The 144,179-nt window shown below is 44.0% G+C and overlaps 1 protein-coding gene across 1 annotated transcript; it reads left to right on the top strand.

Moving 5' to 3' along the window:
* Nucleotides 1-65,590: 65,590 nt before the first annotated feature.
* Nucleotides 65,591-128,242, top strand: LOC127204280 (transmembrane protein 258-like). The gene is made up of 3 exons (XM_051163219.1): nucleotides 65,591-65,631; nucleotides 67,334-67,409; nucleotides 127,974-128,242. The coding sequence occupies exons 1-3, from the start codon at nucleotides 65,591-65,593 to the stop codon at nucleotides 128,217-128,219; spliced, it is 363 nt and encodes a 120-aa protein (XP_051019176.1). The 3' UTR covers nucleotides 128,220-128,242.
* Nucleotides 128,243-144,179: the final 15,937 nt, after the last annotated feature.

Below are 144,179 nucleotides of genomic sequence, written 5' to 3'. Positions count from 1 at the left end.
AGTGTGTTTATTGGTCACAAAGAAGAATAGATTCTCACCATTTGCAGGAAGGTAGACAGAACTGGAGACAGAACTGTGTTAAGCAAAACAAGCCAGATGCAGGAAGACAGGCACTGCATATTTTCTTTGATGTAGGAACAAAACCAAACACACAAACAAAACCTGAAGAGAGAAGAGGGACCATGGAGAAGGGGAAAGGGTTGGGGCTGGGGCATTGACAGCGTGAATTTGAGCCAAGTGCAAAAATTGCACATCTGGAAATATCAAGATGAAGCATATTAACCTGTATAATTAATATGAATTGATAGTTATGATTTTTAAAAGCTAAGGCGGCATTCCTCCAGCTTTCTGATGGATTGGAATGCCAAACACAGCGCAGTCTATACTGGCTCAACTAAGATGTTTTCCGTCTTAAGCTTTTTGTTTACATTGTTTTCAACTGCCATCTTTTGTGTTAGCCCAAGGGCAGAGGGCACCCACATGGGTGTGAGAGGCTGGGTTTGGCTAAGGTCGTTAGGCAAGGATGTTCTACCTACACAGCTTTGCCCGGCAGGCACAAGAATGGAAAATGATGAACGGAATGCAGTGTCACCAAGTCTGAGCATGGAGGGGCTGGGGCCGGTGTAGGCCTGCTGGGTCTTGAGTGCCACCTGCACAGAGGCTGGGGAGCTTGGCTGACTTTATGGCACAGATGGGTTTTGTCAGCCTGGAGTGACTTTCCTGCTCTCTGCCCATTCAACACTATCTTTGTGGAGGGCATGTGTACACAGCCTGGAATTGTGGATCTCCTTGGCAACTAACAGGTGGGGGAAGAGCTTGGCTGCCCGTAACTAGGACAGGGATATGGAGTGAGGTGACAATGAGAAGGCATCATGTGGGAGTCACAGAAGCAAAACAACTGTTTGGCCTGCTCTTCTCCTGCCCCTACACACCTGTGAGATGAGATTGGCATCAGAGTTCTGGAAGGATAAACTACACTGTGTCGAGGGGAGAGGTGGGAAGACACGGTGTTTTCAAACACGGAGGTAGGAAAGGCATGTGGGGACAAGGCTCAGTTTGTGTCCCTATATGTACTAACTGGGATCGTGAGAGGAAGGACTAGATGATGCGCTCTCCTCCATGTGAGCTAGATGCTTTCTGGTTAGCAGGGCCGTGGAAGAACGGGACAGGGTTCCAGGTCGGAATGCGCACCTGAGAAAGCAGGCCTGTGCACAGCCAGCTAAAAGAGTGTGGCGCATTAGTTCCTCCAGTGTGCTTTCTTATCTGTAAATAGGCATTCAGCCAGTGGTTCCTTAATGAGCACCAACTAGATGCTATGCCTCGCGTATTCCACATTCCTCCAAGGAGTTGGGGGAAGGGGTTGGAATTGTCTTTCTACCTGCAGCCTTATGAGGAAGATAGGTACAAGCAAAGCACGCCCTGTGCAGTGTAGACAATAAGGCAGGAAAAGGGCCTTGAAGTGGTACTCAAGTATGTGACGTGACGCAGTAGGTGATGTGCAGCAGCTGCTCCTGTGACTACTGATGTCCTGCTTTTTTGCTTTTGGTTTTGTCAACGAACACAAGCTAGGGTGAGTTCAAAAGAAGGGCTCTCCATTGAGAAAAATGCCTCTAGCAGATTGGCTTATGAGCAAGGTGGCCCAGCATTTCTAGATGAATGATTGATGAGGGAAGGCCCAGCCCACAGTGGATGGTGCTGCTTCTTACGGTCTTGGGCTGTATAAACTGAGAAAGCCTTGAGGAACATGGAGAGCAAGCCAGCAAGCAGCATTCCTCTTCCGCGATGGCATCTGCATCAGCTCTTCCCTCTAGGTTCCTGCTTTGGCTTCTCTCAGTGAACTGTGACCTAGGTTATGCAAGTAAACTCCTCCCCCAAGTTGCTTTTCTTCTTCTTCTTCTTCTTCTTCTTCTTCTTCTTCTTCTTCTTCTTCTTCTTCTTCTTCTTCTTCTTCTTCTTCTTCTTCTTCTTTTTCTTCTTCTTCTTCTTCTTCTCTTCTTCTTCTTCTTTCTTTCTTCTTCTTCTTCTCTTCTCTTCTTCTTTCTTCTTCTCTTCTTCTTCTTTCTTCTTCTTCTTCTTCTTTTTCTTCTTCTCCTCCTCCTCCTCCTCCCCCTCCTCCTCCTTCTCCTCCTTCTTCTTCTCAGTAATAGAAACCTTAACTAAGGACTCACTTTCTCTCTGATTGGAAGGGCTTCGAATACCCCTAATATGGAGTTCTGGAAACGACCTTCCTGTGATCATTAATCATGGCTGCCAACTTGAGTAGGCTGAGAAACACTTTGGAGCCTAGTAAAGCACACCTTTGTCTGTGAGGGGGCTCTAGAGAAGACTAGGCAAAGGCAGAAGATGCATCCTGAACTTGAGTATTTCTGTCCCATAGGCTGGGGACCCAGCTGGATCAAAAGGGAAAGAAGGAGAAAGCATGCTAGAACAGGCTTCCCCTCTCCCTGTCTGTGTCCCTGTCTCTCTCCTTCCCAGGCTTGGTGAGATGACCAGCTCTGTCTAATATATACCTTGTGGCATGCTGCCTCACTGTAGACCCCGAAACATGGAGCCAAAGTTGCTTTATCAGGTACGTGATGAAAATTCCAGCATACCCATCCCAGGCAAATGACAATACAGCACCATCCAAGATAAGGTGGTGCTCTCTTAGGTACTTTTCTGACAGCCCAGAGGCAATTGCAGGGGCCTCCCTTGGGCGATGACCAGCTTTGTTAACCACTAAGCATCTGAGAGCAGAGGTGATGACAGGAGGCTCAGCTCACCAGGAGTCCTGAAAAGGTAATCTCATCAGGCATGTCACGGGTGGAGATTTAAGGCTCAGAAGGGTAATGAGTAAGCTGTGAACAATTGGGAGACCTCTTCAACAGGGAGACTTTACTTCCAGGAATCCTGCTGTCTGGCATGCACAGATTAGAACACGCACCTACCTTTTGGAAGCTTCTCGGCTCCTGGCTTTGTTTAATGCAAGTGTCTGTAACGGGGTGGGGGGGGGGGGGTGGGGGGGAGGCCGAAGACCTAGGGCAGTTTCTGCTCTGCCCGCCCTTGGTTCTGCCCACTGCACCACAAGCACTGCTTGTGAATTTCATGCACTTTCTCACACCAGACACTACAAGGGTCTTAATCTTCTGTGTGGTCTGAGGAGGAGAGCTGGTCTAAGATGAGGATGGACCAAAAGACAAGAAGTCATCTCTGTTCCCCTCAGTAGACAGACCCTCAGACTTGCGGTCTTAATCACAGCATGCTAGGGTCATATACAGATATGTGTGTGGACTCCTACTGTGATTGCAGTACTGGAATGTATTTATAATAAGTGGCCACATATGTCTGTCTGTCCGTCTGTCTGTCTGTCTGTCTGTATGTATCATTTATCTATCTATCTATCATCTATCATCTACCTATCATCTATCTATCTATCTATCTATCTATCTATCTATCTATCTATCTAAACTACCTATCATCTGTCTATTGGTCTACTATTGAAAACAAGTTATTAGCTCACGATTATATTGTCTATGAAGCCCTCTGTTCTTTCATCTGTAATCTAGACATGCAGGAGAGCCGGGAGTGAGGCCCAAAATGCTGAAAGATGGAGAGCCAGTGGTGTAGGTGCCACTCCAAGGCCATCTCCCTGAGAACCAGGGTATAGACAGGAGAAAAGTAATGGCTCAGCTCACACAGTTAAACAAGTTGAACTCGCCCCGTCCCTTTATATTTTGTTCTATTCAGGTCTGCAGTAGACTAAATGATACACTTCCCCTGTCATGGAAGGGCATCTGATCCTAGTCATGCCACCAGCTCAAGTGTATTTGAAGATGCCCTTACAGCAGAAATGATGCTTAGCAAGCTATTTCGGTATCTCTATGGCAAACATGACACACAGAAGTCACCATTAATGCTCACTTAATATTCACAGTAACCCTGTGAGGTTAGGAACACATGATCTCTCACTTACTGTGGAAGGAAATAAGATTATGAACAATTTGCCTAATGTAAATGTTAGAATATGTAGAATATGGGTAGTTGGGGGGGTTGACCTAGAGCCATCCAGTTTTGAAACATGATCTCATCAAAGCGTTGTAACATATTTACTTCCAGAAATGAGTTAGTGAGGGCATCAGGTCACCAATCTCTTGAAATCTGTTCTCTCCTTCACATAGTTGAGAAGGAGAGGTGAGCAGGAGAGAGGCAGCACTGTAAGGGATTCTGCCCTTTCCTGGCCAAGGTGAGGAAGCTGCAAATCTAAGAGTCACTGTAAGTCTCTTGGACCAGGGAAGACCATCACGGAAGGGGAAGACTGATGATCCCAGCCCAGGCTGTCTCTGTTCCCCAAGATGGCCAGTGTTTTCCTCTTCATCTTCTAGATCCCCTGGATATCAGAAGAGTATCTCAAAGGGCTAGATGGCTTGATAGTGGCCAAGACAGTTGGAGGTGAAGGCCCACACAACCTGGCAATTCAACCACTGCCAATGGCCATGCCTCCCACATCAGGTAATGTTGGGTGACACTGGGTGCAAGGGGCATTGTACTTGATTGGCCTTTGCACTGGGCCATATTCTGAAGCTCTGGAGCAGTAACAGAATTCTTCTCAACCTCTGAGTACACCTTTCTCTTAAGAGCATGGATTTTTGGAAAGCACAGTGACCTATTTCTTCTACTATCACCCCATAGAGAGGCAACTTGCAACCCAGGCCTGTTCCCTCCTACTCTCTTGAACCCTCTGTTCCATTGGCTCCCAGAAGGCAAGACATACACAAATGGAATCTTTCTGCTGAGCCCCTCTGCCTCCTGTTGATTTCTGTATAGCAGAGAGCAAGAGTCCATGTGAACGCTACATGGTATCGAGTCTTTTTCACACACTCTTTCCTTCCCTGGGGGAATGGCTACTTCTCACTAATGAGTTACTTTGCCCATGTGTGCTACAAAATTAAGATCAATGGGCAGGCCAGAGGAGCTGCCAATGGTTATTTAAAAAAGCAGACCTCAGCCCTTGGAAACAGCAAAGAACTGAATTTTTGCCATCAGCTACAGGAGCTTAAAGAAAACCACTGTCCACAGTGAGAACGTGACTTGACCCCCCACTGACTGCCTTAGAAGACCGAGCAGAGTGTCTGGCTAAGTCCTGCCCAGATCGCTCTACTATGGGAATGTAAAATGATATAAGGGATTTGTTTCAAGCTACTAAGGTTATAGGAATTTGATACTTAATATCGGCCTCATGAACAGATGAGACCTTTGGGTTCTCCTGAGGGTAAAGTGCATGTTTTGCTCTGGAAGATTAAATGTGGGCAGTCCTACTGGCTACCCATGTGTGCTTCACCTTGAGATCCACATACCACTTTTATCTCTCTGGGGATGATGTTAGCCCATACAAAGGTGTGTGTGTGTGTGTGTGTGTGTGTGTGTGTGTACACTTTGAAATACTTGAGTTCCTGGTCAACAAAGGGGGCTTTGCAAATGAAACATAAATTCTTATTTTGTAATTCTATGAAACATGACACATGAAGATGAGACAACAAAGCCCTATGAGTAACAGCTGAGCCATTTGTAGCCCATGGCTGTAAAGCAGAAGTGTCTGGGGAAACACTGATTTAAGATGAATGTACAGAAATTGTAATAGGAACTGTCAACAATATTCCTCATTTTAACTTTTGCTTATTGTTTTATTTCTGACCAGCCATTGTTTTTATACTTCGGATATTATAGTTTCATTTTGCTTCTTTAATTAATGCTATTTGTGTACATAGCCATCTCATATCTCATTACCCTTGGATGAAGTGTGACTAAAGACCGTGGATTCTGTGTTGTAAAACTTGGGGTCAAGTACGGGATCGACTTCTTAACAATAACAGTCTACGTAAGCTGGGACCTTAACAGCTCTTAGCTCTCTTTTCCTGGGCAGGAAATAGGAGACTCAGTTAGCAGCAGGTTAGAGAATCGCAAATCTCAAGTCAGTCGTTGACATCACGTACCTCAGGACTTGCGAACAGCTCTACAGGATTTGACTTTCATTGTCTTTAGTTTTAGAAGAAAGCAGCTGTAATGCAACAGTGCTAGAGTAATTTTAGCCCCACAGCGGCAGTGGCTCCAGAGTCCCCAAGCACCCTAGCAGCGTTCTGCATGGTCACAGGGCTTGCAAAGAGGTGCTGGTGGCCTGCTGCCTGCTGTCTTGGTCGGAATGGAATGACCCTGCTTAATCGTATAGCCACTGTGCTGCAGAAGCAAGTGGTGGGCTCTTCCACCAGGCTACCACGTTGTCTCCTGTTGGCTCCACACCCTCCAACTATGGCATATGGCCTATAGGGAGGTCACTCAGATACTGGGTACCACTGTGGCTTGCTCTTCCGCTGCCCACTTTTGTCATTCCTCCTTTGGGCCTTGCTTAGCCATCAGTCCCAAAGAAGTGAGACGTAACAATAAGGAACCCCTGATACAGGCACTTGTGGTAAGCGGCCCCTAACACACCTCTGTGAGTACCCTGGCATCCATTCTTCTAGACGTCTTCCCTGACATGCCACTTTTGTCTTCCCCTTAAAATTCCATCTCCTCAGGTTTTAACCACACCTTCTGCAGTGGTTGAGTGACAATGTCCATCATAGTCTAAGCTAGTAAGAACACTTGGTCCCCGGTTGATGTCACTGTCTGAGGAGGTTTAGTACAGCCTTGGTGATCAGATTACGCCACTGGAGGTAGATGTTGAGATGAAAAGCCTTGGATCACTTCCAGTTGGCTCTTCCTGTCTGGTGCTTGTATTTTAAGATAAGAACTCTTTGCACCACCCTGTTCCTGCTACCCAGGATGGACTCATCTCTGTGAACCCATAAGCCAATATAAACTATGTCTTCCATAAATTGATTTAGGTCGTGGTGCTTTATTGCTAGTTACTAAAAAGTAACTAATATAACTTCTCCTATAGTTTATCTATCGTTGTGTATCAGTTTCCGCCAAGATTGAAACATTCCATCCTGCCGAGAAGCTCTTTAAGAAGGAGGTAGCTCAAAACCGCTTCAGGAAGTTCCTGAACCGTACCAGATTCACGAGGCCCTTCCCTCACAGAGTGATGGGAATGAAGACTCTGAGACCAGGCAGGATACCTGGAAGAGGTATAGACCACAGTCACTTGGAAAGGAAGCTCTCTAAGCTGCAGAGCCGCCCGCAGGCTCTGTGACGTGCTCCAGGGTTTCCAGCTTTTGTGAGTGTTGGTGACACAGCTGTCTTTGAGTCATTTCTGCTCCTATAAGTAACCCCTCACTCATATCCCTTTAAGTAACCCCAATAAAACTCATTGGTTAGGCAAGTTAGACTTCGGTGGTATCTAAACTTAGGTCTGTGTTGGGCTCCCAGTCTTGGGAAAGTAGAAGTGTGTGTTGTATCTAGGAAAAGTTTTGTCACATGGCATCTATCTTCTTCAAATCCAGAAGAATAAACGTCCTTTTTTTTTTTATCACCAGTTTCTAAGAAACATGGCCCTCCCTTGTCACCCAGGTTCAGGGACAATTAGAAAAGGTCTTATTTGTGCTTAACTATGTCACTTATTACATGAACATTCATCATGGACACTTGACACAAGCTCAGACACTTCTTAGAAGCTTCATGAGTGTTAACTTGTTTAATCCTCATAAGTTGGAAGATTGACATATTATTATTTGGTACAAATAAGCTAAGTCAGTCACCACAGACACGCAGCAAAGAAATGGATCTCTAAAATTCAAAGCCAGCCTGGTGAGTCTCAAGTCCTTGGCTACTCCACTGCCCTCTCTGGTCTCTTTTCAGGGGCTAAACCCTTCTAGAAGCAGATACTAAAAATTCAGGCACTGTTTTCAGAAGTTTGAAAGAGCTTGTGGTGGCTTTCAAACCATAGGCTCATACATCTAAATACTTGGTCCCCAGTTGGTAGACTGTTCACAAAGGATTAGGTATGGCCTTGTTGGAGGAGGTGTGTCATTTGGGGCCCACACCACTCCAGGCTGGCTCTCTGCGCCTCATGCTTGTATCTCGAGATATGAGCTTTCAGTTACTGCTCTGACAGCATGTCTGCCTGCTTGCTTCTATGCACCCCACCATGATGGTCACAGAAATTCAAACCTCTGAAACTGTAAGCACTAAACAATTGCTTGACCCTGGGGTCTTATCACAGCGAAAGAGGAGTAGATAAGACAGACATGGTTGCGATCAGGCACAGCTCCTACTGCAAACAAATAGCTCCCTTTACTCAGTGCATTGATGCATCTTGGGCACCATCATATATAGCCACCTGTTCTTGAACTTCAACTCTACCAGTGCTCTGGGGATTTGACGTCAGTGGGTATTTAAGTTGGTTTCGGTTTTTTTCTATCTTTCTCTCTTGCCTAAGACATATAATTCCCACCCCCCCCCCCCCCCCCCCCCCGCCAAGTTATTTACATGGGGACTGATTCGGAGTGATACAGTGTACGTCAGAAGACTGAGCTTAAGCTTGTCTCAAATGTACATTGCTGCACAATTTTTTTTGGAAGTGCTGGAACACACATACTCTGTGTCTGAACCACACTCTCGCTGTGAATAATTTTTCTCTCTTTTTGGCTACATTTGCAATGGTTTCTTTAAGTCAAGAAGCTTGCATCTGTTTTGTTAGTGATGCTGTTCATGTGCGTGGCCATAGGTGGCAATTTGACTTTTAAATTTTACTTCTGTGTGTGCTTGTTTAAGTCGGTCGTGGATTGTGTAGATAGATAGGAACATATATCACGGTATGCACCCTTCTCCTGAATAGGCTGTGCTACCCTGTCACACGAATCAGAGTTTAGGACTTTAGAGGCATGGATGCTGAAACAGGAGCAGACACACAAGTACTGTGTATACTCTGTAAGTGGCTGGTGTATGGTTGTGCACAGACCTTGAAAGACAGGGCAGAAACAGCAGAGAAAAGGAAGAGAGGTGGGAGGCCGTGGGTTGAGAGGAATCTAGAGCTACAGTCTCAGTGACGCTCAAGGATCTCCCTTCCTCCCACATTTAAACCTGAATTCTTAATTGACTTTGCAAACAAGTAAGTCCTAGGTGTTGGGGTATAGTGTGTGTGTGTGTGGGGGGGGCTTTCCTACTAATGATGAAGCTGAGGCACACAAAATCAGGCAGGACTGTGCAGAGCTTGGACGGGTGGCACAGCAACTGTATCTCCAACCCCAGGCATAATTGATTAAGGTGATCTGACTGTGGCAGGATTTTGCACTGGTGCCAGAGGATGGCCAGTACTTCTTGGCTCCTTTGTCAGACTATCAGCCAGTGGTTTTTGTTGTTGTTGTTGTTCGTTCATTTGTTTGTTTGTTTGTTCTTCTTGTCACAGGAACAGATGCTTCATTGATCCACTTTTCTCTCTGGTCTCTCATATGGGGATATCATATTTCTCTGAGTGGAAGAGGGACACACATTAAACCCCCCCCCCCCCCCCGATTAGCTGAAGAGAGGCTAGCTAGGCACCATTCCTTCAATTTGTAACTAGAGACAATTTATGTTCACACATTTGTGAGCTGTGGTGTGGAGGGTGTGTGAAATGAGAAGAGGGGGGCCATCTCCCACCTCAGAGGTGACTCTCAGTGTCCCCCACAGGACTCCAGGCTCTAAGTACAAATTCATAAAGCTTGGGTTTTCCCCAAACTGGTTATGGATTCACACAGGCAAATTCAAGGTCACCCTGTAGCCTTCAGGGCAGATTTTTTTTTTCTGCCTGCTAGGTGGTATTGGTCCTCAGGTCACATGATTTATAAGGAGGCACAATGCCATAGGCCTTGTCTGTGGGAAAGATTTTCCTTGGGAGCCATACTCCTTTTAGAGATCTGTGTCAGTCAGTCAGCTTTCTGTTGCTACGACAAAGCAGCTCATGGTTTCTGACAAAGTAGCCCATGGTTACAGAAGTTTCTCTCTGTTGCTTTGGACCATGGCAGCACTGGAGAGTAAGAGGGGGATATGTGGTACAAGATGTTTGCTCACCAGAAGGCACAGGGGTGAGGGGCAAGGTGGGGGTCCCTAAGTCACTTTCAAAGGCACATCTAGTCACCTAATATCTTTCCACTAAAGCTTCACCTCTTAAGGATTCTGTCATTTCATAGTAGCCCAACAGTCCGGTGATTGAGCCTTTCATCAGCCTTTGGGGTTCCTCTAGATTCAATCTAGTCAATAATCTATAGGGGGATCCCATTCCCACATAGGTGATCCCATTTATTTCCCCCATGTGTGAGTGATGCATATGTGTGTGCGTGTGTGTACATGCATGTGTGTGTATGTGTTGTATATGCACATAAGGAAGGGTGCACTTGCCTGTGCTAGCTTATACTGAAGCCAGAGGAGTGTGCCTGGTGTATGCCTTAATTCTTTAGAGCCAGGGTCCTCCCTAAACCTGAAGCTCACATTTTCTACTAGGCTGGAAGCCAGCAAGCCCGAACAATCTTTTGGTCTAGGCTCTCCACGGAGCTGGGGTTACAGGCGTACTGAGACCACACTACTGGGATCTTAGCTCAGGTCTTCTTTGTTGTGGACAAGTGCTCTTAGCCAGGGAGCTACCTCTCCAGCCCTAGTTTGTTATTTGTAAAATTCTAAAACTATGGTTTTGTGACTGGCAAAAGATAGCTAAATTGCGGATATACCTCAACAAAGACCTTGGCCTTATTTCTTACAAATTATAGAGGCAAATGTCTTATCTTCCTCTGATTTAAGAAGTACCACAAAAAAACCATTACATTTAAAGGAATACACACTGGATGGAGCTTTTGGCTCCTTGCCTTGATCATCAATAGCATGTCACTTTCATTTTAGACCCGTCTTCATCTCTGGTTATCTTCTATTCATTTTTATTCCAAACATTCTTTACCATCAGTTCATAATTGATCATGAATTTGAAGGACATAATGAGTCTACCTCAAGGATGAGATTGTTTGATATGTTCCAGATGTGGGCAGCTGTCAGGAGAACAAAGTGATGGGGGAGGGAGGGGGCTAAACTCATTATGCAAGTGCCAAAAACGTAGGCCTCTGCTTTGATTCGGTATCTGTGTCCAAATCAGGAAGATTTGTGAAGTTCAACCATGATGTTACCAAGTTTTATTACTTGTTTAAAAACATGTGTTTTTCTATCTGGTTGCTGAATGCTGCATTGTGATCAAAACGATAGCCACAGAATTGACAGTGTTAGGAAGTGACCACCAAGGATAAATGCCAAACCATTGATAGCTTCATACAAATTCGGCCATGTTTAGCTTTCCAGTTCATTGTTTTTCTTAGTAGAAAAATTGCTTTCAATTTAAAATCCTTTTCTGAACCAGAGATTGGTGCAAATCTCTACAGAACCCTGATGTATACAGTCTTTGTTTAATTCTGTCTACTTTCGTAGTGTTGCGAAGTTTAGCTTTATTTTGGGTTTTAAAATGCCCATTAAGAAATTGGTGGTACCTATATATGTAATCCTAATTTAAGATGACTTCCAACTATGCCACTGTGCCATATTAAAAAAAAAAAAAACTTTACTAGTTACTGTACTTGGGAACAAAGGGGGAAGTTAGAAGGCTGACTTCTAACACAGAATTTTGGAACTATGCTTAAAACTCAGCCCGTCACTTCCTGACCTGCAGTGGGTTGTGTGTGAGATAGATAAGGCTGAAGTGCGGTGCTGTCCCAGCCTGGGGTCCCCTGGGCTGCTCTTCTCTCTCCAGGGACTGCTTGTTTTCTATGCTGGCATCTCTGCAGGCTGAGTCCTTAATCCTCTTAGGGTCCATTCTCTAGGGTGGCCCTGACTTAGAACAGAGGGAAGAATAGGCTGCAATAGAATCAATGGCATCAAAAGTAGCCTGGGCTTGTCACTCTGACCAGAAGTCAGCACAAAGGAACAAGGGGGCTGGATTCTTACGTTTTTCTTTTCAAAAGTTTAAATCCGGCATATTATTTGTAGTTATGGATTGTATTGTAATTTAATACTTGAATAGAGGGCATAATCATTAAATTTGGACATTTACATTTCTGTCTCCTCTAAGATCCTCATGTCTGTGTCTTATCTTCAAACTCTAGTCCAGCCGTTTTGAAAGTTAGAATAAATTGTTGTGGACCAAAGTCACCTACTGTCCTAGAGAACACCACAACTCTTGCCCTACTGAAATGTACTTTGGTACCACTTAGCCAAGTGATAGGAGAAAAAGCTGCCTGGGACTTCCAGGTTTCTGCTAGGGTACCTGCTCAGCCGCTATGTGAGGATGGGCCAGGCTAGTCTAGGTGTCACTGAGGTCCACATCTTGATGTTGAGACTGTTCTAAAATTAATATAGTTAATTCCTCTTGGAGAATGCACCTCAGAAATTAAAACTAGAACTACCATGTGATCCAGCCACCTGCCATTTGGGTAGGCAAAACAAGGAAACGCAGGGGTGCCGACACCAGCACTCCTGAGGCGTCCCATCACTGCTCACCATGGCTAAGAACTGGAAACAACCTAGGTGCCCATCACCTGGGGGGTGGGGGGAGCAGAGACAGGAAATGTACAGATCTCCAGTAAGTGAATTTGGTTTACTTTTCTGTTACTGTGATCAAACACACAGCAGCAATTTAAGGAAGAATTTGTTTTCAATTATAGTTCAGAGGATTAGATCCCATAATGGTCGGGATGGCCTGGCAAGGGGAGCAGGAAGCTGGCTGATCACATTTAGTTTATACAGAAGAGGCAGAGAGAACTTGCAGGTCAGATGAGACTGTGCTAGCATACTTCCTCCAGCAGGGTTACATGCTCGAAAGAGTGAGCCCCCCTCCCCAAATAGCACATCTACCTGGAGATCCAGGGTTCAAATATTTCAGCCTAGGGGGCATTTCTCAATTCAAACAAGAAAAGATACTATTTATCCATTGTATTAGTTACTTTTCTCCTTGGTGTGACATGTGTTTACTGGGCAGAAGTAAAGAAGAAAAAGGTATATTTTTTTGGCACATGGCTCAGTGGTGCCTTCCATCGCGGTGTGGCAGGCTTGCCAGCAGAATTTGAGGTGGATGGCCACTTTGTGCCCACAAGCAGGAAATGCAAAGATGAACTCTGGGTCTCAGCTTGCTTCCTCCTGATTATTTGGTCTAGAACTCCAGCCCACATTTAGAGTTGGGCTTTTCTCCTCAATCCAATCTAGGAACAACTTTACAGACATGGCCAAAGTTTGTTTCCTAGGTGATTGTAGATCTTGTGAGGTAGACAATATTAACAATACAGCCTATTAAAAAAAAAGACATTTGTGACTTGGGTAGATTTGGTGGCAATCATGTTAAACAAAATAATCCAGGTACAGGAAGATAGAGTGCACCATCCCACCTCACTCCTGGGTGGAATCTAAAGAAGTTGATCTCATCAAAGATAAACAGAGGCTGGGGAGAGTAAGGGAGGAAATGAAAGGGTAGGGAAGGAGAGTGGTTGGCCACTGGAGCAAGATGCTTCGGGGTACTACAGGACAGTGGGTGACTGGATAACAGGCATGTGCTGTACATCCCTAGAGCACACATAAAGTTGGAAGGAGAGAACCGAATCCACAAAGGTATCCTCTGGCCTCCATGTGCACAGCATGGTATGTACTCACCCACACATACATTATACACACATGGGATAAAAGAGAAAAGGAATAACAAATGTTTGAAGATATATGTTTTCCCTGCTTTAAATGCTATGAAACGTATACATATACTGAAATATTGCACAGTGCTCACTATTATACATATTTTTGTTCTATGTGCCAGTTAAGTACATTTTAAAACTTGATAATCTTTTACAGATAAAAATGAAGTTTGCCAGAAGATACTTCCTAAAGGCCTTATTGAAACTTGGCAAGAGTGTTGGGCAAGGGTTTGTCTGAACATCCTTGTACTAATGAGCACACAGACGTTTGGGGTCTTGGGGGCTTCGGGGCATTTCCAGGGTGCAGCCTTGGCATTTTCTCATGCAGGAGGCAGGTCTTCCAGCTGCATCAATGCAGCCCCGCATCCATTAGCCACAGGCTCCCAGTGCCTCCCTCACGGGATTCCCGTCATGTGTATTTGCTGCACTTTCTCTGCCTGCCATGCAATCCTTAAAAAGGAGAGAGAGAGAGAGAGAGAGAGAGAGAGAGAGAGAGAGAGAGAGAGAGAGAGAGAGAGAGAGAGAAGAGAGTCCTTTTTGTGTGGCTGGGCTTGGGTGGGGGTGGGGAGTAGTCTTGCAAATCCTCCTGCATGGATGAAAAGTGGCCCCAGTTACCAGGGAGGTTTTTTCCCCCCAGCCTTTGCGGAAATTAAGGAGCTCATGGAAGGAGCTTATTCTGTATTTATGATGAATTCAAGTGGGACAATGGTCTGTGTGGCAAAGGATTACCCAGTCAGCCACAAAAGCTCCAGGACCTTTTAATCTGAAGTTGCAAGGGTGTATCCAGGAACCTCGCTGTGGGAGGGAGGGGATGGCGTGATGCCAGCAGGAGGAACTTATTCTCTTTTCCTGACAGTGGGCCTCCCTGGGATGGAAAGATCGCTGCTAAAGGCCCTTCGTTTCACTGGACTCTTCCTGATCCCCCATTAATATCTTTCCCTGGGATCCTGTAAGGGCTGAGGCCAATTCAGGAGGCTTAGGACGCCCTCTGATGTGCCCTAGTACTGTACACAGGTGTGTGTGTGTGTGGGGGGGGTGCTGCTTGAACTGGTCTCTGAGGCAAGAGGAATGGCCCCCCTGGACCCTCAGGCGGGGCCAGGCGAATGCTTAAAGCCTTGAAAGCATGTGTGATGAGTTAGTCATATTCCCAGTTCCCTTCTGGGTAATTTTGTTTCTTTCGGCTCAAAAGGCTTCTACTGTGAAGAAGCCAACAAGTTAGAGTACAACAAATAAGAATAAAATCATAACACATATGCATTATATCACACACACACACACACACACACACACACACACACACACACACACACACACACCACTCCCCCCCAACACACACAAAAATGAGGAGGGGAAGAGGGAGAAGGAGAAAGAAAGAAACAGAAAGAGAGACTCTATCCGCAAATCCAAAACCTAAACTGAGTGTTTTGAGCACAGTGTAACCAACTCCTTGGGAGAGGATGCAGCTAAAAATGTAGGCACACAGTGACTTTGTTGTCACTGTGATAAACGACCTGACATATGGAAGGCAAGGAAGAAAAGGTCTTCTTAGGATCTTGCTTTTAGAGGGGTCAGTTGTGGTCCAGAAGCCTTTCCTGCCTTGATGGTCACTGGGAAGCAGAGAGCAAGGAAGGGACGGTGGAACAGGAATAACTGTCAAAGATACACTCACAGTGACCTATTTACTAGCTGGGCCCCACAGCCTGAAGTTTGTACTACTTTCCCAGACAGAACCACCAGCTCAGCATCCTGGCAAGGACACTGCATACTCAAACTATAACCCATGCTAAAGATATTGCATACACTTATCTTTAGGCTGTGTGTATAAAACATATATGAAATGTAAGTGAATTGTGAATACTGTACATATAGACATATACCAAAGCCTGAAATTAAAAAAGACCCTAGAGTCTAAATATTTCTGGTCTCAAGGATTTGTGGCAAGGGATATTCTGTCTGATTTTTTCCTGAGATACACCCCAAAGCTCAATATAAATTCTTGCTTAGGAATTTTCTGGTTAGCGCTAAACTGTTCCTATTCTCTGCATGCATAAGCATGCATTGTTGTGTGCCAGGACAGGGTCAAATCTCCCCAGTGATGATTCTTCCAGAGAGACATTCCCAGAGTCCTGAACTCTGCTTTCATGTCTAGGTTTCCCATGGCCTAGATAGAAGATTCTGCTCCCCAGGAGCCTTGTTGACCTTAAAGATCTTGGGCCATTTCAGTAGTCAGAAATACCAATGAGGCAAGAAGTAACTTGCATGCCTGACCATGGGCACTCAAAAGTGTGCTTTTAAAGGGCGTGATGGCATCTTCCTGCTTATGAATGAGTGTGCACTGTGAAGACTAAGGCCTCAGACCTCGCCTGAGGACCAATGCACCAAAGCAAATGGCCTTTAGGTTTAAAGTTGACTATGGTGCCTCTAGGAGAAGGATTTGTTGTAGGATGTGTATCCAAAAGTCAGCAAGCTTAGGGCTCTGCTGACCTGGGAAAGACCAAGTGAGAGAGAGAGAGAGACTGGCCAGATCAGAAAGAACACAGGCTAGAGGCACCACCATGTGCCTTGTCATGGTCCTACCTTGAGGGTGGTGAGGGCAGTGTTGTACATTCTGAGCTGTGTGTGCCCAGCCTGTCTGTGCTCCGGCTTCAACACAGGTCGTTTCCACTCAGTCTCTGTGGCAAGGAAGAATAAAAATGCAACTAGCTTTAGAAAATGGCCTGATAAAACTTAGGCGTTCTTCAAGGTGACAGAGGTCTGGGGAAAGCAGGGTTCATGGTGTCCCTTGAATACAGCAAGTTTACTCATTATAGCTGTGAACTAAGTGGGCTGGTGGGCATTTGTTTCCATATCTCTGAAGGGCCACCATGGAACAATAGTAAAGTATACCTTTTGTTCAAAAGGAGGAAAGTGAGAAAAGTCAATAAATACATCAACATTGTCATTCCAATCATCCTTTCAAGCTGAGGCTCTGTTCCTCCTCCTCTCAAGGTCCTCCCGTCCCTGTCCCTTCTTCCTTCCATTCTTTCCTTTCCTGTCCCCCTCCTTCTGTTTCTCCATACCACATCCCTTCTTCACTCCCTGCTTCCCTTCTCGTTCTGTCCCGCCTCACCTTCTTTCCTCTCCCTCACCAGTGTGGATGCACATGGTAAATCATGACAATTCTGTCAAGGAAATTTGCATGAAAGGTCAGAGATGTGTGTGGGTGTGTGTGTCTGTGCCTGTGTGTGTCTATGTGTCTGTGTGTGTGTGTCTCTGTGTGTGTATGTGTCTGTGTGCATCTATGTGTGTCTGTGTGTGTGTGTGTGTGTGTGTGTGTCTGTGTCTCTCTCTGTGTGTGTCTGTGTCTCTCTCTGTGTGTGTCTGTGTCTGTGTGCATCTATGTGTGTCTGTGTGTGTCTCTGTGTGTGTGTCTGTGTGTGTGTCTATGTGTGTGTATGTCTGTGTGTGTGCCTCTGTGTGTGCGCATGCATGTATCTGTGTGTGTCTGTGTGCATCTATGTGTGTCTGTGTGTTTCTCTGTGTGTGTGTCTATGTGTGTGTTTCTCTGTGTGTGTGCCTCTGTGTGTGCGTGTGTGTATCTCTGTGTGTGTCTGTGTCTGTCTGTCTCTTTGTGTGTGTGCGTGTGCGTGTGTAATAGGGATTGAGCACAGAGCTCTTTACATGCTAAGCAAGTGTTCTACCACTGAACTACACTCCTAGGCCTCTTTCTCCTTTTCCTTTTTAGACAATTCTTTCACCCCAGGTTAGACTTTTTAGCCCAAGTAGACACTGAACTTATAATCCTGCTTCACTCTCTGGAGTATCAGTGGTTACAGACCTGACTGGAGCTACTCCAGGATATTATAATTCCACTTTAATGTTTGGAAACAGTTATATTAAGGAACACCTTAGTAGAGTCAGGAAGTGGGAGACAATTATCATCCAACTCTTAAAACATTAGCCCTGAACCGAGTTTTCTCACCCACCAAAGTAGAAGATAGTTAAAACGCAGCTGTAATTGTTGACTGCTTGAGTGTCCCTCACCTCCAGGTGTTCAGCAAACTGTACACGAAGAGTACAGATGTACATTCGCCATTCAGATCTTAGCTGTCTGTACCTGGCATGTCAAGGCACCCTGCAGAGTGCTCTGTGCTGGTGCACAGCACAGTGACCTTCATTCTTTTTGTAGTTTCCTTAGATCAGTGCATCACAATGCACGTGCATTTTTCTTCCATTGCCTTATCATCCCCAGGTTTTACCTCATCAATGGAGGATAGCTAATGCCTGCACTGAGAAGCAGACTGTTTGGAGTTGCTCCTCTTACATCCTTTTAGCTCCTCTTCTCACACTCAGCAGAGTCTAAATTTGACATAGGAAGATGGGTACCCAGGGCTTAAAGGTGGATGGTTGTAAAGGAGAGGAAACAGCTTTCTCAAGGCCAGCGACGGCCCAGGAAAGATGCAGAGCTTTGGGGAAATGGACCTTCTGAATGGTGTCCCAGAAGGTGGATGATGGGACCAGATAATTAGGGTGGATACAGATGGTGGGTGGCCAAGAATGCCTGGGTAAGACATTGACATTGTTCTGCAGGTGAGAGACAGCAAAGGCCACTTACTTAGGAGAAATTTCTATCTCCGCTGTCCCCAGCTGCTCCTGTCGCGTGCAGTGCTGTATGTTCTGAACACGATATATAAATTTATACCCACAAGTGACACATATTAAATATCAGCCACTAAAAATAGCACGCGTTTCAAAGTGTCTTGGAGAGTAGCGGGTTGGCAGCATGACGTATGGGAGGGAATAGCCTTAGGGCCTTCCTCTGGGCCACGGCTTAGTCATAGGTCACAGATCCTGCCTCTGTTCCTTTGTGTGGCCTTTGTAGGATTGAGAGCAAAGAAGTGCATTGACTCTGCTGTCACTTCACACTGTGACAGGCCAGCTAGAGTGAAAATAGTTGATTTCGGGGCCCATTTCTTTCCAGAAGGAAGTCATCTGTAGAAATAGGAAGAGAAGCGGGACAGGAGGAGAAATCAGGCCAAACAAAGCCTTGGAGAGAGAGAGAGAGAGAGAGAGAGAGAGAGAGAGAGAGAGAGAGAGAGAGAGAGAGAGAGATAGAGAGAGAGAGAGAGAGAGAGTTTCTCTAGATCACAAGATAGTTGTTAAAATATTTGCTTCCTGCAATTCTTCCTTAGAGGAAGGCCAAGATTCATTGGTACCTCCCATTTCTATAGATAATCTGTGTGTGTCACTAAGAAATGACATGGGTATCATTTCACGTATTTCAATCTTAAGGATAAAGTACTCAGAATTGGCTATTGCTTTGGGTTATTTCACATTGTAAGTGTTTTTGCAGCTTGGGTCGCCTCTGTCACAAATGGACATTGAATTATGACTATGAACACAGCGGGAGGGGCATGTATTCATGGCCTTCCTTTTGAGGATGGCAGGGGACAGCAGGGAGTCCTTGGCTTCTTTCACACATGTGAAACATGTGAAAATACCTCACAAGTTTGAGTTCATCATATAACATAGCAACCTTGTGACTTTTAAAGCCACAAGTGAAAACAAACAGGTTTTGCTTATAAGGAATGTATACAAGTTGATTGTATTTATCTACATTTAAGGAGAAAAAAGAACAGAGTGGAGGCATGCAATTCTGTCTTACGCTGGAGCATCCAATGCATATGAACAAGTGTGTGTGTATGTGTGTCTGTCTGTCTGTCTGTCTGTATACACAAACACAAGTATGAATGTGTCTCAAGATACACACTTCAGAGAGGGGACCGCTGAGTGTCCCTGCATCCCGGAGTTCATCTCCATTGTCCCTGCTCTCTGATTCTCTCACCCTCAGGAGACAGATGGACTGTGCTCTCCTGCCTTGCCAGACGCCATTAGGTCGATTCTCAGTGATTCTCAGAGCCTTTGAGTCTGCCTGGCTTTCCCAGCTGGTGGTCAGGACGTCCCAAGAAGATGAGTCTGTGAGAAGTTGGCCTGCAATATTAAAATAATGAATAGGCTTTAATGTGATTCTAAAAAACCACTCAAGCAGGAAAAGTTGGCTTAAGTGCAAGAAGGGGCTTGGGGAGGAGCCTCATTTACATATGCTTTTCCACCTGCACTTTTTTTTTTTTAAGAAACAAAGAAAGTCAGTAGCTTGCTCAGTAGTTGACTTAAAACAATTTCATGAAAAAAAAAAAAAAAAAAAAAAAAAAAAACTATTCCTCATTAGTATTAGGTATTCTGTTCCAGCCAAACAAACACCCGTCTCTCTTTGCCTGGTTGTCTTCCAAGCCATAAATTTCGAGTTTCTGAATGAAAAAAGAAGTCAGTTAAGTCAAAGCTGGCCTATTCTGTCTCAGACCACCCCTGTCAGGGTCCTAGTGGGAATCTGTCGCATTTAAGTTTACCGAAGGCAGAGGAAGCACATCACACACTAGCCACCTGATCTGCATGCTACCCTGCAACCCGTTAACAATGCTGTGTTTCGGATGTTAGGGCCACCTTGGGACAGCTGTTGAGCTTCCTGGGGCTCCCTCCGTGGCAGTGAGACTCTTTCCTATAAGCCACGCAAACGTTGCTGTAGTGTCTATACCAAACTGTGGTGGCACCAGAGTTTAAGCCATGCAGGGCTCTTAGACTTCCTGTAGGGTTTGGTTTTGTTTTTGCATTCATTTATTCCTACTTAGCTCACTGCTCTTTTAGACACAGCATACTTTAAAAAATAAAATAAAATCCCAGAGTAATAAAAGGGCAAAGTTATGAACATTTTTTTTACCCTAAAAGGCTCTTGATGCACCGAGAACCACTATTGAGGTGACTGTTCCCATCTGTCTTTGTACTGGTAGACCCCCAATGGTACCTGTATAGCTCCCTGCTTGTATCTAAAGCTTGTTTTTCTTTCCTTTATTATTTTGTTAAGCAAAAACAAAGACAAGTACAGATGAGCTTGGTATAGAGCACAAAAATTTTAAAAAGTTAATGGTCATTTCTCCCTGGATTTTATGCAAATGAAATATGTAGACGTTTATAAGTAGCACCTTTGCTTGACACTTTGTTGTGATCTTCCTTTTGTCCTCCTCAGAAACAGCCGTCCTGAGTTAGGTGACTATCCATCTAGTGTGTCTGTATTTTGATTGCATATGTCCATAACTAATATACAGCTATATTTTATGTGGCATGCTAGAAAAATGTCATTAAAAAAAACTTAGCATTACATCTTCAAAATCTACGTTTACTCATATAACCAGCGCATAGATGACTTTTAGTTCAATTTCTGGCTTTTAAACATGAGTCAAATCAACATGCAGTCTGTGTGGCTTCTGGATATAGCAACAATTATTTTTGCAATTGCTTATGTATTTGCAGTTAGTACACTTTGCTTTGAGACACTGCTATTATTTGGAGCTGAAAGACCAAAGTCTCATTTGCTAAAACCTTCGTCCCTCGCCTTGGGGCTACTGGGAAGTAGTGGAACCTATCAGAAGTGAGGACCCATGGAAGGAAACTGGACCATTGGGATAAGTCCTTGAAAGGCATACTGTGACTCTGGCCTGTTCTCTCTCTTTCTGCTTCTCATCCAGCATGGAGTGAGCAGGTTATTCCATCATAGGATGTCCCCAGAAAGATGTTCTGTTTCACAAAGACCCAAAACACTACAGGACCAATTGACCATGGATGGAATCCTCCGGAACTATTAAGCTCAAGTTAGGGGTTTCCCCCCTTTGAAGTTATTTATCTCAGAGATTTTTCTCACAGTGAGTCAAATTGGATTAACCCTGATGTCTCATTATTTTTAACTTGTTACAAATATATGAAGGTATAGTGGTGTACTCTAATGCACTAAAGATATATAAAGTTAGAAGTGATGGATTCTAATGCTGATTTCATCCTATTCTTGAAGCAATAGCTCTAGGCACATGCTTGTCATCATCTCAAACCAGGAGCTCCTGTGTTATCCCAAGAGAGCATCTCCTCCACTACGTCCTCCTTGTCTAGCCATTCTCACTGTCTGGCCAGCAGGGTATTCCACACACTATCATTTTTTAATAATAGAACGAGCCACAGTAAAGCTGCCATTTATTAAAAAACCCACTATATTTTAGACCCCATTGAAGAGTAACCGAGTCTAGAAAAGGAAAAAAAAAAGTCACATTTTGAACCAATTGTAAATTCTATTCAGGGGCCCTAGCACTGTGTACTGACTGCCATCTTGGAGGAAACTTCTATAGAAAAGAATATGATCCTGTGAATCTCTGACTGTGAGAGAAAGGATGGTCTTTACGTTGGATCCCTAGATAGAGGACAACATCGTCACAGTAGGATGCCTCAACCTCCATTGTGCTCACTTTAATCCCTGCAAAGAGGAGGGCTCTTGGACCTGTCACACTTACCTCACCCCTGCAAGGTGTGGAACAGATGTGACAATGAAGAGGTGATCACTTACTAAATGTCTGAACAAATGACCAAATAGAAAGCAAAACATCTTTGTTTATGAACAGAACATTCTGGTAGAACCAAATTACTGTTCATTTGGCTGTAACTAACCCAAAGAGAGAAACAAAACAAAATGAAACAAAACAAAGCAACAGTTCTTATTTATCTTTGGTGCTCTTTAAGTGGAACCACAACTACTCTCCTATCTTTTTTTTTTTTTTTAAATTTTTTTTTTAATTAATTTATTCTTGTTACATCTCAATGTTTATCCCATCCCTTCTTTCCTCCCATTTCTACCCCCCCACCCCCATTTTCCCATTATTCCCCTCCCCTATGACTGTTCCTGAGGGGGATTACGTCCCCCTGTATATTCTCATAGGGTATCAAGTCTCTTCTTGGCTACTTGCTGTCCTTCCTCTGAGTGCCACCAGGTCTCCCCCTCCAGGGGACATGGTCAAATGTGAGGCACCAGAGTACGTGAGAAAGTCGTATCACACTTTCCACTCAACTGTGGAGAATATTCTGACCATTGGCTAGATCTGGGTAGGGGTTTAAAGTTTACCTCCTGTATTGTCCTTGGCTGGTGCCTTAGTTTGAGCGGGACCCCTGAGCCCAAACCTGCCTATCATATTGTTCTACTTGTAGATTTCTAGGACCCTCTGTATCCTTTTATTTTGCTATTCTCCCATGCGTCTCTCATTTAGAGTCCCAATAGGATGCCTTCCCCTCTGTCCCAGTTTCACACACAAAGCATGAGAGAAGAAGGACAGTTAATGCACATCTTGTTCAACCAGTCTGTCAAGCAACTGGAATGCCTACCTTTATTGTAACTATTATTATGTAAAGTCTGTCATTTTATGTTTTATTTTCTGTGCACATACACACCCCTCTTTTAATTGCCTACCTGTGGTTTATTTGAAAGTTTTTAGACTTCTATTTTCATTTATCAATACTTATTAAAGGGCATCTCATGTATAGACTTTAGTTGTTCCTCTTATTATCCACAAGCGGATAGCTTGCCGGCATGCCAGGGTTGTAGATAATCACACCATGTTCTAACATGCCCTATCCAGAGTTGACATTTCACTAGAATGAATGATGTGTAAAGACTTTCCTTTCTGCTAAGTTTTTCTGAGGCCCTTTACTTACAGTACGATTGCCCTAACTATGTCTTTTCCATACACTGAACGTATCAGAAAATGCTGAATTCTATTTCCAGATCAAATGTAAGTCAGAAATGAAATTAAGACATTTACATGTATTTTTTTCTTTTTCTTTGTTCTTTCATTCTTCTCAGCATTGCTAAGAACGCTCCTGAAGAGCCCCTTCACAATTCCTGTTCAATGTCAAGAGCTTCCACTAAGCGTTTCTTTCTTCTCCTCACTTGAAAATGAATTGAGTTCCTTTTCATTTTTGAAGGCTGCTTTTGCTATCTATATGACTCAGGTTGTCTTGATTTTTCTTAGTGCTTCTTGCTCCTGGCTTCTGATGGGAGATATACGTTGGGGGAACTGATCTTTTTGTCTGTTTGTTTGTTGTTTGTTTTTTAACAGTGTAGTGTAATTTTGGTTTAACTTGTCTGTTATGGCTTTTACAAAACCTTTCATGCTGCACGTTGCTACCAGTTTCTTCAGGATTCTATTGTTTGGTATTCACTTAGGACTTTGAATTTTTAGGTTGGTATTTTTGCTTAATTTGGAAAATTATTAGTTTTACTTGCTTGAGTACTTTTTCATGCCTAGCATCTTTTCTTTCTCTTCTGGAATAACCATGACAGAAATTCTAGGTCTTTTGTTGGCATATTGGCAATACCACAAATCCCTAAGGCTCTGTTGTTGGGTTTTCAAAACAAGTTTTCTCTCTGTTTTCAGAATTGGGCAGTTGTAGTGTTCTGTCATTACGTTTTATGATCCCTTCTTCTGTCCTCCCCACTTTCTTACTGAACCCATCCATAGTTTCTAATTCCAGTTATATATTTTAGTTCTAAAGTTTCCTCTTGTTTCTTCTTTTGTTTTTCTTCTAATTCTTTGTAGAGACTTTGTAGTTTTATAATTGCCTGTTGAAGTAGTTTATGATGGCTGGGCAAACTCCTTCTTGCACCATTTTAACATCTGTGTTGTATCAGTGCTGGCATATATGAATTTTCTTTTCTTTTCTTTTTTTTTAAAATTTAGTTGACTTTTTTTCTGGGTTCAAGTCAAGATGAGTGATTTTCAACCACATGCTTGACATGTAAAACATTATAAGATTCTCAACCTTTCTTAAATCTTCTGTTGAAGCAAATGTATGTGTGTGTGTGTGTATTGTATTTGTGTGTGTATATATACTATTAAAACATTTTATCTTTTATGTTGTTGCAGTCATTATTAGTTCTGTGTCTACTTATAAACTCCATGATGCATTGTAAAATTTTTTCTTTAGATACTTGCTTATCACTTGACATTATGTATTTTATGATAATATCTACTCTATTTAACTTTCATTTTGTTAGTTCAGCCATGTTTTCCTTTTTTCCTTGTTCACACTCAATTTCCATCTTTTAGCTTACTGGTTTTTTTTTCCTTAAAATAATTTCTTCAGTATTGTTAACAGTAAGTCTTTGATCTTTTGTTTGTCTAAAATTATTTATTCTGCCTTCATTTGTACAAGAACAGGGAGACAGATAGCTGGCAGACAGAGTCTTCACCCTGCTCCCTCCTATTTTCACTGGGAGTAGAATTTGGGCTTAGCTAAATTTTCTTTCAGTCCTTTGAAACTATCTCTCCATTTCCTTCAAGCTTTGTTAATTCCTGCTGAGAATATGGCTATAATTCTTACCTTGCTCCTTTGCATGTCAGTGTTATTTATTTTCTTGCTGCCTTTAAGATTTTTTATCTTTCATTTTATTTTTATATTCGTTCCTCATCTCCCTCCAACACCTCTTAGATATACCCCGCCTCTTCCAAATTTCATCTCCTTTAACATTAAAAAGTCACCTACTTTAATTTGTGTCTGCATACATAATGGGCATGGGGCCATCCATTGGAGCATGTCAACCTACTAGGGGCCATAAGTATAAAGGAAACTGACTTTTCTTCTCCCAGAAGCCATCAGGCGCTCCCAAGCTAGGGGCGGAGCCTTGTGAGCCTCTCTCCCTTTCCTGCTGTATGTTTTTTTTTTTTCCTGCTGTATGTTTACTAGCTTTATTTTGTGCAAGTCTGGTAGAAGCAGCCACAGCTACTCTGAGTTCATGAGTGGAATGGGTATGTCATGTCGGAAGACATTGTTTTGTTCCTACAATCATAAGTGTGTGCTGGTACACACACACACACACACACACACACACACACACACACACACACACACACACTGTTCCCTGAGCGTTGGAGGAAGGCCAGTGTGATATAGATGCCTTGTTTGTGACTCAGAACCCCACAGACACTTATTCTCTGAACTTTAAACAGTTTTGAGTTTCTGCATTAACCACTGTCTTCTCTGATAAGGTCTCAGAGTTGTGCTTACCTATGGGTATAGAGATATGACTTTAGAGGGAAGTCTAGTTAGCAGAATAATAGTAGAAGGTTCATCTCAGCTAACTGGGAACTTTCCAAGCATAGGTTCTTGGTCAGATTTACAGTACTAACTGTATTTCTTCCTGTGTAGTGAGCCTTAAACCCAATCAGAAAACAGATGGTTATCCCCATAGCATTCATGCCATTACTGTGTCCAAAAGATTTATCTTCCATAGTCATCATTATTACTTTTCACATATTTCGTAGACTATTTTCCTCAGCAGCCCCTTCTGGTACTATGAAAGATAACTAGCAGGGAGGTAGCTTCCTGGTCATTACTAACTTGATGTGTCTGTGTTCTGTGACAAGAGTGGATGCCGTCTTCAGCAATGGGGTCTCACTATCCAGTTTTATTGAGCAGCAAAGAGCCGTGACAATAGCCTTTATTGTTTCAGGCATATCTGATATCTCTGACAAACAACAGGAGAGGAGGTATCTCACACTTAGCACTGATGTTTTTATTTGGTAACCCATGGGCTCTTGGAGGAGTATTATCCTCTGTGGAGATTAGCTACAATTGAACTCTTTATATTAATGTGTATGTGCATTTGTGTGTGCATGCATGTATGTGTGACACATAAAAATAATATGCTTCTATATGGCTTTTTCAAACATCCATAGTTTTCCTTCCTTCCTTTCCTTTCTTTTTTCTTTCTTCTTTTATTTTTTGGGTTTTCAAGGCAGGGTTTCTCTCTGTGTAGCCTTGCCTGTCCTGGACTTGCTTTGTAGACCAGGCTGGCCTCGAACTCACAGAGATCCACTTGCCTCTGCCTCCCTGAGTGCTGGGATTACAGGCGTGTGTCACCGCACCAGGCTCATTCATAGTCTTTCAATGCCTTCCAAGCCTTCCTCTTCCTCACATTTCCATCCCCCATAGTCTTTGCTCTCTCTAGTTTGAGAATGATGTATCTTAGGATGCTTTTCACTTATGTATTCTGGTTTGGACTTCTTGAGCTTCTTCAGTCTGGAGATTGTTGCCTCTCCTTGATTAAAAACTTCCAAGCTCTTGATTCTTGGAGTATTTATTCCTGTACACCTTGCCTCCTTCTCTCTGTTTCTGTATATAGGTTGGTGAGGACTAGGAGGAAGGGATAACATCTGTGTAGCCACTAGGAAGCCATGATCCATGTGGGGCCAGACCTTCCTGTGTGACAGCTTTAAGGCCACTTATGCTTCTGTCCCTAAGTCCTCACCCGTTACTCTGTAAGTAATTTTAATAAATCCATTGCTTCCCCGGAGTGAATGTTTGTTTGTCACTGGGACCGTAAAAGAGGGGATAGGCGTTGTCTAGTCCTCTCCATCTAGGGTAAAAACTCTCTCGACAAAGATGCTCAGAAAAATATAACTTAATTTTGAAAACCAACCTGAACTAGTCACATTCCTGGACACAGTAATGTTTTTAAAGATTTGTTGCTGTTGTTATTCTATAATTTCAAAACGTCCTCTGTCAAATTTCAGATACATATGCAGTTACTACAAGTGGTGAACTTCTAACATGCATACAGAAAAATAATTCAATATTTAATGGTTTATGAAAAAGCTAAGTCAACTCTGAAAAAGAAATACAGTGTGGGAGTTTTCTCTATAGCCTATTAAAATAAACTTTAAAGACAGAGTAATAAAAACACGGCACTTGTCAGCAACAAGGAAATAAATTGATGAAATGGCCAAAGAACCCCAGGCAAGACCCTTATACATATAGAAGTGAGATATAGAAAAAAGTTGGCAATGGAGACCAATAGAGAAGTAATGTCTAAGTAGTTTCATGTGAGTGGGATACTGGTAAGCAAGACCTCTAAAGGGGGAAGGGCTTTATATGGAACCCTGCTGCTCTTCACTGTACGAACACTCCCTAGGTTTCCAGACTCCCGGCTTGAAGTGGGGTGGCCACCACTGCATAGCTTGTTTAATGGAGAAGAAGGAAGCCAGTTCTTACGCTCACGATCATTCACACTGTGTATGGGACATATGATCCCACAGGAGATGTGCAGGATCCTGACGAGGGTAAAGGTTGGCTCTTCCTATTGGGTGAACCTTGATCCCTAAGAATGGAAACAGACAGCTGGGCAGAAGTCTCTCTGTCGTGTTCCCCCCTTTTGTGAAGCACCCCCTGTGGTCTTTCACTTTGACGGGCTTTCTAGAGAAACACGGTGTGCCCTGCAGACCCACGTGCCCGCGCCTTCTCTTCTGTGGCTTGTTTAGAGATAGCAGTCAGTAGCCATTCTTCAGGGCTTCTATTCTGGCCCTTGTGGTCAGAGCCCTGGTCGATTACTTTAATGGTGAAAGGCAGAAAAAATGGGATTCATTCAGTTGGCCACATTGGGAAGAGAGACAAAGGGGTCCCCAGCTCCTCGAGTGAATCTATCTTTGGGGCTCCCAGCATGAGGTTTACATTGAAATAGAGGGCCAGAGGTTTGCACTGCTGGGTCATCAGTGTCGGCTTCATTCTCTTAACTCAGCTTTTCCTGTAAGGTGGTCTGACAAGTTGTCAGAACTGTTTGAAATCTCTTCATGGAGACAAGTTCCTCCTCTGTCTGCTTGGGCGAGGGGTGGGGGTTCAAACTTCTCCACCCAGCATGAGATTCCTGGAGAATTTCCAGTTTCTGAGGCTCCATTGTTTCAACAGTGTGATAGCGAAAGGGAAGGACTCAGTCTCGCGAGAATATCTTGATTGCTGCCAGGACTGTTACCTTTCTCGCGAGAATATCTTGATTGCTGCCAGAATTGCTACCTTTCTTCAGGGTCAGTGTCTCCTTCCTTCTTCCTCGCCCTGGATTTATTTATACCTTCGCAGTGAGGGTGAAGGGCAAGGACTTTAACCTTACCTTTGAGTGTGCTTTCTGGAGAATGTAGCTAAGCAGTCAAAAGGCCCAGAATCTATAAAATGACTTCGGGTTCCAATAGCCGTAGAGTCCAAGATGTGGTTTCATTTCAAAACCATAAGACACATGAAGATTTCTGCAAGGCTCCCCACCCCAGCCTCACCCTCCCACTCCATCCCTCAGGTGTCAACAATCAGGTAAAGCTATTAGTAGCAACCACAACATGTACCACTTTAAGCTGCTGGTGTTGGCCATTAGGAAAGCTTGCTGCTTGAAGATGCTGAGGGAAATGCCTAGGTGTACCTTGAAAAAGGACAGGGACCTTGAGGCTTTGGGGAAAGCTCAGACATGAGACAGTTGCTAGAGACACAAGGATTAGAAAATTGGCCACGGATCATTGTTTTCAGGCAGCAAAGATAAAAGGGAGAGAGAATAAAAAAGAGGCAGAGGAGGCTAAGTGTCTGGAAACCTCCAGAAAGTGGCAATTATAGCCACCCAGCATGGGATATATGACATGGAAAATTCCCCAGTGAGAGAAGAGGAAAAAAATTTAACCAGAAACAAAAGATTATGGGATGTGAGCCAAGGGGGTGGCCTGTGTTTTGGTGCCAATTCTGCTTTCCAAAGACAGTGGGTCTGGGAAGACTGTTACGTGGTCCAACGGCATTGGCACCTCTGACAATGGTTTTCTATGGCCTACACACCTCCCACCTTCAAACCCACTTGAAGAGCCATTCGGAGCCAGGCACAGTGGCATGAACATATAATCCCAACACTTGGGAGATAGAGGCAGGCCAGTCTCTGTGAGTTCGAGGCCAGCTTGGTCTACAAAGTGAGTCCAGGACAGCAGAAGCCACACAGGAAAATTTGGTCTTGAAAAAGAAAGAAAGAGAGAGAGAGAGAGAGAGAGAGAGAGAGAGAGAGAGAGAGAGAGAGAGAGAGAGAAAGAAAGAAAGAAAGAAAGAAAGAAAGAAAGAAAGAAAGAAAGCCAAGCCATTCAGAGACCAGGACATTTCCGAACCTCCAGTGCACACTTGACCTCCCCCAGTGAGTTAGCTTGTTTTGTAAACTCTTGGGATTTGGTAAAGAGGCTATTTTGTACATCTTTGTTCTTTTAAGAACACAGGAAAGAGATCTCAGTGATAGGCAAATCCAATGTGGGACTTCAGGTCCCTGAATGACCACAGATCTGCGATCTCCCGTGAACCAGCTAGTGTGCTGGAAAGGCCAGCTGTGACCTATTTCTGTTCTCTGAGATGGATGCCTGGACTTAAGGTTTGGTCCCTACTTTATGTATGGCACAGCATGCTGTGTGGTGTCCCTGAAAGACTTGGGCCAGTAGAGGGGTGGGGACACATATGTTGTTGGGTTCCTCCAGCAGTGGGGATGCAGAAAGACCTGCATCAAGACAAAGGGAGTGAACCACAGTTCCCCTTGTGGTTTTACTTTCAGCTCTTTAATTACATAGACAATTCTAGAAACAATTTATGTTTAAAGTAACTTTTATTGTAATATATTTCTGTGGTTGCTCAATTGCATTATTTATTAATTTTATATGTATATGTGGGGGGGTATATGTGTATATATGTTAACAAGTTTGTGCACACACGTGTACATGTGCATGTACACATGTATGCTTTCATGTGAAGACCCAAGGTTGATGTCAGGTATCTCCCTTGATTACTCTTATTATTATTCCTTGAGGAAGGAGCTTAACTTTCCAGTGAAATATTTTCATAGATATGAGCACACAGGCTAAAACATAGTGTACAGAGGGTTCAGTAATCTAGGGATACTTTTTGCACTGTGAGAAATACATAGAAAAGTTTCACAGGGCCTGAAGAACAGTCTGCCTCTGCGGGATACATTTAAGGAAAAATTTCAAAACACAAAAAGTGGGAAAAAAAAGATACCCCCCATTTAAACTACCTATAGTAAATCAACAACTTTAAAACAAGCTGAAGAAAATGAGCAAAGCTAGCATTCTTGTTCACAATAAGGCTGACTCATTTGATGCATTTAAAAAATCATTAGTTATGTATTCATTTGTATGTGCAAGTGTGTGTGTGTGTGTGTATGTGTGTGCTCCTGCGCATGTGTGTGCTCATGCATGCCTACCATTGTGTGCATGTGGAGCCAAATGAAAACCTGTGAGAGTCAGTTCTCTCCTTCTACCACATGCTCTTCAGAGATTGAATTCAGGTTTTAGGCTTGGTAGCAGCAAGTATCTCTACCTAGTGAGCATCTTGCCAGTCTATGCCTTTCTTTCTTTCTTTGTTTTTTTTCAAGACAAGGTTTCTCTGTGTAGCCTTGACTGTCCTGGACTCACTTTGTAGACCAAGCTGGCCTTGAACTCCCAGAGATCAGCCTGCCTCTGCCTCTGAAGTGCTGGGATTAAAGGCTGTGGCCTGCTCTAGGAAGATGTAGCTAACTGGGATGGTCTCTGTGGTGGCTGGGTGCCCTATGCTAAGGGAGAGAGGTCACACGATCATAACAATAAGAAGATCATAGCAGAGAAAGTAGGGAAGAGAGTGGCCAGTGGCCCTTGTGAACTTAATATGACAACTGCTACTATACAATTGCTGCCTGCCTTCTAGAACAAACATTTTTGCAGGATGGTATAAAGTAGGATTAGTTGTTCCTAGCTTTCTTCTGTCATTATGTTATTTTCTTTGCACTTTCTGGGACACTGTAAGGAGGGTGCCATGAATTAATTATTTATAGAAGGTAGTCTGGGAACAGACTCGATTAGGAGAATACCCTAGGTCCTGTCATCCTCATAAGTGATGGAGGCCATGACTAGCAGCATCACTTGTATCCCTGATAAAGGAATTGCCAGCCCTCGCCAGGCTTTGCATTTTGTCAGAGGTTGTTCTTGTTGCCTGTGTGTAGGGTCTGACTTAATACACAGAAGTCTACTGAGCTTTAAAGATGGTGAGAGCGGCTACCCTGAGGGCCACTGGAAACAATGTAAACTGTGGCACACACAGTCCATTCAAGGATACCCAGACCACAGTGTCACAAGATAGGAATACCCAGAATGCATCTCATGAGGGATATGAAAGATCTGAGTGCTGAAAGCTATAGGACACCAGTGAAGGAGACCGAAGTAGATGCAGATAAATGGAAGGCTACCCCACGTCTATGGATTAGAAGAATTCACACTGCTTTGATGCCTATGCTATGTAGTGCAATATATACTGAACAGATGCCTGGAACTAAATCCCCCGATACAGTCACTAACTTTTAACAAAACAGCCATGAATAAACAGTAGAAAAAAAAAACAAGTTTTGTTATCTGTACTAGACTGACATATGATCAACATTCCAGCAGGGGATGGGGAGGGGCTCCAGAGGCCCCACCCACCCCTGACCCAGATGCTATTGGCAGTTGTTGGCTGCTGATGTGGGAGGTGGGTATGGCCACTGATAAGTTGCCATGCTCTGGTGGATGAGCTATACCCAAGCACATTTCAGAGCAGCACTGACTGGACTTGGTTACATATACAAGACAAGGTGCTTCACCTTGCTGATCATTATGGAAATTAGAGTCAAACCACAGTGAGATGTCTTTCCATTTTCTAGTTATGATGAACATTTTGGAAAGTATATTAACTGTGCACCGCTGAGGCTGAGAAGAATGGAAGCCTAGGACATTTGCTGCTAATGTGCTGATGGTCTCTGATTGGTGTCTAGATTTGTAATACGAATAAAATGATCTTGAGCTATGCCTGCTGACAGAGGCAGGTCAAAAAACCCAAGCAACAACATTTTGGAATGAGAACTAAGTAGACGCTAAGGAGGCACCATCTTGTGTAGTTGCTCACGTTGTTCTTATTTCCCAAGGAAACAGATTTACAGGCTCTTAGCACAATCATGCTCTTTAGTGCAAAGAATTAGTTTCTTGATCGTTCCCTTAGAAGGGGGAAGGGCGGTGGGCTACTTTGTTAGTTTCATAAGCATTTTGCTTTCTGATGTGTGATGTGGGCTTAATTCTGCTGCCTACTCACACGGTTGTCATAATGTGAAGTGACAGAGTGCCTGTGGTATAGTGTGGAGAATCTGAATGTTGGTGCTCAGAGGCCCATTTTCAAGTCACTGCTAAGAGGCTTTAGATAGTGTCTTGTTTAATGCTCATAACTGCCTTGAAAATGAGCGAGTGTCCACTTCATCAACTTGGGGACATTAAAAGCTTCCCAGGGTAAGGTGTGAGGGAGTGAGAGGCAGGAATCTGCTCCATCATGACTCCACACCCAATGCTCTCTGTTCACTCCTCTGTCCTCTGTGCCCTTGTGATGATACGCAGGTGACAAAGAGGCTATCTGTGGGCCTCTCACTGAACAGACGAGAGAAATGGAGGCTCAGGAAGTGGTTCCACTCACAGAGAACATGGGCTTGAATAGATGCTTGCTTCCTTCTACTTTCTTCCTAAACCATGTACTCTCTCAGGCCCAGGCCGTAAGCAAGGGTCCATGGTAGACATCTACTCTGAACATCACCATTTCCATCTTGATTTTGTTTCCTAAGATGTCATGCAGTCATGGACGATGTTGCTGGGAGAGCACACTGATAGGGGAATCTTTGTAAAGAGCTGTGGAACACTCGATGTAATCTTGCTTATCCCAGGATCTATGGGAAACCATGCCTGGAAAGTGGACTCTTCAGATGAGACCCACAAAGAGCATCTGCTCGCTGTGACTCCAGCATCCCATTTCAAGGATCTATTATTGTTGAGATCAGGCTGTGCCTGGATCTAAGTGATTCTGTATTGTGCTAAACACAGCTTTCCAGGCTATGCTATGCCCAAAGAAACTCCATTTTGCAAACAGTTCTTCAGCTGCATTTTGAAGGTGGAGGATGACTCCATTGTCCCACACCTCCCACAGGACACATGCTGATAAATGACAGGACAGGCTGCTTGCAGCCCAAGAGTGATGACATCTCCAGAGGACGCAAATCACGTTATACTTTCTTTATCACAGTGGTGCAGCATTGCTGTTTAGACCCCATGCAACAATCCTGGCACAGGAATGAGGCTGGTGTTTAGCCTGATGGGTCCATGGTTTCCCAGTATGTTGGACACTAGGCTACACTAGGCCACACTAGGCTACAAAGCCACCCAAGACTCCTCCATGACGGGTGAGCCAATTGGATTAAGCATGACTTAACTCCTCTGATGCTTCTTGAGATTCTTAAAGGGACAAGTGCTTATCTGTCCATGCTTATGCCGTGGGTTGATGTTCCTTGGGGACTTTCCAGTACCTGATGTTATAATATTTTGCTCTCATAAGGCAGACCCTTTTATGACTTTGTCTACCTGCCCGCTTACCAAGAAGAAACCCTGACTTTGGTTTTGTTAAGACCAATTTCTGTAGCTAAGGACCGATGCAGATGCAGGCTCTGATGTGTTTGTTTCTTCGTTGATTAATGTTTCAAACAACTGGGTTTAGATTCTGGGTTGAAGGAAGGAGCCTGCCTGGTGCACCAGTGCTCGGGGTGAGTGCATCCATTAGTAATCACATATTTACATTAGTTTCAGGGAAAACACATTTGTTTGGACAAATATGGACCAACATAAGAAACTGTTTACAGCATCCCCACTTACCGACGCAAAAGAAAACTCATCCTGCAGACGAACTGGCTAATCCACCCTTGTGCTCAGTCCCCTCTCAGCCTGCTCACAGGGAAAGCCACCCTGGTGCTCAATGTCCAGTTTTCTAAACATCAAATTCACCACTTACAGGGAACATTGGAGGTCATCTGGTCCACTGACCCAAGTCAGAAGAAGTCTGTGGGATTGCTGCCAGGGCCTGCGCGAGTGACTCCTGAACAAATTCAAAGACAAGGTCCCACCCTCGTTAGAGGTTTGTTGCTGCTTCTCTGAATTGTTAGAACGTTCTTTTCCTATTGATGTGACTTTGGATCTTTATGACTCCTTGCTATCTGTTCTAAGTCTATCCGTTGGCGCCAAAGAAAACAAAAGCTTTTCCCCCTTCCACACAATAGGACTTCCGACATGGTAAGGAAGCTGCCGTCTACCCTTTGCTTTTAGCATCCAGTAAACACCCCATTCTTAAGTGTCCCTTTTAGGTTCTGATTTCTACATCCATGCCCCGCCCTCAAGCTTGGCCTTGGCCTTGGTCTTGGTCTGGCTCAGAGATAGGACATTTCCTCACTTTGCAATATTCTTTTGGATATTCCCTTGACAGGTTGTAAGTGTCCAGGGCTCATAAGAGAGCCAGAGAGTCATTGTTTTTAATGTGATATCATTGTTAGATGATTATGAAAGTGGGTCTGATCTAGTTATGATAGGCTGTCTTACTGGGCTGAATCTGTGTGTTCTGAGGTTATCTAGACCTCAGTCACTCTGTGTCATTTGTGTCCGGTGGGAGCCTGAGCTTTGTCAGGTACTCTCCCAGGAAGCTCAGGCCCCATCGAGAGCACCAAACCGGAAGTGACTCTCTGGGGAAGAAAAGGGTAAAGTGTGGGGTCAAAAGAACTCAGGGCTCTGAAACCCAATCAATGGCCACTTGGTGAGCAGCCGGTAATGGAGGCTCAATAGGAGCTCCAAAACAGAGAGAGGTAGAGGCAGGAGCCTGGTTTGGTCCTGGTGGACAAAATGGCTGCTTCCAGAACAGCCAGCCCCTTGCTCCCACAGACAGGCAGCGCTAGAAAGATGGAGGCAGCGGTCCTCACTGGCACACCAGTGAATGGCAGAAGCTAAAGGCAGCCAGCAACACATGGCTGATTGACCTGTAGTCAAGCCAGGGGGTCCAGAAGTGATTCTTCAGGGAGGAGGGGAACCTTTTTCCTCCAGAATAAATGACGAATTTCAGATGGTCATGGTGAAAAGCTTATGGTAGCACATTACATGTTTATCTTGTATGAAATCAGGGACATACAAACTTTGGGCAATGGGAGGAGTTTTGAGGGTGAATATGTTTGATTTGCTGGGGCTAGGGCATGCCAGGGATACTTCATTTATGTGTAACGACACAGTCCTATCATAAGGGAGGGGTGTCAGTACTTAATTATCCTATTGGTGGGGAAAGAACTCCAGGTATGGTTAAAGGTCCTTTGCTCAAAGTTAAGGTCTCATTAGCATAGGGTCAAGTACTTGCAGGAATCTCCAGGTGCACACTAAATGGGTTTCTTATCAGGAAAAGGCAGGGTCTGGAATTTTCTCCGAGGCCTGTATGACTCTCTTTAGAAGAGCTGGGGTTCCCTAGATCAGGCAAAGAGGGAACCCAGTTAAGGAAAGGAGTCTGTCATCTTCTACAGAGCTCGGAGGCTATCTAGAAATGCCAGACTTCGACCTTAACAGAAGACTCTCACAACTCTGACCTCTCTGAAGCCAGGGAACTTGGACTCAGTCGGCATCTTGTAGCACAGCCAGAACTGACCAGAATGCTTATGTCTCTTCAAGGAGCAGAGAAAGGGCTTGAAAAGATTTGTGGGTGACATGGATAGGCATGTCTCCTTTCTAGAATTTCTGCTCTCAAGACTGCTCTACCCTTAGAAGAAGAACACCTGGTCACCCTTGAGTATACCAAAGAGGAATGCCTACCGTCAGGCTCATGTGGACCAATGTCCCTCTGCCCTTCCATGGCTCAGCACTTCAAGGGAGGTAAAAAAGAAGAGATCTGAGAGATGTCCAGATGAAAACTCTTTGTTGGGAATGCCACATCCCATAGGGACACCAAGTGCCCTGACTGTTTATATTCCCGCTCAGCAAGGCTTGTCTGTGCTTCCTTTCCAGACCTCCCGCCAATCTCTCCCTTGTTGTCTTCAAGGGGCCCAAATGATGTCCAGACCCAAGTTCAGAAGGTCTTACAGTCAAAGACCATTTTGAAGTCCAACGTCTTGGAACATTTTTATTTCTAAATTTGTTATTTTAAGCACATTGTGATTTAATGATTCTTTGGGATTCCAGTTAGTGGTTGATGTTGGAGAGCGGAGGAATGCATGTTTAATTTTTTTCATCCTGTAACCAGTGTTTCATCTTAGACTAAATAGATGCACATTTGAGAAATCCCACAGAATCACTGAGAAAAAACCCTGGTGTTTATGTAAGTGTTTTCATGATTGAATGACTTCAGCTAAAAGGAAACAATCAGATTTGAGTCCAAAGGCTTTGGGGAATGCCACCAAGTCCTTAATTTGTCTATCAGGGTTAGCTACTTCCTCGTCTGAGTCCTGAGATCAATGTATGGGCACTGGGCTCTGATTTCTATAGCTCCCAGCTTCAAACACAGACACTACTCATTTCTGCTCTGGGCCTGGATCTGATTGGGTTTTGATGTCCATGGGATTTTCATTCTCTTTTATATTCTATTTTAATAAAGCAAAGTAGTGAAGGGGAACTGGATGTGTAAGTAGAGGCTTATGATGGAAACTTTGTAATCAAAGGCCTTTCCTTCCCTGGAAGAAAGGGTAGGGGACTAGATGGCCTTGTCAGTTTTCACAAAATCTCTGTAAATGCCACAGTTTCTGTTAACGAAATGTCTCACACCACCAGAAAGACAGATAGATGGCTTAAGGATCTCATAGGTTAGAATTGCTTAAAACTTTATATTTGGCTGACTGTGCTCTGTGGACGAAACTTCAAGAGAACGAATCCACATCATATTTTTCTCTAGATGAACAGTGTCAAGCATATCACTCTGGGAAAGTGTGCTGAATTTCAATGAATAAAAACAAATACATTCTCAGAATAGGAGAGGGAAACCCCAGGAGTGGGTCCCTCTCATTTCTGTCCCATCAGCAAAAAGGTAAGTTAACAGCATGCCCATGATTCCTAGTCCTAGGGACAAATTCCTCAAGCCAATTATTTCTAGTCCATCTGCTGGATAGGAAATACTCAGAGTGGCAACCTTACCCAAACCAGACATGCCACATAGGTCATTAGAGACACATAAATTGATTCTCGCTTGAGCACTGATTACCAAGGCAGAACACAGTCAAACCAAGAGATCATTTTGAAAGGAACTAGGGAATAGAATGTTTGTAGATGGTCTTACGTTCTGTGAAGCTACAGCCACTGGAGTACAAATGCATTTGTTGGCAGAATTCTACCATGGGCACCAATGAGAAAAGAGAGTCATGCCAGACCCACTGGCTGGCAGGGAGTCTGTACCGTGTTGATGGCAATACAGGGAAGAGCCATTGGGGCTTCCAAGGAGTTTTATAGTCATGTAGTCAGAGTTCCCTGAGTGAATGGCTTCCATTTCCATTCCTGCTGCCAGCTGGCCAAGTGGGGGACCACCTAAGTTGTCGGCCCGAAGGAAACGAGAAGGCAGGTTCTCTTCTCCCACAATTCTTTCGCTGCTGCCTTCTCCACTGACTGAAAGCCTACTGCATAAGTGCCTGCATGTCTTAAAATCCCTTCCCAGTTAAAACTTAAGTCCTACTAAAAGGGATTGTATTTCAAACTTTCATAACTTGTTTCTGTGTGTGAACCTGTTTCAAAGCCAGGCTCCAAGTGGCAGGAGAGAGCAAGGGGCTCAGTGTCCACGTCCCTCCTAGTTCATTCCTGGCCCCAGTCTCTTTCTCTCCATCCCTTTCCCAGGTGACTTTGCAGTATGTTCAACAGGAGGTAGGGGTACACTGGTTCTGCTTCCCCCAGAAGACACACACTAAAACCTCAATGGATACCTTAAACCACAGATGACACTGAAACCTATGCATGTGTTTTAGCCCATGCATGCCCACCTATGAGAAAGTTTAGTTTGTTAATTAAGCACAAAAAGTGACCAATACCTAAATGAGACAACTATAACAATGTACTGTAATTAAATATTATGCGATGGTGGTCTTTCTAAATGTTTCATTGTATTAAGTCTCAGTAGGCTCAGAATATGATGGGTTTTTTTCCCCCTATGAAATAAGAACTTTCAGTGTTTTAATTAAAGGAAGGACTTGTTGGCCTCTGCTTTGTAATATGCAAATTCCCAGCAACACAACTCATTGGCTCATTATTAAATGAAACAAGAGTGACTTGAACACAGCCTCATGATAACCATGACAGCTAATAGAATAACCAATAGCTACTGAGTGACCAATGGGAAAGTAGCTTTTACAGCATGGATACACTGGATAAAGGAATTATTCATATTGGGTGAGTGAGTGTCACAGGTGCATGTGCATGCGCGTGCAATATGTGTACAGGTAAGAGGAAAACTTGTAGGAGTCAATAAATAAGAGAAGAAAGAGGAAAAGAAGGAGGAAGAGGAGAAGAAGACGGAGAAGGAGGAGGAGGAACAAGAGGAGGAGGAGGAGAAGAAGAAGAAGAAGGACCATTTCTGGCTCACAGGATATACAAAAATAAGCAGTGGCTATGAGACCAGAATATCTGATGTAAATGTCAGGGCTCAGATTCAAGTCTGTCAATATTTGTGTAAACCAAACCAAACAAATATGTGTATTCCTGTGTTTTGATTACCCTCACTAATGTCTATCAATACCCTCCTACTGAAACTACCAGGAATCTATACTAGACACCCACATACTTTCTGGGCATCATGGGGCTATTGCACGTGTAACCTGCAGCAGCTGTGACTGAAGACATAAGACTTGTACAAGATCAAATGAACTCTAAATCCCTGCATGAAAAAGGTAATGGTTCATGAAGCCTGGCCAAGAGATACAATGGAGGAGGATGGCAATAGCTGAAAATTATAAAGAAAACGTTTCCCTCAGGATCCAGGCTACCTAACATACAGCAGAATATACAAAGTGAATATTAATGCCTGATAAGCCTTTCCCCACATACAGATATGTGGCGTCTGTGTCTTTTTTATGTATCCACTATTGAAGGGAGTAGGAAAAGGCAGGTGGGGAGGGCATTGATGGCTGTTGGTGGAAATAGAGTTAATTTTTTTCAGGGACCTGATCTAGGAGAGGCTACATGGTCTACAACCATGCACATATTGGCAATGTTAGGGGACTGAGTGGGTGAAAAAAAAAACCCAAATCATGTGAAATTGAGAGTTAGGAGATTGGGGAAGGATTGGGGATAGATCTATGTGTATGTATATACACACTATATGTATATATGAAAGTCCCAGACAAATAAAAATAATTTTTTAAACATCAGAAAACTTTCAATTTACTTTTGGAATGGTTCTCTCCTTTCTGTCACCTCAACACCTGCATGTGTATGTACGTGTGCTTGTATGTGTGTGTGTGTGTGTGTGTGTGAGAGAGAGAGAGAGAGAGAGAGAGAGAGAGAGAGAGAGAGAGAGAGAGAGAGAGAGAGAGAGAGAGAGGCTATGCGCTGAAGATAAAGCTACAGTAGAGTCACAGTGTATTGTGAAAGATGATATATTAGGAAAGCAAATAGGCACTAGCTAGCATATATTCCAGATAAGGAAACCAAACTTTCAAGTGCATAAGGGGCTTGTTCAATAAGGAGAGGCAAAGTCCAGGGGTCTGTGTGTCTGGCTCCAGACCCAGAGCATGAACAACCACCAACCGTACTCTCATGGGCAAAGAGAATCCCTTAGGCCCCAGCTGGCTAGCAAAGCCTTTGCCTGCCACCACTCTCTCTGCGTCACTTGCTCTGCCTTAGGCTGTCCGGCAGAACCAAACAGGAAAATAAATAATCATGACAAGATAAAAGGGCCAGTATGGGCTGTTTTCAATCATGGATGGAAAGCAACCATTAGAAAGCTGCTCTGCTGTGGCCTTTGTGCCGTGTTTATAAAGTTCTGGGATTGGTGGGGTCTAATGTCATTCTGTAGTAATTTGATTTTCATGGGAGAGGCTAGTACAGTCCAATTGTTCCATATGTTGTCTTGTCCCAGAGCTGGAACGTCATCCAGGTGCCTTTCCTGACCCTGGATAAGGCACCTCACCTTTTCTGTGGGATGGAAGCCTGGTCTTCTCCTACTGGGTCATCCACAGGACTCTGCATATTGGAAAAACCTCATCTTCTGACATCCCACCATATGCCGTCCTGTGCACCAGGACTGATCTGTCCTCGGCCGCCATTGCCAAAGCAGAGACCGTTCACCTTACCACTGGGTTTCCAGCCTCTCCTGTGTAGAGTAGGCCATGCACATATCCTGGACAGTAAAGTGGGGAATCCTGGCCTCTATTTTTCCAGTTTCCCTTTGCCAGCCATGTGCACTAGGGCATGATGGTTCCAAAGCTGATTCTCAATTCCCCTCTGGGTAAAATGAATGGTTAGGATTCTATCTGTTAAAATACTGAGGAAGTTTCAAAAGTTTTTGTGTGGGTGAGCAAACATGATAACAAATTCACAGAGGGTAAGCAACTCAAACTAGAGTAGCACCCATCATGAGCCGGGAGGCAAGGGGTGAGTCAAATGGAATTGATGCGAAGTCACACAGCCCCTCAGTTGTGTGGACTCAGGCAGTCTCTGTCAGGCAGTGTCCCCACCACTGTGACCTCAGTCAGCCCTGTGCTTGTGTCCTTTGTCATCTCCAAATGATCTCAGCGTTGCTGCACATGTGGATCCGAAGACTTCTGGGAATAGCCTCTGCGGCTAGATCCCACAGTCCCGACGCCCCCAAACCCACTGGGAATGGAAGCCAAGGGATCTAAAGTGAAATGTGCAGACGTGATACTGGAAGGTGGTGCATCTAAGCTGTTGTCCTTCCAGAGTGCTCTGTCAGTCACAAAACAGTTACCTCAGGAAATGAAATAACACTGAAATAAAGTGTGCTTTTATCTTCCCTTGTAGGCTTTCCTCTCCTTTCAGGTTCTGGCAGCCACACAGTCTCCAGTGGTACAGATCACAAGCAGCTCGGCACTAGTCACCCATTAAGAAACTTTACAATGCCCCTGGTCCATGAAACATCTTCAACATACTAAGAGAAATGAAAGGGGTATTTTCAAACTGCTCTATAGGGTATTGAGATGAGATAGGGGACAGACTCAGGTCATGACGGATGGTTCTCCTGGAAGTAGTGTTGATAGTCATGGGACATGAGAGGCTACAATGCACTGGACTACGATGGGCTTGTTTGCCCCAGGAGAATGACTTAGACTGTGATGTGAATGATGTTTTTTAGAGGAATGATTACGTCAGAAGACACCCACATAATCCAGCAGAGAGAGGGTGACTGTCAAACCAAGATGCCTTGGTAGGATTAGAAAAGGGGGAATCAAAGTTTGCAGCTGTGAGGCAAACAGTGGCTGGAGCCCGAAGACTGATTAGATGTTGAGAGAAACCAAGAGAAAATGCCGAGATTTCTACATCGCTGTGGAGGTGGCACAAGACAGATGTGCAGAAAGGGGAAGGTAAATATAAAAAAAGTTTGTGAAGATAGAGAGTGGGTTTAGTTTTTGACAAGTTAGGTTTGAAGTGCATTGAAGTCATCCAAATAAGAGATGCTCAGAAAGCATGTGAAGGAATGCCTGCCTGCCAACCCCAGAAGGGAGTGCCAACTACTACACAGGCACAGACGCAACGATGTTCAACCACCCGGGAAGCCTGCATATCTTTTTCCTCTCCTCTCCACCTCCATGTTATACTCTCCTCTCTTTTCTGTCTCCACATTACAGTGGTGGAGATGCAACCTACAGCCTGCTATATGTTAGGCAAGTGCCCTACCACTGAGCTGTACTCACAGCCTGCCCAGGAGGATCGGATGGGTCAGGACCACAGATGAAGCCGACATGAATTCCAGCATGTGTGCTGTGGATATCAATCAGCACAGGAGACCTAAACTGGACTGGTGAGCTGCGATGAACTGGTGAGCTGTGGAGAAATTCTCAGGAGCTGGGCATCCAGGAAAGTCACATGTTGTAGAAGGAAGGTATCAAGAAGTAAGGCTGAGAAAGATTTGCTGAAATTTGCTCTCCAGCATGTAACTAAAACGTGGTGGCCATATCACTGTTTTTTGTCATATGAGGGGGATCAGTTTTAGAACACTCTGGAGATGTTAAGCAAGTAGCTGCTAAGCCTCTTATAGCAAATTTGTTTATCAGCCATGCATAACTTTGTGGGTACTTCAAATAATCTCTAGAAAGACTCTTTAAGGGTTGAAGGTGAAGTCCTCTGTATTTGTGTCAGAGAAATAAATGTATGAAAAATAATAACATTTTCCTTTTTGTCAACTTGAAAGGTTGATTCAATATTGTATAGGGTCCATTTTTAAAAATATATTCTGCTAGGATAAAGGCTGGTTAAAACTGGTCCTGATGCATGTCAAGCAAGTGCTGATCATGTTAGGATGGAGACTCGGTTCTGAATGCCTGCTAATGTTTGTTGATATCTTGATGTCAATCTTGACTTCCTGTTCTGAGAAAACTGCAATGAACATGACTGTGTAATCCACTGCCTGGTCCCTCAGGCCAGCCCAGTCTCCTACTGCTTGACTAAATCACCAGGAACCTGCCATAGTCCTGCAATTCGAGAATGGGAAAGAAAAAAAAAAAAAAAAAAGCAATGATTTCATGTGTTTTTATACATCATGGAAAATATGCTAGGGCCTTCCTTTGGGTCATGTGTCAAGTGGGGTTGCGAACCAGCTGTGACATATCGTGTTAACCCATATTTTGTTATTATAACAAAATATCAAAAGCTGTGGTACTTTATAAAGACTAGGAGTTTATTTAACTCATAGATGTGGAGGTTTCAGGAGCATGGGACTGGTATCTACTCGATGAAGTCTTTGTGACTTCTGGCATCACAATGTCGGGAGCCTGTAGGAGGGACAGAGCACATTGCTAGACAGAAGGTTCTGGATACAGCCAAGCTTGTTCTTCTACAACACTGTTGCAAGAAGCAGGAGTTGCAAGAACTACCTCACTCTCTCCCAGAAGCGCAGTACCCCCATGATGTCCTGCCAGGTCACACATCTTAAGGGCGCCATCACTTTTACACCACTACATGGAAGACCCGCTTAATAAAGTGAACAAACCACGTGCCAACCACAGCACACACGATGCAGTTCTAGTCTGATCGTTCTGCATGGTCTGAAGAAAGCCCACCGGAGGATAACCTGTCATGATAAGGAGTTGTGTTTGGTAAGTATGTCAGGCAGCTTCCCATTGCTGTGATAAAATGCCCGACATAATCACCCTAAAAGGAGGAGAGATTTATTTTGGCTCATAGTTTTGGGGGTTTTATATATGGTCACAGTCTATCATGGTGGCAACAGCCTATGGCAGAGGAAGCACCTCAGAAGTAAATGATTATGGAAGGTGCTCGGCTCCTGGTGGACCCTTCACAGGCATCCCCTTTGTGGTCCAATTTCCTCCCATAATGCTCCAGCTCTTAAAGTTTTTACCACCTTCTGCTAGTGCCAAAAGCTGTGCCTTTGGGAGAAGTCTATGATGAAAACCACACTAACAAGTAAAAATAACCTTATATCCTTTCTATTCAAACAGCCCAGGAAGGGTGGAAAGAATTGGATAAATTGTTGTCTCCACTTAACCAACAGATAAAGGACTGATGGGCACTTCAGGTACTGTGGAGACTTGATGTCCACAGGTCGGATGGAATACGTTGTGTGTCCCTACTTCTATTGCACAATTTCCTCAGGTATAAGAGTCTTTACTAAAGCCTAAATCCCTTCTTAGGTAATGTTGTTTTGTGTTGTCCCAACCTGGGCTGGTACTTGGGGGAGGAGGGTGAGAAATACCAAGCAAAAGAACCATTCCAGTCCACTCGCAGTTAGTTGAAAGAACATTTGTATATTTCTGATCCCACCTGGAGGTCTGTGCCTCTGTGTTTTTCTCATTCACAGGTCACCCTCCATATAGTCCATGATTAACTGAAAGCCATGAGTGGTTTCTTAGGTCACAATTGTTGGAGGGCAAATTTATACTTAAAATTAAAATATTAGAATTTTTCTTAAATTTCTCTCAGTGTAACATTCAGAGAACAAGTGATGGCAAAAAATAGTTTAGGTAACTTTCACTCTTAGAATTTGAGCCTAGAGTTTAAAATAATGAAAATAGTTTTTAGGAGTTCAGTTCCCAGACGTCTTGAACTTCTTACAGTGCAGCTACATGGCGTCCCTGCTTTGGGCGACTGTACCTCCATGAGCTGCTAAGGGACCATGGCGTCCACCAAATCAGGTCGGAGGCTTTATCCACAGCACATTTCAGAGTTGCGGGGGTTGGGGGGGCTACTCCTCTCATCTCTATCTTCCCTAGGCTGAGCCCATTAAATCAGCTCTCAAACACACTGTGGTTGGAGGATTCTTTTTATCTTTGAGTGATACAAATCTAACTTTGTAATTTCTAACAAAATATCGTCGCTTTTATGTCGGAGCTTGCCATTTGACTGCCTCATGACTTGAAAAGTTTGAACATCATAAATTAATGCTTCATAAGAGCTTGAGTGACTATAAAAGCCTTAAAAAGAAAACTTTGAAGTCGGCGACTCGCTGACGGCAGTACCAAGGCAAAGTTTGTCCGAGCTACACTCAGCAAAGGAATGAAACTTCAGGATTTTAAAAGTTCAGGAGAAAAATGGAAGGTTTTTATTTTTTTCTCTTGCCTGCATGTAGACATTCCATCCCCCCCCCAGGGGAGCTGTGTTTTTAAGCTGTAATGGCAAAGACTCTGAGGACAAGAGGCAGTCTGAATGAGGTACCCACAGGCAGCTAGCTGGAGGTGGGTCTCCATCTGTTCCTTCCTACAGCCACAGGCTCCATCGCAGCCTGCCAGCTCCCTAAAGAATATAAACATTAGGCTTATGCTTTCTTTATTAAGATGTAAGCATTTTAAGTATTTGATTGACAGGTGTACTTCTACATATCTTCCGGGGTGCATTCTGTTGTTTTGCTTCAGGTAAACAATGTCTACAGATTACAGTAAGATAATCAGTGTGTTTAAAACCTTAAACCTTTACCAGCTATTCACCTTCTCTCTTCTAGCGTCACCTAAATGTTCACCATGTTCACCTTACTGCGCCTTAGATGGCCAGCAAGGGGTCCTCTGAGGCTCGTTGTTTTTTCCTTAGGGACCAAGCAGGGGCTGGGTGTGCACAGACAACTCTGTGGTTCAGAGGAGAGGTTTCTAGAATGAGCCAGAGGTGTCCCCAGGGTTTGCCAGTCCAGGCAGAGTTCATATGTTACTCCCGAGGAGCTACCAGGAGCCGTGGCCTGTCAGAGTGGTTTTGGTTCACAACTACATACACAGCCTTGGGAAATACACAGCAAACGTGAAGGGTGAAGGGATGAGGCTGGGGACGCGAAGGCAAGAGGGATAAAATAAACACGTGAACAAACCGAGGCCCACCATCACAAAGGACTCTCTGAGGCTTTGGGATAGCCCTGCCTCCCTTCCCATCAAATTTGGATTAGCTGTGGCAAAGGAGGGAAGAGAACAAATAAAGAAAATCCACTGATAATCCCCAGGCCTCCATCTGAGCTAGGATTTACATTTCCTCCGGCCCAAGCTTCTTTCTTCCTTCCAGAGCTGACAATGAGGAGATCATTCCAAGCACTCTGTGGCCAGCTCACCCATCCCTTTCTGTCACAGGCTGAGCCCCACTGGAGCCCACTGGCAGGCTGAAGGCCTGGGCATGGAGAAACAGGGGAACAGGGTGCTGGCCTAGCGTGGAGGTGCTGAAGGCTGATCAAGTCAGGATGTGCTGGAAGCCCAGAGCACTGCCTGCAGGAAGTCACTCTGTGGGCAGCTATGGAGAAGCATGGGGCCAACTGGGATGAGCACAGGCCAAAAGCCACTGCACAGAACATGAGTGGGTGTCCAAAGACAAGGGGTGCACTGAGAAAGGGACTGGGGAGCAGGAGAAAGACTGGGGAGCCACCAGGCATACCTCTCTATCTCCTTCCTGCCTTCGTTCCTTCCCACTTTTCTTCCTCTGTTTCTCTCTCCCGCTGTTTTTTCCTCTTTCCTCCCTCCAACCCTATCTCTTTCCTTATCCTCACTTCTCACTCTTTTCTTGACACTTACTACTCTACTTTAAAACCACAGAACTTGGACCTACGAGGCCAGCCCCTACCTAGAGGCGTGTCATCCCTGAAGCCTCAACGAGCTATAAGCCACTGCATTTAGTGCACACTGAGAGGTCAAGCGGCTGTCCTGTGTCCAGACGTCACCCAGGGCCAGAGACAAGTCCCTCTGATCTGGAAGAGCTCTGTGAAATGATGGCATCTACTTAGGACTCATATGACCTTCTCACCGTGTTATTTTTCCCAGAGATACTTTTCCCCCCAAAGTAGAAACATCTGCTTTGTAGTGACCTCTCAGTCCCACTAAGGGATCTGGACTCTTTTGTCTCATCAACAAAATGGAAAGAAACTTGTCCACTCACACTTCCACTTTCGGGCCCGTTGCAGCTATCGAAAGCTAGTCCTTCCATTGAAACGAGTTCAGCGACCTCCCCTCGGGTTTTCAGAGGTTTTGGTTTGCACTCAGCTGATTCCGCTGCGCGGGGGCTGCGTTGTGCACCTGGGGCTGGGCAGAAGCAGGAGCACAACAGAGGAAGTGACCATTCAAACTCACCGCACAGTAGGAGAGCAGAGAATGGCAGAGAGAGCAGAGGAGGGGCCAAGAACAAGATACCCACTTCCTGCCTTATGACCTGCCTGCTTCCAACCAGGCCTCGCCTGCCTCTGAGTGGCCTGCCTCTGAATGGCCATTTAACATGAATTCATCAGTAAGCCAATCCATGCTGTCAATCACTCCTCATAGTGCCACCGGCTCGAGGAGCAAACGGTAAACAGTGAGCCTTTTGGAGAAACACTCACTTTTCCTTTCTTCTCCCCTCCCCTCCCTTCCCCTTCCCTTACCTCCCTTCCTCTCTTTTCCTTTCTGCTACCCTGATCTCCCTTCTCTCAATCTCTCTCTCCTTTCCCCCCTCCTTTTCTTCCACTCCTTCTCTGTTTCCTTCTCTTTTAAAAAATACTTAAGGCTATAGGAGCCAAAGCTTCCAGCATTCATTCTCCTCATCAATATTCTAATGCTTTCCAGCTATTTCCAGTTGTTGGTGATTTTTAAATGTCCTCTAGAAAAAAAAAAAAAAGAAACTTTAAAAATGTCAAATGATATATGTACCATGAAGTAGGAGACTGGGCAGATACGCTATAACTTCCCTCAGGTGGGCAGATACACCGTAGCTACCCTTACGTAAGGCTTTAGTTAAGTAGTAGAACCTTCAGCTGCACAGTTAGGAGAATATATAATAGGCTCTACAGAACTAACTAATTAACTAACTAACTAACTAACTAACTAACTAACTAACAAACACTCAAACTCACCCCGAGTGTAGAGGGAACCCTGGACTGAGGCTTGGAAGCACAGCAGGCTCTTCACTGCTTGGTGTCTCAGATGCTTAGTGTAAAAAGAAGCTGGGCTTCTTGCAGGAGGGGGATGGGGAAAAGCACAGGCTTTTAAAGTGGTACTGCCTCTGTCTTCTGCAAGGTGCTCCAGCCTAGTAGTGCCTAGCTCGGAGAACCACCACACTGTCCTCCCCTCCTTGCCCACAAATCCAAGAGCCCTTAACCAGTGACCCTCAGAGAGGGCCCCTCAGGAATCTCTTAGGAAAGGGCTGCAACAGAGAGCCACTAGGCACGCTTGTCTCTCAACGCAGAGGCCCCTGTCGCCAGGTCCTGCTTCCTCAAATTTCATTAAATGACAAGACGAATATGTGAAGCATAATGGCACCTCTGCTGGACTTGTGCAAAGACTGTTGTAGTCGTTACCTAGAAACAATGTAGTTAATAACTATTCACACAGTAGTTACAGTGTAGTAAATACTATACCTCATCATGAGGCTATTTATACACAGGCAGATGCACATAGGTTCCTCGTGATGTCATTTTTGATAAGGGTTTATAACCCTCTGACTTTATGACTTAAGTCCTGAAAGCCATCACCATTAGTGCCAAAGGACACGTCACACAAAACACAAAGTTCCTCTCCCAAATATTCCCTTTCACCTTCTTGTTACTCTGTCAGGAACTGTGTGCTTGGGAAATACATGCAAAGCCTCAGAGGCCTGGAAGCACAGAGCTTACAGGTTGGGAAAGGCATAAAAAATACTCACCAGAGTGCCAGCATTGGGACTTCCTGTTTGGGCCCCATTATCATACAGGGAGCTACACAGGAAACATCTCAGCATAAAGGAAGGGAGTCAGCGATTGGTCTGAAGCATGCAGTATATACGTCCTCACTTGCCCTTCTTTCCCTATTCCTCCCCAGTCCTGCCCTCTCTGTGTCCTAAAGCATTAGACGGGGAGTTTTTGGTGAGGACAAACTCACCATAAGTAGCTGAAGAGAACGGGAGTCACTGTGAATCACTGAGAGAGAGGCTCTTGGCTTTTAAATAACTCTTTTGATCTTCGAGGTATTTGCAAGGCCTTGCCATTTTCATGTTCCTTGAAGGACTTTTTATAAAACAAGAGACTCCCCATTAGACATTTGAAATCCAACCATATTTTTTTTAAAGTCGCAGAAGAAATATTCTTTTGCAAACCATCTGTTACTTAGTAATGTGCAAATTGCAATAAATAATTCCAGATTCTTTTCTGCAAACTTGGTTATAAACAAACTACTCCACATGCAGAAATGGAAGTCATTTTCCTTTGAAACTTCATTAAGTTATGCATGGTTGGGAGAGGTCAGGGAGAAGCTTGCCAGCAGATGCCAGGCAGCTTTACCACTGCACTCAAATGATGACACAGAGCCAAGCACTGGTGATCCTTCTGGAACCTTCCACACTCCTCATCGCATCCACTTCTGGCCTAGGTCTCACAATAGTGTGTGTGTGTGTGTGTGTGTGTGTGTGTGTGTGTGTGTAAAACCCTTTAACAATAGTGTGTGTGTGTGTGTGTGTGTGTGTGTGTGTGTGTAAAACCCTTTAAGCCTCAATTAAACTATTAGTTTAGCGAGCTAAAACCTCAGTAAACTATAATTCCTCTCTAACCAAACAACAGAGAATGGCAAATAAAAATCACATAAACTTTTTTACTCCTCCCCAAAAGTTATTGAAAAAACAAATTTCCCAATACTCACTGAATATGCCACTGCCTTCTCTTTGGAGGGGGACATTCTGGTTTGCATCTCTTTTCTCATGGTCAAGCAAGGGCTTGTGAGGGTCAGGACAAATGTAAAGATGCAGGGAACAGACAGCTGAGAAGACGACAAGTCTCACTGAACCATGACTCATTTTCTTGTAGCAAAAGCAGATCTCTGGGGCCAGCACCCAAGAGAATTAGGAGTGAGGCTGTCTCGCTAACTGTCCCGCTATCCCTCCTGGAGACCACCTCTCAGGCATCCCATTCTCTTACACCGTTGAGGGCAATCCAGCCTTCTTCAGACTGTGAAGTTTGGGTGATTTTTGTTTAGTTTAGTTTTGTTTTTAAAAAATAAAATGTGTGTGTGTGTGTGTCTGTTTGAGATGTGCCTTGGAGGTTGCTGAGACAAATAGGAACTCACTGACAGTGAGTCACCAACTCAGCTCTTGAATATGATGAATGTACTTACAGCTATTACCAGAATCTGCAAAAGATATTAGGGGGAAAAATCACAAGCAGACATGGAGGAGGCTCAGGGTTCAGTCCAGTCCATAGCATACCCAATGCCCAAGGAAACTGGGCTTAGGAGCAACCAGAGAGCTTTTGAAGCAGGCAGAAATTCAGGGTTGGCCTGTGACTGAGAATAGATATGGGTAAGTATGTTAGTTTTCTGCAGCTGCACAACAGCGTTCAGTGGTTGAAAACAACGCCAGTTCTCCATCTCATAGTGTCTATGGATCTGGAGTTCGGAAGCATGCTGCCATTCAGTGTCTCCCAGGTCAAGTGAAAGTGATGACCAGGGCTGTAGGGCCATTTCGGTGTGTGTGTGTGTGTGTGTGTGTGTGTGTGTGTGTGTGTGTGTGTGTGCGCGCGCGCGCAATGCTTTTTCCTTCTCATTGAATATTGGCAACACTCAATTGCTCACAGCTGTAGGACTATAGGTTACTATATCAGTGACAACCCTGTGCCCTGCCACTGGGCTCTCCCATAATATCAGGTATTTCTTCAAGGTTACTATAGGAAAGCCTTTCCTTAACTCTTTTATTCAGAAATATTAAATTTGTTCTTTAACATTTTAATACATGTGTGTAACACATTCTGGTTGCTCTCACCGCAGCCCTGTGTTATCACCCTCCCTCCACTGTTCACCCTTCCTTCTTCACTTCCAGTCACCACCGCACATTCATGTCTTTTGTTTTGTTTTGCTTTCTTTGTGTCTTTCTCAGTTTGACCAGAATCATCTGTGCGGCTTTCAGGTTGAGCTATCTATCGGAGTCTGGTGGTTATCTCAGTGATTATAAAACTGAAGAAAATGGCTTCCTGTCTCCCACAATCCATCAGTGACCTGTAATTAGCAATAATGGGTAGGGTCCCATGAGCCTGTCCTCCATTCATGGCTGACTGCTGAGAGGGCCTGTCTTGTGCTGGCACAGTGCTAGTAACTGCGGTTGCTGTGAGTGAGTTTATGATTGTATTTGCTGAATCATGTCTAGAGGACAGGATTTCACTGCTCTTCTTCCTACCTTCTGGATCTTGCATCCTCTCCATCCCCCATTTTCACAAATTCCTGAGCTTTAGAGGCTTGGTCAGCATCTGGGGCAGCCATGGGTCTCTATTTTAATTGCCGTTCACTGCAAATATAGACATATGCATATTCAAATATATACACATACATGTACATATATAGTGCTTTTGTTTAAGGCCAAACAATAGATATTTAGAAGACAAAATAACATTAGGCCTATGTAGGTAAGCATCAGTTGTGATTTCTTTCATGGAGTCTATGACCTCCAGGGTTTTTGACCAGATTTACAGCACCAGGCATAGATCGTTTCTGTAGGACAGGCTTCAAATGCAAGCAAAGAATAGTTGGTTAAGACTATGACAGTCATACCACTATTGCACATGTGAGTCCCTGCCTAGGAGACTATTGTCATTTTTAAGGGCTCATTTGATTGGTTACATAGGCTCACTTACTCAGGCCTATAATTTCAGCAATTGGGAGGCTGGAGCTAGAGGGTTCCAGGCCAACTTGGACTAAGGAGTGAGACCCTATCTAAAAAAGAAGAGAAAAATAAAAAGAAAGAAAGAAGGAAGAAAGGAAGGAAGGAAGCCCCAAGATCATCTTAAATACAAAACACTTTTTAAAATGATATTAGAAACAACTATTCTCCTGAAAAATCTAAAAATTTATATGAAATTAAGGTATTTTAGAACAAAATAAAAGGATGACATAGACACATTTGAATTAGTTCAAATGATAAGCAAAAGCTATAAAGCCAGCCTTCAATAGAAAAGTAAAATTCAGCAAGTATTCAGTCTTGGTGCTACGTATACATTCTATCAGATAGTCAAGGAATTGACAACTTCTATCTTTAAAAAATTGCCTTAAAATACAGAAAATTAATTTTATAAAACCAGTATCTGCATAGTAAAATATAAATGAAATATTATATGTTACCTTCATTTATGAAATCATAATCGTTACAATGATCACAAATAAGGTATATGAGCTTAGCAGCTCAAATGTGCGCAGTAAGTTCCAGATAGGAAGCCATACTTCTTCGTATTTCCTACTCTGAAAAAAAAGAAAGCAAGCAAGAAAGAAAAATTACATTCTAGACAAAAAGAATTAAAAACAATTATTTGTTTGCAATAAGAATAACAATAGAATCTTTGTTTCAAGGCATTGGATGTTAGAATGAGGTAGAACATCTATAGCTCAGAAGATCTCAAATATGGCAATGCAGAATCCAACATTCCACCAAAGTATTATTTATTTGTCCAGCTGGAAGAAATATTTGTGGCTCTTCCTAGACACAGTACACATTGTACAGTGCATTAGGATTCTTCCACCTTAAAACAATGGAGTGTGTGAATGAGTGATACATGATCAAGAGATGCTATATTCCAGGGTTATGGGTTTTGAATTTATATGAGTGTGGGTACATACATATTTATATACATATATGGATATATACTTATTTATTTTATATAGACATATAATTCTATATACTTATTTATATAGTTATATATGCATACAATTATACATAATAGTTAAATATTATAGTCTATATTATATGTAATATAATTTATATATAGTATATATTATATGTAATATAATATATAGCATATATAATATACTATAATGTTTAACTATTATATATAATACAAACTATTACATCTAAAATAATATATAATAATTATGTAATTGTAATATAATTCTAATGTTACTATAGTAGTTACTATACTAACTATAATATTTATAAATTATAAAAGTTTGGGTTTTAATTTGTCACTTTGAATATTTCAGAAAAATAATTACTCTCTTCAAAACATTCAGAATAGTTTCCAGTAATTTATTGCTATTTTCTTTATATACACATATATTTGAAAAACAGTTATGTTTGTAATCATTTGTATAAGTTAAAATGAGTTTAAATAAAGTTTGTAATGAAAACAGAAATACACAATTAGACTACAAATTAAAAAAAAAAAGAATGATGAAAGCTTCAAAAAGGTCATTTGTGTGAATGTTTAAAAATTGAAAGAGATACCTCCTCTGGGACCTGGCTGCCTTGTAGTGCCACAAATATCTCTTTCTTCCCTATCCTGTGGGCAACTTGATTGTACACCTAGCTTTCCCAGGATCCCAACTTCCAGTTGACCAGAGCTAACTTAGGGTAGGACCTCCAGGCTTGGAGAGCCACAACAGAGGTGGCAGAGGGAAGGACCAGTATAGGAGGTGCTGACACTTGAGTAGTTACTGACAGTACAGACACAAAGGATTCTGAAAGAAGACTAGGGTTAGAGAACCTACAGCTTTCAATACCAGTTCCAAAGAGGGAAACACCTTAACTTTCTTAAAACTTAGCTCTCTCCTCAATATTATACATACCCCCACTAAAAGAAGAAAGACTATTTGAATTTTAAAAAGAGAAAAAGAGAGATTCAACCATAAAGGTCTTCAGATGTACAAGTCCCAGTGCAGAAACAAAAACAACATGACTATCTATAAGATGCCCCTCAATTACTAATTCCAAATTAACTCTCAATGAAAATGACCTAGAAGAACTCCTAGATAAGGAATTTAAAAAAGATTATAACTATGTTCAAACAACTGAAAGAAGATATGAATATGCTCCAAGAGAACAAAGGCAACTGAGTAAAATTAAGAATCTAACCCAAGATATGAAAATAAATTCAATTTAAAAATTGCCAAAGAAAATCCAAATTGAAATGATATGTGTTAAAAATTCAATAAGCCAAACCAAAACCTCAGTGGAAAGACTCACCAATAAAATGGAGCATGCAGAAAACATAGTATCAAGGCTAAAAGACAAAGAAGAGAAATTGGATCACTCAGTAGAAGTCATAGGTAAACTTAAAATATGTGAATGGAACCTAGAGACACCATGAAAAGACCTAACCTTGAAATTATAGGCATAGGAGGAGAGTATTATCATATGTAAGGCATGGAGAATATTTTCAATATGATAGTAGAAGAAAAATTTCCAAGCCTAGAGAAATAGATACCTATCTAAGCACAAGAAGTCTATAGGACACCAAATAGACAAGATTAGAAAAGTAACTCTCCACAATATATTATAGTTAAAACACTGAAGTCACAGAATAAAGGAAGGGTATTGAAAGTTGCAAGAAATAAAGGTCAGCTCACTTATAAGGGCAGTATAACAGTTTATTGTTGCAAAGCATTCTTTAAAGCCAAAAGTGCCTAGAAGGTATTAAGTTTGGAAAATTACACCGCTCACACAGACTATCATACCTAGCAAAACTACCCATGACAATTGCAAGATAAATGCAAACTTTCTTTGGCAAAAACAGATTAAAGGAATGAATGACTTTTAAGCCATCTCTACAGAGGATACCAGAAGGAATACTTTAGACTCAAGAGAAGAGTGAACAGCCGAAACACATGGGATAAATCAAGCATGAAGCAAGGTTAGGGATGGAGAAATTAAAATGAAAAGGTACATGCTATTTGGAAACCTATGATATTTCAATTCAGGAAAAAATTAACTAGATAGGATATTATAACACAGGGGACATGAAAGGATATGGGGTAAATCTAGGGTTAAAAGTTTAAGTAGGGATGGGGGATTGGGGAGAAGAGAAGATAGGGTGTGAGGAAGCCTTATGGAAATCTACTAGTTTGTAAGCTAATTTAAAAATATAATTAATTTAAAAAGAAATTTGAACAAAAACATTCTTTATGAGTGGACAATAAAATGATCATCATTAAATTCACAGGAAAGCAGTGCAATTTTACAATGTTTATAAATAAGAATTTAATTTCTGACTTTGAAATTAACAAAAAGAATCCAGAGTCGAGATGAAGATGATTACGGCAGCTCTCACCTGCCCATTAGAGATAAAGGCATCAGACTGGAAAATGAAGATGAGTCTGAGGACTTTGCTCCACTGAACAGTGGTCCATAAAAGAGGGACCCCAAGAGCTCTGTCCTCTGAAAATAACCCTGGGAAGGTAGAAACAGAGCTCAGTTCACTGGATGACCTTGGCAAGATGGAGCCATAGGATGATGCCTTCTCAAAGGATGATTGTTGAAAATGGAACCTAAGGACCATGCCTGAGTGATTGGCAGTCACGAGTAGCAGTTGTCACATCTAGCAGACAGTAGGATATTGTTTCCACTTATATCAGTGATGTCTTTCCACTGATTGAAGGTGACAAAAACTTTATAACAAGGCATTCTAGGTGAAAGAACAAACTTGTTTCAATATGGTAGTCTCTCTATGTATGACCCAGATAACACTAGGAAATCTCTTTTTGTTTGTTTGTTTTTTGTTTTTTGAGACAAGGTTTCTCTGTGTAGCCCTGGCTGTCCTGGAACATGCTCTATAGACCACACTGGCCTGGAACTCAGAGATCAGCCTGCCTCTGCTTCCCTAGTGCTGAGATCACCATATGCAGCCTTAAATCACAAGAAATACCATTTATGTACCCACACAGTGCCAAAAACTAAGTCACATCATGAAGTAAACCAACCTTAAGTGAAGTTGCTGTAAGTCAGGGACTACCCATACCTGTGTGTTGGCATGGTAAATTTTGGTCGTTTCCTGGCCTGGCAGGACACAGCATAATCTTCCCTGGTGATACCCCCGTCATCACCGGGGAAACAGTGCTCCACCGTGTGACGTTGTAAAGGTTTGACATAATGAGCACATTTATATGTATAGCCTTTGCTGTTTGTAAAGGTTTGACATAATGAGCACATTTATATGTATAGCCTTTGCTGTTTGTAATGGGTTTACCGAGATGTAATGTCATTTCAAGTTCAGGATTTGAAGAGCCCTATGGTTAATTCCACAAATAGTACACAACTGTGTAACCTGTATACAGATCAAGAATTAAAATGTCAAAGTTATGTTTCATTTATATTTTTCCTGCTATTAGGCTGGTCATAAGCTCCAGGAAAACACGAACTGCATCTTTTTTGCTCTCAACTGAAGTTGGCAAAATCCACTATTTTCTGGCAGTCCAAATGACAATGAGAGGCTTATTTTGGTTTTTTTTTGTTTTGTTTTGTTTTTTGTTTTTGGATGAGAAAATGGTCATTGCTGACCAAGGAGGGAGTAAGGCTTAGTTTACGCTTAGACTCTGCAGATTGAATCCACATTTTGTACACAGTCACTGTGCCTCCAACTAAACAAAGCAGGTAACTGGCATGCTTGTTCTTGTGTTAGCATTTTGTTTTTGTTTTTGTTTGTTTTGTTGTGTTTTTTCTTGTTTTTCCTTTTTCTTGTTAGCTTTTTCTTAATGAACAGATGTTTACAATAAACCACACTAAGAAATAACATAAAATATTTTTTTTAAGGAAGGTTTTATTTTGGCTCCCAACTTTAGAGGTTTCAGTCCATTACCACTTGTCTCTGTTGCCTGGGTCTGTTGTGAGTCAGAACACCACAAAAGTGAATCCATGTGAAGGCGAAGCACCCTACCTCATAAAGTCCTATGATCCATTTGAAGCACGTGCCTCAAATGACCTAATATGTCTCTTACTTGGCTCCACCTACCTCCTAATAGTATCACGGGAAGGGGATCAATAGGGCCTTTAACAGTAGGCCTTTGTGAGACACTTATTCAAATAATAGCAAATGTTGAATTATAGAAAAATAGAGAAGGCTGTAGCCTAGATTTGCTCATCCTAAGATAATCTAAGATAACCAGGTTTGGGGAAAACTGTCTGTCTTGCTAACACCTGAGAGAAGGAAAGGGTTATGACCAGTAAGATGCACCTTGACAGAAGGAGGAAAGACCCAGAAAATGTACTCTACCCTACCATCATGGATGTGGTGCTGCCGTGTTCCCATGTTAAGGCTTTGCTCGCGTTCTTGGAGGGAAGAACAGTCAAGAGGAAATGTAAACAGATGGCTAATCGAGAAAACGTGATACCTTCCATTAATTAAAGAAATCCAGTGGAGGACCTCTGGTGGGTCACCCACTGGACCGAGTGGGTGGGTTAGCATGCAATGCAGTGTAAGCAGGAGTTAAGTGCTTATGAATTGTTCCAAGCCCTCCCAGCTTCCTACCAAGGCACTAAAGTGCTTTCGCTTATTGAAGGCTTTGGATTTGGGACAACTTTCTCTAAAGAGGCTTTGGCGTACAAAAGTCATTATTATTAATAAACATTTTGTGACTGCCAACCATATGGCTAACGCTGAAATAAAGCTCCACCCCCTTTCTTTCTGTTGTTAATGTTAAGTTACCAAGTAACGGAGGCTACTACTCAGCCGTTGTTATCCCAGAAGAGGCAATTTCAGAGTCTCCTTGTCCTTAGTTTCATAGTTCTGTTGTCTTTGAACCCTTGGGTCCATTTTCCAAGAGCCTTTTTTTATGTTTTTAAGAGAACATTCCAGAACCTCTCTCCACCCCTTTAATTTCCAAAAACAATGGACTTCAGAGAGGAGTTTGTTTTGTGACAGCATTCACTCCAGCATGCTCTCAGAGGGTGACTCATCGCAGTGGCCGGACTTTCGGGTCATGAGCACGGCTGCTTCTATTGACTGCTCTTGAGTGATCCAGAGGCACCTTCAGAAGTGCACAGGAGGCAGGGCTGCATTTCTGTCGGTGAGGGTTTTCTCCCATTCCTTGCCTCGATGTGTCTAACCACATGTTTCTTTTCTTATATGTTTGATCACATATGGGACGCAAGGGGGAGTGGGCTTTCTCTGAGGAGAAAATGCTGCAAGATGCTCCCTTTCTTCATCTCCCAGCAGTGGTTTCAGGAGGAAAAGCTGGCACTGGGAACGACAGTAGCTCAGCATTTCCTCCCTTTAAAGCAGTAAATTGCTCTTTTCATATGACAGTGATGCCCGGTAGAGAAGATTGGGTTAGAGTTGGGAGCCGGATCAAGGAAGGACGTTTAGAAAAAGAGGAGAATCATCCTGACTCTCATTTTAGAGTTGCTGAACACCTGATAAGCAGATGTTCAGAGGAGGAGCCTTAACCGCCAGTTTACAAAGCACAAAGCTAAAGGAAGGCAGAAGCTAGCGGGAAAGTCTGTGAGCTTTTCTGTAGAGATTTCGGTGGGCCGGCTGTAAGCGAACCCTGCTGCTCCTTCTACCACTAGCACACCAGGTTCTCCTCTGACCAAATGCTCCGGAAATTGCCCTTTGTTGATGCAATATCAGCATCCACCCAATCCCTTTCCTTGGTAATCCACCACAGTGCTTGCGAGTTTCCACTAAAAGGCAACTCATGTATCCATTCACTCGCTCAACACTTCTTTGTTTGGTACCCACTCTGCACTACTGCAGGATGACCCAGACTCAGGATGAGTTGTTAAGTACTACAGGTCACCCCAGACCATGGCCAGCATCATTCATGGACCATCCTGCCATTTGCTGAAGAATCAAGATGCAGGCTGTTATTCCATCTCCTCTTGCCTTAGAGAGGTTTAGTGGCTCAGTTTTCTCTTAAGGAAAAGACCCAGCTGCTGGCAGGACCTCAAATACCCTGATGGACTTCACTCACCAGCCTGTTCTTCCTGTTCACCACCCACTGCGTCATCAGGTCCTTTCAAAGTCTCCTATCCCTTCTGGCTTCTGGGCCTTCAACTTTATTGTATTTCTACCTAGAACCAGTTCTCCTGTGTTCCCTCCATGCATCTTTACCTAGTTAACTCTCTGTTCATCTTAGAGAACTAAGTTTCAGTGTCTTCTGCTGGAGAAGCATCCCTCGGCATACCTAGCACCTGTACCACATCCACCCTGAATCTGTTTCCTTCCTCTAGCCTCCTGTGGGCCAACCTGGCCCTGGTTCTCCCAACACTGATTATCCTCTATAGACAGACATGTCTGTCTTGTTAGCAAATGAAGGAACTTGCAACATGTCACTTTAGCTCATTATTCTGGGTGAGAGACGAGTCCCTGGTGTGTAATAGACACTTGGCTAAAATACACTGAATACAGCAGAATGAACAGACCCATGGAATAAGTCTGTTTCTTTTTGCTTTCCAGCTGAGCATTAGAAATTCAAGGAGAAGAGCAGCCAGAGGACGAACTTTGGAGTCCTCTCGAAAAAAGGATGCTGTTTGCCATCACTGGACAAGGTGTGCAGGAAGCAGGGTGCCATGTGGCAGGAGCTATCCCCTCCCCTAGTCCTCACAGAGGTTGCACAGCTAACGAAATAGTAGCAGAGACAGGAGTCAATTTCATGTCTGTTCTCCTAGCACCTGCAAGTGTTGAGCCTTCTCATCCTGGAGTGAGACTGTGGCGTTGTGACTCTTCTTATGAAGTCTGTCCTTCCATTGCCACCATGAGAACAGTTTCTCAGTCCAGGAGACTGCTCAACCCTTTCAGGAGCTGATCATCTAGGGATATAAAACTGCTTAAATAAATTCACAATTTTCCATTAGTTTCCACACTGGTTGCACAGCAAGCCACCTAGCATGGTGGTCCCCAATGGCAGAGATTTATTGTTTCTCATGATTCTGTGGCCTGGCTTGGTGGCTTCACAGACTGATGTCACTCAGGGCCACTCCTGGGTATAACTGGAGACTAGGACAAGCCAAGAGGTCTCTGGTGGCTTCTCACACGTACCTGGATGCCATGCTAACAGTAGGGTAAGTTCTTGGCTCTCCTCCCTATGCCCTCTCCTCCTCTGGAGACCTCTATGGGTGAGGTTGGGTGGCTTTTTGAGAACTACTGGCCATCAAAGGTGCACAGTCTTATTATCATGTTCTGTTGTGCAGTAGCAGCTACAGGGCAGTACAGATTCAAGGTTAGGCATACACTCTGAATTGGAGAGTGCCGAAGTCTTATTTGGCACAACCCACAGACTGGGTTGTGAATATATTTGGCAATACAATACCACGCCCTTTAACGGAATATGATGCAGTTACTAAAAATAGATATTCACAAAGCATTTACTACTGATGGGAAAAGCCCTCTGAAAACTTTGGTATCAATGGAATGCGTATACTATCACCATGGCCAAGCTCAGAAATAAATGAGACATGCCCAAACTGAGGTGTGAATTAAGTAAAAGAATAAAACAAACACATGCAAAGAAGGTGACCGGAACTTGACCGTCAGCCGTTCACAGGGTCTGCAGCCCCACACAGATGCAGAGATGGAGTCAGCCTGCTTCTTCTTGCACGGCCACACTGTGGGGTGGGGCTTGCAGCTGAGGGGATAATTTTGGCCCCTTCCTCAAAGTCTAACACGAGTCTGGAGGGCAGGGGCTGCCAGCACCACCTTTGGGATCTTGTCTCTTTCTCCAGGGCTTCTTGTACATCCTTACATGGGCAGTAGCTGGCTTTGAGGATGCTGATGGCTGTCATTGCTGTGTTTGCTCTCCTTTCTGATAAACACACCTGGGTCCACTCTCTGGCTTTGTCTGCACCATGAAACTTGAGAGGCAAAGTTGCAGGGGAGTGACAGAAGAGGTCAACATACCCTGGAGACACCCTCTGAGACCTTCCAGACTTATCCCTAGCAGTGCACCCCTGGTAGCTCTACATGGAAAGCCCACCCACACATCCACAGGAGGCACAGCGCAGGACGGGTGTTCAAGGCTCCTTCGGGTCTTTTCCAGATGCCAGGGTCTGAAAAGACGTAAACCTGGGATATGGAGGCAGGACATTGCACTTACCTTGGAAAGCGGGGTGCTCCTGGGGTCAAACTTGCAGATGCCAGTTTATAAAAAAGGCTATTCTGGCCTGTGATTCAAAGCTTCTGATGTTTTTTTCTGTGGCTTAGTGAGACCCTGTGCTCTCTCTCTCTCTTTCTCTCTCTCTCTCTCTCTCTCTCTCTCTCTCTCTCTCTCTCTCTCTCTCTCTGTGTGTGTGTGTGTTAACTTTCTGTACCCACCCCCGCCCCCGACACTTTTTTTTCAGGCTTCAAAGTAGAGCTGAGAATACCATTAGTCATAGAAGGGCTATGAGATATATTTCTTCCTGTCTTCCTGTCATTATGAGCCCTTGCATTTAAGCATCTTAGACAGAGAAACACAAAGCAGAGCGTCACTTTCTTGGTGGTGGGCTGAGGTGCCTGGAGGCCAGATGACAATTCCAGTCTCATTGTGGCCTGGGCTCAGCCAGCCAAGGCCATCCCTTGCTGACATTGAACCTCCTGTCCAGGCATCCTCCTTTCATAGACTTCAGCCCTGGGGGTCTCTTTCTTTTTCTTTCTTTCTCTCTTTTTTTTTTTAGGCTTAGAGTGGGGTTTGGTTGGAGGGAAAAAAGGCTTGTGTAATATCTTCCAGATGTCAAAAAGATGACGTGACTGCTCTGATTTAATTGCTCATAATAATGAAGGGTTGAGAAGAGTAAGGTAATTAAAGATTGGGAGAAAAGTAGAAGTTCAGGTTTATATCTTAGTGATTTTGGCAGCAGCAAGAGACAGGGGCTCAAAACCCGCAACCTTCCACTCTTCTGAGAAGTGTGTGACCACAGTGACTGTATTTTATAAACCAAAAATATGGCCTGACAAAAAGAACCAAAGACGCTGGAAAGAAAACATCACTTTGGACTTAGGAATTTATGTTTTATAAACCTTAGCAAAGGAATAAAAATAGATCTATAGATTTACGCACTCTAACTGACTTCTTTGGAAAAGAATCAAAGACCTGATGATTGGGAGTCTCACAGGAAATCTGCCTTATAAATGTGTCTCAAGAAAGAAAGACGGTCACTTGCTTGTGGTGTATGGAACTCTACGGGTTCTAGTTTGCGGCATACACACCTGGTCAAAGCGTGCCAACCCCTGGTTCAGTTTCTTTGTAAAACGGTGAAATCACACAAATTGCTATGGAGCTTATTGTCGGGTACAAAAGAAACCCAGGACAAGTGGCTAAGTGTGGTTTTGTTCAAGTAGCATACCAAAGCCCACTCTGGCCTCCAGGTGCTCTCTCCACATCATCTCTGGTACCTGTCACACAGTCCATGCTGGCATCCAGTCCCCTCTCAGCTTTTGTCACCATTCTCCCTACCCTACCCTTCTCCCGCTCATGGCTTTCTCATCCCTATGTAACCTGCCATTTCAGCTGTGCACCCTCTTGCTTCTCCTGGCTCTTGATCCTCTCTGGGTCTCCTTTGTTCTTTCTTTCTTTCCTCTCTTCCTCTCATGGCCTGGTTCAGTCCACTGGCCATGTTTAATCTCCTACTTTCTCTCCCTGCTTTGGACTTCGGCAGATGCCTCTGACTGGAGCCTCCCTCATATCTATAATAAAATCCTTCTCAACCATACCTTGGAGCAGTAATATTCTCACTTACTATACACTTACAGTCTGAAATTCTATTACTCTATGCCTGGCTCAGTTGTTTCCTCTTAGTGTGTTAGTTAACACATGGTTTCATCGTTTGGTAGAAGATGGGTGAGAGGGTCAAATCTAATTCCCCATTGTGACTCTGACTCCAGCTCACTACCCCACTGGGCTCCATGAAGGTAGAAGCCCCCCTTATTTTCCCGGGTCCTTCCTGCATCTGGTTGGCTTCATGGGGTTTGGCAAATGGTAGGAATTCAGTGTATGAGAAACTGAATGATTGAATGATTGAATGAATGAATTTGTCTGTGTCTATTGGTTTAGAAAATGGTTTTGTCTTCTTCTCCCTGCAAAGTATCACTTCATCAGAATTCTTTGTACAGTTTCCAGACAGGAGCAAAACAACTACTCTCCAAGCTCACAAGAGATATAATGAATGAATGAATGCAAAGTGATGTCCATTCAACACACGCTGATGAAAGGAAATTGCTAAGAAAGTATAAAAAGCACTTTGTGATATATATCAGAATATCTCGTACCGATGCAGCTAGCTGAACTATTTCATGAGCTTTATTGATGGGTGATCCATCAGATAGTCACTCATCATGTAAAGTATTCAATTTAATGGGGGTGTCAGTTATGGAGGTATTTAATGATCGCAGTAATCTCACTTTAGACCATTTTATTCACCTGAAAGAAAACATCTTGCCTCCTAGTGGTCTGTGCACACCCGTCTTCCCTTCCCTTCTGTATGCTCCAGTCCTGAAACATGCTTCCCTGCCTGTCCAATCTGGATGTTGCTTATAAAGCAGAAGGAAAGTAGAAAAGGAAAAAATATTGCAGCATCATTATAACCGCAATCCATCTCTTCTACCTTTGCAGGGCATGCGCATGAGAGTGCGCACATGCGTATGTGTGCATGTGTGTGCGTGTGCGTGTGCGTGTGCGTGTGCGTGTGTGTGTGTGTGTGTGTGTGTGTGCAGTGTCAAATGTAAGTGTTAAAGTGGGTTATCTTCAAACATTTATACTTATCCTTTTTATTTCTTTCTGCACTGATAATGTGTTCTCTACAAAAAGCTGGTTTCGAATTTTAAAAGGGGTTAGTATTTTTAGGTCACATTAATGATGATTGTAGAGGACACTTCATCCTCACATTTAAAAGTGCTGAACTGGGTCTGCGTTGAAAAAAGATCTTTCTAGCTCATGACAGGCATCTTTTGAAGTTTACCAGTCTTATCTGTTAGTCCATATGTTTCTCCAATCCTTCATAAATTTTATTTCTTCTTGAATAAGATAGAGTTTATAAGAGGCTTTAAAATTTTTTTTCTGGAATGTATCTCAATATAAATATATTGGCAAATGCTGTAAGATATTCATCAGCTTAGTGCAAGAGTCCTGAGCAGGAGATGAGAGGAAAGGGAACACGCAAGGATGCCATGGTGTTGATGAAACCCAGTGGCTGCTTTTGATTCCCTCAGTGGAAAAAAAGCAGTTGGCTCTTTCCACATTCCTTGTTCCCTGGGGTTCTGAGTGTATAACAAAACACCTTGAATTAGACAACTAAACAAACTTCTAGAATCAAATATAGTATTTACTAAAGATGTATTTACTTTTATTTTATGTGTCTATGTTTTGCTGGCATGTGTATATTCGCACCATGTCTGTGCTTTGTAGAGGTAAAAAAAAAAAAAAATGGGTATTAGATCCCCTAAAACAGAAGTTAAAGATGGTTGTGTGTCACCATGTGGGTGCTGGGAACCAAAACCTACAGCCTTCAAAGTAGCAGCAAGTGCTCTTAACCACTAGGCCATTTCTCCATTCCCAAGACATAGTATTTATTAAAAGTATGAGATTGACTGAATCAGAAGTACCTACTCTGGAGGTGCTTCCGCGTGCACAAAAGTGCTGAGTGAGAACGAAGTTGGAGCCAAGAGATTAGTGGATGCTCCTACTTTTGATGACCTCTCCTACGCCATCAGCCCCTCCTGAGAATGGCTCGAGCTGAGCAAGTGTCTGAGTGTGGTGACCTTGGATTTCTACAGTGCCTACTTGTCCCTAAGTAAGAACTAATTCTTGCTGTTCCACTTTCCTCTCAAATCCATCACCAACTCAAACCCAATAGCTTGCAAGGCCCTAGGCTTAGGATCTTACAAGGCTATTCAGATGGTGTCATGTGCAGAAGATCATGTCTAGGCCTCACCTCACTGGGCTGCAAACTGGCTCTGGCAGTCTCCTAAGCTTGGCTGTGCAAGGCCAACTGCACTTCCTAAGAAAGCTGATTTTTCCAGCCTGGTCTTCCTGTGGATCAGCTTGAGTCAAACACAGATCATTCTGGGCTCCTCTGCACACACACATGGGCTTGCCAGGCACAGGGCGTCAAGGCTGCATTTGTCTGAGATCTGCTCTTTCAAGGGAACATTTTATTTCCAGGTGAAAGTTGGAAAAGAGGTAAATACTTGGTTCTTTTTTTTTTTATGTAATATGGTTTATATTTCTACATGAGTTTTCTTATAATAAGATGCTTAATAAGAAAAATCTTTTGTACTCGGGTTGATGGTTTTACAGCCAGCATCCTGCTTTTAGGTGTGTGCCTCTAGAGCAAGAACCAAACATCATGTCTTTGTCAAGACACAGACATCTGAAGGCAGTCGTGGATGGTAAGTGTGAGTGGGCCGTGTGGTGTGTACTGTGGATGTGTATGCATTTGTGTGAAGGGGAGGGGCATAGCCATGCTTCCCATTTGATCCTTGAGTCAACACAGAGAGAGAGAGAGAGAGAGAGAGAGAGAGAGAGAGAGAGAGAGAGAGAGAGAGAGAGAGAGAGAGAGAGAGAGAGGGGCGCTGTGCTTCCCACTGAGCTGGAAGGACACAGTGACCTTCCTGACACTGAAGTTCTACAAGTTGGAGTGGGATGTGAGCACAGAAAATACCACCAGAATCCAGTTGCAACTATTCAGATTAGGTATGACTTGTTGGCCACAGGCTCTGAAAGCAGGCTAAGGGGTCCTTACCAAGCCTAGAGCACCTTTAGACAGCTGTACAGCCCACTGTAGAGGGCATCCCTTATGACCTGAGGTCCTGGTCTCTCTGGCTTGGGAAGGCATGTGAGGTCTGGGGAAAGAATATTATTAGATGAGTTGGAAACTGCTCATGGATACCTCTATCACAGGCCCATATGAACCATATGACCTATATGACCCTGATGACCCATATGACCCATGTGACCCATATGACCCAGATGACCCTGATGACCCATATGATCCATATGACTCGTATGACCCATATGATCCATATGACCCAGATGACCCTGATGACCCATATGATCCATATGACCCATATGACCCAGATGACCCATATGACCCAGATGACCCTGATGACCCAGATGACATATATGACCACTGCCATCTTTACCCATGCACGTTGTCTCGACCCTGTCTCAGGACAGGTCTGTGGACTGATAAGAAAGACATCTAAGATGTATGGACTTCCTGAGGATGGTTGTCTTCTTGAAGGTGATGTGCTCACAGGACAGAAGGTAAGGCCGCTGAAGGGTGAGGCCATTCACCTCAAAATACCACAGCTTCCCTTAGTGAGCCCACCACGTGGGCCACTTTTTTTCTCTTACGGGAAAGAATTGCCCTCTTTCAAATCTTTCTGCCCTGGTGAGGCTAGTGGCCAATTTCTTCTCTGAGGCCCCTTGTCCGAGGCCTTGCCACCACTCCTGGAGGGAGCAAGCAACTTGGACATGTAGACAGTCCCTGATTGAGCATGAGGCCTACCCACTGGGCTCTTGCCAGCACTTCTAGGGAAGCTGTGGCCCCACGTCTTTGGCAGGGAAAGGCAGGCCCAGAAAGATTCCTAACGATGTGGTTGCCCAGCCTTGTAGGGCAGGAAAAAGCTCTACACCCCAAGGTGAGAGGCAATGAGGGCAGAAGAGGGACCCAGCACACACACACCAGCTGTCATCTTCCCTCTCCCCACATCCTGGTCCCAGATAGTCTCTTTTCGCCAGAGCAGTGAGATCATTCCTGCATGTATGCTTGTTCTTGCAACCAGCACACTCTTTCCAACTTGTTTTAAGGGGAGGACCTGGCAGTACCTGGGGCCTCATGTCCCCTGCTTGTCTATCTGCTATATGCCTGAAAGGGGCTAGGTCCTTCCTTCCGGGAATCTCCCTCCCTTCTGCCTTCTTCGGACAGAAGCCATCTGCTAGGCTGCCTCATCCCTCTACTCCCCACGTTTCATGTCTTTCTGTGGTATTTATCATTACACAGTGTTTGATACCCATGCCTTTTGCTGCTGAAAGAAAAGTAAGATCCAAAGAGGTGGCGGTTTCTCTGTTCTGTGCCATCAAAGGTGCCAAGAAACATGGCTGGCAGAAATGAAGCCTTAAAAATTACTACTGGATGAAAAAGATGCAGAACTGAGGTAGGCAGGCATAGGGGACAGCTCAGTAGCCTGGGGACTCTACCTGGTTTGAGTTATGCACACCTCTCTCTTTTAACAGTGCAACCCAGCTCTGTTATCTGCATATGCAACACACACACACACACACACACACACACACACACACACACACACACACACACACACACATCCCTTTCTTAATAATGCATTTAGTATCCTCAGACCCCTACCTGTGTCAGATGGAATAGGTTTCTCCTCTTCCAACAACAATCAAATCTAAACAGTTTCAATTTAAATACATTCAGAATGTATTTAATGCATCCATTATGAAGAAGGGAAAGGCTGATTCAGCCTGAACTGCTTAGAGGTGCAAGTGTGATAAGTAAACTTTCAAAATAAACTTTTAGGGGAGAATCTCCTATTTACCATCTTATGTCTATGTGTAATTGAGCAAACATATGATTAAAATAATATGCATTATAGAAAGGGACACATGCAGTAGGAAAACATTATATCTCTTTTCTTTTAATTTATCATCATCATCATCATCATCATCATTATTATTATTATTATTATTATTATTAATTTATTTATTTTTGGTTTTTCAAGACAGGGTTTCTCTGTATAGCCTTGGCTGTCCTAGACTCACTCTGTAGACCAGGCTAGTCTCGAACTCACAGCAATCCCAAGTGCTGGGATTAAAGGCGGGCGCCACCATGCCTGGCTTATTTTTAATTTATATACTCACTTTATATCCTGATCATAGCCCCCTACCTCCCCTCCTCCCAGCCACACCCTCCCATGCTTTACTTGCCTCCACTTCTCTTCAGAACAGGGGAGCCCCCTACCACCATCAACCCACCCCAGCACATCAAGACTGAGCTCATCTTCATCCACGGAGGCCAGGTGAGGCAGCCCTGTTAGAGCAAAAGCAGGCAACAGAGTCCATGTCATAGACAGCACCCACTCACCTTACTATGGGACCTACATGAAGATCAAACTGCTCACTAATTAAATATGTGTAGGAGCCTAGGTCTCATCCATGCACGCTCTTTGGTTGATGCTTTGGTCTCTGTAAGCCCCCATGAGCCTAGGTCAGTTGACTCTGTTGGTCTTCTTGTTTTTTGTCCCCTCCAGGTCCTTCTAGTCCCACCCCAATTCTTCCACAAGACTTCCCTAGCTCTATCTAATGCTTTAATCGACCAATCAAAATGAAGAACCACCCCGCTATGCTCCTTGGGAAGCAAACTTCTTTTGAATTCCATGAGGAGAAGTGACAAAGAATAGCTGGTGCATGCATGCCTGTGGCCCACTGCCATCTGCACTGTGCTTTCTGATCTTCACTGCAGCCTCACTGTGAATGACGCTGCCTCACAGAGTTGCATTCCATGTAGGCGTTAATTTCAGTTCCTTGGATAAGAGACCAAGAGCCTGAAATACACCTGATGCCGACAAAGAATTGTCAAGTTCACCTTGGTGTCTCAGTCTATTCAGGCTTCTCTGCCAGACCACTGTAGACCTAATGGTCTAGAATTGAGTGAAATCTGTTTGTCAAAATCCCAGCAGCTGGGTGAGCAGGTGCCAGCAGCCTACATGCCTAGAGATGGCTTGCTTCCTTGTTCACCGGGGCTTCCTGTGTTTTCATTTATGAGATACTAATCCCATTAATGAGAACTCTACCCTTGAGCCTTGTCAGCTTCCCACCACTCCCTTTTTATGTTATCACCTGGAGATCGGCTTCAATATTCATGTTAAATATTTAGTATTCAATCTATGTTAGTAGCTTACTCTAATATTCATTTTTATCTTCCTTAAAGTTGCCTCAACTTCTCATCCATCTGATCTTTAATTTTTTTTTTTTTAAGATGGGTAGAAGGTGCTGTGGAACAGAATTTTCCCCATTTAACAGCACAGACTGGGTTTGAACTAAAGAGTCTCCTGCCCCAGATCCCCTGACCCTGGGATTATCGGTGTGTCCTATCACACCTGGCTCCATTCCTCTGCTTTTAATGTCAGGAAACCTGTGATTTTTTATGCTGTTCTTATTAACCAAGCACATTCTGCTATGAAGCTGTTCCTAGTCTGGCCTGGGGTCAAATGTATGGAGAGGTCACTTAGGGTCCAACGATTCTAGAGGCTGAGTTGGAGGGGCCTACGTGTACGCAGCCTTCTATGGCATATGGAACTGCAGGGAACACTATCCCAGACAAAAGGAACCCCGTTCTGACATAGCCAGGATACCACCAACATAATGCCACCAAAGATGAGTGTAGTAGAAATGGCCTGGAGACAGGAGCTGGTGACAAAGCTGAAGGAGTGAGCCTGGGGTGATGAGAGAAGGCACAAGAAGGGACCATCTACAGCCCACAGCTGGGACAAGAGAGACCATGTGTAGCGCAAGACATAGGCTTGCGAGCGATGTTAAGTTTAGACATGGGTGTGCTAAGTGGACAACAGGTGAAGCAGATGGTGTTAAGTGAGCTCCGTGTCTCCTTAAGTGCGACTTCCAGAGGCTTTTTTTTTTTTTCCTGGGCCTGGAGTAATAGGGTTACGATTCTGAAACTTAAACGTGACAGATGAGTAACCCCCTCAGGAGAACATACTAAGTGGGAGGAAGGTCAAAGTGGGAGATTTGGAAGCACCTGTCCTTGCAGGTTACAAACAGCAGGCACCGGGCTCAACGCTCGGATGTTTATGCAAGCTTTGTTTCATCATCTATGGTCAGAGCATATCTTCCTTTCTTCCTATGTTGAATGGATCTCAGGACTGAGGAGAAGAGGAGATCTCTTCAACCGAGGTGTGGGGCAGGGGTTGGGGGACCTACCTATTCATTCTTCTCAACAGTAGTGGAGACAAGGACTTGAACAGAACTGCTGGCACCTAGGTCACCTTGTATCTATGACACCCACTTCCAAGGCAGGAACTGACATGTGTGCTGTGAAATGAAGGAAGATGGCTCAACTGATTTTTAGCTGCATCATTCACAATATTTGTACATTACATTTACTCCTGAGATGTAGTGATCTTACTCTTCGGAAGAACTGATGTCAAATGGATGCTGTAGACAGAGGACAGGGACAGAGAATTACTTGAACTCAGGAATGAAAGGCTAGCCTAAGAGCCCCCCTCCCTCCACCCCCCAACAATAGAAAAAGCTGTAAAGAGAATTAATGCCAACCATTACATTGTACACAACAGAAAGAATGAAGACCCGGCCCATTTCTAAATGTTAAGCTGTAAAAGTCTGTGTTTCTCGGTGCATTGCGGTTCTTGGCAGGGTGGTGTGGTGGGAGGCGGTTAGCTAGGTGTGACTGGGCTGCCAGGAGGGTGCCCAAGAGTTTTAGTGGGAACAAAATAAACACTGTGCCATGCTTCTGTTACAGAAGCAAAATGCTGTTTGCCTAGATATGTCCTCCCATCCCTCCCTGAGTGTGGGCCCTGTCACCCACAGCAGTAGTTGGACTGGACCAGCCAGAGTAAGTAACCCCATTGCAGTGCAAGCCACATTGCTTTAAAGTAGGCTGTTTCCTGTCAATGTCTGCTTCCATAGGAGGCCCAGATCAATCTGCTTCCATCAAAGTACGGATGGTTAACAGATCCGTTGTCAAAGGGCAAGGAGGAGAAAAGACAGCGGGAAGTTGATGGAGCATGGTTGGCCCTTGCAAATGTCCGGGGACCAGAAAGCTTGCTGAAAGGCAGAGGAAGCAGGGGACAGGCCTACCAATTCTGTGTAGCTTGGCTTATCAGTATCACATACCCTGAGGATTTCCTGGGTTGAAGTCACTGTCACCCAGTAAGTTGCTGTTATATAAGACTGTATTCCTGCTTCAGTGCGATGACCATACAGACAGAGGTGACACAAAAGCCAGGGTGTGAAAAAGACAGGTCTAGAGTTGCCTCTGGCTGCCATGCCAGCCTTCTGAGACCTATCAGGAATCACAGCCTCACTCACAGAAAAGGCATCGTCCTAAACACCTGGCTTTGCTCTAGTGTCGCCTGTGGGCTGAGTAAAGGCCCTGGGCCTACTGGCACACACAGAACTGATTTTCTTGGCATTTTCTTTATTATTTCTGCATCTCATTCCCACCAGAAGGCTGGGAATGGGGCTGGGGTTTCCTTTAAAACATGGGCTGGATTGCATCCTCATGCTGAGTCACTGCAGAGTTGCTGCCTCCTGCACAACCCAAGAAAGCAGAGAGGAGGTTTGTTATTTGGCTGCTGGTCGCAGTGCCAGATTCCCACTGTGATTCCATGACAGTAGCCCTACCTATTCCTGATCTTACCTTCAACAGTTGAAGTTACTCAAGTCTAAAAGTGTCCAAAAAAGACTACAAGAAAAGACCTCAGAAACAAGCAGATCTTAAGTTTTAAATTGTACGACAGCCTACTTTGCAGGATAACATCTGGGGCCATCTCACATGCCTTGGATGTGAGTCGCTTGTCCACTGTGTCTGTGCTGTATATGCTGCCCTCAAGAGAGACTCCCCCGGTAGCACAGTACTTATATTGGGGTCATCCTTTTACTTGGTAAAGAGAGATGACACAAAGGAGGTGCCAGGACACCACACAGCAAGACTAGCTCCGGTGCCAAGGTAGTGGCATGACACGGGGCACACAGCAGAGAAGGGTTTGCCCAGTGTCCTGCCACTGCAGGATTCTTGTCAGGGTCTTAGAACATTTCCCCGGGGCTAAAGGGGTGAGTGCATCTATCAGGTGCAGTGTGGAGGAGTCAGACCTAATGGCTTCTCTAGCACCTGCCTCTGGTTAGCTCAGAGTCCTGACATGCCTGCTAAGGGCATTGGGGCCTGTTGTTCTTTTGGTAAGCCCATCCACTATGCCCTTAAAGGGTCACTGTTAAGATAACTTCTTCAGCTGCCCATTTTATCCCTTACCTGTTGTCACAAGTACTTTCTAGGGACACAAGACAGAGAGAAGGCAAATAAAGATTCTCTGGCAGAAGTGTCCAGCCTGTGGGCCGACAAAAAAAAATGTAAACTTAACTTAAAATATGATTTTTTCAAATTCTTTTGTAACAAGCTTATAATTTTTTGGCTTTGTGGTTGTCATTTAGGGGTGTGTGTGTGCGTGTGTGTGTGTGTGTGTGTGTGTGTGTGTGTGTGTGTGTGTGTAAGACAGGTCTCACTATGTAGTCCTGGCTGGCCTGGAGCTTGTTACGTAGCCACAAGTAAACAGCACTCCTCTATAGTCTCTACATCAGTTCCTGCTCTGACTTCCCTGAATAATGCACTACAAATTGTTATGCGGAAAAAAAAAAAAAAAAAAAAACAAACCCTTTCCTCCTCAAGGCTTCCTTTGGTCATGGTGCTTTGTCATAGCACTAGAAGCGCCAACTAAGGTAGCATGCACTCCCATGCCTGGTACCTCCTTGGCTCTTGAGTGGGAGCTTTGTAGATGACATCATTATGTTCTTGTGTTCAAAGGTTGGATGCACCTTTTTGGAAGGAAGAGCATTTCTTATTTGAAGAGAATGTGTCACAGTGGTGACATGAGTAGCAACTCTAAGGCTCCACAGCCAGAGTGTCGAATTTTTTCCTGGTCATGTGACCTTGCCATTTTGCTTTGGTTGTTGGTTGTTGTTAGTATGTGTGTCGTGGAGTTGTTTTGTTTTGTTTTTAGTTTGAGGTCAAATTTATAGCTTCACTGTACAGCTCGGGCTCTGAGAAGTTAAATGATTGAGCCAACTGGTATACCTGGGACACATATCTAGCACTCACTCCTGGGTCTGGCTGTGCCTGTGTGGTCACTGGGATAGTACCACCAGCCAGAGTTTTCTTTCTGAGGAGTAGGATAGTGACAGTGACAACAGCAAATGATGGCACTGTAGTAATTGGCAAAGTCAGTATGCCTGGAGCCAAGGGCATTTCCTGTTTGGCTTTTACAAATTCATTGCCAACTTTATGAGCTTTTGCTAGTAAAGTTAACCTTAAAAATTAGACCTTAGTTTTGCTTGATCAATGCCTGTGGACACTGAAAACCAGATAGCAAACCATTTCCCCACAGTCAGTTATTTGCCTATCCTGTGAGTCCTTTCCCTGTGTGTTAGCATCCACTTGTCTAAATATCTGTTTTAAAATGGTAGAAAAGACTGAAAAAAATCAGTCGTACAAACCATGACTTGGCTTAATTCTCAAGTGGCCACACCTGGGACTCCATTCAGTGGCATGGCAAAGACAGAGAAACCTGATGGTACTCTGTCGTTAGTGTATGCCCAGTTTATGTGTTTTGGAAGACATCCATCATCACCAGCCAAATGCAAGCACCACCCACTCTTGTGAGGATGGGGTGTTTAAGTGGGATGCCAGACAACTGCTCGGCCTAGCATGAGGCCCTTCACGCCCACTTCCTGGCCCTCCTTCTCTTGTTGCTCTGCACTCTCTGTCCTTTCCTTGTACAAAACCACGTCATGCTCACTTGTTTGGAGCTCAGCTGTTCCATCCAGTTCCATCCAGCTCCATCAGTGTTCTGTCCCCTGACTTTGGGTCCTCCTATTGGCTGCCCCGATAGATAGGAAAGAAAATACCATGCAGAATGGCGATTTGTTCTTTCTGTCCTTTTTAATGGCCCTACCTCGCTAGTACATGGGGCTAGGCTGTGAACTGAACCTCTCTGCAGATCTCTCAACTCTCATGTGAATAGTCAAGCTAAGATAGCTGATTTGGGGTACTGAACGTACAGGAAATATTTTAGAGTGAGGAAAGCCTTGTGGGAGCTCCTCATGTCTGACTGGTGATGCCCACAGAGCCTCCAGTACAAGCCACTGAACTCCTTCTTAAAAGAGGGAGAACTTCACCCTTCACTATGCCTGCCTTTAACCGTGCCATCTGTCTCGAGAGTCACCTGCTGGCATCAGAGCATCCTGGTCATTTATCATCTTATATCAAGTACTCATTGGTAGATTATGTGAATCTTCCACCACTTGAGCAGCCAGCCCACTTACTTACTCTGTACCCTGGATCTGGTACCCTGGGACTAGAACTCTTTCAATTGGGAGGCTTGATTCATCAGCTCCAGGAAGCTTCTTTTGTTATTCTCCTTTTTTTTTTTTTTTTTTTTTTTAACTTTCTGTTCCCAGGGCTTCATGTAGCCAAAGCATGTGCTTTGCCCCTGAGCTACACTCATCCAAACAGAAGGTGAGCGGTGCTTAATTGAGATGGTAATACAAAACTCAGAGGACACAAATGAGTTAGAAAAGGACCAGGTTATATTTTTCAAGCTCTTGTCTCTTGAAGCCTGACATCTCAGTCCTGCTACGTAACAGGACAATATGACACAAAAAACCGACACAGCCGTTCCTCTTCTAGAAGGGTGGAGACCCCTGAGCTTGGTGACAACTGCTTCCTTTCCAAGTCAGAGCCTTTGGGGGAGGGGTCCCTAAAGTGGCGGGGTGGGGCAGGGTGGGAGAGGGTTGTTGTGACTCTTAGTAGACAACAACCAGCCTGGATCAGAGAGGGAGCCACCCACCCTAGAGCCTACCCTCAATACTCTCCTGCCTAGATTTGCTGTGGGGCTTTAGAGGGCCATGGCCATCCTCTCTGCCCAGTGGGCTTCACTGTGTGTCCCTCTCCCCTCTCCCTGGCTGTTGTTTACACTGATGTGGACGGTTCTGTCCTTACAATTTTAAATGTTTTGTTTACTGACCCCCCCCCCCCGCCCCGCCTTAAAGCAGTACATTCTTTCAAGACTGGTTTCAGTCTTTCCTCCTTAGTTATTTGCAGCAAAATTCTTTAATACATTTTTAGTATTAATATTTAAATGAAAACTGGCCTTTAAAAAGTCCTAAGAAAATTGGGTTATTCTGCTAAGACTATTGCCACTGCTTGGGATATTTTAGGGGACTATGGGCATCTGCCCTTTCCATCCAAAAAAGATGTCTTTCTTCTTTGTAGAATAAAACACTTTAATTTCCACCCAAACAGCACTCCCTAGCTGGTAGCTTAGATGTCATGATGGTTGTACATCCCAAGTGATTTTAGAGACTATTTACATATTTAATGCACAATGGCAGCTACTTTTTAAAAATAAGCACAGGCCTCTCTATCTTTGTGATTTCACTTTGCCTTGAACCCCTGTTCTACCTAGTACTAGTATACAATGTTCACCCCAAGTTTTAACAATGACTAAGAGTATAAGGGGCCTGCATATATTTAACTTCCATTGTAACGAAAAGCAGGTTTAGGCCAACTCTAGGCATGCAAATCCGTATCCTCCCATTCACCCCGCCTTATTCAAATCTGAGAAGCTCAGTTCAGAAGCTCTGTACTGGGGATGGCTGGTAAAGGGAACTGTGAGAGTCTTATCCTTACAGTCTGGGCTATTTTTGTTGAATATTTTGAGGACACTTAACAAACTGCTGTTGGAGCCTGGGATGTGAGCCTCTATAGCCCCCACACCCACATTCCAGCCAAGCGAGGTACACGCATGCACTGCATATCTGGTGTGGCATGGGCCTTACCAGAAAGGCTTAGCCGGAGACATGGGCCACAAGGCCAGAAGCCTGTGCAAACGTGCAGCAAAGGAGGACAGGACCTTTCCTTAGAAGCCGGGAAGGACAAAGGGCCCTCTCCTAATTGGTTCTCACACCACAGCTGCTCCTCTTTGGCCAGAGTGAAAAGGTTGCTTTGCTTAGACTAATGTGCTGTAGGATTTGGGGAAAGGTTACCAATTGTTCAAATCCCCGTGGAAAGCACTCTGCTTCATACCCCTCTGGCCAGCTGTTGTTTCTGTGGGTGTGCATGGGTCTGTCATTGTCATTTCAGACATTTTGTTTACCTTCTCCTCAAGCCCCTTAAAGTAGTAAGTTCTTTTAAGACTGGCCTGGTTTTTTTTCAACAAAGCCTTTCTTGAGTTAACTTGTGCCTTAGCATCGTACTACACAAACACAGACAACCTTATTTTTCAGAGAGAAACAATCACTGGAAGTTTCAGCTGTGATGGATGCGCACATGACATTGTCCAGAAAACTGAACATATCTCAAATGATGCTTGAAGAGGTGGCATGTGTCGCCAGGATACAGTCAGGTGCTTGGCTACCCATGTGCCCTAGCTAGGGATGAGGACCTGATAACTTGCCAGTGCAGTCAGTCCTCTGACTCCATGGATTCTAAACACAGGGATGGAACCAACTGTGGATCAAAAATACCTATTAAAAGAGTTTACCCATCGACAGGGAACACATGCAGGCTTTTTGGTCTTGTCATTCTCCAGAAGACAGAGCACCACGGCTATTTACTAGTGCTTAGCTTGCATGAGATATTTTAAGTCATTTATGGACAATTGAAAGTATGCGCTAAAGAATGCGCCACGATGTGTGTAACTTATAAATACTTTATCATCTTAGATAAGAGACTTGAGTTGTTCAGGCTGGGGGTCTTGGAGTGCATCCACCACATACCCCAAGTGTTGTGATATATAAATTACACGCCAAGCAACAGGTGTGGCACGAGGAAGTTTATTATTGTGAGGAGGGCAAGTGAACTAACACCGAGGACTGACTGTCCTACCACTCAGCTTTCCGTCTCTTGCAAGTTAGCCCCGGGAGGCAGCCTGAACCAGATCCTCAGGGGAAAGTGCGTAACCCACCAAGCTGACTGCTAGGAGTGAAGGCATTGGCTTAGCTGACTACTAGCTTAGCACACCACTAGGAAGAGCATGCCCTGAGACTGCTACACAAGACACACCTTCCAAGCAACAAGGGACTTGCAGAGGAAAGATGCCAGCAGGTTCCTTAAAGAATGTTGCCTAAAGGCAGGAGTATAGTGCCTTACATTAGAACCTCGCAGAAATGGACGTAGTTGAAGCAAGAGTCCTGTCAGTCCAACATCTTCTCTCCCTGAGCACCGAGTTTCCCTTCGGGAAAGTTGGATGACCCGAGCTACCTGCCTGTCACTCTCCACCTTGCTGACTTGTCTTATACCAGAGTATATATACAGATTTGCCCGCATATCAGTTTATTAAAGTAGAATTTATCAGATAATCCTGTAGTCCTGGGAGATATTTCTTTCCTTCCTTATATTTTGACAGGATGATTTTCAGGTTCTGGGAAGATAGGGTTAGGAAGGACACTCGCTGTGTCTTCATAACTGACACGCTCTTATAGAAGCCTGTGCATCCTGTACCACCCCCTTTTAAGCTATATACTGTATACATTGCATACCACGAGGCTTTCATGAGAACGTTGTAGGCAGCAGGCTCCAACATTGGGAGCTCCTTTGCTTTGTAATATGTCATATGTTACCCTTTTCCATTCCTCTACTGGTCTCATCTACTCTTGCCCCATTCTTCAGTGCTGATGTAATTCTCCCAGTGTGCATTTGATAAAAAAAAAAAAAAAATCTATTCCCCATGGCTTTCATGGCTCAGAGGCCATCAGACTGACTAAGGAAGGAGTTAAATGTGGACACAATGCTTGCAAGTCCAGGTTTATGGACATTTTCATCTATGTTTATAAAAACAAAACCAGTGAACCCAGACAAAGTGGGAGCAGGCAAAATATCGGTCTCTACCAGCATGGAGTGTGGACTATCAGAGCAGAAGAGGCTAGAGACAGGCAAGGCCTCAGTGAAAGGATTTTGTTAAGAGTCATAAATGACATTGCCGGGAGCTTATTCATCTCATATTCCTTTCACAAGGAAGCACCTAGAAGCAGAAATGGAAATACTTGTTCTGGATACCAAAGGTTTGCCTGTTGCCACCTATTAAATAGGAAAATCTATCCCACGCATTCTCTAGGCCCCCTAAATCTCAAACTCTCGTTCACTTAAAATCAGACAAAAATCAAATTCATTTCATATGAATTGTCTCTTTTATGTTTCCTTGGACCCGATTTGGTTTGGTCCTTGGACAGAAGTCTGTGTTTGAGAGGGGAGAGCCACAGACTTTTTCCTCCCTAGATCACAGAGCGTGTCAGAAACAACTGCCTGTTTAGTTGGCTGCAGGAGGTGACTTCCCTGGATGACCCTGTATAGGACTTGACTGCAAAGACCCCAGCAGTGGCCATGGCAAGATATGCCACTTGGCAGGTGTTATTAGACCCTGGGGTCTACTGAGAGTCCAGGAGACTCTGGGAATCTTTTCAAATTATCTGGGCTTGTAAGCACTGCTGGTAGCTTGTGAGAGCAACCCAGTGGACAGTTGGAGAGATGAAAGAAAGCCTTTTGGATTAAGTAAGATTTAGGAAATAAAAGGATTAGCTGGACACAAAAGCTAGATTTACGGGTTTATTTAGCCAGTGCAGTGTGGCATACTGAGATGGGGGATGCCTAGAAAGAGATAAAAGGAATAAACTCGAGGGTCGTAGGGCAGCTAGGGCGAGCAGAACCCTTACCCCTGCCTGCTAAATCTTCTAATAATTAAAAATGGGCCCAAAAGGGCCACCTCCCCCTGACTGATTCTGACTCCTCCAGCGAGTATTAAGGAGAGCTACAGTGACAAGCTAGCTCATTGGCTGGTAAGGTCAAGCCTCAGATAACCTTAGGAAGTGGACCGCTCACTTTATGGCTGTCTTTTCACAGGTTAAATCGTTTCTATCTTGAGCAATGAAGCAGGAGGAGAGTTAAATATTTTTAGGAGTAGTTTTTTTTTTTTTTAAATCACAAACATAACTTCTGACATCAGTCATCTTTGTCCCCTGGTATCTTTCTTCTCCCAATCACAGGAGCAGAAATCTCGGTGTTTGAAGGATAGTTCAAACATGTCCATGTAAGTGGGGAATCCTGGCCAATCCCTGACATGGCCCCCTGCAACAGGCATTGGCACTCTTGGTCCTGGGTGGACAGCATACTGTAGAGGCCAACTGCTAACAGTGAGACAGAGGATCTTCAATGCATTATACTCTGAGAAACCTGCCAGCATTACTACTCCTGTGCTTTGGGGCATTGTTACATAAGGTTAAATTACCTGAACACAAGCCGTGTGATGCCATGGTAGTCACTTGGGTAAATGAGACACTGCTAAGTGACAGGATGGCCTTCCCAGTGCGAACATGCTAGACAAAGAGATTATTTTCACCTCTGCTGGGGCAGAGCAGATGGCGATGGTTTTATCATGCTACCTAGGGCCATGTAACTTAACCTACTTATTTAATTTTGGTATTTTCTGCTTAATATTTATGGACCTTTCTTAATGTTAGGTAACTGAGGTTGTGTAAATATAGTAGCAGATAAGAAGTTTTCTGAGTCTGTTTTAGCTCCCGACACACACGACATTTTGGTAGCAAGTCTAGCTAACTGCCACAGACTAGACTGTTTACATCTGTACTGACCAGCTCCTAATACCATCTATGACAGGTCCTCCTCTTGCCAAACTACTCCTGAATAGCCAGCACCTCTGCTTGACTCACCCTTCTGAGATCATTCCCTGGGGACTTGGCATCATGCCTTCACCTCTGGAACTCTGCATCCCAAGCCATTTCTCTTCCCAAGGTGTTAAGATGCTGTTGAGAGTTGATTATATTCTTGAACTCATATGACTTCTACGACCATCATTTCTAAAGCAATTATGAGTGTAGATTTCCAGCAAAGGAGATCAAAACTTTTATGATAAAAATAAGTTTTTCCCTCTCCCATTACACAGAGAAAGTTCTTGGAGAAAAATTGAGAATTGCTTAAACCCGCATGAAAAAAGCTAACTGTCATGAGTGTACATATCAAAAGTAGATGAATACATCCATGTCTTTCTACAATGTCAGAATTTACTGAAGGACAAGTGTATAAGATGCAGCAGTTGCACTGACAGTGGCGTTGCCAGTAATTTCACTTTCCTTTACAACCAGCCAAAGAAAACACAGATTCTCTCATTTCAGTCTTAATTACTAATATTAATGCTCAGATCACACACCACATGTTACAGAGTAAATGACTGTATGTAGGTTGCAAAGGGTTAAAGAAGCCGCATTGGTGTTTATGAAGCTTCAGAAAGGCCTGAAAGCAGAAGATAAGACACCAGAGAGGATGCAAGAACAAGATAAGGAGCCAGGCTGTCTGTGAGGGATGCTGCTGCTACTGGTGCTGGTGAAGAATCAGGCTGCTGGCTAAGAGTTAGGCTGAACCTTGGGATGGAATAGGGTTGCAGAAAGTGCAGGACTCTGGAGGCCACAGGAGTGAAGAGCACTACGGGATCTAGACAAACAAATCAACAGATGAATGGACAGACAGTCAAAGCCTGGCGGTAATTCTAGCAAGTCACCTTAACAACAGGGCTTGTGTTGAGCTAAAGTCCATGGGATGGTCAGCTCTCTGCCTGTCTATCCATTCCTTGATGTGCACTGAATTGACAGACGACACGTTTGTGTGTGTGCTTGCCTATATGGGGTCCAAGTGAGGGGGTGGCGCTCTTTCTCCTATCTGGTGTGCCCTGCAAGTCCTCATCCCCAACTTTGGTGCTAGGATATTAGGATGCCGTATGCTCCTGTAGTCTCAACAAATGTAAATGTATAGGGTGGCACCTCTCTACTGTTAGGAACAAGTTACATGTCACTTTATGCCTCATGGGTGGTGCCAGACTGATGACTACTACATGACATCGACAAAATGGAGTATAATGCAAATTACAGAATAGAGTCTCCTAAAGCAAAGGACACCCTGGGAAAAAACATAAAGCCATCGTGTTACATAATACAGACTAATTTAGGGTCAGACATGGCCTGACCTCTACATGAAGATCCATTAAAACCAGGGCATCAGAATTCCAGCACTGTCTGTGGGCATGCTGTAAAAAAAGTATTTGTAGTCCAACAAGATGGGTTAGGATACTTGCTGCTAAGCATAACTAACCAAGTTTGACCCGCCCCCGGCCACCCCCACACCCCCTAGCCCCCGCCACCCAAGACTCATATGGTAGAAGGAAAGAACCAGATTCTCCAATTTGTCCTTTGACTTCAACATATATTCCATGCATGTTTACATAGACACATTCTCTCAATAAATAAAGACAATACAAGGCTACATTTTCAGTCTAAGCCTATCCTGTCTTTCCACATAAGACAGTAGAAGTAGCAATACCACCCCTGACCCATTGTCCAGAAAGTACAAGTGCCAAAGAGAGGAAAACCCAATACTGATGATCCCGTGGAGGAGTCAACAACTTTTCTAACAATAAAGCTTCACTCACCCATTTTTGTAGAGGAATGAACCAAGGCCAATAAAGTTGACAATATTGGCCTAAATATGCAGCATGCTTGACTCACAGCCAACAAGGGTTTTGAGCAACTGTATTGTATGACTGTGTTTTTCTTTCACCAGAAATATAGTGCTTCTCAGCCTTTTGGCTAAGATCAATTGAATGTCACCCAAAAACTTACAAAATCACTAGGGCTTAGGCAAATCCACATGTTAATGGGTCATTAAGACACACAATTGGATGGAATTGAATAAGCAGAACTTTTTATCAAATTAACTTTTTATAAAAAAAAATAACTAGGTGCCTTTAAAGTTGAGAAATAATGAATGTTTTCAATGGATCTTAAGAAAAAACACACTATAATGCAGTTGATTAAAGTAACCATGAGATGGTAAATAACGCTGTCAAGTTGATTTAATTTGGAATCACCAGGACGTCCTAAGGAGGTTTTAAGGAAGAAAAAAGCAGGCACCACCATCACACGGACCAGGGTTCTGTACTGAATGCAAAGGGAGGAAAGAGAAACCAAGCCGAGCATCTAGCATTCATAGCTCCCTGCTTCCTGATTGGGACACAATGTAACCATCCACTTCTCACTCCCACTGCCACATCTTCCTGCTGGGATGGGCTGCACCCTCCAACTGTGAGCCAAAACCAACCTCCTGTTATTAGATTGTTCTTGCTGAGTTACTTTGTCACAGCAAGAAGGACAGAGAGCAACAAGTAATTATTTGATGATTTAAATCTTTCCAGAGAGTGTAGTCCTTCATTTTAATCTCAAACTTGGCAAGATTTGGAGTTGCTTAGACAGGGAGGCTTAACGGGGAATTATCTAGATTAGGTTGGCCCATGGGAATGGCCCCTGAGGGAATTTTTTCTTAATTGAGTTAACTGAGATGAGAAAGCCCATTCTGAATGTGGGAGGCACCATATCACATACTGGGGTATCTGGACTTAATGAAAGGGGGAGGGGGAGTTGAGTATAAGTGTGCAGTGCTCTCTGCTTTGCGACCATCTGTTGTACATGCCTGACACTGACTTTCCACCAATGACAGCTGTAATCTGGAACTGTGGCCCAGAATAAACCCTTTCTTCCCTATGTTGCTTTTGTCAGAGTATTTTGTTTCATTCTCTGGAAAAGAAACGGAAAGATCAAGTTTTAAATGGACTTTATTACAATTACCTATTTATACGATTGTGTGTAAGTATGTGCCAGTGTGCGTGGATGTGTACCAAAAGTAGCATGGGGCACCTGTAGAAGTCAGAGGACAAGTTGGAGGAATTGATACTCTCCTTCTACTATGTGTGTCCTAGGGGGTCAAACTCAGGTGACCAGACACAGTGACAACCTAAGCCATCTTGACAACCTGAGATGAAGTTTCTATGACCTCAACTCTTAGCTTAGATACAAATTAATATGTAGTTGAGCCTTACCTCTTCAGTCTCAGTTTGTTCTTCCGTAAAATGGTGTGGATTAGATTGGTAACTGATTACGGGTGATTTTGACATTCTGTAAAACTTTACGATTGTCCATTGTCACGGGCTGAACCATATCACCATTCCTCAAAACGTACATGTTGGAATTTTAAATTCAGGCAAGGCAGAATAGGACTGGGTATGGAAACTGAGTGTCTAGGATGGTAAGCAAGCTAGAACGAGGTACAGTTGACCCTAATCCAGTGACACTGCTGTTCTTCAAAGCAGAGATTTGCATCCACACAACCAGAATGATCATGAGAGCAAGGCAAGGAGCCAGCCATCTACCATCAGGAAGAGAATTCTCCAAGGAACAACCCTGACAGACCTTGATCCTCTACCACCACTGTGGTAAGGAAATTATTTTTTGATGTATAAGCTCAACATGAAAACTAAATGGCTATCATCACAATGGCTGTGAGGATTACTGATCAGGCACCTTCCCTTTAGCCTTCTCAACTTTATCTTTGTAAAGTTGATGCTATTACCACACTGGGTATTTAAGAAAGGGAGGTTTAGCAACCAGAATGCAAAAAGGCCCGCTGCTCGCCTCTGTTGTACATACTGCCTCAAAAATCCTAAAATATGAAAATGAAATGTCTTTACATGGACATTATCTGAAGCATGGTTCTTAATCCCCATTGTTGCTTTAATGATAATTGTAATATGAAGACAGAGTTTTGTGAAACTAGTCATATGATTTCCAAATATCTGTCTTAGAACATTTAATTTACACATGAATGCATTTATCCTAAACAGGTCTGCATTAGAAAATTGGTGGGTATAATGGTTCATTCCTACAATCCCAGCACTTGGGAGGTGGAGACTCGCCTTGGCTACATAATAACTTCAAGGCCAATGTAGGCTACATCAGACCCTGTCTTTAAAAAGAAAGAAAGGGAAAAAAAAAAAAAAGAATAATAACAAAACATACTCAAGAATACTGAGCTCTTTCCACATAGGCTGTTGTAAGACACAAAATGGTATAATCTGATATACAATATAAAAAATAAAGAAATTGTCAAGGGCAGATTAAAATGCAATTGTTCTGGGAGCTGGAGATATTGTTCAGTAGTTAGGAGCACTTACTGCTCTTGTGGAAAACCCAGGGTTAGTTTCCAGCACCCACAACGGCCACTCACAGTAGTCTATAATTCCAGTTTCAGGGGATCCAACAGCCTGTTCTGGACTACACAGCTACTACACACATGTAGACATACATACATACATACATACATACATACATACATACAGGCAAAACACATACACACACAAGTAAATAAATAAAATGATGGAATGCATATTAGTAATTTTCTGTATGATTTTTTACTTATATAAGGTATAAGTAGTTTCATACTTAAATGGCTTTGCTGTATTATTTATTGAAGTTTATATTAAGGGCAATGTATATACAATCACATTTACTTCACTAATACAATAAATTACATTAAAATGTTTTACTTTCATTTTTGTTAGTATATGAAATCATATGTAAAATACTTTATTTTCTTCTTTTTCAAGTTTATTGTGATGATCTAATATATAAATTTCAACAATGGAAAAACTAGCTATTTCAGCCTGTAACTGAATTTGTGCTGAGCTACACCATACCTAATTCTGAAGGTTATTTTGCTTCTGATATTTTAAAATACGTCCAAAAGTCTTCTACAGTTTAATGCAAATTTTATATATTTGAGTCAGACTAAGTAAGACAGAGAAGACACCAACCAATGGAAAGGGCATTTCTAGTTTAGCATGAAGAATTAGAAGACGATGAGGGTGTTTATTGCTTAGTGCTAACATTAGTGGTTTGCTTAAAGGGGGAGAGTCTTCAAAAGATGGTTTGAAAGGCTGGGGTTTTCGCCCAGGGGAAAAGCACTTGCCTCGCATTTTTAAGGTCATGAGTCTGATACTCATCAGTGACGTAACCAGTAAATAAATCAGTGTTTGATTGTAGTCTTCTTAAGGATTCACATTTGGCTGGATGTTCTTAGAAGAATGCATCTCCAAGCTCACATAGACGTATTTTTAGCTTTGAATGAACTGTGTTTTCAAAGCTCCATGGCTCATCTTTAATTTCTGTAATAAAGCTAACATACTTAAAAGGGTTGAAACATTGTTGGAATGCACATAAAATGTCAGCTGTGAAACGTACCCTTTATTTCCCAAATTGCCAATCTAACTGCACTTGAGTAAAAATACATGCAAGGATTATTTTTCACAATACTTCAAAGTCATTTGTAATGACTATTTCACAAAAGACCTCTGTTTGGGAAATCTGAAAACTACTAATCCATTTGTGGATGACAAAGTTATAGTTGCTAACTCACTTAAGGAAAAACCTTAAAAATTATCAACAAATTTAGTGTAAAGTTTAATTTAATTACAATAATGCAGTTTTTATAAATGAAATTCAAGAAGTGAGCTATTGCTAAAACCTAGACAGTATGCTAATCACATATTTAGCTAGGAAACTCATGACAAAAAAACATTAGTCACATTTTATCATATTCGAGAGTTACTTTTTTATTTCACAAGTGGGTGTTCTGCCTATGTGTATGTTCATGTGCCATATGCATATAGTGCCTGTGGAGGCCAAAAGAAGGTCTTCATGGATTAATAGTGAGCCACCACATTGGTACTGGGAACTGAACTAGGGTCCTAGCACTCAGTGCTCTTAACTGCTAAACCATCTCTCTCAATCACATAGTATATCTTACTTTAAGTGTTCAGTGTTATACATACAATGCCTAAAAGTGATTTAACTTTTAATATTCATTATTAATGTAGAGTTGCTTTTGTATAGCTGATAAAATTGAAATAAATTGCTTTTATTTCTATTTTCACTCTTCTATTTTAAATATGTATGTGTAAAATATCTTTTATTTTCAAGTTTATTAGGACAGACTGTGTAAAACTCCATAGTCAAGAATCTAGGTATTTCAGTTGAAAGCTTATTTTATCACCAATATCTTATAAGTACTCCAAAGTTCTAATCTAATTCAATGTAAATTTTGTACATTTGAGTCAGGCTGAGACAGAAGAAATCACCCTCTGATCTCTGTTTGCTGTTGTGCTCCTTCTTTGTGAAAAAGGCACTTTCCGCGCCTATGTGGAAGAAAATGGCACTGAAGTCCCCCCAAAATACTATTAGGAACAAAGGAAGGAGGGGGTGGAGACCCTGGCATAGGTTTAAAGAAGAACAAAATGCCTGTCTGTTATATGGTGACTTGCCACAAAGCCCACCGGAGCCACGGCGTGTGACTCTGCTCATGACCCAAAGCTGAGGAAAAGGTTGATAGGTCAAGTTCAAAGCATCGCCCTCCCATTCAGGGAGGCTGCAAAAATACATGGACATTTGTCAAGAGGTTTTTGGAGTGACCCATGCCTCTTCTCCAGAAAGGCTCTTATGTATTACCCCCGATCCTAAAACGTGTAGCAGGGACAGATGGGTGTACAAAGAACGGGTTTCAAAGTGATCTCCTTTTTTTTTTTTTTTTTTTCCTTTTGCAAAGACAGAACAGAAATGCTCCTTTAGAATTACGGTAGTTCAGAAGGCCTTGGAGTGGCATGTGTGTTCTGAGAGTCATCTGGCGAGAACATTTTCTTAGTGATAATGTTCTAGCCAAACATTTGACTTTTTACTGTTTTTCCTTTCTGAGTCCAGGTCTTCGCGGGAGGAATGGGTTGACTAGGAATGGCAGGAGTGGTGGGAGGGACGAGCAAAGAAAACCCCTCCTCCACCTACCATGGCTGTGTTTGTGAACACATTCATGGCTCCGTCCTTTTTCGGTTGAATTTCTCCTGCTGTGAGGCTGCTGATGCCTCTACCGACATATAGACATGATGATGGAAAGCCGAGTATTACATCAAAGGGTTCTGAGCCCAAGACTCTCGATGCCATCTTTGACTCTCACTGTGCACACCCAATCCATCACCAACATCCGCAACCCTCTCTGCATCTCGGAAGGTCTGCTCCTCATGCTCATGTGACTGCCACCTGACCAGTGGCCCCCCCCCCGTGTCCCCCCCCACCGTGTTCCCCCCTGTGTCCCCCCCCCGTGTTCCGCCCCCCCATGTCGTCCCCCCCCCCCCCGTGTTTCTCATTTGGGCAGTTGCAGTGGCGTTCTAAGTAGCCTCCTTGATGGATGGTTTGGGGATGATTTGTCTCTGCTCAAACCTGTGTTAAAATTTGATTTGCAGTAGAACCGTGTGCAGAGGTGATGGGAACTTGTCTTAACTGTGACTAGTCCAAGATAGAGGCGTGAGCATAAGCTGGATCCAACCAGACCCTCACCGTGACTCATAGGAAACACTGTTATTTTCCTCAGTAATTTCCTCAGTGGTTACTTCTCAAACCATGGCAAATCCTGAGGATTTGGTGGGATACTTTGAGGCCCTATGTGGTGCTGAATATAAGAAACATCCGCTTCTTTGGTGGATCCAAGAATGGAAGCAGAGGCCTAGAGACACCCTCCCTTCTTCTGCTGAGGAGGCCTTCCTTTCTGGCTCAGTGAAAAAGTAGGGTCTACGATGTGGCTGTGAGGTCACGCAGCTGCCTGGAATGTCCTGGATAAATGAAGGAGGGGCATATAAATGCAGAGATGTTGTCCTTGGTCTAGACGGCACATGCCCAGAAATCTAAAAGTTCTGTCTCAGGGCACCAAATTCTGGCTCTGATACCTGTGCTGTCACCTACACTGGGGAATGAGAGCTTCAACATTACAATGTTTGAGTCCTTAGCTCCTAAGAAGAAGCACCTTAGTTAGGGCCCTTTAAAACTAGAGGATAGATGGAGTATTATTACTGATGCTATTACCAAGGACGTGTAGGGGCTAGGCATGCTATACGCATTAGTTCTATCTTTTACATAAGAGCCAAAAATCTTGTTTTGTAGCTAGTTTTCCTGCCTCTAGAGTGTTGGAGCAGGCCATACTCTCCTTGCTTCAGCAAAAAGAGAAGTGGTGGTGGGGTTGACAACTAGATCTTATAACTGTCCTTTCAACAAAATTGTGCTGAGTTCTGTGAGTCACACTCTCTCCGCCGAGGCACTCCACAGCCCAGGAGAGGAGGTATTCACATAGTCAGAAGAGAGAAAGAGAGCCTCTAGCCCCTGGACAGACCACATGTTTCCCAGTTGTGTTTCTTGATGCATCCAAGACTTGTGTGTTTCTTTGTATTTAGTACCCAGTAGGGCCTTGAGCTTTCCCACAAAATCCTTGGATTTCAGTCATTGAAGAAGAGGGAATCTCCATTGTAAATACTTCCCCACCAGATGGCCAGTGTGCAAGCCCGTGGGGCATTTTCTTAATTAATGACTGCCGTGGGAAGGCCCAGATCACTCTGGGAGCTGTCATGCCTGGGCAAGTGGTGATAAGTTGTATAGGAAAGCATGCAGAACAAGCCATGAGGAGCACTCCCTTATGGCTTCTGTTTCACTTCCTGCCTCCAGGTTCTGACTCTTTTGGGCGGGGGTGGCACCCCTGGGCAAATGGTCTTGGATAGTATAACAAAACAGGCTGAACAAACCATGAAGAGCGAGCCAGTAAGCAATATTCCCCCATGGCCTGTGTGTGCTTCAAGCTCCTGCCTCCAGGTTCCCTCCCTCCTTGAGTTCCTGCCCTCACTTCCTCCAAAGATGAATTGTTGTGTGAAATAAATGCTTTTCTCTTGACGTTGCTGTTGGTCGTGGTGTTTTCTTGTAGCAATAGAAACCCTAAGTAAGGGGTCTACTAAATATTCATGAGCGAAAACTTGCCATTTACATACTGTAGCTACCAGAATCATAATTAAATAAACTTCCTTGGTTTATAACCTAATAAGCTTCAGCTATTTTCTTATTAGCAAGAGAAAACAAGACTGAGCTAGAATTGGATTTAAGTGTTTGTTGAGTTAAGTCAAAAAGTGTGGCTCTTTCTACCCTCTGGGAGTCTGCCTTCAGAGTCCTTCCTTTGAAGGAGTTTATCCCCTGACTCCAGATTTATTGGCATTTAGCCTTGTTTTGGTGAGCCATACTCAAAGCCTCACTGGCCGTGAGGGCCAGAGGGAACAACTTCAGGGGTGATCAATTCCTCAATGTGAGAGTGGACCCTCAATGCAATGGGTAGGAAATGCAGCTACATTTTACATGGACCAGGAGAATTTAAAAGTAATGCCGCGAGGGCAGGGCTCTGTCTTGCTTCATTATACAGAGACCTTCCTGAATTGGGAGGAAGTAAGGGCAGGAAAGGAGGGAGCCGTGGCATGGGATAAACCATTAAGTCTCTGGGTAGGTGAATTCTGCAGCACGGCTCCCATGTCGGCAGGAGGCATTTGGACGACTGTGTTACTGGAACTTTTAGTACTCGTCTCATTTAGAGATGCATGGATGGTAGGAGTGCTGAAACCATCAAGACTAACTGGCGACTCTTAGAGTGTCTTGGGAGTGTTAAGTACACAAGAGAAGGTAGCAGACATCTTGAATTCTTTAGGAAAATGTACTTCTAACTTGCTAAATGCTGTAAAGCAGGGACTCTGTTCTCTCTTCTCGAGTCTCCCAGTCCTAGGACTACCCGATTCAGCACATTTACACAACTTGTGACTTGCAGGGTAGATGAGAACCTTCTGTCACTGGCTGTTCTGGTTTTCTGGCAAAGGCAATCCTTAGTAGGAAGGCCAAGACCTGAATGAAGATGCTATGATCACACAGGCACTGCTGTAAAAGTGCACCCCCTCAGATCCAGGAGGAAGGTCCACCCATGCCTGTCTGTCCCTTGGCCAGATACTAAGAAAAGTAAAGGGCACAATAGGACAAGGAAACCAGCTTAGAGTTCCCACTGGGGTCGGGGGTGAAGAATTGTCTGTCATAATTCTTGCAAAGTTTGGTGGAGAACTCAAGAATATGACTACCTACATAGGCTCCTTGGGAATCAGTATGAGAAGCAAGGGTCTGCCCATCTATGAAAGGCATGTTCACACTGGTCCCTGGGACTTTATACATGGGTTTGTTTTGGATGTGTGATCTATGTGTGATGGTCTCTTTTGCTTTGCTAAAGTACGCATTCACACTGGATTTAGTTGAGGTGACGAATGTGCCGAGAGAGGCTGAGACAAGACTGGGAGTCTGCGTGTGAGACACTTCCCACCGTCGGATCTGAAGGCCAGCTGCCTTCCAGATAGCTGAAGCAAGCCCATAAACAACTGGGAACTTGCTTTGACCTTGCAAAAAGAGGTCAAAAGCAGAGCAAAGAGTCTGATTACAACAGCCCCACCTCTTTCCCTTCACACCGAGGTCTTATTTAAGCATAGTAGAATTATCACACACACAAGCCTTTGACAGTGGCCTGTGTGTGCACTAACCTGCAAGCCTCAGGACATGAATACAGCTTATGCTCTGTTCCTCTACCACCATTAATGCCTTCATGTCCTTTTTGACCTTGACATTAATCTCTTAGAAAAGTATTACTGAGCTCTTCACAACTGAACTCTCGGGGATTTTGTCCCAACCAGCACAGAATTATTTGTTACCATTTACATTAGGTTTTGCTTCTTGCAATATTATGCCATTTCTTTCCACTTGGATAGACACAGGTATCACCTGCTTCTTTGTTTTCAGGATTCCTCTGTACAGCGTCACTAGAGATGTACCATCGCCTGCCACTCTCAACCATTGAGTCCTGCTGTCCATTGGCTTTTTCGATGGAACAAAAGTCTCCTCTTCTGATCTTGAGTGATGTCAGTCTCTACTTGAGTGACTTGGTTTTTTTTTTTCTTTTTTTTTAAACATCCATTCATCTGCTGGCTTGTCTGTGCTTACTGAAAAGCATGTCCAGTGTCACTTAAAAATGAGATCCCTTCTCCCACTCTTCCCCAAAGCATCAAAGTTGTCTTTCACCTTCAGTAGATTCCCTTTATGGCCACAGTTGCACTTCTGTTTGTGTGCATGTGTGCCACAGGAGCCACAAAGGGCTAAGTACACACCACTGTCATCACTTAGAATGTCATAATAGGACAAGCCTTTCTTCCATTACTTAACTGAGAATACTATTATGAGAATGAAGATTCCTACTTGCAGATATCACACTTAATGTGAGAACAGCTCCCATCCCTGCCCTGCAGAAAAGATTTTTAATAGGGAAACATAAGAGAGGTTTCAGGGGTGAATAGTGAAAGGCTGGGCTTCACATGTTAGGAGGGTCACCGAGCTCAGAAGCCTGGCTATCCTCCCAGCTGCCTTCGACCATTCCCTCCCTTCTGCAGTCTATAACTACACTTAAGAGTAAGGGCTAACTCAATGGTAGTTTTGTAACTTCTTGTTTCATATTGCTCTACTTGGGCTTTTTCTTTTTGGCCTTCAGGCACACCGAGGAGGTCCATTCAACATGACTGTCCACTGAAGCTCTGGTGGGTACAGCCAGGGAAAGGCCGCTTAAGAGGTGTCCATGCAAGGACACCAGGAAAAAGACAAGGGCAAATATGTTATTTGGGGAAAAAAGTATATTCTTAATCAAAGTACATGGAAGAAATTGTTCTTGGAAATACAAGAATAAGCTTTATTTATCCTGGCTTGGTATTATTGTTATTGTTTATGATAATGAAGAAGAAGAAGAAGAAGAAGAAGAAGAAGAAGAAGAAGAAGAAGAAGAAGAAGAAGAAGAAGAAGAAGAAGATAATGATGATGTTGGGAGGTGATAGAGGAGGGGCACCATACTGTCTCCAATCTTGCTGTTTCTAGAAAGCCTTTATCTGGCCCTGGTGGCACAGCAGCAGGAGCAGGTTAAGTCTGGGTCAAGAAGGTCTTTTCTGCTGTTCCCTTGGGTTTTAGGAGCACATGGACCCCATGGACTTGTTACCAGAGCTATTGGAGTAAAAGCCTAGACCTTTATAGCTCTAACAAGCTACGCTCAATAGGCCTGTTCTCAATAGGCCAATTAAAGAGAAAAATGATGCTAAAAAGCAGAGAAATGAGATTTAACTTAATGACCACACTGGGGGAAAGGAACAAATAAAGAGGTCCAGTAGCACCCAGATTTTATCTTTAGAGTCTGACTTGAGTTTTAGGTCTAAACAGAGGGCAAGGGGCATGTATAACTATGCAAAGTGTGGCCTTGCCTATATCACTGGCTGGTCGTTGTCTGGGCTCAGACTGTGTGAAGTGTCTTCCTATGACAAGCTCCCTCATTTACAAGCACCAGAACCTCAGCCTTTGCCTTCCCCAGCAGGAGGTTCCTGGGGAAACTCAAGTTCCCTGGGGTCCACTGGCTCAATAATCTTCTGGGTAAGCAGGACACAATGTCTTTCTTTAGACTGTCTGTGCTCTTATCAGCTCAGTTGCAAGTTTCTCAAGAGGAAACATCCCTGACTCATGCTGGTATCCAGGATGGAATAATACTGGACAATACTGCTGGGCCATACTAAGCTACACTGTTCTAGTTGGGAATAGGCATCTAAAATAGCCGAGGACCAGAAGGCCATATCTCTGGGCATAGATCTATCATTGTGCAGGAGAGATATGTCTTATGATGTCATATTATCTGCCTATCCTAGTTACAGTTGAGAGCTTGTTCCTTGAAAATTACCAAAGGAGGAGAGTCTTTTCTGACATGAACTCTGGTGCCCCATATTTGACCACCTCCTCTTGGTGAGGAGGCCTGATGGCACTCAAAGAAAGAATAATCAGGCTACCAAGATGACACTTGATAGCCTATGACCATATAGTGGGGGAGGAGGTCCCCCTCGGTCATAGACCTAGGGGAGGGGAACAGGGTGAAAGCGGGAGGGAGGGATGGGATAACAATTTAGTTGTAATCTGAATAAATTAATAAAATAAAAATAAAAATAAAATTAAAAAAAGAAATTCTACAGACAACTTCAGGAGATCATTGATCACCTAAAGACTATCAATGACCTACAAGTCATGTATGGATATTAAATGTCAACACAAACATGAAGAAATGGGAACCAAGGAGCTTTGTACAGAATTAGTTCTATGTTGTCCCTGTAATGACTGCCAACCAAATCCCATGCCTAAATATAATGAAATTTATTAAACAAACAAACAAAAATCAGCACACACACACACACACACACACACACACACACACCTTACATGCTTCAGTTAAAACATACCATTGCATACTTTTTCTAGGGAGAATCTCACTTTATAACCCAGGCTGGGCTTACATTTAGGATTCTCCTGCCTCAGTCTTCCAAGAGCATGGATTAGAGGCGTGCCCTGCTACATACATCTTTTGCTAATGCTTTGATGCAGTGCTAACAGTCTTCTTTTGGCTGAGGGTGCTAATAAGAATTCTGTTTCCTCCTTGGGGAAAAAACCCCTCAGAATTCTCCACATCATATTTCTTATTTTTAATCTCTTTAAAATGTAGGGAGAACATAGTCTTTTGAGAAGTAATCTGAATCCACGAATTTTATAACATTTCTCTGAATATTTCATAGTTGCCTCATCTGCAATAATGTGTTGGAATGATTTGCCTGCATTCAGCCTTGTCAAACCATCCAACTTACCCTGACTAGAAAGAATAAATACCATACATTTTTTCTTACTTGTGATTCATTGGTTTTTAACTATTAATCTAAATTGTGTAATTGCAGTGACAAGCTCAGCTGGAATAAACAAGGAGGAAAGCTATGTATCTGTGAAGAGGTGCTGGGGACTGAACCCAAAGCCTCTAACATGCCAAGCAAGTACTCTTCCACTGAGCTACATAGGGAGGTCCAACATGCATCTCTCTTCTGGGGTGTGTAGAACACGGGCAAATCAGAGATCAGTTGTGAGAACAATTAGCTCACTTCAAGCATCCACGGCTGTGCTCTCTGCAGGTGATGGAGCAGACGGTTGAGAAGCATCCATGGGTCTCTGTTGTACCATTGCCTTCACTAGATGAAGATGAGTTTCAATTTACCGGGAGGCTTCATCCAATAAACTCACCGAAGCTGGAAATACCACAAGCCACTATTCCAAAGAGTTCATCCAACCTGCCAACCATCCTAGCTATGCAGAGCAGCACAAGTTTCTTCTCGTAGCCACATGATTGAAGGGAGCTGTGGCTCACTGCCATGACGCCAGCACCAAGAGAAGGATCACACCACAGACCGCTAGCCTGGGAGAGGGTCTACATCTGAAATACTCTTCTGTGGAATGGCTTCCACTTTGCAGCATCATACACCCGAAAAAAAACTGAACCATTCCAAGTTGGGTGAGGGAGGAGGTGTCCAAGGTCCTCCCAGGTTATAAGAATGAAGTTGTTCCTTCCTGATACGGGCTATCTCCATACTGGCAGGAGCTCTATTTCCCACACTCCATGTTCAGGGATTCAGTGAGGACTTGGCTTTAGATGTGATGTAGATGCGATGAAGGAAGGAGAAGCGGAGCCGTGCAGCAGCTTTTGGCTTCTGCTGAAAATTGGCACAGGCCCATCGCTCGGGTTCACATATTCTTAACCACATGGGCTTACGCGATCAGGCCTGTTATCAGGCAGACGGAAACAACTTCACGGAGGGCAGGACAACACTTTGACGAGGTTAACCTCAAAGAGAGGGTGAATAACTCTCTCCTGAATGAGGGAATGGCTACTTGGCACGAGATGTTCTCTATACTGTGAGTTAGGTAGACAGCAGTTGACAAATCCCGGCGGTACACTCATGCTCCACTTAATGACAAGGGTGTGATCTGACAAACACGATGTTTGATGATTTGGCCTTGGTGTAAGCATCTTAGAATTATACAATCTAAGGCAGCTGCCACAACACTAAGCAATACAAGCATCGAACGCACCACTGCATTTGCAGCCTGCTGCTGATCTTTATATAGCATGTGGTGGCTGCATTTTGTATGACTTGATATCACTCAACAAGCAAAATGATGCCACAGCACGGTTTGTGGTTTAAAGGAGCATTTGTTTCTGAGATTCCTATGGCTCTGCGTTTGTCTGATTCTAGCCATTACTGCCAGAAGTCTGAAATTGCAAATTCTACTTCCTACAGACCCTCCAAAATTGAAGCTGGGCCTAGCACGTGCTATTTGCTCAATGAAAGTTTGAATGACTGGCTGAATGTGCTCCTGTTCATATTCAGCATGGGTTCAGTTACAAATAGGAACTGCCAATCTCTCACTGGAGCGAGAGAGGCTGTGAGAGGAAGTGATGGTAAAATGCTGAGGCAAAGGGCACGGGCGACGTATGTTGAAAGAACACAGTTGGGTCTGAAGGTCAGATGTGCAGTGTGGCTTGTACTCCTCCCACTAGAAAGGAGGAGGAAGTCCAGCAAGGTGCAGAACATGGGAGTCCCAAGCTACCACTCCATTCTAGAGAGGCCAGACTTTACAAATAGCCAGAAGGGACGAGTAGCACGGAGGGATACCGAGTAACCCTTTGGTGGGTAATTGGTGGTTGGTGTGGCTTCCTTGGGTCTGAGAACACAAACTAAGACAGCTGCTTCAGAAAGTTCACTCCCAGTGAAGTCAGTGTGAAACAAGACTCATTCAAACTATAAATAAGAAGGCTCCATACATGACTTTCCAGCGCATAGAGGCACTTGGAGTCCTATGCAAATCTCCATCTTATTCCTCTGTGGGAAAGGTTTGTTTGTTTGTTTGTTTTAACTTAAATTTTAAAAAAAGTCATAGGATTACTATTAAAAAACAAAACAAGACAGAGTCTAGGGAGGTAATTTAGTACGTGTCACAGTTAGGGTTTCTATTGCTGGTAAAACACGTGGGAGGAAACAGCTGATTTCAACTTACAGCTCTCAGGCTACTATCCCTCAATTAGAGAAGTCAGGGCAGAAACCAAAGCACGAAGGCCATGGAGGAAGGTTGCTTTCTAGCTTGCTCCCCAGTGGCTTATTCTTATATACTTGCTTTCTCATATGCCCCAGTACCACTGCCCAGGGGGACTCCACCCATAGTGGGCTGGCCCATTCACCAATCACTAATCAAGAAATGTCCCACAGGCCTGCACACAGGTCAATACGAAAGGGGCATGTTCTCAATTTCCTCTTCTCAAATGACTCTAGCTTAGGTAAAGTTGTCAAAAAAAAAAATTGTCTTTGCCTTAACGACAACAGTGAATAAGAGTGTGTACACAAGCACGAGGACCTGAATTTGGGTCCCAGAACCCATATAAAAAGCTACTTGTAATTTGGCAAATATCTGTGAGCCTGCTGTTGTGAGGGGTAGAGACAGGGGGATCACTGGAACCCCATGACTGGCATTACTGCTAGAAGTCTGGGTTCAGAGACCCTGAACCAAACGAATAAGATAGCAAGTGATAGAGCAGGGCACCAATGGTCTCTGTGTGTGCACACTGATGCAGGCCCCTGTGGATGCACACACACATGCATACACACCATATACAAGAGAGAGAGAGAGAGAGAGAGAGAGAGAGAGAGAGAGAGAGAGAGAGAGAGAGAGAGAGAGAGAAAGAGAATAAAGGAAGAGAAAAGGAAGGCAGAAAGAAAGAAAGGAAAAGAAAGAAAACAAGACAGAAGTGCCAGCAGAGCTGAGTGGTCACCTCCTTCACTCTGTAGTGATCTGAATGAAAGTGGCCCCCCATAGGGTCATAGGGAGTGGCACTATTAGGAGGCGTGGCCTTGTGGGGGAAGTGTCTCACTGGAGGTGGGCTCTGAGGTTTCAGATGCTCAAGCCAGGCCCAGTGTGACTCTCTCTTCCTCCTGCCTTTGCATCTGGATGTAGAACTCTCAGCTCCTTCTCCAGCTCCGTATCTGCCTGCACACTGCCATGCTTTACACCATGATGTTAATGGACTAAACCTCTGAAACCGTAAGCCAGGCCCAATTAAATACTTTCCTTATAAGAGTTTCCATGGCCATGGTGTCTATTCACAGCAACAAAACCCTAAGATTATCTAAGCATCTTCTCCCTATGAGTTGACTAAGATCTGGCTCTTTTTCTCAGTAGGGTGTATCAGTCATTTTTATATTGCTGTGATAAAACACCATGACTTGGGGGGTCTAGAGGGATACAGAGGCTGCCATGGCAGGGAAGGACGGTGGCAGGCCGCAGACTGCAGGCTGCAGGTAGCAGGCAGCAGGCCTGGTGGCTGGGGCAGTAGCTGAGGGCTGACAAACAAGTAGAGAAGATACACTGGAAATGGTGCATGGCTTTGAAACATCAACACCCAGCCCAGTAATTACTTCCTTCATCAAGCCCACAGTCCCTTAACCTACTAGGGTATGAGGACTCACATGTCTGAGAGAACAGAGGACATCCTCATTGAAAATAGTACATAAGGAAAGGCACTACAGTTGGGTGCAGAATGTGGCTTTAATTTGTAACAGTCTTCTCTAAATAGGTCATCCAAAGTGCATACATACATATATATTTATGTATATATATATATATAATATACATACACACATGTATGTATCTGTATACACACACTCCTGTCTGACACCCACTTGACCCCTTTAGAAACTCACTATCTCTATTTGCCTCCGTTGCACCAGCTGTCAAATGATGCCTCACGCAGTTGTTGCAGGAATTAAATTAGCTAATATTTACAGACGTTATACGGGTGTTTGTCATGAATAAAAGTCATATGGCTCGGAGTTGTACAAACACAAGAGGGAGGAAAAAATAAAACATACTGCCACTGCCTACCCACTGGCTATGAAGAAAAACCAAGTAAGTACTATCACTAATCTCCAATTGCTTCCCTCCAGGAGATTGTTAGACCCTCAGCAATAGCCAAAAGAACCAGCTCCTATCCCATCAGGATTTAGTCATGGATATTCCTCTCAAATGACATAACCTAATCCTGATCATATCCCCACACCTCCCCCCTTCAGAAGCCAAGGTCAATTAAGTTTCCACTCACTTCAGCCCTTGCAATGGAAGTAGTTTCCAGTACAAGAAGGCTCAAGGAACATTCAGACTCGATCCAAAACAGAGCAAGAGGAGGGGTCTGTGAACCTAGGATGTACTAGGTTGGAGGGACCCTTGAAGCAATCAAACTGGAGGTTAGACAGCAGATAGTCTGACTCTGCAATACGCCCCTACACACATTTGGACCCATATCTTAAAGGTCTCACCACCTCCCAGTCATACCAAAGGCTAGGAACCCAACCTTTGATGCATAGCCTTTGTGCTGTGAGGTGAGCAGCTTTGTCCACCATGTGTTCCTACCATGTTATACCAACCTGTCATAGACCTAAAGCAATAAAGCCAAGTGATCATGCCCAAGACATCTGAAACTGTGAGCCAAAGCAAGCATTTCCTCCATGTGAGTTGACTCATCTTGGCTAGTTGCTGCAGTGATGGTGCTGCCTGAGAGCCACACTGTCTGATCCCTTAGAGGAGAGAGGCAGCGGTGTTTGCCTCCATTGCTCCTCTTGCCTTTCCACCTGGAACCTGCTTCTGCAGCCCTCCCCACTCCCCACACCCTCACCCTGCTTCCAGTTGAGACAAGCGTTACACAATAATCAAACACAGGGGCTTTCGCCTACCTTTGTGTTCTTAGTAACAAAGATCAGGCTGTTTTTCCATGAATTTTGTGAGGGAAAAAAAAAAAAAAGATTTCGGTGGCAGCCCTTTTTTGTTCTATTTCCATAGAAATGGGGCACGGGACTCAATAGCATTAAGTGCCGAGCTATAAGCTGTTAAGTGAACTTAATGCCCCTACTCCCCTCAGAGGAGCCTAGCCTGTTCATCCTCCAGCAGAGAGCAGGATTTGCAGCCTAAAGCCATCCTGAACCCTGGCTCCATCACTCACCAGCTGAACAGGCCTGGCTAATGTGTGTGCATTAGGGTTTTGTTCCTCCGTGTATTAAATAGCTGTGGCAGATGGTTGCTTTGTGTCTCCCAATACACTCAGCTTGGAGATGTGAAGTTAAATCAAACCTTCAGCTGTTAGAGCTTCGGCTCGTCTCCTCCAAACGAGGTCAGTGATCTTCGCCGTAAGTGCCTTTTCTAAGGAGGGGATAAGATCGTGAATGTTTTCACCCGGCATGTATCCCACAAGTTGAAGAAGAATTCTAGGAGAGTCCCAACAACCTTCTAAACTATGGTAAACATCCCAAGAGGAACAGGAACGCAACAATGGGGAAAGATTGAACAAGAAGTAAGTGAAATGGCAATATTCTGGTGCCAAAAATTAGAGTCATCAGTGGATAATTTCTTTAAGCCACCACAACAGGTGGCCTTTTATCTTAGCATAATGGGGCCCAGGTAGCCGTTCTTTGTAGCTACCCATTTCCTACACAGTTAAGCCTGGAACCACAAGAGCCCTACTACGCTTAACAGTGTTTCTGATGACTTTCCACAGTCCACTCCTTTTCAATTTTGAAGACACATGCTTTTATAATCACATGATATTTGAAGAGACTTGAGTATAAGATCTGATACCAAAGATACCACATAGCAGTGTCCTAACAGCATAAGTCAGCCATGCTTTGCATCTGCAGTGTCCTTCAAATGCCTGTGTGTTGAAGACCTGATCCCAGGGTGGCACTATTAGGAAGGGATGGGACCTTTAGGAGACTGGGTACTGTGACAGGTCCTCAGGTCCCTGGATGCATACCATGGAAGGATTTTGCAGCCATCTCTCAACCTTATTTCTAGGTAAACAGCTTGTACCCATTGTATCCCAATCAGTGGTGTCTGGCACAGGCACCAGAGGCCATTGATCTGCCTGATCGTGACCTAAAATTCCAAAACTGGGAATCAAATTAAGTCTTTCTGTCTATAAGTTAACTATCTGGGCTGTGTTACTGTGGTGACTGACAGCTGACCAATCAAGCCCTTAGGGAAGCCTCCTCAGATGTGGAGAAGGGATAATGGCGCTGGGCTGCCACCTGAGCTGGCAGACATCATTAGCTACCACCTCAGGGTGCCTCATGCCCACCTGTGGGCTACAGGCGAGACACTGAGTACAGCCCACCATCCCAACATCCTTCCACTGATCTGGAAGCGAGAAGAACGTTTTCTACATATGTTCCACTTTAGCAATTATCTCCATTTAAACATATTTCAGGTTTAAGCTTATTTTCAGTAAGGGAAAACAAGTCTCAGAGAGGCTAAGCAGCTTGTCCAGAGACATTTAGCAGAAGTTCGAGACTGAAATGTGATTGCTTCAGCTCATAGCCTGCTACCCTGATGCTGACCAGCCAGATGCTGGGGTGTTCTATAAATAACCAAGAGAAACAGCCCTCAAGTTCCTGCCAGAACAGGCAGGTTCATCACACCCACCCCCCCCCCCCCCCCCCCCCCCCCCCGTGACAGCACAGCAGCACGATATATAAACCATTGTTCTCTGAGGGACAATGGAGTCAGGCCAGAAGTTGTTGGTGGATCTGCAGAGCTCACAGGGTGGACACTAGCACATGGTGGGGACGTGTGCTCCACCCAACACACTCTACTCCCACCTCTTTAGCACATGTGTCAGCTGTCTCAGGAACAAACAACCCAAGAACACCCACCCCTCTACACACACACACACACACACACACACACACACACACACACACACACTCCTCTCATACATCCTTCAGGCCAAACAGCTGTGTTTCCTCTTTAGAAAGTAAAAAGGGGCATTAGTTTTCACCAGCATCCCTTCCCAAGAGCTACCCCCCCCTCCGCCCCCAAAGGACAGCAATTTATTCTTCCTTTCGGAAAGCCTGCCTCCATCGGGTTCAAGACTGAGGGTTAAAAGCTGCAGATGACCATTTGGAAACCCATTGTAAGGGACTGCATGTGTTGTTGAAGACATTCCTGTGTAGTTTTTAAGTACAGAAAATTCCAGAAATCAATTCTAGTTTTCTTTGTTCTTATCTGATAATTATCGGTTTCAATAAGAGATAAGTGGAGTTGCACATAGGAGCTATGCCAAGGCACAACACTGTGGGGTACGTGGAACTGGCCAGAAGCAAGAGTGAAGTCAAGATGGGTCCAAAATTCCAAAATCTCCATCTTGAGACCAGCAGGTCTCCCTGTTCTGTCCCTGCATGCCTTTTGATTCATACCTCCATCATTCTTCGAGGTAGTCATGTAGCATGGTGACCAGGACATGTCCAACTAGGACCTCGAATTCCTCTCCATGAAAATGAAACATTCCCAGCACCTCAACCCCAGGCAGTGATGTACACTCACCTGAAAACCCCTACCTACTTCCCCAAGGTTTATATAGCCCTGATCCTCCTGCCAATAAAGGGAGCTGTGTCAGGGAAAGAGCTGTATTAGACACCGTGAAGGGACCTCAGGCTCCAGAATGACAGACACAGATACACACACTAGCATTTATGAACTTGTCCCTGGTGTTGAGTTGCTTCTAAGTGTGGTGGGGAGGTACGGTACAATATGAGGTTGAGTGTTTCTGCAGATTTTCCATGTATACAGTCTCTCTCTCTCTCTCTCTCTCTCTCTCTCTCTCTCTCTCTCTCTCTCTCTCTCTCTCTCTCTCTCTGTGTGTGTGTGTACGCGCGTGCGCGCGCATGATAGTTTCTGATCAGGATCAGCACACAAAGGCCATCCCTAGCTGGCCAAGAAAGACTGTGTCTCTGAGAAACAGCTATGCTTGAACTAAACAGGCCTGAGAATAGACAAAATTATTCTAAGTTAAGGAGATAGAGGGCCTGGGAACAGAGGAACAACAAAGGACTGCAACATTCAAGGGTGACTCCACGTGAATTAATCTCCCAGAATGAGTCCTAAGTGAAACCCATGCTTCTGTTCATGACCCCATCAGTTGACTATTGAAAACAGTTGAGCATCACGCCAGCATCTCCAGCAAAGCTTAATGCTCCATCTGGTCCAGTGACTTCATTTACTCTCCAGGTTAGAGCTGCAGGTCCTACCCCTCAGTTGTCAGTTTCTTCAGAGAGCCTCCCTCAGAGACATGACTCAGGATCTAACTATTTCTGGCATATAGCAGATACATAGACACAGGCTTAGTTCATCTGATTACGGTTGTAATATCAAGCCCACTTCTCAGATGGTGGAGAGCTACACAGAGGTGAGATGACTGGTGCCTGTGGTCAAACAGCTACAGAAAGGAGAACCTCCAGGGTGGTGCTGTGCAAGCCGGAGGCATGCTTCTGCCTTCTCATCTATGTTCTATGATCTAGAAGATGCCTTTTAGCATCTGGGATGCCTAGAGCCTTGGTGCTCACTGTTGTCAGTGTCCCATGGCCAAAGTCAACCCCACAGGTGCATCATACATGGACTGTTCTTAAATGCTATGAATAATATTCACTCTATTGTTTAAATATGATAAGTGTGTGAGAAATCTTATTTTGAGAATTATCTTTTCCATTCTTGTATGCATTGTTTTGACATTTTTTCCACAGTGTACCTCCTTTGCTAGAGCTCGGGAGAATGGATATGGACACTGTAGAAGGTAAAAGCAGGTAACAGAGTGAATCGTTCCCAGAGCGTCGGTGAGCATAGGCTTGAGGCACAGGACACACCAGGCAATGTTGTGGAAGTGGAAGTCCTGATGGAACTATGCAAAGTAGCAGCTGAATGGGCTGCAAGCATGGAGACAGGGCACCCTCCTTAGGAAGCCCCCATCACAGGGCCAGAAACCCACAAAGAGACTTGCTCCAGTGAACGTAATCACTGCTGACAGGTCTCGGTTTCTGATGAGTGTATCTCTTCAATTGCACACTTAGGAGAAACAACGACAGCATTTCCTAAGAGGCACAGAGGGCTGCTCTCCCCACCCCTACAATAACCTGCCACAATCACAGAAATTCAAAGACTGTAGCCCAGTCATGCTCAAAGTAATTAAAGTATGAAGTGATATCCCAAGACTCCCTGGACTGGCCTCTGCAGACGAGTCTCCTGGTTCTTATCTTCATGAAGGGAAGAATTCAGCAAAGAGATGCGACTTGAACAGAAGTGAGTTTAGTACACAAGCACGCAAAGGAGACAGTGAAGTGAACTCTTCCAAAGAGAAGCAGCATGCCAGTGGGCTGTGCTGAGGATTTTCAGGAATCTTGCGAATATTTATGTGATGGCTCATGTTAGTGGAGTAAGGCGAGACTTTCTCCTTCCCAACGTGTAGTTGACCAGCTCTCCATTTTAGACTATTTCTTCCTATGTTCCTCTAGGATAGCCCAGAACGTAGGGAGTCTAAGTGGTATTCTAATGAAGCTGAGGTCTCTTTGGGTCACAGGCCCTTCTTTAGTGTGGACGCATGGGAAAATACCCTGATGTCTTAGTTTTTATGCAGGCGGGGGAGCCTATCATCAACCTCGCGGATATTAAAGTAGAAAAGGACTTTCTGACTGCCAGGAAACAGCCACCAGGACACAACTGCAGAGGTTTAGTTTCTTCACACCTAACTTGTGTTTGAGACTGAGAAAGAAAGACCCCATGACTGGCCTCATGGCTAGGCTGCTGGTAGGACAATTGGCTGTTTTAAGAACACTGAAGTCTGGAGCCACTGATTTACAACAGATTGTCATGTCTTACAAACAGGAATAAGGCTTGGACTATTTTCTAGGAACCTTTTCTTCTGAATCCATCCCTTTTGTCTACTTTCTGCCTAACAGAGGGACATGAAGGAAGGAAGGAAGGAAGGAAGGAAGGAAGGAAGGAAGGAAGGAAGGAAGGGCTATTTCTGCCCACAAGATATCACATTCAGGCCTTCCTTTGGTCTGATATTACCATAAAACTCATGAGAGTTTCTTCCTCACCCACACTGTGTGGAGCTGTTCAAAGTTACAAAGAAGAGGTGGGGGTTGCTAAGGATATGGTTCAGTGATAAAGAACTTACCTAGCTTGTTCAAGACCCCAAGATTAAACCCAGCACAATGAATGAATGAATAACATGGGAGATCTAGGTAGGGCGGAGGGGTTGCGGGAGCCCTGTTGCTTTCAAAAGTTCTATTGTTGCACTGTACTGAGGAAGGGGCCCAGGATGGATGCCCCCCCCACCACCATCGCCACCATATCGATTGGTCTGAGTGGCCCACTGCCACTTTCTTTTGATCCCAGGTGTGTGTTCTATCGTTCCACATAAGTGACCAAGCAGATCCCTTCTGGGAGTGGGCCTTGAGGACTGTAACAAAGGACTGAGTATCAGAGCTGGCTCTGTGGCGTGACACTGAACGGGTCCTTTTTCTTCAGGGGGACAATTGTTTCCCTTTGCTGTTCATGGGGACAAGAAAGACATACGTGGCTGAAATGGTGTGGATATGGCTTTGAAATGGGAAATATAAGGTAAGGGTAGAAAATTAGTCCTGATCCCAGGCAGGTTGAACCAAGAGGGGACCAGGGAGCTAATATACATTGATGCTTGTCCTCTGAGTGCATTATGACTCCCCAAGACACTCCAGAGGATATAGAAAAACATCTCTGTTCAATTAGTCAGTGCTGTAGTTTGGTTGACTGTAGCTTCCTGTGTCTGAGCTATGTATAAAAAAGCTTTGTTGCCATGGCAGACTTGCTGGGCAGCAGTAGGTATTTGGGAGGTGGGACCTAGTGAGATGTTCTTAGGTCATTGGAGGCACGCCCTTGAAGGCAATCATGGGAATGCCACAGTGCCTCTATCCAACTGCCATTGAGTGCTGCCTGGTCATGGGCCTGAAAGAAACTCTAAAACTGTGAGACAAAATAAAGGTATTTTATGTATAACTTCATTATATCCAGTACTTTTTGTAAGTATGTAACTAATACAGTTAAAAATAGGCCTGAAGCAGATTAAAGAAAACTCTTAAATAATGTGGCTTAAGGCAAAAGGGAATGTGTCTTGAATACGTGCAAGGCAACACTTGAAGATGTGAGCTCCTTTTACAGTTCCTGGGAGTTTAGATTGGTACCTTGTGTAATGGATGAATCAGAAGGAAAGATGGCACGAGAAAGTGGCCAAGGTAGGAATCAGTTATCCTTTAGAAGACTTAGTGTCTTCTGCTGAAAGATATTTGCTGGAACTCAGTCAGCCTAGCATCCCCACTTATCTTCCAAAGAGGCTGCAAACATAGCTTGGACTTTACGCTGCCTAAAGTATCCAGAACCTCAGAAGAAGATGGATGGCAGCTGCAAGGAAATTGCCAGTAACCTGTGCCGCAACTGCATTTAAGACGCTGGTTCTTTCCACAGACCTGTCCACAAACAAGGTTCCTGAGGTTCCTGTCTCCCTCAGACTTGTCTTCTGAAAGCACATGACTCATGTTTCTCCCCTGTGAGACCTGCAGGGCACACAATGCAACCCTGGCTAGGCTTCCCTCAGCCTTGGCATATGAACACACAGCTTCCTGTCCAACATAGGCAAGCCAAGTCTGCCAGTTCCCTTCCGAAGCCCGCTGGTATCATACTGAGGACCAAGAGAGGACTCAGTCTACAGGGAGGAAGGACTGGCTTTGGCCCAGAGTCAGAATGGATTCAAGGTCCAGCCTCCCAAAAATATCCACCACTCCCAGTAATACTACCCTGGCAACCACGCTTTTAACAGAGCTCTGAGGTGGGAGGGTACGTTCATCATCTGGACTACAGCACTGGTTAATGAGCAGAACAGTTTTGCTGTTTTCTCTAAAGCTCTGTAAAGCAGAACATAGCCAGCTAGAGCCAGAGCTCTGCCATCAGGAAGGCCACAGCTGATCAACTGATGACCAAGATAGTATCATTGTCATGATGCCATTCTCTAGTCTCTCCAGATGTTCTCACTGATAGCCAACAAGTGTCCTAAAACTCTGAAATAATAAACAGGACCAGAAGCTTAAAAGAAAAAGATCATAAATATTTTACATGATCTGAAGATGTTTTCTACGTGGGGTGGTGGTGTTTGGTACCCTGGCCCCTGAAGAATGAGAGTGCTAGAGATCACAGGTTGCCCTATCAGACAAAGGCAGTCAGAGGGAATTACTTAGCTCCTGGTTTCAAATCTCCACCTAGAATGTGTATAAAAGCTCAGCCCAGGGAAGGAAGCCCATGGCTGTTGCTCTGTCCAGGGAAGAAAGCCAAAGTGAATTGCAGATATTGGCCACAGGTGCTGTCAGCTGGCCTCTGAAGCCTCAGATTCCAAGGCTAAGGGCCTCTGAGCTTACATGAAAGCCACGCCACATTAAGGGAAGACTAATACATGCTCCTTGGGCTCTGAGGACTGTTCCCTGGAGTTCTGAAAACTACACCACCTGTTACAACGTAGTTTCACATTGAGATTCAGCAATGGCCACTAATCTCTTTAGAGTCATTCACCAAAGGAGGCTGGTGACATGTTCTTGGAAGTATCCAAGTTACTGTTTGTAAAATTAAGATGTGAGCCAGCATCAGATTAAACCCGTTGCATCATACTCCGCTAGCTAGGCTGTCTCTTGTGCCTCGGGGACTCAGTCTGCATGTGGTCTTTACTGTAAGCTGTCCTGTCCAGCCAGTGGCTTGAGTGCCTGAAAGCCGGTGGGCGAAGAAAACCATGGAAGCCATGGCAGGCACGCAACCTGCCAGTGGGAGGGAAGGGAAGTTGCTGGTTGTCACAGAGACACATGGCTTCTCGTCTGTGGGCCTGTTCAGCATATCCTGCCTCTCTGGCCTTCATAGCCTGCATGTTTCTTCCAGAAGAAGAAGACTTTGCACTGTAGAGATGTTAGTGCCAGTTTTACTGTGAAGAATGATCATCTGCTCATACTGGGGACTCTTGAATGAAGGGGAAGATGTTCTGGAAGCATCTTGGGTTCTTCAAGAGACACAGAAGGTAAGGAAGGTAAGGGAGATGCTGCCATCCCAAGGTGGCCTCCTGGTTGGAGCAACCTCAGCATCACACATAGTGCAAGAAGCCCTCCTTTTTATTGTTCTGTTTGATTGGAGCAAGCCTGTGCTAGTCAATTCAAGACTGTCCATGAGGAGGACTGGGAAGGGCAGTGACATGTGTTCCCAGGCAGGACAGGCCCATAACCCAAACCACACATCCCATACCAATTTGGTTTCAGGAGCCAAACTACCTTACCTCTTCCTGTATGTTCAGTGGACATGAACTTGGATCCTCCAATGAACCAGGCTCTAAATAAAGACCTGGGGTATAAAAATAAGCAAGCCATGTTTCTTCGCCTAGAGTAGGTTGTGAAGTAAAAACATAGTACATTTAACTTCACAGAAAGTAAAGAAGTCTCTATTCACGGTTATTGTGGGGTTTTATTGAGACAAGGTCTAGTTATTTCCCCTAGGCTGATCTTGAACTTCTTCTCCTCCCTCAGCCTCTCAAGTTCTGAGATTACAGGGTGCACCACCATGCTCAGCTGTTTCTTTTGTATATGTGCTAAAATAATGCCCCCTAATATTATTCTTTACTTTTTTCCATAGCTAAGTTTAATTTATATTTTATTGATGCATATTAATAACACAAATGAAGGCTTTCATTATAGCATTTCTATAATCTACTCACCACCATTTCCCCTTCTTATCTCCCATTCCCTTTCCACTTTTATCCCTAATAATGACCCTTTTCAGTGTACAACACACACACACACACACACACAGGAGAGAGAGAGAGAGAGAGAGAGAGAGAGAGAGAGAGAGAGAGAGAGAGAGAGAGAGAGAGAGAATCCAACACCTGCCTTTGTGAGACTATGGACTCCTAGTCACACCTATTTTCCTGCTAATGGCACAACCTTAGTATGCTCTAGGTCTGAATAAAGCTCTATTGTGTGGACCACATCTTCTTCATCCATTCATCTTTTGATAGGCACCTAGGTTGAATCCACAGCTTGGATACTGGTGCTGCAATAACCCTGGGTGGGCAGGTGTTGCATGCTGACTTGGATTTATTCAGGTAGCTACCCAGGAATTCTATAGCTAGAACATATTTTAGTTCTATTTTTTTTTTCTTTTCTTTCTTTCTTTCTTTCTTTCTTTTTTTTTAAGCACTTCAATACTGACTTGCATAGCTAAGTCTCCATTTTCTTTTTCAGAGGAGTAAACCACCAACCTGAATGAACTGTTTTTTTTGTTTTTTGTTTTTTGTTTTTTGTTTTTTGTTTTTCTGGTGAGGCTGGGTGTATATGGTTGGAGAGCGGAGAGTGCCAAGAGTTGGGCATGGAGACACTGTGCCTCACTTGTGTTCAGAGAGGCATTCCGAGCTGAGCATTGCCCTGTTGGTTTCCCACAGTGGTAAAAATGGGTCACTAATCCCTGTCTCTGGGTCTCCTCTCAAGGTCCCTTAGAGTTAGTGTGTTTCCTTTATCCTTCTCCACCATTGTGAGACTTTTGGGTGTGTTACTGTTGCTCCCACCCTCTTACTAGGTAAATGAAAATGTTAGTAAGTAGCCCAAGGCTATGCCTACTTACAGTTTAAACAAAATTGCTGGCATCTTTCCATCAATTACAATGCTGCCTCACTGTGGCAACTGGCACATTGCGATGAAATTTCAGAAAACATCCAGAACCTTCCCAGAGGGAAAAACAGAACATGCTTCACATAAAAGCCCAGAGAACAGGGTGTCATCTGGCTTTTTAATTGCTACCCCATGAAGCAATATTTTCAAAATTGAGGCAAGATGACTTCTAACCTGGAATTCTGTACCCAGACGACCTCTCCATGAAGCCAGAGAACAGTCTTGCATCTTCTAACGGAGAGGTAGAAGACATGAGGTGGCTGTACAGTGTGGGAAGGAGAAAGACACAGGATGCTCACGGGGCTGCAGGGAAAAGGTCGTGGGGAAAAGAAAAGCTGAGCTGCAGCATTACAGCAAAGCTCTGGGAGAAAAGATCCCCAGAAACCAGTCAGGATGACACTCAAAACATCAGGTGCCACCGAGTTGACCTGCCACAGATATGCCTGTTCTGGCACCTTCTCCAAGAATTCTCTTCTCACTGCTGTTCCAGCAAGACCTGCAAGAATGCCATGGGGTGCAAGCCTTCTGTGCCCAGGACCCCCAAAGCACATGCATGCTTTGCAGTATTTCCAAACTTAGTCTCTAAGCCAGTGGTTCTCAACCAATGGGTCTCAACCCCTTTGAGGGTTGAATGAACTTTTCAGAGCAATCACCTGAGACCTTCAGAAAACATAGATATTTAAATTACAATTCATAACAGTAGCAAATTTACAATTATGACGTAACAACAAAACTAATATTATGGTTGGAGTCACCAAAACATGAGGAACTAAATTAAAAGGTCGTAGCACTATGAAAGTTGCGGGGCCACTACTGTAAATAGCCTTTCCAATAATTTTAGTTGACCCTCCACTTTATCTCAATGCTCCGTGAAAGCTCCTCCACGTCTGGTGTACCATGAACTGAGGGAGGTCTCTTGTCTAATTGCCTATTTTGGACAAAGTCAGAGCGTGGGTTGGAATGTCGAGGCCATGGGTGCTGCTGTGGTTCCCATCAAGAGGAGAGTGGGCTGCACCTCAAAATGGGTTCTTTTATTCTTCTATGACCTTACCGGGAAGTACATGAACTATGACAGTCACAACAACTCATTTATTCCGCAGACATAAGTATGGCGTCCTCTGGACATTTTCTTCTCACTCTTAGTAGGCTTTGCATTATTTGTGTCTTGGGCTCTTCGGTGGCGAAAGTAAAGGTGAAGCAGAGGCAGATGGGTGTATCTGCAGGGCTTCAGGACTCCAGGGACTCAGAGACCTCAGCTCAGAGCTCTCCAGTGGTTATGTGCCTCACCTTCTCTACCTCTGAGAAAACATCTCCTAGCACTGTGAGAGACTTGAGTGCACAAGCCAAATCCAATTGTGATGTTTGGAATTGGGGCCTTTGGGAGGTCAAAACAAAATAGTAAGGCATTGACCCAACAGGACTCTGGCTTTATAGAGAAGGAGAGACTGAGCCATGTCACTCAGGCTTTCCATGTGGCACAACTTGCACAAGTCCCCACCAGTGGCAGGGACTTCACCAAGATGCAGCCATTGGCGCTTGAACTTTGCAATCTGTGCAGCCCACTGCTGCAAGAGCTTTCCATCACAACCTCTCTTGGGCGTCTGTGTTGAAGCAGATCCCATCCGAATCACTCAAACAGGGAGCTCACTGCTAGTGGAGCCCAGTTGCCATGTTGGTTTCTGTCATGTTGGTTGTGGAATTCATGCATTCCCAGGGGCAGTGACTAGTTCACAAGTAAAGATGGCACAGTCTCATACTCCACAAGGTTGGTGAGAAAAACCATGGTTGCCAGCCTGTGCTAAATCAACCACAGCACAAAATTTTCACTTGGAAGTAGCCTGTGGGGAAATTTGCCTTTGGAGAGCAGGTATCCTCAACTGTTAAGCTTCAGATCTGACCTTATCTGTAAGACAAAGGCAGGCTCAAACATTTGAGGACTTCGTCAAGCCAGCAACTTGTGGGAAACCACACATTGTCATCAGTTCTTCAAACAGGTTGACACAAAGCTAGGGGAACAATGAAGCAAACGCTGAGTTGTATTTTTAGAAAGTTCCATAGCTGAACTCACTTTTAAGAGAATATATAAAAGAAACAAACCTAAACCTTGGGAACTGACAGTGTTGAGTTATTTACCGCTTTTTACTGTTCAATTTCCGCAGATAGAAACAGGAAGGGAGCTGTAAAGGGCCTGTCCATTGAAAAGAGACCAAAGTAAGAATGCAAATAAATACTGGAGCCACTGGCTATGGTAACAGGCGATCCTGGAGCCTTTCACATCCTCTCTGGGGAAGGGAATGTGTTATGCTCATTCTTGATGTCAATTGATGGCATCCTTACCCAAAATGTAGATTCTAATGAAGAATAAAAATTTCCATGAAGAAAATATTTTTGTGTGTGTGCTGGTTGCCAGTCCCAGGGTCTCAGGAACTTAAAAAAGGCAGATGTGTTTTTGTTGCAGTCAAACTTAACTGATAGTGCTAAATCATTATAATTAAATTTTTGGTAGTAACAGCATGTTCTCTGCTTCTATTTTCCTGTGCTTGAGGTCCTGCAGGATGAAACAGGATGTGCCGTGGAAGGACATGGCTGAGATGTTTCCTATGGGTACATATTAAGATGCCCGGTGGCCCTTCAGCTTCTTTTCTGGGTCCTTTGTGAATCAGAAGTGACATCAGTAGAGAGCTCCGTAGAAAGGAAGTGTCCTTGGCATTCTCCCTTGCTGTCCACTCAACTCAGGGACAGAGCATAGGTCTGTCCTATCAGGCCAAGCCTGTACCTCACCACTGGTGACAGCAGGCCCCATCTGGCTTCCCACTTCAAAGCCTTGTGCCTTCCTGAACAATGCTTCCGAGTCGTATTTTCCAGGGCTGCAACCCATGCAGTTGTCCCCCACCCCCACCCCCCAGTGCATGAAAGGTCAACCTTTTATGCTGGCCTGAAAGGAATACACTTGGAACCGATCCTTTTTTGTTTGCCTTTGGGGAAGTCATAAAAATGGCTTTGATAATTAGTAAACAGCCAACATTTCCCCAACACTCATAAAACATGAAGGTGAAGGGGAAACCCAGCCTGCCTTTCAAGTCTCTAGGAGGCTCAAGTCCCAGGGTTCCTTGCTGCCAGGTCTGTTGGCAGCGCCTGCTTCACACTAGCAGGAGGGTGGGCAGGTTCAAGTTTCGGTCCTGGCCAAGGCACGTAAATTCATTAGCAGTAAAGGGCTGGCCTGATTAGCCTCAAATCAGACATGAGGGTCAACTTCTGGGTAGGTATGTATTTCAGATTTTTATGGGTTGTAAGAGGTTACCTTTTTGATATTTTTTTTCTGTCTTCCTGGTAAGGTCAGTATGTATATATAAAAGAACTTCCGATCTGTTTGAATTATTTTTAAAAATCTCAGTTGGCCTGGGAATGTAGTTCCATGACATACTTGCCTAGCACATACAAGGTCTTGGATTTCATATCTAACATTACAAACAAACAACAAACAAAAGCATCAACCCAAAATAAATAAATAAAATAAAATAAAGTTGCAAAAAAAAAAAAAAAAAAAGCATCAACCCAAACCAGAGATAAAGCATATCAGCAGCCAAATTTTGACCTATAAACCTGTGCTATGTAGTTGCTGAGTGAAACATCACAAGGATGGGCAAACAGACAACCTACCTATGTGTGATCCAACCCAATGGTACCACAAAGAAGAGGCGAGATGCAAAGCCACCAAAGCCACCTTAGAGTTAGCATGGTCGAACTTGCTTTGCTCGAACTGCAGTTGAACTCTATGGGTCCATTAATATCTTTTATCTCAAAACACTAACAATTTCTGGAAGTCTTTGACTGGAAACAGAAGATGAATACAATGACATAAAAAGCATTGCCACTTTGCAGGTGGTGACATCTTGCCTAGTATGCACAAGACCCTGTGCAAAGAGAAATGAAAAGAGGCAGCATATCCAATTATGGACTCTACAGGTGTGCACACAGAAAAGAGAAGCTGGTTTGTTAACTAAATGAAACATGATGACTGCCTAGTCAAACCTGTACATTGAAGACACAGAATCCAGTGGGCTTAGCTGAAAAGCAGATGGATGCACTGAACCCTCAGATCCTGCGCCAGGCATAGCTGCTGAAGACACAGGGTCCTAGGGGCCAGCCACTATGAGCTTGTCCACAGACCACCAGGGCATGGATGCGCTGACACTGCTGTCCTCTTTCCTATGTCAAAGTCCAGGCTGGATTCCAACGGGGTTTGCTACAGCTCCCAGGAGGGTAGAGTGAGTCAGTGTCATCCATCTGCAGCCTCTGAGTAGGGGAATTACAAACTAGGGGTTCTCTGAGCACTGGAAAGGGCTGGAAGGTGGTGTGGGGAGGGCTCAGGGAAAAGGACAGGAGAGCAGGGCACCTGCCATAGTCACAGACGCTCTGCTCCTGATGTTAGCATCGGCTTAGAAGGAAGAGGCAGCTGTTTGCCAAAGGGTAGACTAACCCAACAGATTCCTCCAAGGCTTCTGGTTCACCTTGCTATTTGTCTTCCCCAACCAAGGGCTCACTGTACGCCACCATCTATGGTGGCTAGCTGCCTTGGTCAGGTGCAGAGTCTTGAGATCCCTCTCTCTTCTCTGTGTGCAGCTGAGACTTAGGTTTTTCCGGGGAAACCTTTGCTTGAATTAGCTTTGAATCTCCCTTCATTTAAAAATAAGAACCACTTCCAATGTTGGAGAAAGTGAAATGGGTGTCTCTGCTTGCCAGGACTTTGACTGCTTTCCTTGCAACTTGTTTTTAAAGGGAATCATTGGCCTCTGCTTTTTGTCTCAGATCTTTTCTACTCTCACTGATATTAACTGATAAACAATGCGTGATGTGTGCGGATGTACACTGTGATCTCCATAGGAACCCAGTGGGATGTGTTATGGTCTAGATATGGTGACTGTGTCCCAGGCGGTGGGGCCAGTCAAGTGCTGGGAACTGGGTCTTCAGTGTGATGGTGGCAAGGCAGTGAGGTCTTTATGAGGTACAGGTCCAGGAGGAAGAGACTAGGCCATTGAGGGTGCCTCACTGCATGACATTAGCATGAGTTTCACAGGACACTACAAGGCTGTTCCCCCACCCCACCCCTCCACCCCCACGCGCGCTGGCCCCCCTCCCCCCGCCTCGCCTCTTTCTCTGGCTTCCTGCCTCATCCTGTGGGCCCTTTCATTTCTCCCTACTCATTCCCGACCTTGTAATGCCCTTAGCCATGAAGTGGTGTAGCTAGACAGGCCCTGCACATGCTAGAAATCCTGTTATTTTGACTTTCAAGCCCTAGAACTGATCTAAATAAACCTCTTTTAAAAGGGAGGGGACAGTGAGATGACTTACCAGGTGTTAGCATACTGCCCCAGTCTGCCTAGCAACCTATGACCCCAGTCTGCATAACAACCTATGACATCATTACCTACCTGCCCCGAGGCATGGTCCTACCCAGGATTATGCAAAGACAAACCTACCTTGTCTCTTTCTCTCTTGTTTCTCTCTTCCTCTGTCTGTCTCTCTCTCTAGGGTCATCCTCCCTCTTCCTCTCCCCGATGCTCACATAGTAATAAACATCTCCATATCAGATCTGTTATTTTGAAATCATTACAGCAGGTAGCAGCATTTGCCGCCAGACAACACAAGCTTGACAACCTGAGTTCAATCTTCAGAACCTACATAGCGGCAGTACAAGGAGAGAAGAGTCAACTCCGCAAAGTTCTTTGATGTCCACAAATGCACTGTTGTGTGAGCACCCACCTGCAAATCACACACACACACACACACACACACACACACATACACACACACACACCCCTCTCATATACACATATCACACACATACACACACAAATAAATAAATAATAAATTTAAGAGTGAGAGTGGTCCCAATGATGGATGGTCCCTATTTTAAAGGTGAGGGAACCTGTAAAGTCAGTCCTCAAATCCCAGACTCTGTCTTTTGGGATCCATGTTGTCTGGGAGCCACCTCCCTAGAAGAGGCCTTCACTTTTGGTAGCTATTTCTCGGGTACTGCCCATCTTTTACTGTGGCCCAGAGCTCAGTAAACATTTTTTTACTCATGACTGCTTTTCATGAAGATATGTTAAGGTGGCTATGTAAGCACATAAAATAGCTATAATGAATAAAAAAAAAATCACTGATAATAAGCCATAAAGAAATTCCTTTAAGTCAATTCTATCTTGTCATTTTTAAAAAGTCTTTAAAATGACAAGATGATATGACAAGAGAGAGATATTCTTGTGTGTTCTAACACACACACACAAAAAATTAAACCTTGGCTGAATAGTTGATGCCAAGACACTGAACATCTTCAAAGTGGTTCAGCATTGACCAATTTAAAAATTTTTTTATAATCATGAATTATGATGCTTTACAATAAATAAACAATTTACAATAAATAAACAATACAAAATGGCAAAAGTATGTTTAGGAATATTTTATAATTGTTAGAAATTCTGTCCTAATCCCAAGTCAAAAATTCACTTAATGATTTTTAATAAAACTCAAGCCAGCAACTCAAGCAGCAATTTTTAAAATCAAACATTAGAACACAATACAATCTAAAAATGTAGCAACCCATACATACTTACATGCAGAGGAATGATGGTGGGAAAATATTAAAAGTCTTTGTTTTCCCTAATTAAACCATTATGTTTCTGTAAGAACAGAACACTGTGTATGTACAGTAAAAAGTACTTCAGTTCAGATCATGCATTGGTCTTGAATATGAGCCAGCGTGTCTCAGGCAGTCTTCATTGATGCAGGGTGGTGTGATAGCTGTGTCCTCGTGTGTCCAGACCCAGACCACAGTGACTTAGAATGGTGCCACCCTGGCAAGCACTGCCAGCAACTCCCCTGACTCGTTGCTCTCTTGATCTTGAATGAAGTTTTGTATTCAGAAACTTTTCAGTGTTGCCACCCTTTTCCTGACCTCCGCATCCACTTAGGTCTGTGGGCCACTAGGTATCAGTGGACTGTAGGGGAAGCTCCCGTCTCAGATGTCTACAGTGGAGACAGTAATGATTGCCTTCTAGCTTTGCTGTACAGGTCGAACAAGGTGTTGATGGGCCCTGGTCTGGCCGACTTTTCAACTCTGACATGGTCTGGTTGCTCTAACCATCAGAAAGAACGCTGGAAGCAAAGCTTTTGTCCATTCATATCCCCACCCCCCAGGGAGCTGGCAGTTTACCCAGAGAGCCATATGTCCTCCTCCACCACTCCACAAAGCATGGAATTGAATGACTGCAAAACTCAACCCATGAGTGAGAGAGTAGGACCTTGGAGTTGGCAAGGCTGGAGTAACAGCAGAGGATCCTGTAAGACAACAACAAAACGGGGGTTCCCTTAAAAATAAAATGTCATTCTACCTGTTTCTCTGGGGACACACAATCTATTTTCCAGAAGAAGGAAGAAAAAAAGTGTGGAAAATTTCAATTCCCATATCAACAAATTTACATTTGACTGGATTCAGGTGTCACTCTCAAGAAGAAGGCAACCCCTTTACTTCAGCAGCGTTCTTGTGCTTTAAATGATGCTTAACTAGTTGGAGTTTCAGTAGTAAGATCTGGGAAACATGAACAGATTCTCTTCCAGTATAAGACTTATCTTTCAAAAATCAAGAGTGCTCTGAGGTGCCAACTGTTAATCAAGCAAGGTCTCTGGGAAAATACTGCTTACTGTACAAGGAACATGGGGTGGGGATTTCTGTCCTCTGATGATGGGATTTTTTTTTTAATTGCCATGAATGATCAACACTGTTGGTGGTTTCTAGGCAAGCTAAAGGACCCAAGGGGAAGCTTCTGGAAGGTTACCCCGAGGCTCCCAGGCATCTAGTGATCCCAGATTAATTTCATCTGGCTACAAACATACACAGCTTCAGACTTAAGTGCTTTTTGAGGTAGGAAAAAAATATCCAAGTATCCTTATCCCTGGCCACTTAGGATTCTATAAAGCCCCTACTGAATAGCAGAGCCTATCGGGCAAATCTGCCCTGAAAGAAAGGGGAAATCAGAGCAACTGTGACATGTGGCACTCTGTGTTTTTCCCCAAGGTATTTTATGCAACGGGGTATACTGAGGAAGATACCCACCTTTGTAGCTTATGGCGTACAGCTGCTCCCAAGATCAGAAGTCTTAATGCTTAGGTCTCTGTCCAAGAAGAGCTTGTGTGAAACAGCCTGTTGGGGACAGGCTGGGACAGACTAGGACAAAGACCTCTCCTTATAATTTGTTTGGACATGGTAACAGAGAGGATTTCTCTCTTCCCTATGAGTTTTCATGATTCCACTAAAGGGTCTTCTGGCTGCAGGAAGAAGACTCGCTGTCTCCAACCTCCATGGCTTAGTCAGACAGCGGAGAGCCTTCATAGAAGAGAGGGAGAGAGGAGAGGGCTTCCACTTGTACTAGACCTGCAGCTGTGAGCCTCATGTTAGAGGAACATTTCTTTTTCTTTCTTTCTTCCTTTTTTTTTTTTTATTTTATTGGTTTCCTGAGATAGGGTTTCTCGATGTAATTCTGGCTGTCCTGGCACGAGGCTTGTAGAGCAGGCTGGCCTTGAACTCAGAGATCTCCATGTCTCTGCCTCCTGAGTGCTGGGACTAAAGGCGTGCGCCACCATCATCCACTCATAGGAGGGTTTTCTAATATTCAAAAGTCCTACCTGGAGAAATGACTAGTGGTGGCCTAGTGAAGACCTAGCATCTTCTTGCTACTATTAATACTGTTAGTGACACCAACAGAAATCTTTTCCAAGTGAAATTAGAGGAAGAGTAAACATTATAGGACTTACCTGAAACCCCATAGTGTCTTCTGGTCTCCACACACAACATCAAGGAGGACAACTGAAGTCCCCGGCTGGGTGGCTTTTCATGGTCACATGATTGAGAAGTCGAATCTCCCAGGCCTCCCTCTGCCACTGTCCTAGCCTTCCTCTAGCTCCATACTCCCTGCTCTGGGAGCCCCATGTCTCTGGTGTTCTGATAAAATGATTAATTCCATCTGTTGACCTCAGCTCTAGGGAGCTAGAAGCCAGGGCATGGGCAAACCTGAGTTGGGACACGTGGGAACCCCAGACATGTGAAGGGACCCCTTAAAGGCAATTAATTACTGCATCTTTACATCTTTAAGTTCCCTACCCACTGTCTGAGAAGAATAATGCTTGTTAGTGTTGGAATTCACCTTGAAGTTTGTTTGCTTATTTTGAAATCTGCCTTTAAGTGGCCCTTGCTGTGGCTATCAGCTGCCCAGGTGTGTTAAATATACCCCTCCAGTTCTTAGAATCTTATCCTTGGGATCTCTGTGAGCGGCTCTAATTATGCTCACCCCGTGTTTGTTTACTCATGTGTTCTTGTCCCTGGGAACTGGAACTTGTCCAGGATAGGCATCTTGCCTCTGTGTTATCTGTAATTTGCAAGTGTCTGGCTGTTAGGTGCTTGGTAGGGGTTGTACCAGCTCCCTGTATGGAACCTCCAGGAGTCTAATCTACAAGTCTGTTTTGACCCTGTACATGTCTAGTAAGCCTGACCATATCTTGCCCACATAATTGGAGCACCCAGACGCCTTTGTAGCCTCTACACTACAGATTAGTATTCTGGTGGGTGAGGGTTAAGGGCAAGCTCCTGGCCTGAGAGAGTCATGGTTCTTAGGACAAATGCAGCCTCTCTCTCATCCTTGATGAGAGAAAAACAAGATCTGGCTTAAAAGCTCAAAGACATGGGGTTTTATCTCATGCTAAGTTATGTATGAATTTTTAATAATTCATAAATTAACTTTGAAAATACTTGATTTTTCCAAGTTGTGTGAGTGCATATGTACGTGTGTGTGTATGTGTGTGTGTGTGCATGTTTAATACAACCTCAGTAATAGTGATAAAAGAGGTGATCAAATGGGCACAAAAAGATTTATTTTACTGGTGGTGTGTAAATCAGCACAGTTTTGGAGGGTAACCACATTTCAATAATCCTTAAGATGTCGACTCAAGAATCTTTTGCTCTTGAAATTTTGTTCAGGGCGGGGGGGAAGCGCACAAGAAAAAAATCTTAAACAGAAGGTTGGTCATATGCATTGTATCATCTGTTACAGAAACTTATGTTCCAATGGGATAAATGACAAGAGGAAAGGACATGTTATAAAGACTGCTGTAATGCAGGTATGTATGCTGATGTGGTGTGATCGGAGAAAGGAAGGGTGTTTCACTGATCAGCTTTGAGAAACTCTCCCAAGAGGAAGAGACTTTGACTCGAGGACGAACCAGTCACACAAAGGCCACCACCCTAAAGAGTATCAGTAGCAAGCATTTTGAAGAAGGTACACGTTGGATAAGTCTGGAACTGGGTAGGCCATTGTGTCCAGAGTGGAGTGTGAAATGCCACAGTTCGTGAGCAAGCCTGAGATAGATGCTGTGATGCGATGTGTCTCTATAGCATTGGAGGCAGCCATGGTCTCCAGGACATACAATTTTTACTTGTGTGTTCAAACTGGATGGAAACAAATAGAAACACAGAGAGCCGTCACGCACACTTTTTCTTTCTTAAAATTGCCATTAGTATTATCCGCAAGTGAGACTAAAATGTCCACAGAAGAATATGCAAAAATAAGATCTTGACATCATCAGGACATGAAACCGACAGGCGTGGGTTTTCTTCGTTGCAGTACATTGTCACCCATAGCAAGCAAATGCCCTTGAGTTCCTTGAATCGAATTTACATTCAGAATCCAGTTAGCTGTGACTAACTCCCAGAAATGTAATTCTACGGTCCTTCACTGTTACAGTATGGAGTGTCCTCCCCAGGGCTTATGTGTTGAAGAATATTCTGTGATAGAATTTTTGTTAAGTGATTGATCATGAGAGCTGTCCTCTCATTGGTGGATTAACCCACTGGTGGATAGATAACTTGGTGGCCTTAGAAATGTTCTGAGATGGGAAGGCAGTTCCTTGGGGAGGAGTTTGGGAGTTTTAGATTTTGTCCCTGGCTTTATCATCTTCTCTCTGTTTCCCAGGTGAGCAGCTGTGCTTCCCCACATAGTCTTTGTCATGATGAGCTTACCTTACCTCAGGCCCACAGATGGAAACTCTGGACCCATTAGCCAAAAACAAATACTAATTTCTTCAAGGTTTTTTTTCTCAAGTACTCTTCAGAGTTACAGAAGTCTAAGTAACAAATAAGTCTAAGTAATTTCAGTTGCTTACAGTCTAAGGGCAGAATGCTAGTAACTTGAAAAATCTATTTTCGAAGGCAGACTGAGACAAGACACTGATCAAAGGGCCAAGTGTGCCAAAGCTAAAAAAAAAAAAAAAGTTTGATATCTAAGGACAATAATGTTTTTGATGGAAAACAACGACTACTTGAATAATTAATATTTTAGTAGGAAAATAGCTTCAAGCACATATGCCCTGATATGTTCACACGTATCTTCCAGCCTCCTTTGCATTTTGCGTGGCCATTTGACTGAGCACAGCTTACAGAATATGACTAGCTGTGTTACTTCAAGCCTGGTGGCTGAATATGAAGTATGACTCCCCCATGGTATCTGGCCATATAGCTGGGAGCAAAGTAATCCAAGATTGCCTAGGACACAGAATGGACATAGGCCTCTGAGTCACTATATGGATGACAGCTGCCCATTAGAGCTGCTGGACCCCATCAGACTGTGTGGATGAGGACCAGACTGCTGTCAAACCTCTGAGACTTCTGAGTTGCTACAATAAATAGCATTTTTTTATCCTTCCAAATCATGATGTATTCTTTACAAAAGCATTTTGTAGTTTTCCTGTTTCCCCTGTTTTATCCGCATTTGGTTTTCATGAAGGATTGAACCATGTGTCTCTTTAAAAGTCATCAGTCATATTTCCCAATCACAATTATTGTGTCTACAGTGGAAAAAAAACCCTAAGAGTCTCTAAAATGAAGAACAAAACATGAGGCATGCTGTGCCAACTTGATGTTGCCTATGAAAGCCCCAGTCCAGATGATCTCCCAGTTTGGGCTTTTGTTTCTCCCTCGTGTTGTTCTCTTTGCCTGAAATGCCTCTAACTCTCATCTGTGCCTGGCACAAGCCCAGTGCTGCTTCATGGTCCAAGTCAAATGTCAGCTTGTCTTTGAAGCATTTCTTTAGCCTGCCTCGGGCAGAATTAACCATTCTTTTCCTCTGTCCCAACAGAGGTCATCGATGACCTCTTTGCTGGCAGACCTAGTGTCTTCTCTTCAGTGTACATCCTACTCAACCTCCTTAGCACTTGCTGGTTTAGAAAATGCCCTCTTTACTTAACATAAACTTCCACTCTCTGCTGGCCTCTTCCTTGGGCCATGCCTTACAGAACTCCTTCTATGGGTCAGAATGTCTGTGCTACACTGTTGTCCTGCCTTTAGCTTCATGACTTGCTAAGAAGAACATCTCATACTCCCTCCTGGTTCTATAAAGAAGAGCAAGGCAATAAGTTCAGATGTTCTTATCTCTAGCCACATGCTCTATTCTAGAAGTCTCTACTGGCATAACTCCAGACACTGCACAGGGCAGAACTATTTTCTCCCCTCTAACATGCATTCTGTCTCTTGATCCTTCCTTCCAATTCATTACATTCCTGATCCATGGCTAGCCAAGCCTGTAGCTGCCAGAACCCATCCTTGCGCTTTCTTCTCCCTGATTCTTAGCATCTGGTTACCCAGGCAGAGGGAAACTTGGGGAAATACTTTGAAGTCAGAGATCTATGTTCAAAGTCAGACTCAGCCACTGACTGGTCACATGACTCGCATCATGTAATTGAACTCTTTGACCTAATTTTTGATCTGTCATATGGGAAAATAATTAAATAGATAGCTCTGAGCAGTGTTATAAGCATCACATTGGAAAACATAAAAAAACAAACAAACAAACAAAAAACCCAGTTAGTTTGGATAAACCAGATACAAACATTTTAATTCCTCACACACATACAAATCCCCACATTTCTATTGTCTTAGCATGGGGCTTCGCTGACTCACCTAAGTTACTGCAATGACCCTAGGACTAGTCTTTGCCTCTTTGCTTCTCTGTCCCTTCTCACAAAGAAGCTTTTCTTTCTTCTCTCTCTCTCTCTTTTTTTCTTTCCTCAAAGAGCTTCGTGCGGCTCCTTTCTCACATACAAATCAGTCACATCATACCCCAGCCTCCAAATTTGCTGGCCTGCCAAAGATAAAGGCGCTCATCACCTCCCCTGTTATCTCGTCTTCTGAACTACGTCATGTCTGTCCTGGCCAGAACCCTTTTGGTTGCATGGTACAGATGCTCACTCAACTGGTGGAAGTGCAAGATGCCAAGAGCTCTTGGAAAGCCTTGACATTGGACCATATCCAAACCCAAGTCAATTCCAAAGCCTAGGCCCCCTGCTCCTGGGCCAAAGTTATAGAATGCTAGTGAAATATAATAAAATACTCATCTGTAGCCCGTGAGATCACTCAGAAGGTAAAAGCACTTGCTGCCAAATCTGATGACCTTAATACAGTCTCTGGAACACACATAGTAAAAGGAGAGAACTGACTCCTGCAAGCTGTCCTCAGATCCCCACACACAAACAGTGGCACCTTCACACATGTGCCCATGTGCCCATGTATAAACACACACACACACACACACACACACACACACACACACACATGAAATCATTAAGTAAATACATAAAAATGTAAATACGTAAATAAATGGAAACCAATTACCCTCTTAGTCTCTCTATATGTTTGCAATTAAAAGAAAAATCTCAAAGGTGCCAAAAGTAAGAAATAAGCCCAAAGCAGTCAATAAGAGATGGAAAAGCCATGTGTGGGAGTTCTTGACTTTAATCTCGGTAATTGAAGCTGAGGCAGGAAAATTGCCCAGGAGTTTGAGACCAACTTGAGTTACATAATTAGTTCTAGGTCAGCCTGGACTACAAAATAAGATCCTGTCTGAACTGTCTCAAAAGGGTGACAGAGAAGAGAAGAGAGATGACCCCATGGGGATTTTGTATTAGATAGTCCTCCAGGGCTACAGCTTAGGCCTCTGAAGTCAGAAAGGTGGGAATGAGATTTGGAGGAGAGGCTTCCCCAAGGGACCTGTCTACTTTCCCAAAGCGGAGCTGAGAACAGAATTATCTAAATTTCATCCATTCACCTGGATGAGCTCTTGGGAAATGGAAAAGCAGCTCACCACTGTGGTGTGAATATGCGCACACAGAGCCCAAGAGCCAGGAACATCCACAGTGCCAGGCAAAGTCAATCACAAGGCCTTCCATAGGGTGTGGCTGCATCCTAAGCATACACTGTGCATCTGTCCTTAAGGAAGGAACACCTGCCACAAAGCACTCAGTGGGTGAAGTCACGTGACACAGGGAAGTGAGTCTCAGGGAGAGCCAGCAACTGCCACCACGAGATTCCAAGCGTGGCACGGACCAAGGTGAAAAGTGATACTCTGAATGTGCCCTACCATCACACATGTCCCGGTCTCAAGCTTAGGCAGATGTTTTTCACTTGCCCATATTCTTAAACAGTATAATGTACTTACTAATATATGGCATTTGAATTGCGGTAGGCATTGTACACCATCATGAGATGGCATGAAGTACATAGAATGCTGCAAGAAGACCAGCAGAGTCAACTAACCTGGACCCATGGGGACCTACAGAGATGGAAGCACCAACAAAGGAGGGCACATGGACTGGACCTGGGCCCCCTACAGGTATATAACGAATGGGCAGTTTGAGCTTCATGTAGTAAGCTGAGTGGGTGCTGTCTATGACATGGACTCTGTTGCCTGCTTTTTGATCATTTTGCCTTAACAGGGATGAGAATGAGCTCAGTCCTGGTGGGACTTGATGTGCTGGGGTGGGTGGTGCTCTCCTTCTTTTGAGGACAAAGGGAAGGAGGATAGGTGGAAGAGGATAGGAGGGAGGGGCTGAGAGAAGAGGAGGGAGGGGGCTACAATCAGGATATAAAGTGAATATGTAAATTTAAAATAAAATGTAAAAAATACTTGGGAAAATATGTATGCATTCTGTGCGAATACCATATCTTCTAACATAAAGGACTTGCTCAGGCTTGGGGTGCTAGAATCTATCCTAGAGACACCAAGAGATGACTCCTTACTGAAATACACAGCAAGTATCACCTCAGACACACAGCCTGCTTTCAACACAACAAAGCTGGGGTTTGTCCTAAGTGAGCAAACATGGGATAACAAAAACACAACCCATTGATGGTTTCTGCCCCAGTGAAGCCATGTGGCACACTTCCAGTGAGCGTGACGCTTCTAGAAGCTGCCCGTGCTCGGATTGTCTTTACAAGTGTAAAGCCGAGTATGGCTAACCTGAACATCAGGCAGCTGACACATTCCTAAGTCCAAAAGGCCACAAGCCGTAGGAAATTCCACACCCTGAAATTGTGTCTCATGTACAAAGACACTAAAGATGTCGCAAAGAATTACCTTCAGCTATGCATCTGAAGTGTATGTCACACAAATAAGTTATCTTAAGGCCCGAGTCCCATCCTCAAGCTATCTTGTTGGTAGATATTCCAAAATTTGAAAGAAAAAAAAAAAATCTAGACCCTTCTGGTCCCAAGCACTTCTGGGGTAGGTAAATATTTCCAAGACTTTGGATGCATTGGTTGATCCCTTTGGTCCTCTGTTCTCCCTACTTGCAAGACACAAAACAAACAAAAACAAAAGGCTCTCCTCAGAAAAGAGGATCACCCTGGGCTTTGAAGTTTTTATCTCTGGCCTCTCCAGGGAACAGTGACACAGGCAGAGAAAGGCCAGCTCTGTCTCCGGGGCCCTGGCTTAGACTATACAGTTTTTGTCTCTGATCTATCCTGAAGGCTTGTTCCATTGTCCTGGAGCAGGGCCACCCTCGCACAGGAAGCTGTGTGTATCACTGCTCACTGCAGGCAGAAAACGCTGCAAAGGCCTTCCTATGACTGATAAAAACGGTGTTTGCTTTGGATCAAGAGGAAAAATAAGGCGCTCGGGATAACAGAGGCCGGTGGGAAAACATTTGGAACTCCAGAACGAGAGCAAAAGAAGAGACCCTTTGAAGGCTCCACACAGTGGTAACTACCTAGGAACAATGAGGGCTGGCCCAGAAGGAGCTTCCTTCCACCCAGCTGCAGTCAAAGCCTCCGGTTGTGAGGCCAGAGAGCTGGCAGGAACCCGTGTTATGGCTGGGGAGAACAAACACTCTTGGTCAAGGAAGCCAAGGCCCCTTCAAAGAACTATCCCCCCCTTCTGCCCTCCTATCCCCACTCCCCCTGGCTTCAGGAGTGTTTGCTGACAAAGTAAGGTATCCTCTAGTGAGGAATGACATGAGGCCACTGTAGGAAGAAGGCTAGGCCAGCAGGGCTGAAAACTGTCTGTCCCTCTTACACGCCCTAAGAGTGGTATGTTTTCTTTGAACATCTCTAACTCTGGGGACGTTTGCCTTGCTGAGTGAGGGGGAGCAATGGGGTGCAAGGAGGAACTGAGACTGAAGGAAAGACTAAGGAGGTGAAAACTTGGACAGGGGACAGTGAAGGAAACAGTTTATTTTATTTTAGCCAGGAATTGCATGGCATTTAATTTACTTGGAGGTGAGCTGTAAGTTTTGTCAGTTCTGTCCAAGAAGCGTTGCCGAATGCTTCAGTAAAATGTATGATTTCCCCCCTAACACACAGAAAGATGGGCTCTTTTTTTTTTTAATGGGCTAGTGATTTTAGAATTAGGTGTCGGGTGAGAGCTGAATTTTCTGCAGCCTGTCCCAGCTGAGTTACCCTTTAAATAAACTGTTTCTATGGAACTTCCCATGCCAGGATCCCAGGCCTTTGACCAAAGTGCCAACTTGGCATGAAGAAAGGAAAATAATTTTCCCCCTTATCTCTGCCCCCAGAGCTCAGTCACCGTAGTTATAGCCAGCTAATTTATTAATAAGTTAAGACAATGCTTATTGAGAATTCTTGGGCTCTGTTCTTTGGGTGACAGACTCATTCAGAAAGAATAAAGCTGAAAAGAGATGTTGCTCAGCAGGCTCCAATAAGGAGATAAAACAAAATAGATTTTTTTCCTCCCCCAGGGACTAGGCTCATGGAGGATAATGAAGCCACATTGTCTGTGATGCGCAGAGACAAATAAAATCTGGTCAGCTCCAAGTCTGGTGAGAGAAGGAATGGCTGCTGCAGTTGTTGGAGAGAATAGGGCTGTTGTGACCACCTGGTCCAAGGGCCAGAGCTGCCAGGTCCTGCATTTGGGGGAAGTTATCTGGCTAGCCCAGTAACATGCATGCCCACTAGGTTTCTGGGCTGTCATAACCAAGACAGGTCTGTTGGCACTGCAGTAACAAAGAGAGTTTATCTGCAGGGGATATAATCTGAGGACATCACCACACACACACACACACACACACACACACACACACACACACACACAATGCCTAAAGCCACAGTTGGTATTGAATGTGTTAAAACTGTTATATTTATTTATTTGTGCTAAACTTTAGCCATACTAATAAAGTGGCCAATCAAAGCAGCATGCTATGGTAGAAGGCATGTGAGCATGCCCCTCCCAGTGTCATACTGCACTGTGGGACTTAACAAAGCCAGCACCGGATGTTTCCTTATGAAGTGAGGAATGTTCAGAGAGGAAGCATTTTATGGTTTCTTTTAGCATCCTAAACTGCTGACATCACTCTTATGCACTTTGGAGGTCACTATTAAGAAAAGTAAGGGGTTCCTAAAGATAAGTCTGCTGATACTGCAATGGGCTAGTGTATGGAAACCAAGCTGATAGTGGCCGGTCAGGTGGGCTCAGGCAACCTGTTGGTGGCTATGGCTTGAATGTGAAATACACCCCACCCCACACTGCCAACACACACACACACATACACACACGCACACACGCTTTGAGTACTTGGCCACCAGCTTTGAAAGGTTGATGAAGCTCTGGGTTAAGGCCACTTGGGACAGGTCCTTCAGGATCATAGCCTAAACTTCCCCCCCTAAGGTCTCACTCACTGCTTTCCAATGTAAGGGACTTCCAGAACGTGCTTCATGCATTCATTTCCATCCCTTCGTGTGACCTAATAACCCCCCATTGAGCTACTTTGTCAGGTATTCTATGAGGGCAACAAGGAAGATGACCAGTCTGAGGGCCACGAGGGCAGTTCACCTGCAGAGTGAGATAGAGCAGGCGGCGGAGGTCTGCTGAGGAGTGCACCAGTCAAAATGGACTTTGTGTTTCTGGATTTTATCAGCGAGAATTTTTGAATACTGATTGATCATCAGTCACCTGGAGCCTAAAGGAAGTAAAATTTTGGATATGGGGATTTTTGTATACCCTGAACTCTGAGACTTAATACAGCACCCAGAGCGAGCTGAGTGGCTGTAAATTAAGCAGCCGGAGTTGGCAGTTATCTTCCGTGATAACCCAAGCAGAAGGCTGCTTTCATCTTGTAGCTCGACCTTCTGGAACACAGGACTTCCACGATCAGTACAGAATAGGGAAGAGTGCAGATCTGTTGTCCCAACACAGCATCACTAGCAGCATAAGGCTAAATTTAAACTTATTTAAATTAAATAAGAGAGAAGGGTTGGGTCCTCTCTCACGGGAGGCTAGTGGCTTTCACCTGGGCTGTGCCGATAAAGGGCATTTTCCTCACTACAGTAAGTTCTAGTAGCCAGAGCTGGTGTGGAGCCCAACTTCCCAATGTCAAGCCTGTGATCCTGTATGGGTCATGGAGCTAAGTGTGGGTGTCAGGAAAAAAAAAGGCATCACTAGCATGAATCTGAATGCTGACGCCCCAATAGTGATTCAGAGTCAAGTGCATAATGAATCCAAGGTGCTTCCAGCAGTGCCCAGCCGTGATACACTGTGCAACTTCATTACCTCCTTATTTTATGATGTGCTATTTTTCCTGGGAAGACATGAACAAATGCCTCCAAATAGGGTACCAGCAACAGACCAAAGAATGAAGTCTATGCAACGCTAGCTTGGTGAGCCAATTGAGTTTAACTGGAGGTACTGACAGCAGCTCAGCTGATGGCGTACTTAAAGGAGCAGGGACAAACTGCACACTGCTAGATACCAAAGAAGTCTCCCTCACCAGCAACCACAAACCATTTATACATCCATGGGAGGGTGTGTGTGTGTGTGTGTGTGTGTGTGTGTGTGTGTGTGTGTGTGTATCCTTGTACAACTAGTGCGTAAACATGTGTGCCACTTGTGCACTGCCGTGAAGCCTTGTGAACCCCTTGTATGCTTCCTCATGAGTCCACCTATGAAGGGATGTTAATAAGCTAGATTTTGTGAGGGTCTCATGGAGGGGTGGTAATCACACTTGTTTAGCTGCCAAGATGACAATAGTCATGTGGTGTCTATGAGAATCCCACAGTCGGTCTGAGTTCACAACATGTATGCTCTACGCCTGTAGCACCACTTGTTACAGAGTATTGCCCGAGATACCGGACTCTGTGGCACGGTGTGAGCTGCAGTTTTTATCGTACATGAAATGTTTTCGGCGCTCATGTAAACATAGTGATTTAATTACAGAAAATGGAGAATTTAATATTTCCCTACTATTGTTTCTCAGCATGATGGCACGTTAGATGGAATCATGTTAGGCTTATTTGATTAAAAAAAAAAAACATTGCTTGAGTTTCCGAGTTGAGTTTTAGTTTTTAAAAATCTTTAAATGAAAATTTGCTTGGGTAATCCTAATGGACAGAATGTCCAACTATTTCTGAAAGAGCTCTAGACGGAACTTTTTGCAATTTTGTATCATTTACTTACTGTGGTGCTCTCAGTGTTAATTATAAAATTAAGACGTCAGCCAGCTCTGAAAACTTCTGAAGAAGAAGCCCTATACCCAAAGTATCAAGTACTTGGCTAGACTGAATTCTTTATGCAGAAATAAGCACCTCTGCCTCAGTAGTATTTAAGTTGGCTTTTGCCTTTAATCGACAGTAAGCTTGAAGTCAACTTCTTTGTGCTGATTATTTTTAAATGTTTGATTTGTATTCCTGTTTTATTTAACTATATAACCAAGGACACATAAACTATCTTGAACAAGAAAAGGAACTGTAAGCATAAAATGTCTAAGAGACCCCGATTTACGGGACTACAGAGGCGTCTGTGGCCAGGGACAGCCTACGTCACTTGTGCTGTGTTCTATTTCCTAAAGCCCAACTTATAGGTCCACCTCCATGTTATATTTTATATGTTGCTCTCTCAGTGTGCCCAGAGAATACAGGGGTACTGCTGGGTAGTATCTAGCATCTCCCACGCAGGGCCTGCACAGAAATGACCAAGAACTACTCACCTCCAAATCAAGCAAAGAACTTGGGCAAACCACTACTGTGAACACGGCCAGAGAAGGAGCAGCACACCTGCTCTTGTCTTCCTGGTTGGTGACCTCTAAGTCTTTACATAGTGCAAGGTAGAGTGAGAAAGGAAGACAGAGGGAGTGAAAGCCCTGAAAACTGACCAAGATGGGATTTCTGTCCATGCTTGCAGAGTGCCACATAAAGCTATATTTTATTTAATGTATAAAAATGGACTGGTGGTTTATCCTGTGCAGGGCAAACTGGAGCTCGAGGCCCTGAGTAGGTATGCCAGCCCGGTGACCCCGCCTGTCTTCCCACCCCTAACTGTGGTGCTTCTGGCCATCGGCATGTTCTTTACCGCCTGGTTCTTCGTTTACGAGGTCACCTCCACCAAGTGCACACGTGACATCTACAAAGAGCTCTTCGTCTCCTTGGTGGCCTTGCTCTTCATGGGATTTGGAGTCCTGTTCCTCCTACTCTGGGTCGGCATCTATGTCTGAGTCCCCAAGGGTACCCACCAGGAAGCTCACCAAGTCCCTGCTTTTGTAAATTAATTTTTGTTTTTTTTTTTACCGTTGCTACACTTGTCTGCCTGCTGTTTACAGTAAAGGCAGACGTATGACAAAAAATAAAATAAAATTTAAAAATAATAAATAAATAATAAAAAACACTTTGTGCACTTTAGTAGTTCCTGGGAAATGTTTATGTTCCATGGTCTTCTGTGAAAACAAAAGGGAAGCGGTGAAGACTCCCTTAAGGGCTGCTACTGTGAGCTGAGTGGCAAGCCACAGCCTACCACACCTTTCCTCTTTCATGGGAGCCTGGAACTGTCTCCAGATGAGATCAAGCATTGCTTTAAAGCCGTCAGGTCTGAGACCCATAGGGCTGGGGTGAGGTCTGGGCAGCCCTGATGGCTGCAGGCTAGCCTGCGCTTTGCCAGAGAAAGGTCTAAATCAGGCATGGAGAACAAAGCGGGAAGTCAACAGACAACAAGGCCACGGCTGGGAAAACACCCCAGGATGTGAGAAGCCAGAGAGATCAGGCTGCACCAGGAAGCACACCATAGGGCAGGTAGGACAGGCTGCCTGATATCCAAGTTTGGATCCTGAGCACTCCTGAGGAAAACAAATGTGGAGGACCTACCTGTATGTAATGCCAGTGCCGGAGAGGCAGAAATGGGAGGACCTGGGCCGGGATGGGGGTGGGCTGGGGTGCTGACTAGTTGAACAGATGAGGTCCAGATTTAGTAACAGACCCCACTCAAAAAGTAAGATGGAGCCGGGGGGGGGGGGGGGACTGAGAAAGATACAGATGCTGACCTTTGGCATACGTACACACACACACACACACACACAAGCAAACAAACATGCATGTGTGTTACACACATTACTCACAGACCAAACTGAAACCCATCTTTTTTATGAGCCATCTGTCTCCTTGGTCTTTTCCAAGTTAATTTGAATTTTATAAAATTACAGCTGACAATTCAATCACCACATGGGTATTTGTTATTGTTTTCCTCTCTTGTTCTTTATTATATGTATGTGCATGTGTATGTATGTAGTATATAACTGTATGTAGATAGATATACCTGGTTTCTATATCTTGAATGTCAATTTGAATATCATTATAAGTAGGAAGGTTCTCTTAGAAAAAAAATTACAATACATTTTTAATGGATTGTTTTCCAAATTTGGATAAGCCAGATATGATATTATTTCAGGTAAGATATGATTTATATAAATTTCATTAACCTTCTAAATGTTTACCTGAATTGTTTTGTTAAATCACAAATACATTATTGTTCTAAAGAAGAATTTCAGAGCCAGGCATGGTGGCACATGCCTTTAATCCCAGCACTCGGGAGGCAGAGGCAGGCAGATGTTTGTGTGTTCAAGTCCAGCCTGGTCTACAAAGCGAGTCCAGGACAGGCAAAGCTACACAGAGAGGCCTTGCCTCAAAACAAACAAACAAAAAGAATTTCAACAAAATCACTATCTTTCTCTAGATTACTGTGGCCGATTCTCCCTAAAATCAACATGTAAAAATCCAGAGAGGAAGAAAGCAAGCCAACAACGTCATGGCCCTGGGATGGAATGGGTCCATGAGTAAGACTTTTGCAAGTAGATTCTGCCTGACCAAAGCGGGCTGAAGAACAACAGGCATACAATGTCAGGGAAGATGCTAGTCTGGCTGTGCAATGTCCTCCCCTGGGTCACATGGTTGAACACAATGCCAGGATGGTGACCTCTTTTCATAGGACGTGGTAGCTTTAAGAAGTGAGGCTCTGACTGGAAAAAGGCCATCACTGGGGCTTGGGGACAGGGCGCCTGCCAGTCCCTGTCTGCTTTCTGGTCTACCTGTCATATGAGGATCTCTACCACATGAGCCCGTTACCACAGAGCCACCCTGGCAAGCCGTCCTGACCTGAAATCCCCTGGAATCACAGACCTTCTTCTCCATTAACTGGCTTTCTCTCGGGCATTATGTCACAGCAAGAGTAACACAGCAAGAGTCAGGCACAAAATGTCGGACCACCAAGTTCAAGGATGGAGAACTCCTAAGGGTGGGAGGGAAGTGTTGCAATGACAAAGAAAAGAAACTTGTGTTTACTACACTGGGTTGCAGCGCACATGTGGAGCAAATTATGCTAAGATGTCAAGGGACGTTATAAATAGATTCAAAATGGATTCAGATAAATTCATGCATAATGGACATCATTATTAACAGACTCTTACAGGAAAGTCAAGGATATTCTATAGGCACTGCCAGTTCTTTGAGATCAACGTCATAGGCACCCAAATCAGAGACAAGCTGAAATGAGAGATCACTTGCTAACTTTATATGACATTTATTAGGTTCTTACCCTCTGATTTTGGTGGCAAGGAGCTTTGGGATTTGTCTACTCTGAAAATCTTGGCTGAATTTAGAGTTGATAGAGGGCTGGTGGATGGAGTGGTTTATCAATACTAATTCATTAGTAAAAACTGCCAACCTCCTCCATTGCCGTTCAGCTAAATCAATCCTGGCATGTATTCCGCCCCCATAGCAGTACAAATGGACTCAATATGTTACCAATTAGATGGATATTACTACCAGCCATCAGAAACTTATCTTGCCCTGGAGACAGGAATAAGCCTTTATTTCAAACCACACTCAAGGAGAAAATGCAACAGAGGAAGTAGATGGGGCCAGCTGTTCGAGGACGTGAGAATCTGCTTGGCTATAGACAGGAAGTGTTGTCACTGGGAAGGGACTTAAGGATGCTCTGGGGTTTATTCATCCCTCTCAGCCTATGGCTCCAGTAAGGAGGCCCTAGGAGGCGGGGAGATAACGGCTAAGAGTCCAAAAGGAAAAAGAGTCACCTTCTGCCAGTCATTGAAATGACTTCTATGCTTTGCTGATTAGGTTAAGTCTAGGATAAAAGATGTTGCTTTAATGTTTGCAATTGATGCTGACATAACTCCAGAATGTTCTGAAAATGCTGACGTTGAATACAAAGCTAAGAGGGGAAGTGATACTTTGAAAAAAAAAAAAAAGCTTTGGCCAGTGGTGTCTACATGAACAATGAACTGCAAAGTCGTTCTGCCTCTGCATTTATAGTCAAAACAGAATCAACTGCTGCTTTGTAAAATGAAATCAGGACCAGAAAGACTGCTCAGCGAGTAAAGATGCTTGCTGCCAAGCCTGAAGATATGAGTTCAATCCCTGGGCCCCACGTGGTAGAAGAGAAATGATTCTTGAAGTTGTATTAGCCTTTGACCTTCCCACACCTATTGTGGCATATGCATGCCTCTGCAATAAATTTAACTGAAAAGACAAAAAAATAGCATTGAATTGCTTAGATCAGGGCACAACGTGAAAGCCAGTGTGTTACAGAAGACAGGGACAGCCACAGCTTGAGCTCCACAGTAGCCGTGGGTTTGGGGAGGAGGAATTTAGACTTTCTCCCATTTAGCCAAACTGTAAATAAATCCGTCTTCCTTTATCAATCTCTGAACTCAAAGTTCAGAGGTGGCGGGATTTGTAGACCTAAATGGCTGGTGATAGTTTTTCCTGAAGGCTTCATTAACCATAACAGGCATATAAAAATAGGCACAAGCCAATGGAGAAGAACAGAGAGCCCAGAAATAAACCCACGTGTCTCCAGCTAATGGGCCTTCAGCAAGAGTGATGGGAACACACAGTGAGAATGGGTCACTCTCCCTGATGAGAACTCCAGTAAACTAGCTGAGTGAAAGGGGCTGGACACAGGAAAACAAACACCATGAAATCTCACTTATGTGTAGAATCTAATGAGGCCAAATTCAGAAGCAGAGCTTAAAACGGTGATTGACCAGGGATATGGGAAGTACTGGCTACAGGGTACCAGGTTTCTCTTAGGCAGGATGCATGCTTTCTGGAAAAGAAGAGTAGAATAACTATAGTGATGATCCTGATTATGTGTTTGGCCGTGACTGAGTTCATCTTAAATGTTCTCATCACTAAAATGAATGCAATCGCAGACACATGGAGTGATGGCAGGGCTAATTACTAGATAGCTAACCTTTCGTACACATTCGTATTTTAAAACAGCACACTTTGTGTCTTTAATATATACAGTTTTTGTCACATAGAACAAATGGGAGTATAATTAACAATGTGACATGGCCTTTCCGGTAATAGTACAATCAGGCTTAGCTTTTTAGATTTTCCTTCATATGTGTATGACTTTTGCTCCATAAACAAGGACTTTGGATATTCAAAACTCCAAATTCATGGTGGGCCCTCTTGAGCTGGTGTGAACTGGTATAAGCTGGCCTGAGCTGGGCTAAGCTGGTCTGCTTTGGCCATGCTTTTCTCAGACTTGGGTGTACTCCAATGCCCTGGGATCAGCTCTGGGGTATCCAATTCTCCCTGGCCATGCTCCAGGGCCCTGCAAGATTACCAGTCCTCAAGATGGGCCAACCCATCAGGTTAGTCAGCCTGTAGTCCCTGTGTCTGAAAGCTGCCTCTTTCCCACTAACGAATCCCTTTAAGGGCTGAATGCAAATGAGATAGTTACACCGATGACGTCAGTAACACAGATCAAGATAACTCTGAATATACCTGTCTGGCTGCTATTCAATTTTCAAATCACTATGTCATGCAAAGACTGGACTTGGCCTTCCCAGAAGACTTCAGAGGATGTTGCGTTGGACAATGCCAAGTGCTGGCTGCTCAGGGGGGAAGCGAGGGGCCGTATTTCTTCCCATGAACAGTCTACTGTCTCTAGAAAGGCATGTTACTTTCAAATCTATTGATATATGTCTTGAGTGATATTTCTTTTCACTTCAACCCTGGGATAACATCTGTGTGTGCGGGCAAGAGGGTGTGGGAGGCACATTGCAGAGACATACTAGAGATGTCACATGCTCTCTGTTTTCCTCAAAGAAATCCCAGGAAATCAGAATGTGACTAGCTTTCTGAGTGGTTTCTATACCCTGCTCTTCCCATCAAAGCTTGCAGAAAAAAAAATAGACTTCCTCGAGGCTTACAGTGCAGCAGAATGAAGGTGATAAGGGCAGGCCTGACAGTGGGGCTTCTCTGCACCCTGGATGGGAAAAGGACAGGGCAGTGCAGCTACAAAGTCTCTCTTCCCATCTGTCTGGTTGTCTGAGGTTTTTCTTTCCTTTTTATCCCAAAAATGATTGCTGTGTGCACTGGGGTTTCATGGTGAGACTATAATGACAACCTTCATGAGGTTGGAATGAGATCCAGGAAAGAGTGTTGCTGGGTTTTTTTCCCCTGGGAAAGGGAGACCCTGGAGGCAGGAAATGAATCTGGCACCTTTGAGACCTTTGAGTCTTTGCATCTTAGTTTTACAGTCCTTTCTTGGTATGCCTTGTCTCATAATCACAGAGAAAGGGTAGACGCACTGAGGAAAGGTCCCACTGAGTAATTGCTTAGAATGAAAGGCTTGTCATCTTGTAAGTGGTACCAGGGGAGAAAGGGGAAGGTCAGGAAGAGGCCAAAAGGGGCAACCTCAGTTTCTTTAGCAACCGTCAAAAGAAAACCAGATAAGTGTCAAATTTGTGCACCGTGGGGACCCAGACAACTAGGTAAAATTAAATCACTATTGGGTATTTGTGATATTGAACAATTAACTTGTCTGGTACTCTCTCCCCAAATTATTTTCCTCCTTTGGCCTCTGCAAACATGTGCACAGGCTCATGCATGCACACTTACACTCTCCTCCCACAACACAAGTATACACACTTGCAAATTTCCAATTATTTCCCTTAGTTAGGGTTTCTATTGCTGTGATAAACACCATGACCAAAAGCAACTTGGAGAATAAAGGGTTTATTTCCGCTGACATTTAGGGCAGTCACAGTCTTATCCCAGAGGGAATTCAGGACAGGAACTCAAAGCAAGAACCTGGAGGTGGGAACTGAAGGAAGGCTTTCTCCCTTGGTTTGCTCATCTTGGTTTTTCATACACCTCAGGACCACTTGTCCAGGGATGGCAGGACCCACAGTGAGATGGGTCCTCCCACATCAGTCATTAACCAAGAAAATGCCCAGAGGTCAATCTGATGGAGGCATCTTCTCAACTGAGATTCATCTTTGCAGGTAGCTAGCATTTGTTAAGTTAACAAGAAAACAATCATGATGCCCCCTTTTATTGTTCCCAGATACTGACTTCATGTATTCTCCATTTTAAATTTTTTAAAAAAAACAAATTCTGATTGTGGAGCACAACCCATTGAAATCTGTGTTCTTCCTCTATCTCTGGGTTCTGTCAACAGAGAAACAGCCTGCCTTGGCTGTACTTGGGGTACTAGGGTTTTTATGAAATTCCACAACTGTTACATAGTCACTGAACAGGCAGTGCCCCTGCTCTCAGATTTCCTCAGTCTCTCCATTTGTTCTTCTGACTTGCCTCCTTGCCATTCATGAGGAAGAGCAGTCAGTCCTGGAGAATGGGAGGAATTTCACGGCCACTCCCTCCGCTCCCCCAGTGAAGGGCGAGTACCTGGTGAAATCCTCAGTCTTTTTGACCCTGCAACTGGGCTTCTAGGAACACATACTTCAGCAGTAATGCACAGGTCACTGAACGTCATTGCTCACTACAGTGCCACTTGCAGTAACAAAAGATTAGAATAAAGCCAGGTGTCATCTACAGGAGACTTGCAGGATGAGTTATGGAACCACTACACAATGGGACACTCCGCAGCTATAAAAACAACAGGGCATGGTCTAAATATAGGTATGGAAAGACGCCAAGGGCTTCAGTGAAGATGGAAAGGTACTAATCATTACATGTTTGCTCTTCTTTGCATAGAGTACCACTGAATTAATACCCAGAAACCAATGGAAGTGGGCAGGTATGGATTGGAAGTCATGGATAAGGAGGAGTCAGGGTTCAGGTGGCACGAGATGGGGAGGAAGCCTTTTCCATCTACTTTTTTGTAGCTGACTTTTGAATCATATGACTGTATTATCTCTTCCAAAATATTTAAGTGAAAACTCTGAGTTAATAACACACACACTCACATGCACACACATGCACACTCACGTACACACACATGCACAAACACACACACATGCATGCACACACACGTACACACACACACTAGGATTCATGGGAAGTTTTAGAGTCAAAGGAACTTACAAACCAACTGGTCTGCTTATTCCTCTTTCAGATAAGAAAGTGCAGGTTCAGACATTGTTGAGCATTCCCAAGTCACTCTATTCAAGGCAGAACCATGTCTGGAACACTATGTGCCTGGCCCCAGGTCATTACTGTGTTTGGTCCTTGCTTCTCTGGCAGCTTTGCAACTGGACTGACTTGAAGGCTAGCCTCAGATGCTTGCAGCTCTAAGTCAGGGGCCCTCTAGGGAAAGCCAAGGCAAAGAACTGAAACTGTCTTAACCCCGCAAGATGTAAAGAGACTTTTGATGAAAGTGAATCTTAATATAGTATGTTGGAGAGGGACCATCTGTTCCCAATCTTTAGAGAAGAGGGGACGGGAATTTATGCCACAACATGAAGCATGAGATAAAAAGAGGAAATTCCTAATTTGTCTGGTTATAGACCAATATACCATCAAAGCAGACCACTGTGGTTGTCTCTGGGCATGTAAGGAGAGATGGCCATTCTTCTTCAGTAATTCGTCCCAAACTATATCTTAGTGAACAGTTCCCTGTAATTTGGGGAGATCCTCAGCTAAGGCACCAGTGCTTACCTCTGTGTTCTCCACATGCTGCCTCCATGGGCTGGGTTTATGTTTTCTATTTCTTGAAGGACAGCGGGGTGCCTGTGATGAGAAAAGTCCTTGCCTCGCCATGTTTGCAGGTAGATGGAACGTAAAGCACCAACACAGGTGGCAAGGAAGGCAGGGTCTGTGTCCACATTGCTTCTGTCCTTCCCACTGGAAACATGAAGTGCGTGAAACATGCACATCAGCCTAACAAGCAAGGCACAGTGTCTGGGACACTGCTGGCCTTCACGAAATGCTGCGTCCTGTGGTTGATCAAAATGGGTGACATCTCCCATGTAGCACACACTGGCACAGGTGTTCAAACCTCTTATGGCATTTAGAAAAGCAATGTTAACTGACATATAAGGAATGTGTAGCAATACTTTGTGACTATTGACCAGGCTTCCCAGAGCCTTCTACGCATCCTCCTTCATGTTCCTCCAGTTAAAAGCAAAGCCCTCGAAAACCTGGGATCAGAAAATGATGGTACAATGGTACTGCAAGAGGGAAAGTATTAAGACTCTAATAATATTTCAGGCATGGCGGTGCATGCCTTTAATCCCAGCACTCAGAGAGGCAGGGACAGGAGGATCGCTGTGAGTTTGAGGCCACCTTGGTCTACAGAGTGAGTCCAGGACAGCCAAGGCTACACAGAGAAACCCTGTCTAGGGAAAAGAAAAAAGAAAAAAAGAAAGAAAGACTCCAATCATGCACAGCCCTGGTCCTTGAGGTAATGATGCCGTGTCTTTTTTTTTTTTTTAATTTATTCTTGTTACATCTCAATGGTTATCCCATCCCTTGTATCCTCCCATGAAACAGAAGGCCATCTCCTGCTCCTAAACCCCAGAGGTTGGCCACAAGACTGTAGTAGTTGTTACACCGTCTTAAACCATGTCGTTTTGGGGGCTGGAGAGATGGCTCAGTGGTTAAGAGTGCCACCTGTTCTTCCAAAGGTCCTGAGTTCAATTCCCAGGAATCACATGGTAGCTCATAACCATCTGTAATGTGATATGGCACCCTCTTCTGGCTTTCAGGAGTATATGCAAGTAGAGCACTGTATACATAATAATAAATAAATAAATCTTTAAAAAAAAAAAAAAGAGGGAAAGTATTGAGGGTTGGTCTGCTACTCAGAGAGGAGCCTCCGCAACCAGCACACACACTAAGGTGTCCATGCTGGAGATAAACAAGCTGCACTCTGGGCAGGTCATGTGAACTTAAAGGCAGAAATGTTAGGGACAGTGCCCTGGTGTTGTCTTCTTTAGAGGAACATACACAGATGTTTCCTCCTATGCAGTAATGTGGGCATTGAAACAATTGCCACTTTTCAGGTGACATTATCCTTGGTGAAGTACCATGAGATAGCTCATGCAGCTCAGAAAGATTCTCCTGTGAGTAAAAACATTTGCTTAATACATTAATGACCTTTAGACTATGACTCTTATTGTCATGGAAGATTGTAATTAGTTATCTTAGGCTTAATCCACCTTACTGTATATTAAACACATACTAAAATTAAGCCAGAGATTTATTTCCTTGTGTATCATTTCTTATAAAACTTTTGACCAAGGGTGCTATTTAATTAGAATTTCTCTCTCTCTCTCTCTCTCTCTCTCTCTCTCTCTCTCTCCCTCTCTCTCTCCCTCTCTGTATATCTGTGTGTGTGTGTGTGTGTGTGCTGGTATAAAATTGGCACATTAAACCAAAAAGATCCCTCTCTTAGTAGTCAAATTTCTGCCATTTGCCTTCATAGCACCTCTCAGATACTGGGTGAAGATGGGGCAGTGTCTATTTTTTGGGACTTGGTTGCCTCTGCCTCATGACGTCACAATCACATAGTGGCCTCATGGGAAACCCACACTTAGTCATTCTCTTTGATGCTCAAGCAGTTCACAAATCATGAGCCTTTTCAGTTTTGGCTTTAAGGCAACTTTGCCTAATGTTCAACATATGAATCATGTGCAGAGTAGTTATATTGGTTGGGAAATCTCTGTCCTAATCTCTTGAGGTCCCCCAATTTCACGAAGTCTCCCTTTCCAGTAGAAAGTTCACATTTAAGTTCCTATAGCACATAGTTTTTAAAGGCAAGTTCAAAGACATTCTTCCCTTAGCACCCTCTCTTAGTGATGAACAAGTAAATAATGGCATTAAAATGGATAGGTAGATGGATGGATGGGTGGGTGAGTAGGTGGTGGATACATGGATGGGTAAATATATTGATTAACTGGCAGATGAATGCATTGTGGGTAGTGGGTAGATAGATGTCATGTAAAGAGATGATAGATAAATGGTACTTGGAAGGGTGGAGAGATGGATGGAATCTAAATACATGTTTGGGGTGGGTGGTGAGCACACAGTTCGACTCTGGTCTCTTTTAGCCTCTATATCTATTCATCCAAAAATTTCAGAATCCTTATGGGTCTTCATTAGTTAATAAACAATTGCTGTGAAAAGACACCACGACTAAAGCAACTTACAGAAGAGACATTTTATTGGGAGTGTGCTTACAGTTTTAGAGGGTTAGCCCATGTCGATCATAGTAGGAAGCATAGCAGCAACAGCTGGAGCAGGAGCCGAGAATGTAGAGGTTGAGATAACCACCATTAGGCAGCAAGAGAGAAGAAGGAGAGCTAATTGGGATGGTGAGGGCTTTTTAAACCTCAAAGCCCACCCTCAGTGACACGCCTCCTGCAATGAGACCACATCTCCTAATCCTTCCCAAAAAGCTCAACTAACCAGAAACAGAGCATTCAGATATGTTCTCATTCCAAGCACCCAAGGCCTCTGGCAGTGGTGTTTCAGAAGTTTAGGATTTAGAAGAATGGCCTTCCAAAGAGCCAGCTATGCTTCCCTGCCAACATTCCAAGAACCATAATGAGGGCAAGAATGAAACTGTTTAGAACATTTTTTCTTATAAATAGGGAACTATTAGAAGAGATAAATTATGGAAGATCTTATGCAACATTTGTCTTCTCCATTTAAAAAAAACCCCAAATTTCTATTTTGAAATCTAGTTTTGGTCTTATAGCCATGTTGAGTTTGAGCTGTTGTATTCACAGAAAGTTGAAATTTTTTTTTTTATGTTTTCCCTGTCATATCCTAGGCATTTTGCTGGGTTTTCTACCATATAAACATCGCCTGCTTAACACCATTCGTGACTGGTCTGTGAGTGGTTTAGAGAGCACGTGCTTGCACCAAGCAAGCAGGAGCTAAGGTTAGAATGACATTTCTCCATGCCGGCAGCAAGCCCAGCCAGTTGGCAGGGGCCCCTCTGCAATAAAATATTAATATAAAAAACAGCCTTTTTATCATCTGAGGTATTTGTAGCAGATTCTCTGAGTAATGTTCTTCACTCCCTTCTTCATTCATGTTGTGTGGAATACATTGGATTCCATCTTTTCACAGCCCTGTGGGGAGACATTGTGGTGGCTTCCATCCAGCAAGCCTTGGCAGGCTCCAGCTATACACTGTTACTTGATTAAGGATTTGGCTTGGATGCGAAGGTAAGTCTTTTTGTGGCTTTATCCAAAGTGGGATTCCCAATGAGTGACATACTCCCCAAAGAATGTTTCCAGAGTGGCTGTCATAAAGCATTTTTTGGGGGGGGGAGTGTAGAAATTTCACATTTTGCCTATTTCCTTTATTCCATACATTTACAAAATGCTAACTACTCCAGGCCTTCCTGACCTGAGACTTTGGCCTTCTAGACAGGAGGCAGTGAGGGGCGTAGAGATTCTCTGACAACCAGGAAGAAGTGCTGTGGTAGTTGTAGCATATAGTAACAACTAGAGAACTAGAAATGGGAAAAGGCAGGAAATCTTATCTGCTATGCCTTTCTCCTCCTTCCTCATCCCACACACCTTTTAGAACCATCTAGAACGATGAGAGGAAGACTGTAGAGAAACTGAAGCAAACATCTCTGGTATGGCTCTAAGAAAAACCAAAGACCCCCCTAAAGGAAGTGGAGAGATTATAGTGATGAGAGGCATCCTGGAGCTGTCTGGCAGGATATGGTGATTTTAAGGACTAGACCATTCCTCATGGCTGTTGTCATTCAATGGATTGAGTCAGGCTCACTCCTTACTGGACTCTTTTTGCAGGGGAGGAAATCAGCATAGCTTTCCTGGGAAGTCACTTCTGGCAGAGCCAGAAATACCAGCGGCTTCCATTCTTGGCTTGAAAGTCAAACCAACTGCTGCAATTTTTGTTCCAACTCTACCTTCCTGCATATTGTCTAAAAAATCTCTGTTGTGGTGATCTTTTCAGTGCACTGTGTAAAGATTGTCTTTATATATTCAAATGCTGGGTTCTGTACCAGCACAGAGCTGAGTATAGGCTGGACTCTGTATTGTTATTCCTTTGGCTGCATCATATTTTGTAAACACCACCTCCAACACCTTCTGATTGGTTTAATAAAGAGACGAATGGCCAATAGCAAAGGCCGAGGAGGATAGGCAGGACTTCTGGGACAAATAGGACTCTGGGAAAGAATCAGGCATGAAAAGGGGGTCACCAGTTGGACACAAAGAAAGAAACAGGTGCTGGAGTAAGAGACTGAGAGGTAATGAGTCACGTGGCAGAAAGTAGATTAATATAAAAGAATTTAAGTTGAGAGCTAGTTGGGGAATGAAGATATGGCCAAGCATTGCTAATAAATAAAAGTCTCCATGTTATTATTTGGAAGCTGACATTCCAAAGAAAGCCTCCTTTTATCTTCCCCCAGCTCAACAAGATCCCAGCTCCCAGCAGCCAGGCACTAGTGGTATAGGAACCCATCTTTAGGGTTGAGGATAAATTTTTCTTCTACAAATGAAGTTTTGGTGGGGACACCTGGCAAGTTTGGAATTGACAGAGTGCTCACAGGCAGGCATTCCAGAGCAGCTACAAAGCCCACAATAGGAGAAACTTCTGAGTGCATATATATTTGTCAGCTTCAACTTTCTACAATGAGATAGAGAAGGCTATCTAACTTGTAAAAAGGAAAGGTCACTTAGCTCACAGGTTTGGATGATCAGTAACATGACACTAGGAAGGTCCTCTGGCTGTATGAACAAGGAAGTAGAGGTGTGCATGTCTGGAAGAGCTTTGCAATGGTTCCTCTTGACTGTCAACTTGACTAGATTGAGATATGCTAAACAGATTAGTAAGGCATACCTGTACACGTGAGCATGAGGGTGTTTACAGAGATGACTAGACCACAGGGCTCTGGTCTAATCAATTCCTTAATCCGTTGATAGAGTCACAATCCAAATAGACTATTGGTAGGTGATGGAACAGTGGAGGGCGGGGCATGTCTGAAGGGCTACTGGGATGTGTTCTTAGGAACTGGACCTTGTGTTAGGGTCCTTCTTGTAACTTCCATACACATTCTGGCCAGGAATTGAGGAACTTGGTTTCATCACAGCCTCTGCCATGATGTTCTGCACTACCATGTTGCAAAACAATGGAGCCAGCTGCTCATGGACTGAAATCTTCTTAATCATGTGCCTTCTTTTTAGGCATTTGTCACAGCCATGAAAGGCCCAGCTAATATAGCCTTGAATTTATCAAGCAAAAGGCCAGAAAAAAAAGGGAAGGAGAGGGGGAGGGAGAGAGGGAAGGAAGGAGGGAAGGAGGGGTGGAAGGAAAGAGGGAGGGAGGGAAGGAAGAGAGAGAGAGAGAGACAGAGAGAGAGAGACAGACAGAGAGAGAGAGACAGACAGACAGACAGACTAAGGTCCACAATACCCTTTAGTAGCCTACAGGACTCCTAAAGGCTCGTCTCTCATTACCTCTTATCACCATCATCATAGAGACCAAGAATAATCATAACAAACCATTGGAAAGATCATCCAGGCCACACCCAAACCATAGCAGTAGAGTTCTGCACAGCCTGGCAGCCTTTAAGCTCCCAGGCCAGCAAGGACTTAAATACTTTTATCTGCAAGTAGAAGGTGGCATCCCTCTCGAAGGGCACTGGAACTCCTAGGTATCCCAATGCCCTTGCTACCTATGACCCTGGCACAGGCAGGGGCCACCAGACAGATTTTTGACTGTTGTCAGGTTGGCTGCTGGCCCCGCTTTGCATCTAAAATGAGCACTGTTTGAAATGTCTTAGTGTTTTTTTTCCTTTAATTATAATTCTTAAACTTATTTTAAGACTTTAGTTTTTAGTTATGTGTGTCCTTGTCTCTGTATGTATATTTGCAACTGAATTCAGATGCCCGGTGAGGCCAGAGACATTGAACATCCCTGATGTCAACTGGATGGTGGTTTTGTGGGACTCTCAACAGTGTGAGTGGAGTGGAGGTGTCTCTGACTCTTTTGACAGCTCTTGGGACCCTTTTCCTCCTCCCGATCTGAGGATTTGTGCCTAGTCTTATTGCATCTTGTTAGGCCGTATGCAGGTAATATCCCTGGGAGGTCTGATTTTTTTTTTTTTCTGAAGGGAAATGAAGGAGGAGAGAATCTAGCAGAAAGAGGAAGTGGTGGGGCAGGGTGGGGGTAGGGACCGGAGGGAGGAGTGGAGGGAAGGAACTGATGTTGGGATGTATTGTGCTCCGGAAGTGTGAAGTTGTAAAACCCAAAACTCAGTGTGAAACACCACAGCTTCAGAAGGACCACTCTAACTGTGCACAAGTTCACTGTGAGACATAAACTGTCGGCCTGGTTCATTCTGGTGTATGTTTTTTTCCCCCAAAAAAATTTATAATAAAGTTAATTAAAAATTAAGTGCATATATGTGTTTATCTATGTGCAGGTATGTGTATGTGAGTGTGGGTGCTCTTAGAGGCCAGAAAAATGTCTGATCCCCTGGAGCTGGAGTTGCAGTTTTGGATCATCTGATGTGGTGCTCTTAACCTCTGAGCCATCTCTCCAGCTGTCTTAAAATTATTCCTTCTCTCTTATTCTGTCTTCCTTACTACTACTTATGAATACATTGGCAAAGGGAAAATGAGAGATGGAAAATTCATTTCCTAAATGTACTTGTAAAGTTCTTAAACAATGGAGTTTCCTATAGCTAGAAAAACACAGAGAATACCTATGGTTGAACACAAAAGTAAAGGGAAGGTAACTTAGCAAAGCAATTCTTCTTTAAAAAAAAAAAAAAAAAAAAGTGTGTGAGAACCCAGCCAGGCTAGCAAGCACACTGGGGCCAGTGTGGCTTGTATATTTTATCCATGACGTAGGTGGTGATTTTGTCTCATCCAATTGATGGGAGCTCAACTTCACCATTGAACACAATTGACAAATTTAGGAGAAGGGAAAGATTTAGGAAATAGAAGTGCTTTCTGGCAATCAACCCTCCATAGGGAAAAAAAAAACATTATCTTACATGATATTTCACAGGGTTTGAGTGACCATAATCTCTACACTTACACACTCTCTTTTCAGAGCCACACCAGGACAACATAACTGAAACTTGTAGTCCAGTAATCCAGGCTGTGTGACTAACGGTTTCTGTTTTTTGTGGCATGCTGTGTTGCCATCAGCCGGCCAGGAACATGGATGAGGAAATAGCTTCATACTCATGGGAAGGGCTCCATGGCCACTGGCCAATGTCTACCTGTGTGTCTTCCTCCAACTTCCTGTGTCCATTTCCTATACGTTTTGGTCCATGAAGTTCCTGAAACATGGACTCCCAGGGCACACTGGCTCTATCTCTCCACTATTCTTTCCCACAATCCCACCATTCTTGGCTTACTCAGTTATAATGAGTGCTTAGAAACCGTAGCCATTGCTGATTTCTGTGTTCCTGCAGAGTCATAACAAAATGAACCAGAGAGTTCAACAGATATCAAAACATCAGAGGATTGTGACGCTAGTGTGAAGTTCAAGTCAAAATTCCCAACTGTGTTTTCTTTTTCTTTAAAGATCTATTCATCTATTTTACATATATGAGTGCCCTATCTGCACGTACAACTGTACATCAGTAGAAGGCATCAGATCCCAGTATAGATGGTTATGAGCCAACATATGGTTGCTGGGAGTCGAACTCAGGACCTCTGGAAGAGCAGGCAGTACTCTTAACGGCTGAGTCATTTCTCCAGCACCCAAGTTGTGTTTTCTTATGCTGATATTTTAGGGTACACTTGATGTGGGTTAGGGATGCCCATCAACCAGCTCCCCATTAGCCACATGGTGAATGGTGACCCACTATGAGTGCCACCAAAGTGTCCAGTGTCTAGGAGCTTGATACATAATACATTGGTCTCTGAGAACAGTCCGTTCCCAGGCTTCCCAAATTGGAAGCACAG

This window comes from Acomys russatus, chromosome 20, assembly GCF_903995435.1.
Source record: "Acomys russatus chromosome 20, mAcoRus1.1, whole genome shotgun sequence".
NCBI classification, from domain to species: domain Eukaryota; kingdom Metazoa; phylum Chordata; class Mammalia; order Rodentia; family Muridae; genus Acomys; species Acomys russatus.
The sequence above is the reverse complement of the archived record's forward strand: the minus strand, read 5'-3'. Positions and strand labels throughout refer to the sequence as shown.

What these genes read in the sequence shown, in the direction of transcription:
- LOC127204280 (XM_051163219.1), top strand. Translation starts at nt 65,591, where the DNA reads ATGGTTGTCTTCTTGAAGGTGATGTGCTCACAGGACAGAAG. An exon ending in ATGTGCTCACAGGACAGAAG is followed by an intron (nt 65,632 to 67,333) that starts GTAAGGCCGCTG and finishes ACTTCTCTTCAG; the next exon opens with AACAGGGGAGCCCCCTACCA. An exon ending in TCTTCATCCACGGAGGCCAG is followed by an intron (nt 67,410 to 127,973) that starts GTGAGGCAGCCC and finishes TATCCTGTGCAG; the next exon opens with GGCAAACTGGAGCTCGAGGC.